At 53.7% G+C, this 134,286-nt stretch overlaps 12 protein-coding genes across 28 annotated transcripts in view; 5 read left to right on the forward strand and 7 right to left on the reverse strand.

The window, feature by feature from the left end:
• Positions 1 to 4,406, forward strand: part of ABCF1 (ATP binding cassette subfamily F member 1) — a 17,105-nt gene extending 12,699 nt beyond the window's left edge. For all 4 annotated transcript variants that reach the window (XM_062185668.1, XM_062185671.1, XM_062185673.1 and 1 more), the window contains exons 15-25: positions 1 to 8; positions 151 to 275; positions 430 to 542; positions 659 to 830; positions 948 to 1,022; positions 1,119 to 1,189; positions 2,994 to 3,026; positions 3,107 to 3,275; positions 3,371 to 3,435; positions 3,528 to 3,600; positions 3,700 to 4,406. The exon at positions 1 to 8 is cut by the window's left edge and continues 76 nt beyond it. In XM_062185668.1, coding sequence (XP_062041652.1) covers positions 1 to 8; positions 151 to 275; positions 430 to 542; positions 659 to 830; positions 948 to 1,022; positions 1,119 to 1,189; positions 2,994 to 3,026; positions 3,107 to 3,275; positions 3,371 to 3,435; positions 3,528 to 3,600; positions 3,700 to 3,866 — 1,071 coding nt within the window. In that variant the 3' untranslated portion in view covers positions 3,867 to 4,406. The remainder of the gene's footprint in view (positions 9 to 150; positions 276 to 429; positions 543 to 658; positions 831 to 947; positions 1,023 to 1,118; positions 1,190 to 2,993; positions 3,027 to 3,106; positions 3,276 to 3,370; positions 3,436 to 3,527; positions 3,601 to 3,699) is intronic.
• Positions 4,407 to 11,539: 7,133 nt separating this feature from the next.
• Positions 11,540 to 29,791, reverse strand: PPP1R10 (protein phosphatase 1 regulatory subunit 10). Its single transcript, XM_062185696.1, is given in 20 exon segments — positions 11,540 to 12,713; positions 12,945 to 13,646; positions 13,927 to 14,037; positions 14,267 to 14,342; positions 14,510 to 14,701; positions 14,809 to 14,875; positions 15,033 to 15,279; positions 15,377 to 15,535; positions 15,609 to 15,756; positions 15,938 to 16,038; positions 16,815 to 16,927; positions 17,022 to 17,127; positions 17,314 to 17,487; positions 17,589 to 17,666; positions 20,696 to 20,747; positions 21,127 to 21,262; positions 21,419 to 21,505; positions 22,463 to 22,580; positions 28,378 to 28,896; positions 29,704 to 29,791. Coding segments are annotated over 18 exon segments (2,766 nt in total). The 5' UTR covers positions 22,570 to 22,580; positions 28,378 to 28,896; positions 29,704 to 29,791; the 3' UTR covers positions 11,540 to 12,603.
• Positions 29,767 to 35,971, forward strand: MRPS18B (mitochondrial ribosomal protein S18B). The gene is made up of 7 exons (XM_062185688.1): positions 29,767 to 29,849; positions 30,907 to 31,015; positions 31,123 to 31,220; positions 31,322 to 31,390; positions 33,129 to 33,195; positions 34,217 to 34,276; positions 35,413 to 35,971. Exons 1-7 carry the CDS (start codon positions 29,772 to 29,774, stop codon positions 35,691 to 35,693), a joined length of 762 nt encoding a protein of 253 aa, XP_062041672.1. The 5' UTR covers positions 29,767 to 29,771; the 3' UTR covers positions 35,694 to 35,971.
• A 459-nt stretch (positions 35,972 to 36,430) lies between these two features.
• Positions 36,431 to 52,872, forward strand: ATAT1 (alpha tubulin acetyltransferase 1). Of its 7 annotated transcripts, XM_062185775.1 has the most exons (14): positions 36,431 to 36,561; positions 37,000 to 37,060; positions 37,171 to 37,262; positions 37,356 to 37,416; positions 37,538 to 37,651; positions 37,795 to 37,896; positions 47,589 to 47,634; positions 47,740 to 47,821; positions 48,818 to 48,900; positions 49,195 to 49,266; positions 49,395 to 49,638; positions 51,989 to 52,068; positions 52,161 to 52,203; positions 52,501 to 52,872. In XM_062185775.1, the coding sequence occupies exons 1-14, from the start codon at positions 36,455 to 36,457 to the stop codon at positions 52,673 to 52,675; spliced, it is 1,362 nt and encodes a 453-aa protein (XP_062041759.1). In that variant the 5' UTR covers positions 36,431 to 36,454; the 3' UTR covers positions 52,676 to 52,872. The 7 variants fall into 7 exon arrangements, with proteins under 7 accessions (XP_062041759.1, XP_062041760.1, XP_062041761.1 ...); XM_062185776.1 differs by lacking the exon at positions 48,818 to 48,900 and having other exon boundaries at positions 47,740 to 47,805; XM_062185777.1 differs by lacking the exons at positions 47,740 to 47,821; positions 48,818 to 48,900.
• Positions 52,873 to 53,046: 174 nt separating this feature from the next.
• Positions 53,047 to 56,633, forward strand: C3H6orf136 (chromosome 3 C6orf136 homolog). Its single transcript, XM_062185782.1, has 6 exons — positions 53,047 to 53,318; positions 54,490 to 54,888; positions 55,155 to 55,243; positions 55,383 to 55,583; positions 56,184 to 56,253; positions 56,335 to 56,633. The coding sequence occupies exons 1-6, from the start codon at positions 53,247 to 53,249 to the stop codon at positions 56,452 to 56,454; spliced, it is 951 nt and encodes a 316-aa protein (XP_062041766.1). The 5' UTR covers positions 53,047 to 53,246; the 3' UTR covers positions 56,455 to 56,633.
• A 20-nt stretch (positions 56,634 to 56,653) lies between these two features.
• On the reverse strand, positions 56,654 to 75,914 carry DHX16 (DEAH-box helicase 16). Its single transcript, XM_062185774.1, has 20 exons — positions 75,555 to 75,914; positions 73,294 to 73,541; positions 73,046 to 73,208; positions 72,747 to 72,803; positions 66,031 to 66,285; positions 65,646 to 65,849; positions 65,375 to 65,566; positions 64,616 to 64,726; positions 64,310 to 64,425; positions 61,686 to 61,896; positions 61,441 to 61,539; positions 61,180 to 61,332; positions 59,481 to 59,621; positions 59,144 to 59,306; positions 58,925 to 59,043; positions 58,758 to 58,825; positions 57,988 to 58,150; positions 57,734 to 57,895; positions 57,302 to 57,475; positions 56,654 to 56,880 (listed from the first exon to the last, which is right to left on the reverse strand). The coding sequence occupies exons 1-20, from the start codon at positions 75,759 to 75,761 to the stop codon at positions 56,752 to 56,754; spliced, it is 3,135 nt and encodes a 1,044-aa protein (XP_062041758.1). The 5' UTR covers positions 75,762 to 75,914; the 3' UTR covers positions 56,654 to 56,751.
• A 2,910-nt stretch (positions 75,915 to 78,824) lies between these two features.
• PPP1R18 (protein phosphatase 1 regulatory subunit 18) lies at positions 78,825 to 89,811 on the reverse strand. 2 transcript variants are annotated; one of them, XM_062185707.1, is made up of 4 exons: positions 89,685 to 89,811; positions 86,426 to 88,046; positions 80,494 to 80,689; positions 78,825 to 79,679 (listed from the first exon to the last, which is right to left on the reverse strand). In XM_062185707.1, exons 2-4 carry the CDS (start codon positions 88,016 to 88,018, stop codon positions 79,660 to 79,662), a joined length of 1,809 nt encoding a protein of 602 aa, XP_062041691.1. In that variant the 5' UTR covers positions 88,019 to 88,046; positions 89,685 to 89,811; the 3' UTR covers positions 78,825 to 79,659. The 2 variants fall into 2 exon arrangements, with proteins under 2 accessions (XP_062041691.1, XP_062041685.1); XM_062185701.1 differs by lacking the exon at positions 89,685 to 89,811 and adding an exon at positions 89,021 to 89,111.
• A 94-nt stretch (positions 89,812 to 89,905) lies between these two features.
• On the reverse strand, positions 89,906 to 92,455 carry NRM (nurim). Its single transcript, XM_062185709.1, has 4 exons — positions 92,268 to 92,455; positions 91,606 to 91,802; positions 90,872 to 91,048; positions 89,906 to 90,597 (listed from the first exon to the last, which is right to left on the reverse strand). Exons 1-4 carry the CDS (start codon positions 92,398 to 92,400, stop codon positions 90,316 to 90,318), a joined length of 789 nt encoding a protein of 262 aa, XP_062041693.1. The 5' UTR covers positions 92,401 to 92,455; the 3' UTR covers positions 89,906 to 90,315.
• Positions 92,456 to 96,689: 4,234 nt separating this feature from the next.
• On the reverse strand, positions 96,690 to 115,025 carry MDC1 (mediator of DNA damage checkpoint 1). 7 transcript variants are annotated; one of them, XM_062185716.1, is made up of 15 exons: positions 114,320 to 115,025; positions 111,739 to 111,877; positions 110,834 to 111,214; positions 110,684 to 110,753; positions 108,808 to 110,267; positions 108,595 to 108,660; positions 108,342 to 108,431; positions 106,944 to 107,696; positions 106,776 to 106,819; positions 103,843 to 106,302; positions 103,641 to 103,760; positions 103,347 to 103,529; positions 103,016 to 103,141; positions 102,794 to 102,904; positions 96,690 to 98,243 (listed from the first exon to the last, which is right to left on the reverse strand). In XM_062185716.1, exons 2-15 carry the CDS (start codon positions 111,872 to 111,874, stop codon positions 98,004 to 98,006), a joined length of 6,240 nt encoding a protein of 2,079 aa, XP_062041700.1. In that variant the 5' UTR covers positions 111,875 to 111,877; positions 114,320 to 115,025; the 3' UTR covers positions 96,690 to 98,003. The 7 variants fall into 7 exon arrangements, with proteins under 7 accessions (XP_062041700.1, XP_062041702.1, XP_062041713.1 ...); XM_062185718.1 differs by lacking the exon at positions 114,320 to 115,025 and adding an exon at positions 114,226 to 114,286; XM_062185729.1 differs by lacking the exon at positions 114,320 to 115,025 and adding an exon at positions 113,990 to 114,215 and having other exon boundaries at positions 107,490 to 107,696.
• A 1,519-nt stretch (positions 115,026 to 116,544) lies between these two features.
• On the forward strand, positions 116,545 to 120,437 carry TUBB (tubulin beta class I). The gene is made up of 4 exons (XM_062185754.1): positions 116,545 to 116,797; positions 117,861 to 117,969; positions 118,255 to 118,365; positions 118,626 to 120,437. The coding sequence occupies exons 1-4, from the start codon at positions 116,741 to 116,743 to the stop codon at positions 119,681 to 119,683; spliced, it is 1,335 nt and encodes a 444-aa protein (XP_062041738.1). The 5' UTR covers positions 116,545 to 116,740; the 3' UTR covers positions 119,684 to 120,437.
• A 900-nt stretch (positions 120,438 to 121,337) lies between these two features.
• FLOT1 (flotillin 1) lies at positions 121,338 to 133,654 on the reverse strand. Its single transcript, XM_062185762.1, has 13 exons — positions 133,548 to 133,654; positions 133,305 to 133,361; positions 132,975 to 133,050; positions 132,794 to 132,884; positions 132,446 to 132,589; positions 132,198 to 132,317; positions 132,014 to 132,109; positions 131,706 to 131,858; positions 123,380 to 123,561; positions 123,126 to 123,171; positions 122,855 to 122,992; positions 122,507 to 122,671; positions 121,338 to 121,618 (listed from the first exon to the last, which is right to left on the reverse strand). The coding sequence occupies exons 2-13, from the start codon at positions 133,345 to 133,347 to the stop codon at positions 121,589 to 121,591; spliced, it is 1,284 nt and encodes a 427-aa protein (XP_062041746.1). The 5' UTR covers positions 133,348 to 133,361; positions 133,548 to 133,654; the 3' UTR covers positions 121,338 to 121,588.
• A 394-nt stretch (positions 133,655 to 134,048) lies between these two features.
• IER3 (immediate early response 3) overlaps positions 134,049 to 134,286 on the reverse strand; it is a 1,155-nt gene continuing 917 nt past the window's right edge. The window contains exon 2 of the mRNA XM_062187396.1: positions 134,049 to 134,286. This exon is cut by the window's right edge and continues 569 nt beyond it. The gene's annotated coding sequence lies outside the window, so the exon portion shown is untranslated.

Raw genomic sequence — 134,286 nt, forward strand, 5'->3', positions numbered from 1 at the left:
CTCAATAAGTGCGTTGTCCCTGGTGATGGCCACTCGTGCACGCGCCCCTGTAGCTCTCCCACCTCTCAGCCCAGCCCTGTTTTTCTCCCTCCACTGCCTCCTGTCTGCTTCCCCTACTTGTCGCTCATGTCGTCCTTCTCCAAAACACAGCTACCTCCAGGGCTGGCGGAAGACGCTGCTGATTGTCTCCCACGACCAGGGCTTCCTGGATGACGTCTGCACAGACATCATCCATCTGGACGCGCAGCGGCTGCACTACTACAGGGGCAATTACAGTAAGTGGGGTCGTCGGTGAGGGGCGGAGCCCAGGCACGGGCTCGGACGTGGGCCCGGCGTGGAGACACGCTGCCCTGGCCCATGTCACCGGTCCCTGGTCATCATCTGCCAGGGGGAGTGTGGCCGTCATGCCTGTCCCCCTTTCCTGCCCAGTGACCTTCAAGAAGATGTACCAGCAGAAGCAGAAGGAGCTGCTGAAGCAGTATGAGAAGCAGGAGAAGAAGCTGAAGGAGCTGAAGGCGGGCGGCAAGTCCACCAAGCAGGCGGTGCGCACTGGGCTGCCTGGGCCACCCTCCCCTCACTGTGGAGAACGAGGGGCCGGGACTCACCGCAGGGACCGCCGTGCAGCATGCAGACTTGTCCCTTCCTTCCACCCCTCCAGGAAAAACAAACGAAAGAAGCCCTGACTCGAAAGCAGCAGAAATGCCGGCGGAAAAACCAAGACGAGGAGTCCCAGGAGGCCCCCGAGCTCCTGAAGCGCCCCAAGGAGTACACCGTGCGCTTCACTTTCCCGAACCCGCCGCCCCTCAGCCCGCCCGTGCTGGGTCTGCACGGTGAGTCTGACCATGACCCCGGCGTGGACGGGTGGAAGCGCGTGCACCGCAGCTCCTGCCCCGAGGCCGGCACCTCGAGGGGCCGGGCTGTGAGTTGCTGCTTTTCCTGGCTTTCAGGTGTGACATTTGGCTACGAGGGGCAGAAACCACTGTTTAAGAATCTGGATTTTGGCATCGACATGGACTCGAGGAGTGAGTTGATGATGTGGGCTGGCTCGGTGTGTGGGGCGGGAGCCAGCAGGGTTTCTGGGGTCCTCTTTGTCTGACCGCCTGTCTGTCTGCTTGCAGTCTGCATCGTGGGCCCTAACGGCGTGGGGAAGAGCACACTGCTCCTGCTGCTGACTGGCAAGCTGACGCCGGTGAGTCTCGCAGCCCGGGCAGGAGAGTGAGGGAAGTGGAAGACCAGCTTGTTCCCCAGACGCTAAGATCAGGGCGTCCGCCTGGCGGTGCAGGGTCAGATCCAGAACTCAGCGTAGCTCTCTGTGCGGGGCTGTAGACGAGAAGAGTGTAGATCTTCTAGGAACAGAGGTAGGACTGGGCTTGGACTCAGTGCCATACTCCGGGGCTGCTGCCACTTTTTTTTTTTTTAATTAAGTTTTAAATTTTATTTGATATGCAAAGAGATAAAGCTCTCTCATCCACTGGTTCACCCCCCAAATGCCACAGCAGCTGGGCAGAGCCAGGTGGGAGCCAGGAGCTGGAACTGTGTCCAGGTTTCCCATGTAGGTTGCCAGGGACCTGAGTACAAGAGTCATCACCTGTTGCCTCCCAGTGCACAGTGGCAGGAAGCTGAATGAGCAGCGGAAGAGCCAGGACTCAAACTAGGCACTCTGAGGTGGGAGGCAGATGTCTCGAGCAGACACCCCTGAGCAGTCCCCTACTCACCATGTTTTGGTTATACAAGAATGTGTATAGACATTACATAACCCAGGGTCAGTGCTGTGGTATAGCAGGTTAAGCCACCATCCGCAGTGCTGGCATCCTATATGGGCGCTGGTTCGAGTCCCAGCTACTTCACTTTCTCTCCTACTAATGTGCCTGGGAAAGCAGCAGAGGATGGCCCAAGTCCTTGGGCCCCTGCACCCATGTGGGACACCCGAAGAAGCTCCTGGCTCCTGGCTTCAAGTACTGGCTCCTGGCTCTTGTACTTACAGTGCATCCATTTGGGGAGTGAACCAGTGGATGGATGATCTTTCTGTGTCTCTCTCTCTCTGTAACTGCTTTTCAAATAAATACATATTTGAAGAAAATAGGCTAGAAATTGTATAACCCAAGAGAGAAAACTAGAGAAGCCAGTAAACGTTATATTGGATAATTCTCCTTTCCTTTGTAAACTTGGGGTACATTTTCTAAGAGAACAGGCTATCATGTGAATTGTTTTCTAGTCTGCCTTCTTCGGGTCATAGCTATTAAGCATATTTCCATGCTAATAGTCACATGCTTACTTGTACCTTATAAAGATCTAGAATGACTTTATAAAAAAAAAAAAAGATTTGTTTATTTACTTCTTTGAAAGGCATGGTGACAGAGGAAGAGACAGAGATCTTCCATCTGCTGGATCAGTCCCCAAATAGCCAGAACCGAAACCAGACCAGGACCTCCGTCCTGGTCTCTCATGAGTGGCAGGGACCCAAGCACTTGGGCCGTCATCCACTGTCTTCCCAGATGCAACAGCAGGGAGGTGGATTGGAAGTGGAGCAGCCAGGACTCAAACCAGTGCTCTGATAGGGGTGCTGGCATCACAAGCTGCTGTGCGCCACGTGCTGCGCCGTGACACGGGCTCCTACCATGCCTCGTGCGAGACGTTTGGAGTCGCTTGTAGGACCTGTGCCGTATTGCCTTGTCGGACCACAGAAAGGCTGCAGCCACTCCTCCCTCCAGGGTACCGAGGGGCCTCTTACTGAGGCCCACAGAGCGCGATCTTTAGGAGGATGTCAATTAGACACACACCCCCCCAGTGAAACTCTCTTAACGGCCCCCGAGGCGGAACCCTAAAATGTGCCACTCACGAGCCTAGCTGGCCCTCGCTCTGCAGGTTTCCCGCGTGTGCCTTTGTTAGGAGTAGCTCGGTATTCAGTTCTGCCATTTGTTTGCCCTTCTGAAAAGTTGGGATTCGGGGCTGTAGCCCTTTGCCTTGTCTCACCACTTTCTTTCTCCTTGCAGACCCGCGGGGAAATGAGAAAGAACCACCGGCTGGTAGGTGGGCTTTGGGAGGCAGGGGGTAAAAGTCTGACAGAGCAGCATCACTCATGACCACCTCCCTCTCTCTTGGGCAGAAAATTGGCTTCTTCAACCAGCAGTATGCAGAGCAGCTGCACATGGAGGAGACGCCCACTGAGTACCTGCAGCGCAGCTTCAACCTGCCCTACCAGGATGCCCGCAAGTGCCTGGGCCGCTTTGGCCTCGAGAGCCACGCCCACACCATCCAGATCTGCAAGCTCTCTGGTACCGTGCTGGGGGCCGGGGGAGGCCAGGGAGTCTCAGCCTGGTCATGCAGTGTCAGGCTGCAGGTGCAATGGGCCGCCTCCTCTCTGCCGCAGGGGGGCAGAAAGCCAGAGTGGTGTTTGCAGAGCTGGCCTGTCGGGAGCCTGACGTCCTCATCTTGGTGAGTGCGCTGGGCTGTGGGCGAGGGACAGGTGGCTTGTGGTGGGAGGTGGGAGTGCCTGTGCACTCTCATGGGCTTCTTCGTCTCTGTAGGATGAGCCTACCAATAACTTGGACATAGAGTCCATCGATGCTCTGGGCGAGGCCATCAACGAGTACCAGGGTGGTGAGTCAGCCTAACGCACCCCGGCCCGGCCTCTCCCTGGGGACCTTCAGCTGGGGCCGCCGCCTTCCTTGTGCTCACTCAGCTCTTCTTTCTCCAAAGCTGTGATCGTCGTCAGCCATGACGCTCGCCTCATCACGGAAACCAACTGCCAGCTATGGGTGGTGGAGGAGCAGAGCGTTAGCCAGATTGACGGTGACTTCGAGGACTACAAACGGGAGGTGTTGGAGGCCCTGGGTGAAGTCATGGTCAGCAGGCCGCGAGAGTGAGCTTCCGGCCCGCAGCGTCCCAAGAGACCAGCGGACATGGCCCGGAAGCCCTCGTCATCACCCACCTCTGGGCCGCAGCTCACCCAGCGACCAGTCGGGCACCTGCAGGTGGAGTGTGGCCTCGGGTCACCAGGATACCACTTGGATCGCGTCCGTTCTCCCTGAAAGACTTGCCTGGTGGACATCTCTGCAGGCAGCTGCGCTGGCCTCGTCCGTGAGTCCCTCCGCACAGAGCTGACTCCTGCAGTGGGGCTCCAGCAGCCTCGCTCGCCTGGCCTGGCGTCTCGAGACTCAGCGCTCAGAAACCTGCCTCTGGGCCGCCTTAAAGCTCCAGCGCAGCCGCGCCTGGGCTCGAGTGCTGCTGTCCTCCCCTTGGGGGTCCCGTGCTGACTCTGTGATGCTGGCAGCTCGTAGAGCTCACAGCTGGCTCCCAGAGGCCTGTGCTCTCGCGCAGCTCGGGACAGGGCGCCTGCAGCCGCTTGTCTCTCGGGACCCGGAGATCGCCCTCTGCAGGGCAGGAAATAAAAGGCATCGCTGCCACCCTGTCCCTGCGTGGAGATTGCTGCTAGTCGGCGCCCCCGGTCTTCATGGTTTCCAGGCCTCTTCCTCACTAACACAGTGGCTCTGCCTGTGTCCTGCGCCTCCCCCGCAGACAGGCAAGGGAGAGCGTTGTCCCTTGTCTGTGTCCAAGCGGAGTTCTCAGCGAGGAGGTGCTCCACTCTGTGGTCAGGGACCAGAGTACTGGGCCTCCTAAAGCTTAGTAAATCAGCCGGCCACTGAGCCCCTGCTGTGAGGGCAGGAAGGGAAGGGCGCCCCCTGCTGTGGTGAGCAGAGAACGTTGGAGAGCTACACTACGGCGCGTGCGCAGACGTGGTCGATTCCCGGATGCGGCGGGTGCCGTGTGTCTGAGGAGGGAAAGGATGGTGCATGGCTTTGTATTTGTCAGGGTCACTTGAGGATGGACCTTGAAAAATAGTAAGCACCGGAGCGGAGTAATGAGGAACAGGGAGCCGGTATTTCGAAACTGGAAAACATAGCTAAGGCCTGAAGAGAGTGCTGTTGGGAGCCAGTGAGGGAGCCTGACGTGGCCATCTCGGGATGGGGACGTGGGTGTGGAAAGTCAGGGGTCAGTGGGTGGTGGTGGGTCAGGTGCAGTGGAAGCAGGGCAGACCGCACAGCTGTGTTGGGAGCTGTGTCCAGTGGGCTGGCAGTACTGGCAGGCACCGGTAGGGGGAGCGTGGAGCGTAGATGGCTGTGTGGGTGCAGAGGGGCTGCAGGAGTCAGGAGGATCTGAAGGTGGACAGCTGACCGCCGGGAAGGCGTCCCGCAACAGCAGGAGCCAGGCTCCGGGCCCGCTCGCTGATGCTGGGGCCGTGGACAGGCTGCAGGTGCCTGGGTCCTCGTCTGCAGGGTGAGGAAGTGCCTCGTTGGACTTCCCGGGGATTAGATGTGCAGTGGTGGTGGTTTTTTTTGTTTTTTTTTTTGTTTGTTTGTTTGTTTTTTAAGATTGATTTATTTATTTGAAAGGCAGAGATAGGAGGAAAGAAAGAACTTCCACTGGTTCACTCCCTAAGTGGCAGCAATGGCCAGGGCTGGGTCAGACCGAAGCCAGGAGCTTCTTCCAAGTCTCCCACATGGATGCAGCAGCCCAATCACTTGGTCCAACTTCCACTGCTTTCCCAGGCTCATCAGCAGGGAGCTGGATTGGAAGTGGAGCAAACCGGTGCCCATACAGGATGCCAGCACCGCGGGCAGAGGCTTACCTGCTCCGCCACAGTGCCGGCCTCTAGGTGTACAGTATAAAGTGCTTTGCTTTCTTTTACTGTTGTTACACGCATCTCCTGTTGCACTTCAGATTTTCAGCTCACTAGTCTAGATGAGATGATAGTAATATATAATAGGAGTGTTACTTATAAAACGAATGTCAAAATTCTGCATTTCAGTTTTTTTCAAGCACTTGAATTTTTTTTTTTTTTTAGAGTTCTTATTTGAAAGGTTTAGTTGAGAGGGAGGTACAGGAGGAGCGAGATCTTCGGCTGGTTTGCTTCCCAGATGCCCTCAGTGGCCAGGGCTGGAACCCATTGACCCAAAACCAAGAGCCTGGAACTCCATCCAGCTCTCCCACATAGCGGGCAGGGACCCTGGTACCTGAGCCGTCATCTGCTGCTTCCCAGGCACATTAATAGGAATTTGGATCAGAAGTGGAGCAGCGGGACTTGAACAGGTGCTCATAGGGGATGCTAGTGTCTCACCAGCAGCTTAAGCAACCGTGCCACAACACCAGCCCCAGTGTTTCAAGTGTTTGACCACTAATGTCAGGTGCTTGAGGTGCTATGAAAGGACCTCCATCCTGGGCACACATGTCCTTCCTTTAATACACAGTCTGGGGCCGGTGTTGTGGTGCAGCAGGGCACCAGTTGGAGACCCGGCATCTCCACTTCCGATCCAGCTCTCTGCTGTGGCCTGGGAAAGCAGCAGAAGATGGCCCAAGTCCTTGGGCCCCTGCACCCACGTGGGAGACCCAGAAGAAACTCCTGGCACCTGGCTTCGGATCGGCACAGCTCTGGCCATTGTGGCCAACTAGGGAGTGAACCAGCGGGTGGAAGACCTGTCTCTCTCTCTTTGCCTCTCCTTTCTCTGTATAACTCTGACTTTCGAATAAATAAATCTTTTAAAAAAATACATATACTCTGTGGCGGGATTATCAATAAGTGTGGGCAAGCATATGCCCTGCCTCCAAAACCCAGCACAGAAATGGAGCAGGAAAGGTAGGACACACAGATATACGTGGTGGGGAAAGTGGAATTAAGTCTTTTACTCATAGATTGAACTTGTAGCTACAGTTCATGGAGAAATGTGGTACATGGTCATGATTGTCCACACCTTCCTGACGAGGAAACAAAACCCAGCCCTGCCTGCCCCGTGTCACCCAGCCCGGAGAGGCAGAGCTGGGATGGTGGTCCCTGGTGGCTCCGATGTCTGGGTTCTCATCTGAGGCTGTGGACAAGAAGAGCAAAGGACTCATCCCAGAGGCACGGTAACCACCATCAGGCTGTGGAAGGCGTTAGGAGGGTCACGACAACAGTGGGAGAGGTGAGATCCAAGAAAGGCCCATGGCCACAGGAAGCCACCAGGGGACCTGAGAAGTGAGAAGTCGCCCCGTGTAGCCAGAGCTGAGAGCCGCAACCGAGCCGCTGGAGTTGCCTGGCCTCGAACCTCGGGCCAGGAGCCTGGCAGCACCTGGCGGTTAGAAGTGCAGACAGCAGCAGCAGGTGCTGCGGGAAGAGCACTCTGCGTCACCTTTACGTGGGGTGAGCAGGGGTGGTGTCAGCAGAAACACTACAGGCAAGACCTGACTGTGGACAAGGAACCAACCCGACTAAGAGGAACAAGCTGTCGGGGAAGGGTCAGGAACGCAAAGGCACGGAGACTGCCCTAGAAGCGTGTCTTGAGGGACCAGCGCTGTGGTGGAGTGCCAGTCTGAGTCCTGACCCGCATCCTGGGTGCAGCAGATGATTCGGGTGCTTGGGTCCCACCGCACATTGGAGACCCAGATGGAATTCCAGGCCCGGGGCTCTGGCTTGGCCCAGCCCTAGTGGTTGTGAGCTTCAGAGGAGTGACCAGTACCTGGAGGACCAGTCTGCCTTACAAGGAGATGAAAGTAAGCTACAAGAGAAATATGGCTTGCCGTGAGAGAGTGAACAGCAGTCAGTATGCACAGGGCCACGTGCCCGGGTAGGGATTTGGGATGTGATTCTAGGGACAATGGGTGGGCATTGGTGCTGTTTCAGCAGGAGTGTGAATTGATCTTTGTTTTACAAAACTGCTCTGGCTGCTGGCTGGAGAACAGTGGTGGGGAGACAGATGTGTCCCATGTAGAGAGAAGATCCTCCTCTTCCTCTAAGAATGGAAAGCAGCAAACAGATGTGTGGCTCGGTGATGAAGATGCTGCTGGGGCTGCCTGGCATCCCGTACCAGAGCGCCTGGGTCCCAGCTTCCTGCTAAGGCAGCAGTGACGGCTCGGGTGCCTGGGTCCCTGCCACCCACAGGGGAAACCTGGATTGAGTGCTGGGTTCCCAGCTTTGGCCTGGCCCAGCCTCAGCCATTCTGGCCATTTGGAGAGAGAACTAGCAGATGGGAGACTGTCTTTCTCTCTTCTGCCTTTCAAATAAATTCTAAAAGAAAAAAGTAGTGGTGACTTGGGTGTTTCCCTATGATGAGAAAGGCAGTGGGGCCCAGAGGGGATGAGACTTCCCTTCTCAAAAGTTCTGGTTCGGCCTGCGCTGTGGCACAGCGGGTTAACGCCCTGGCCTGAAGCACCAGCATCCCATAGCCGGTTCAAGACCCAGCTGCTCCACTTCCCATCCAGCTCTCTGCTATGGCCTGGGAAAGCAGGAGAAGATGGCCCAAGACCTTGGGCCCCTGCACCTGCGTAGGAGACCCGGAAGAAGCTCCTGGCTTCGGATTGGTGCAGCTCCAACCGTTGTGGCCAATTGGGGAGTGAACCAGAGGATGAAAGACCTCTCTCTCTCTCTCTCTCTGCCTCTCCTCTCTTTGTGTAACTGACTTTCAAATAAATAAATCTTAAAAAAAAAAAAAAAAGTTCTGGTCCCAGAGAATCAAGAAGGGAAGTTTTCCAAGCAGCAGTAAATGTTGGCCCAATGCTGATGTTAACTTGTACTGCGTCAAGATGGTAGGGTTTCCTGCCCAGGAGCAGGAGGGAGAATTGCGAGTATTGCTGACTCAGAACTAGGGACAGCCTGGCTTGCCTGGGGTCAGGCAGGTAACATTGAAGGGATATTTTGGAAGGGGAGAATGGGAGCAAAAGGGAAAAGCAAACAGGAGTAAGAAAAGCCTCCAGGCTTGGAGGGAACGGTCCACTGGTGCAACGCCGCCCAGCCCGCTTCCCTGCACCGAGGCAAAGGCTTGTTTCCTTCAGCGAGGGGTCCTTTGGGTTTTGAGAATTTGGCAGAAAAAAAGGGTTAAACTCATTTTAAAGGTAAGGCTTAGAAAAAAACTAAACTCTTCTTAGGTTCCCATGGGCCCTTGTGAGGGGGAATAAGGTGAGGAGCAGCACTAGATGGAAGAGAAGCCCATCACCCTGCTGCCACGAGGTCGGGTGGTGGCTTTTTCTTTTTCTTTCTTTCTTTCCTTTTTTTTTTTTTTAAATTTATTTAATTTGAAAGAGTTACGGGGGAGGAGGGGATATCTTCCATCAGCTGGTTCCCTCCTCAAATGGCTGCAATGGCCAGGGCTGGGCCAGGCTGAAACCAGGAGCTTCAGCAGGGTCTCCCACATGGGTGCAGGCGCCACAGCACTGGCCTGGTCAGTTGATTTTCACTTGAACAATATTTATTTGATATTTTACTTTTTTTTTTTAAAAGTTCATTCATTCATTCATTTGAAAGGAAGAGACAGACTTTCCATCCACTGCTTTATTCCCTAAATGGTCGCAACAGCAGCAAGGCTGGGCCAGGCCTAAGCCAGGAGCTCCATCCAGATCTCCCACGTGGATGGCAAGGACTTGAGGACTTGAGCCATCACCTTCTGCCCTCCCAGGCTTCTTAGCAGGAAGTTGGGTTGGAAATGGAGTAGTCCGGCCTCCAACTGGCATTCAAATATGGAATGTGGCGTCTTACCCCTCCTGTACCACAATGCCTGCCCAGATATTTCACCTTTTAGCTTTGGGCCTTAAATTATGTTGTCTCATCATGGTCTCCCAGTGCACAGAGCAAGACTTCAACACCCTCACAAGACTGGGCAAAGGGAGTGTAAAAGTAGCACCATTGGCCAATAGGGAATGGGGCCTGTGAGATGTAGGAAGTTGTTGCCCTCTTGTGGCCAATGCTGGAAATAACAGCCAAGACATGTTAGCGTTTTGCACATCAGCAGCACCTGGGACTTGGTTAGAACTGTAGAATCGTCCCAGCCCTGCTGGATCAGGCTTCACCAGGCGGTTCAGATGATTCTGATGAATGCCACAATATTTGAAAGCCATAATTCTCAAATGACCACATCCCAATATCCCCATCTTCCCCCATCTCCCACTGGGTAATGCACTCCTCGTTTCAGGTTTTGAGAAAGAACTTCCTGTTTTGAAGTTCATCCTATCCCTCAGTGTTCTGCTCTCCAAAACCTCCTGCATCATGTTGCATCAGGCCTTCAATGTAATACCTACCTATCCTTAGCAACTAAAAATAACTTGGGGCCAGGCGTTGTGGTGCAGCAGGTGAAGCCACCACTGGTGATGTCATCCCATGAGTGCTGGTTTGAATCCCAGCCTCTCTGCTTCCAATCCCGCTCCCCAGTATGCACCTGGGAAGGCAGTGAAGATCATCCAGGTGGCTTGGACTCCTGCCACCTATGAGGGAGACCCAGGTGGGGTTCCAGTGTCAACGTGGCTCAGCCCTGGCCATGGTGGCCATTTGGGAAGTGAACTAACAGACTTTCAAATAAATAATTTTACCCTCTAACAGCAGGCCTATTTTCTTCCCTCTTTCTTAGGACAGTCTATATGGTTTCCCTTTTCTTGTCTTTCTCCATTGAAATTGCTCCTCTTAAAAATGATCAGCCTGGGGGCTGGCGCTGTGGCATAGTGGGTAAAGCCTGCAGTGCCCGCATCTCACAAGGGTGCCAGTTCAAGTCCCAGCTGCTCCATTTGTGATCCAGCTGTTATGGCCTGGAAAAGCAGAAGATGGCGCAAGTCCTTGGGTCCCTGCACCATGAGGGAGACCTGGAGGAGTCACCAGGCTTTGGATCAGCCCAGCTCCAGCTGTTTCAGCCATCTGGGGAGTGAACCAGCAATGAAAGACCTTTCCTTCCTCTCTGCCTCTCTGTAACTTTTTCAAATAAATTTGGAAGGCAGAGGAGAGACATCCTTATCTGCTGGTTCACTCCCTAAATGGCTGGGCCAGGCTAAAGCCAGGGGACAGGAACCCCCACATGGGTGGCAGCTCAGGCTGCCTCCCAGGGGCACGTTAGTAGGAAAGCTGCACTGGACGTGGAGCTGCTGGGGCTCAGCACCCCAAGGCGGGATGTAGGTGTCCCACGTGGGGCCTAACCCACCGCACCTGCACTCACCCTGTCAGTCAAGATGCACACACAAGGGCACCTGGGCTCAACACCCAGCTCAGGCTGCAGACTCCAGCTTCCTGCCAACACGGGTCCTAGGAGGCAGTGGTGCCAGGTCACGGAGCTGGATTCCTGGCTCATGCTCCTGGCTGCACTACCTGTCTGGCAACAGCCATGTGACCATTTGGAGAGTTAATCAGTGGACAGGAGTTCCCTATTTCTACTTTAAAAAAAAAAAAAAAAAAATTACGGCCGGCGCCTTGGCTCAACAGGCTAATCCTCCACCTTGCAGCGCCGGCACACCGGGTTCTAGTCCCGGTTGGGGCACCGGATTCTGTCCCGGTTACCTCTTCCAGGCCAGCTCTCTGCTGTGGCCAGGGAGTGCAGTGGAGGATGGCCCAAGTGCTTGGGCCCTGCACCCCATGGGAGACCAGGAGAAGCACCTGGCTCCTGCCTTCAAATCAGCGCGGTGCGCTGGCCGTGGTGGCCATTGGAGGGTGAACCAATGGCAAAGGAAGACCTTTCTCTCTCTCACTGTCCACTCTGTCAAAAAAAAAAAAAAAAAAAAATACTCCAAACACACCATGGATTAAATAAGCTGCTTCTCTTTCCACTGTTTATTATTAATGTACAAAATATACAAAACCAAAAGAAAAAGAAAATACTTATCCTCAAATCCATTGTGGCTCTAACCCAAGACCCTGCACAAAACCCAACCAATCCACTGTTTTCATAGAAAACAACTGATGCCAAGACAGGTGGAGGAGAGGACTGGGACAGGGCGAAACCATCTTGTTGATTCCATCCAGGAAGGCGCCCAGGAGGGGTCCGGAGGTGCCTCACACTGACAAGGTTCCAGGTGGGGGCAGGGAGCACACTCGGCTCCGAGAGGCAGTGCATGTAGTGTGACGGTCAGGCCCAGCGTGCTGGGCTCGGAATTGATGAGAAGCTGGTCGCACTGAAGTCGTTTCTGAAGTCTCCAGAATGGCTACGGGCAAAGGCAGGCCAACGCCGCTGGCCTCACCCATGCAGCTAGAACTGTCAATGGCTGCAGACATGAATTTGCCATCACGGAACCTAGCAAACCCAGGCTGCAGCCGTGGGGACAGACGACTGCGAAGTCTTAGCTGAGAGAGGGCTGTGTCAGCGAGGGTGGGGGCGAGAGATCCAGAACTCAGCTGCAGGCTGACTGAGCCCTCAGTGCAGAGGGACATACCATACCCTTTGAGCGTCTCCCCACCCCAGGGGGAGTAATGAACTTGGCTGGGATGGTTTCCTAAGTGCAGCTGATGCCGTGTGGAGGGCCCAGGACAGGAGAGCAGAGGTGTTCTCCAGGGTAACCAGCTTTAGGGTCTCAGGCATGAAAGGTAATACTGGAAAGGGGTTTAGGGTACAGGGTGAAATCTCCTCAAAAAGTGAAGCCAACTGGGTCTCCTCTTCAGTAGTCCAGGGTACAGAACGTGTCCAGTCTCTCTCCTCCCCAGACTGGAGGAAAATATGTACATCAATGCGCACCAGTGATCAGAAACCCCCCAGGAACCCAAGCAGGTGGGAACTGAAGGGGCCGGCTCATCAGCTGGGGAACGGGGAAACGGGCCTCACAGAAGCCATAACAAGGTGGAAGGAGCAAGGCTGCAATCCACGGGGGCGGGGGGGCAGGCGGTCCCTAGGGCAGGGGGGGCCCATTGACACCCGGGTGGTAGAAGGCACAGTTGTTCTCATAGCGGCAGTTGCCCTTCATCATGAAATGTCGGCACACAGGGCGGTTTGACATGTCTGTGGGAATGATGGCAGACGGTTAGGGGACGTGCCAGGAGGCCACACCACCCCCACCCTCACCACCCCGTCCATGCAGCCCTGGGGGAAGGGCAGGGGGTGGGGCTCACCATGCATGCAGGGACACCAAGAGACCGAAGTCTCAGTGTTCCCTGGCACACCCACGGCACTGCGTCTCCCCCGCTCCCCTGGGACACCACAAGCTGCAGGCAGAGCAGGGAGCATCCTCACCTCCTCCATGACTGTGGCCTCCATCGTGCCCTCGATGACCCCCTCCCCCATGGCCAGGGCCATCGTGGCCACGATGCTCGTGAGGAGGTGGCCCTCGGTGGTCGTGGCTTCGGTGACCAGGCACATCATGAGGCCGGTGGCCATGGGGCCCCCCGTGTCCAGGGCCTTCGTGGGGGCGATGGCCACTACTTCCACCCATGCTCCCGCCAGGGCCTTCGTGGGGGCGGTGTCCACCACCACCGCCCATGCCACCACCAGGGCCTTCGTGGGGACGGTGGCCGCTGCCCATGCCACCACCAGGGCCTTCGTGGGGACGGTGGCCACTGCCCATGCCACCGCCAGGGCCTTCGTGGGGACGATGTCCACTGCCACTCCCCATGCCCCCTCCAGGGCCTTCATGGGGACGATGGCCACCACCTCCAACCATGCCCCCGCCAGGGCCCCCGCGTCCGTTTGGGGGTCCTCCCCCAGAGCGACCGCCTCGGGCCCCTCGGAATGGAGGGGGTGGGGGAGGAGGTTCGTTCCCTGCTCGGCCACCTCGGCCTCTATGGTATGGCCCGGGGCCTGGTCCTGGACCCCCTCGCATCGGGCCTCCCCTCATGGGGTCACCTGGGCCATCCCAGAAGGGATCACCCCCCCGGGGAGGGGGTGGGGGACCCAGGAGACGTGGACCCACTGGCCCACCAGGGCCTCCGTGGGGACCTGTTGGGGAAAGCAAAGCAGAGAAAGACTGTCAGCAGCGCACTGCACGCAGACTGCCGGTGCCCACTCTGAACCACCTCCCACCTTTCTGATCAATCCCACACGCAGGACTTCACAAAGTATAAACATCGGAATTAAAAGATGTTTATTCTGCTACAAAAAAAATGAAATCCATGCATACTTTTCTCCTAATACACATCAGGGACTTTGGTGAAGACCCCTCATATGCCAGTGTGATGTTCAGCACCCAAGCCCCTTCCCACCCTCCACTCAACCCTACCTGGCATAGGCCCGCCAGGTCCAGGCGGGAAGTGCTGCATGCCCTTGGGGCCAGGGCCTCCTGGTGGGAAACCATTGGCTATTGGACCAGGGCCTAGGAGTCCATGTGGCACTGTTAATGGAAATGGAGTGAAATAGTCAAGCAAGAGAATTCTAGAAGAATGGCCTGACTTCCCATTTAGGTGTGCCCTACTGACCCTCACGGACCAACGTGGCTGAGCGGTGCCCTTTCTGTCTATCTCTCCCCCATTCCCTGCCTAGTAGCAACAGCCCAGCCCTGCTTCCCCAACTCTGCTGTAGGCTTCCTCCCCCAGGGCCCTGGGGCTGCCCATGAAGATTACCCAGCATCTGCTTGATCTTATCAGAATAGTCCGGTTGTTTCAGCAGTTCCTCTGAGGGGTGGCTGTTCGGGCTCCCCTGTGAAGATACAAGGATGTTCAACAGACAGCAGAGACAGGGATGGCCAATTAGAAGGTAAGCGGAAAGACGAGCACTGGCGTGGAGAGCTGGGAGATGGCTCAGACAGAACCCTAAGGGGGGGAGGGGGGTTCCAAGGGGAATGGAAAGGGGAAGGAGGCCCGTACCATGATGGAGGTAAGGATCTCCTGGACGTTGATGCCCCCTCCTGCAGGACCTTGGGGGCTTTTCCCAGCACCCATGCTTCCCATGAGATTGGCCAGAACCGGAGGTAACTTAGAGCCTCCTGCACCATCAGGTGAGCCCCCTGATCCCCCAGGCTCCAGGGTCTCAACATACGGGGTCTCATCCATGGAACACTCCTGAAAGAACACGAGGAAAATTACAACTCAAAGTGTAGAGAGATTCTCACGTGAAAAACCCACCGACATCAAGCACCATCACAAGCCCCGCCCCGCCCCGCGACTCACCTCATCCAGGGGATGAGTTTAGGAGGGATGGGCTCGTAGGGCTCAGGATCGGGCTCGTGAGGGCTGTCCAGAAAGCCGCAGGCAGTGGGGAAAGGAACAGACATTGATTCGTGCCCCACAGCTCTTTCCCAGCCCGCCCACCCTCCTCTTACTCCCCATCCCCCCCCCCGTCGGGGTCTCAGCCCACGGCACCGCGGCGCAAGGACATCGTTCTGCTCACCTCTCCTTGTTCAGGAAGAGCTCCTGAAGGATTCCCTTCTCCCGCTCAGCCTGGATGTAGCGCTCCTGACTGTTACTTCCAGGGGTGACGAGAGGTGAGGGCAGAGCCAGGGGCCGGGGACACACCCAGGGCACCTTCTCCTCCATGTTGTCATGGCTCAACCGCCGAGCTGTCTCAAACGCATGTCGGTCTGACAGTATCTCCCGCTTAGCTGCCTCGCCAAAGTCCTTGATCTTATTCACATTTACTATTGGCAAGGGGGAAAAAACCGAGAGGGGACGTAACCAACCAAGCCCTTTAGAAATGCCCCGTACAACCCTGTCATACAGGAAATCACTTCTCACCTCGCTCCGTTTCATCCAGTTCAAAATAGAAATATTCTCTCAACTTGCCCTCCTCGGGCCACGTCACAGACTTCCTCTTCCTGCCTTTCCGCGTCAGCTGGCTGGGGTCCCCGGGACTCTCCACGGGCTTTGCATCCAGAGCCCCTGGCTCCAGGGAGGCTGGAAGAGGCGAGGTTTCAGACCCAGGTCCTTCCTGGCAGGACACCCCAGACCTGACCCGTTTCCACCCTACCTGTATCCATGAGCTCTGGGACTTCCACGGGGGGGACGGGGGTGCCTGGACGGTCTGTGTCCATAGTCTCAGAGGGAGGTGCTGGTTCTGGGGAAGAAGGTTTGGCTGTGCTTGGTTCTGTGCTTGTTTTCCCTTCAAAGGGGCTTGGCTATTACGGAAGAAAAAGAAGTTAATGAGCTGACAGAAAAGCTAAGAAAAAGCAGGGTCCTAGGCAGGATGCCCCGGTGGTGCCATATTATAAAGGAAGACCGTCGCGACCCGGCCCCAGCCCTCCCAGCCTCCCTCACCTGTTACACCCTGCCACTGAAGCCTCCTTCTAGGGGCCATACCTTAGCAGCTGTAGGTGACAGCACCTTCTTCTTCTTTTTAATTTTGATGCCTGGGACAGGGGCTGAATTGAGAGCATCCAGAAAGCCCAGGCCTTCCATAGCTAGAAAAAGCACAAAATGAAATCACCAAACCTCCTTTATAATTCCACTCCTACGTGTAGTCTAGGAAGAAAATGGGCCAGGGGAGACCCCGCCTCAACTGAGGACACGGTCAGCCGATGGTGACCAAGGGGCAGCACAGGCAGGAGGATTCACACAGGGAGTCCTGTCATGATTCCACATCCTTTTGGCAATAAACTGTGGCTTTGGATTTGACTTAGAGCTCAGGCAACTGAAACAGCAGGGCCTGGGAACAGAGCAGATCCTTATGCCAGGAAGGAGTGCCCTGACTGGCTGTCACTGAATGGTACTACTCCCTCATTTCTGAAATTGCTCCAGAGCAACCCCACTAAAGGGGAGTTCCAGGGCTGGAAACATTTAAGGGTACCCTGAGAGAAAATAGCTCCTCCCCTGCCTCTGGACATCCGTTCTAATTAAAAGCTTGCTCTCAATTAAAAATACATTTGAGAGGCTGGTGCTGTGACACAGTAGGCATCCCATATGGGTGCCGCTTCTGAGTCCTGGCTGTTCCCCTTTCGATCCAGCTCCCTGTTAACGTGCACAGGAAAGCAACAAAGGATGGTCCAAGTGTTTGGGCCTTTGCACCCATGTGGGAGACCCCGAGGAAGTTCCTGGCTTCAGCTTCGCCCAGCCCTGGCCCTTGAGGCTATTTGGGGAGTGAACCAGCAGATGGAAGATCTCTCTGCCTCTGCCTCTCTGTAATTCTGTCTTTCAAATAAATAAATACAACTGTGAAAAGAGTCCCTGCTTTACTTACGCTGCGGCGGGATGATCTTCACTTTGATCTCTTTGGTGGCATTGGGTGTCGTATTGAGGGGCTTGTATTTCTTCTCTGCAGGGGGCACAGCATCTCCTGGAGCAGCTGCAGTGCTGTTAGGAGAGGAACCATCACCTTCTTTGACTCTTCTCTTCTCTCCCCTCACGTCCACAGACCCACCCTCAGCCATCCGCCACGCGCCCATACCTCTGCCGCTTGAGGGGGATGGGCTTAAGGTTGTACTTGTCAGAGACCACCACCGCGCTGGCATTCTTCTTCACAGGCACCAGAGACGGCGTCTCCAGCTCCAGTCCTGCGAAAGAGACGTGGTGTCGGCAGGGGAGCCCGGGGCCCCCACTCCTCTGCCAAACCCCCCCAGACCGGCATGACGACCCTGAGGCCTCTCCCGCTAGTCCGCCACCTTCCACGGGTGTAACAAATCAAGCTAGCCCACAAGCCCTGCAGCGCGCTTGCCCGTGAGGCCGGCCCGCAGCCTCACCAGTGGATCGGAACTTGGCGTGACTGGGTGCTGTGGTTCGAAGAGACTTGGGCTTCTCCTTCTTCTTCTCTGGGGCCTCCTCAGCCCGGGGCTCAGCCTTCACCTCAGTCAAAGGCCGCTCGGGAGGGGCGGCTCGACTCTTCCCCTCCTCTTTACGTTTCTTCTTATCTTTCTCTGTGTCAAAACCACAAAGCACAATAGGATTTATTTAAAGAGAAAGCCATCAGAGGTGAAGCAGGCTGGGACATGCAAAGCACACAGGACCGAGGCCTCACCAGCAGGCTGAGCGCTGCTCTGGGAACGGATGACAGCCATCCAGTCGCTGACAAGGACCGAGGCCAACTTCCGGAGCTCTGCAGGTGAGAGAAAGAGGAAACGCCTAAGTAGTTTTACACAATTTCATCATTCTTCCAGCAACAGAAAATGGGACACCTGTAAAACTGCTATAAACATCTATGCAATGGAAAAAGCAATCCAGAGTTGTAAAGCTGAGATACACTTAAAAACCAAAGTCTTAAAAACACTTCTACTCAATAATTTTAAATGCTCATTTATTTCATGTGACAAACAGTGACGGAGAGACAGAAAGATCTTCCATCCACTGGTTCACTCAAGTGTCTTTATTTTTATTTACTTATTTATTTTTTGACAGGCAGAGTGGATGAAGAGAGAGAGACAGAGAGAAAGGTCTTCCTTTTTGCCGTTGGTTCACCCTCCAATGGCCACTGCGGCCGGCACATCTCGCTGATCTGAAGCCAGGAGCCAGGTGCTTTTCCTAGTCTCCCATGCGGGTGCAGGGCCCAAGCACTTGGGCCATCCTCCACTGCCTTTCTGGGCCATAGCAGAGAGCTGGCCTGGAAGAGGGGCAACCGGGATAGAATCCGGCGCCCCAATTGGGACTAGAACCTGGTGTGCCAGCGCCGCAAGGCGGAGGATTAGCCTGTTAAGCCATGGCGCCGGCCAAGTGTCTTTATTTTTTTAAAGATTTATTTGAAAGTCAGAGTTACAAAGAGCTAGATCGGAAGTGGGGCAGCCTGGGCTTGAACTGGTGCCCATATGGGATCCCAATACTGCAGGCAGCGGCTTTACCCGCTATACCACAGTGCCTAAGCAACCTTTTATTTTTCCCCAGAATGATGTAGTGCCAATGACTTAAAAAAAAAAAAAATCAAGGTGGCTGTTTGGTGCAGTGTTGTACTTGAGGGACCGGCACTGGGGCGTAGTAGGTAAAGCCACCACCTGCAGTGCCAGCATCCCATATGGGTGCCAACTGAGTCCTGGCTGCTCCACTCCCAATCCAGCTCTCTGCTGTGGCCTGGGAAAGCAGTGGAAGATGGCCCAAGTCCTTGGGGCCCTGCATCCGCGTGGGAGACCCAGAAGAAGCTCCTGGCTTTAGATCAGCTCAGCTCCAGCCATTGTGGCCATCTAGGGAGTGAACCAGTGGATGGAAGACCTCCTTCTCTCTGACTCAGTCTCTCTGTAACTCTGCCTTTCTAGTAAAATATTCTTAAAAGAAATAAATAAATAAAACACCACCACTTGAGTTGCCCACATCCCCCATCAGAGTGCCTGAGTTACAGTCCTGCCTCCCTTTCCAATGCCAGCTTCTTGCTAACATGCACCATGGGAGGCAGCACTGATGTCTCAGGTACTGTCACCCACATGAAGACCTGGATTAGCCTGCCAGCTCCTGGCTTCGGCTTGATCTGGCCCTGGCTGTTGTATGCCTTTGGGGAGTCAATCAGTGGATGGAAGAATCTGTCTCTCTGCCTTTCAAATAAATAGAGAGCTTATAAGTAGGCCAATCTAGGGTTGGGAAATCAGAGAATCAAAATAATATAATTTGTTTCTAAACATATGCATCTCATCTACAGTACCTCTCTTGCAAATATTTCCATTTACAGGCTCATTTAATTAACTAGAGTATCAAAGAACATTAAAATCTAATTTTTCAAAACAGTCACAGAACTGCCAATGTCTGCACCTAGGGTAACAAAAGCCTCAATGCATCCCCAATGCAGGAATATCATAACACCTTTGGGGAGCCAGTGCAAGGCATATATAGATTTCACTGTCTAAAGGAATTAGAGTAATTAAATCCACATTCAAACGGGGCAGCTAGCTCAAAGAGGAAACAGAAAATGAAGATGGGCAGTGACTGAATGAGAACCCCTGCATTACAGTCACACTGCCTGTAGTTATTACTAAGAATACTCAGAGAGCTGCTCGGTGTCTAAAAGGACCCCAACACTGAGAATTAATACAAGGAAAAGAATGGAAAGCTTGGGAATGTTCTGCTACCTGAACAAAACTGTGAGTTCAAACAAACAGGGATGCCAGTGCTCTTTTCTACAGTAAAGAGCCCCAGGCAGGCATGCCTCTTACGGAAGGAACTAGGATATGATTCCCTAAAGCAGCAACCTTGTATTTTTATCAGAATAAAAAAAATACTGATTTCTGCTCTGGTAGAACACTGTCTACATGGTGGGAAACTAGCTTAGGCCTTATCTAGAGGTAAAAGGGAACTTAACCTTGAGTTAAGCTTAAACCAGGCTTTTACTTCAAGTCAAAACCAGGAGCTCCAAATCAACATGTTGCCATCAGAGCTGTGACACACTCCCATCCGTCAGGCTTTTGCCCATTACCTACAAGAATGCTTATCAGGGGCTGGTGCTGTGCCTTAGCAGGTAAAGCCACTGCCTGCAGTGCTGGCATCCTGTACGAACACTGGTTTGAGTGCCAGCTGCTCCACTTCTGATCCAGCTCTCTGCTACGGGTCTGGAAAGCAGTAGACAATGGCCCAAGTCCTTGGGTCCCTGAACATGCATGGGAGACACAGAAGAAGCTCCTGGCTCCTGACTTCAGATTAGCCCAGTTCAGGCCATTGCAGCCATCTGGGGAGTGAACCAGTGAATGGAAGACCTCTCTCTCTCTCTCTGCCTCTCTGTAATTCTGCCTTTCAAATAAATACATAAATCTTTTAAAGATAAATAAATAAAAAATGTTTATTGGCAGAGAGTGTATTTACTATCAGAAAAAGATGCTGAAGGGCCCACAACATGCTACATTTATTGAGAAAGATGGAAATAAATGATAATCAACTCTAGGACTTCTCCCAAAGTACTTGAAGTGTCTGCCTTACACCAAGCAATCTGAAGAATCAGCTTCCAGTTAGCAAGTTACCTTAGGTTATAGTCAACGTGACAGAAACAATTTCTATTTGGAACTGAGAACAGGAAAGGAAGGGATAGTTAGAGGGACTAACTTTTTAAAAGAAAGAAAAGTAAGGTGAGGTAGAAAGAAGAGGGAGTGAGCAGACAATCCACAGATGAGGCAAGAACCGAGGGCAGTGAGTGACGTCGGGGAAGGACTGGCACCCTACCTTCATCCTCACTGGACTTGCTCAGTTGCTTCACCAGTTTGGCTGTGTTATTCTGCAACAGATGGGAACAGCAGAAAGGTAAATGCCATGGGAAAGCAAGCCCAGAGCTAACACCCCCTCCTATCACCCAACAGTCCCTTAACAGCAACAGCCCCACTACACCACTTTACCTACCGTACCTTTACAGTAGGTACAGACATACTTATTTAATCCTTAAAACCCTGTAGGCAGGCTTACTTATTTCCATCTCATAGATTAACAAACTAAGGCTCAGAGATATGAACTACCCAAGCCACATTAAGTCTTTGGACAAATTCCATTCTAATTTTTTTCTACCATTCTCCCTCAAAAGTCCAAGCCTGCAGCTACATCTATTTCCTCTATGAAGCTCAACCAAAATGGAAGAGTCAGGTTGTAAAGACTGACAGTACCTGCTTAAGGTGGTCCACAGTGAGCGGCAGGTGCTGCAGGGTCAGTAGAATTTGCTGGAGGAGAGGAATGTTATTGGTTGTCTTCGAATACGTCAGCCAATTGTTAAGAAGCTTATAGCCACCAACATCGATAAACCTGCAGGCAGACAAAAGGAGAATCTAGAGTGCCTTTCCTTGGCTTTGGAACTCCATATCCTGCATTCCCGGCCTCCATCAGTAACCCAAGAACCCCATGCCTCACGTCCCCACCTGCCAACCATGCGTTCCCATTCCGCCACAGGTCCCTACTTACTTGACCAGTATTTCTGGAGAACGGGTCTGCAGGAGAATGTTCAAGTACGTGCATCGACTCACCATCTTTCGTGCTTCCTTCATCAGACTGTAGGAGAGGAGTTAGGGTTAGAAATGGGAAAGCCAGTCTTGTTTTCAGCAGAACAGTGTCCAATCTGTGGGACCCTGAAGAGATCCTTGATGACTTGAGACTTTGAGAGTGGAGGAGTCACACAGGCCTCCAGTGGGATGGGGACAGATCCAGAGTGACACGGAACCATGGAAAGATGGAAGACAAATGAGGACACCCCAAAATCTCTCAGCTGGGGTCGGGAGCATCGCTGCTTCCCTCACACACAGGAGACATTTGATTCTGCTTCCAGGTGAAGGGTCCCACCCTCAATAACCATCTCTTCAAGGCTTGTGTTTTGGCACAATGGGTAAAGCCACCCCTTGCGACGCCAGCATCCCATATTGGAGCATCAGTTAGAGTCCTGGCTGCTCCACTTCTAGTCCAGCTTCCTGTTTATGCGCTGGGTCAACAGCAGACGGTCCAAGCACTTGGGTCCTGCTACCCATGCAGGAGACCATGATGGAGTTCCAGGCTCCTGAGTTTGACCTAGCCCAGCCCCAGCCATTGTAACTCTATCTGGGGAGTGAACCAGTGGATGGAATCTCTCTCTGTTGCTCTTTCAAATAAATCTTCATAACCTGTTCAAGATAGCTTGATTATTTGCTTTCCCCTGGAAAATAGAGTCCCTGAAGGAAAATGACATTCTGAATAGGCAGAACATGATTAAAAACAAACAAGCATTCTGTCACCAGGCTCCCCTGCTCTCACTCCCAGGTGCCACCTCCTTGGGGCTATGGATAACCAGATCTCCAGCTCCATTATGGGCACCAACAAAGGACTCCTCCTGTCACTCACCCTGCAGTCACTGCATCGGAATCCTAACCCAACTCTCCCCTTCCTCTCCAGAAACACCCATTCCTGTCTGCCAGACCGCTAAGCACGTTAACACACAGCGACCTCCGTCCTCACAGTGAATGCAAACGGCAGACTCACCTGAAGATCTTGGAAATCCCATCCACACTCTTGACTTCCCCATCTCGGTTAAGGAAGCTATCCAGGCCCTTGAGAAGCTCTTTGGGGTCTATAGGACCTGAACCCATGCTTGTGGTTTCTAAGAGGAAACGACAAAACAAACCCAGAGTAAATGGGAGGCAAGGACAGTGCAGCACGCCCACCAGGGAATCCCACAGCTGCGCCTCACAGCAGTGTCTCACTGTTCCCTCTACAGCCAGCACCCGCTTTCTGGGTGTCAACTACTGAGGAGGTAGTCCTGGCAAGTTAGGTGGGCGACTGATACATCACTGAGTGGGAAGGCAATTAGACTGGAGCACTGGGGCTCTCTTACCAAGACAGCTAACCTTCACTAGACTATACTGAAGCTCACTCAAGTTCCCACAAGATGCTCAGTCCACTAAGCCCTGTGCCCAATATTAGCTCATCTCACTCAGCTGCTGCTAAATTCGGCTCTAAAAAAGCTTAGTTTGATACGAACTGGGCCAATCTTTGGTATTTGGGCCCATTTCTCTTTATCGTGGTCCTTAAGAGGCATAATCACCGCAAATGACAGGATATGTATCACCTGAAGTTGTAGACGAAAACAATTTGGGGGAAAAAAATAAGAGAAAGCCTCCCAAGGGATTTGGAGGTGAGGCAGGAGGGGGGCTCTGAAATGTCCTTCCAGGCCGTGAGTGGATACCACTCAATTACCAAACCATGCACAAGTTTCTACTGTCTCAAAGTTAAAGGGAATATTAGTTTTTGGTTTCAAAAGCAGGCACAAATCTGGCTATTCCCCTTAAAATCATGCCACCATCCAAAGTCCTCAAGAAATTCCTGAAACTAGAAGCCATGGAACCAGCAAGAATGAACAAATAAAGATAAAGGCTGAAAAACTGCCACTAAATTTTAAAGCAGCTACCTTGATCAGATTGGAAAGGGAGTTAAAAGCGAGACTCCTTTTATGGAAAGAACAGAGAAGTATGAAGCAATTTCTGGGCCAGAATAAAAATTCTCTAACACTGGCTTCTGAGAACCAAGACAGCAAGGCACCTTGGCAATTACTGCCTTTGGGAAATCAGGCTAACAGTGGGAAGGAAGAGGCAGACAGAAAAACCACTTCCTGTATCCCACACCACGACAGAGGTGACACAATCCCCACAAAAGCATGGGAAAACGAATCCGCACTTCAGGAGATGATTCTATTTTATATAGAAGACAGGTTTCTTGTAAGATAATGCCAATCAGTTCTCAGCAAAACCACAAAAGAAAAACATTAACAATCTAAGTTTTTTAGTCCTCCCAACAAGGTCAACTTCTAAATTTACAGATCCCAACAAACTAGGCAAGCAGTAGAGAAGGCAGCCCAGAAAGGCAGAGGTGGGAGAGTACAATCTTGGTTCTGGCGATCACAACCTGTAGGCTGAACCTAGGGAGAGAAGACGAGACGAGACAAGCGGTGAGCCAATCTAGGTCAGCTGTGCTGTTGCTGCTGGCCTGGGAGCTTCATGAGGACAAGGGGAACCTGAGGGTCAGAGGGAAAAACAGTGAAGTCCAATCCTGGAAAGGATTACAAGTTTGTGGGACAGATCCACTGAAGTGTGAGGATTCTGACATAGAAAGGAATTCTTCCCATGTATTAAGACACTATACAGAAATGACACTTAGGATACGATAAAGGGGTATGTAAAAACCAATTTCTCATCTGCTGGAGCCTGGAAAAGCAATGAACAGGTCCAAAGCAGTAATACATATCATTTGCAACCAAGAGAGTAAGAAATTTTCAAAATATTAATACACACACACATACATACACCTACCATCAGATCCTAAACCAAAACATATGCAATCTGATAAAAAAGCTTTGACTTAAGCATCACTTTCAGCCAGTCCCCTATGAACACAGCTAACTCCATGGGTTTCAACCCAGAGCAGAATATACATAACCTTGAAGAACTTCCTTTTGCATATCCAACTCTTAAGCCAATAGGGCTACTTCCTCCAGAACTAAAAATCTATAGTCATCTGAACGTAAATGCTCCTTCACTGAAGAGGGTGCGAGACAAGAGAGAATATTCATCCTTAGCCAGAAAAATGGACCAATGAGTACAAAGATAAATTCTGCCTGGTGCCCTCTGCTGGGGATAGCAGCCAAATACTTTTAAATTCCTTTTTATAAACAGCAAGAATAAAAGACCTACCAGTCAAGGGAGGCTACAGAAATGTTAAATATTCATCTGTATCTTGGAAATGCAAGTTTTGTCTCATGAGCACCAGCCATGTGATAAATTCCAAGTGGGTTTTTCTCATGATGGCTTTAACCCAGATTTTTACTTTTTAAAAAAATTCAGGACACCAAGTGTTTGAAATCCTAGCTCCCTTACTTTGAAACAAAGAAGCTCTAAGTCACTCAAGTAGACAGGAATAAAGAGCTTAACAGAGCCAGCCCAGGCCTATAGTGGAGAATGCAAGGGAGTTGAAAAGGGAAAGCAAGCAAGGGCAATGATCGAGTGTAGTAACATTACCTACTTAGGATCTGGAGCCTGGAGTGAAAGCTTTCTGGAACCATAAATATTCCAGGACCATGATTGTTTTCTTCTAATGAGCTGCTACTTTTCTTGAAGGCAGAACATATTAGAAAGCTGGAGGCAGCACCTGGCCTACCGCCACCACGTCAAGTTATGGTTTCTTTATGGATGCTGCACACAGGGCCAGGCGCTGCTTTGGTGCAAAGCACTGGGAATTTTTATCATTCTTACCAGACACTGTGACACGATTCCTGCCTCCAAAATGAATTTTACTTGAAAGTTATTCAATTTAAAAGGGGAAAAAAAAATACGTAACTTGGCTAGTTATTCCAAACCCATTACCAGGACTGAATTGGTTCAGGACAAAAATTCTATAAAGAGCCACTAAAAAGGAACATGACTATCTTCTAACAAAAGGACAAGTCCCAAGTTTACCTTAATTTAGAAGCCTTGGCACTTCAGGATATGCCTTTATTGCCCTTTTCCTTGTTTTAGGCATTTCTTAGTAGGACTCAGCAGTGAACAGAAGCTCTCAGGTGACTGGCAAGAGCCCATCTTTATTTTGAGTACTAAGTCCCTATCCCTCAAAACCATTTTGAGAACCTGGTACATGACCTTTCCAGATGCTTAATTGCTTTTCAATAGGATGCAAAAACCATACATATCATCCCCACCCTTAAAAAGGATCTCAAAATACTACTAGCCACAAACTACAAGGATCAGGATCTCCAGACAGATTGTCTCCCTGGTAGGCCCCGTTCTCCAGCTCTTATGTAAAGAAACATCTTCTTAATTAATCCCCTGTTCACTAGAGATCAGGAACCCCAATGGGCAGACTGCAGCTCCCAAGGAATGTATACTGCAGAGGCACATGGCAAACTGCTTAAAAGATAAAAAAAAATAATAAGAGAAATTGTGGCCAACAGACACATCGAAGAGTCCCTCCCATCCAATCCAGATCCTTTTAATAATTTAAGAATCCATCCCGAGAGGATTAGTCCTAAATCACTACAGGACAGTTCTATAGAATGGTTTCCGATCCTGGGTTCTGTCTAGAACCTCTCCGTTGCAATGCAGGATTTTTTTTTTTTTAAATGAAAGTAGATGGAGAGCTTGATAAAGATTGACTTTGAAAAAGTTGAAGGAAGCAAGAAAGAAATTCTACAAAGGTGGCTCCTTGGAAAAAAAATGGAGGTTGTGAAATGTAATACCAGAAATGATTTTGCTTACCAGAAACCGTAGCTTCATTCCCCCTGCCTTGAGTTTACAACTGCCGCCTCCTTTCCTAAAGATTCAATTCTCATCCTAGTACCAATGTGCAGGAAAACTACGTAACTGCAGAACGTGATACAGCACTGAATACAAAGAGCTTATCCCCAAACAGAGAGGTGGGCATAGGGCAATTTAGAAAGTTCTAAAAGTACCCCACCTCCCCCATATTCTCAGCGAACACAAAGCGACCAAATGCACAAGGCTCAAGGACTGGCTCCCAGGTAGAAATGGCACATTTGTTCATTAGGCCGTTTGTCTAAAGTTACTCTCTGATCACAAGCCCGTGTGTCTTTCCCCAGCCTCCCCCAACACATATTGCACGCACACACGCTCCCTCTCTCACACACACATACACACGCTGACCCCTGAAAGCTTCCCAGGCTTAAAGTACAGTTGAGGTTTTACTGGTTCTTCACTCTTGGCAACTGAAGTGGGGAAAACTTCGAAGCAATTGTGATGAGTGAAGGAAGGTGAAAATCAAAGCAAGGGGCTGATCATTAAATATAAAAACTACATCTACCTTTAGCCTTGATAGCTAAATCCTAAAAGCATCTGTCTTTTAAGACTTTTAAAAAACGATTTTATCTAAAATAAAATCCAGAAATTGTCTTTCCCTAGCAGCACTGAGCACAGGGAGCCCAGAAGGAATCTGCCCAGGGGTGGAGTCTCAGGGTGGAGAGGAGGAAGCAAGCGCATTACATCACCTTTCATTGCTGCTCCTCCCCCTCACCAAGTGTCTAGGGCGGCCCTAGGCGCCGGATGGCAGAAGGGGGAGAAAAAACAACAAAGAAGGAGGGCGGCCATCTTGTCATGGAGAAGAGGACTCAGAATGTACAAAGCCGCCCCGGCCCTGCCGGTAGCTCGTTACATTATAAAACACCCCTTTTCAGTAGAGTAACAAAAGCCGGCAGCCCATCCTCAGTAACTCTCGATCTATTTTGAATCATTTAAGACCGTAATGAAAAGCAGTAAAATATTAAAAACAATTTTCTGCGGGAAAGAATTCAATTTGCCACGGAAGTTCAATCTGCTACCACTGACCACCCCCATTCTCCCTAAAACGGGAAAGGGGGAGGACTTGAGCCCCCCTCAACAATAGGGTTGAGGTGGGAGGACAGGAGAAAAATGGGTCAAGACACAACCTGCACCGCCGCTGGGAAGACAAAAGGACAAGGAAAAGTCGCCATTTTGAAGCAGGGAAGAAAAAAAAAATTCCTTTTAACGACACAAATCTTTTAGAAAGCTAGCATTCAATGCACTAAATAATGGCTTTTAAAATTATACTCCTGTATTCCACATTCCCCAACCCTCTATTTCAACTGTATCCCCCCACCAAAAAGATACCAAGTTAAAATGTAATTAATCAGTTTGCTTTTAAATAACCTATGCAATCTGCAACAATTACAAAACATTCTTTACCGCCCCAACTGTTATCTTGTATGTACTGGCACTAATATTATTTTGCCCTAAATTAAGTGTCTTGCAATCTTTATTCCTAGATTGCCACGTATTTAACCACACAAATATACCCCAAGCAAATTACATTAAAATTGAGAGGATTTAACAATCATTTAAAAAGTCATAGCCAGCTGTTTCTCTGCCCATCTCCTTACCCTGCAATCTTTATGTACAGATTGCTTATTAATCTGGCAAATTGAAAGGCACCCTGCGTGTCTCACACACAAAGAAGTGGGACTCTGGGCCTCAAGATCCACCATCTTTTGTATGTGAGCTCATTAACCCTTTTGAAGACTGCTGCTAACCGGAGGAAGGCAACCCGTTCCTCCTTATAAAAAGTAACCACTATGGCTTTGGCAGTCTGGAAATTGGCTGGATTACCAAGGGTTAACCATCAAAATCCTCACTTGCTGGCCCTCCCTCCACCCTCTCCAGGCCTGCCGCAGAGCAGGGAAGAGGTAGGTGGTAGGGGAGAGAGAACAAGACTGTTCAGACCCCAAGGCCGGTTTTTAATGGAGACCAAGTGACCGCATCGGTCCTTCTCCAGTTCTATTTGTTCTACGGTCTCATTTCTTCCTCTCATTAGTTTTGGTTTCACAACGGGAAACGTTGATTTCTTGTTGCAAGGCTGGTTTTTGAAAATTCGACACTTACTATCCAATTTTTTTGCGACGTCAGCACCTCGGGCTCAGGGGGGAGGGGGGGTAAAATTTTGGAGGAAAAAAAAAAACAACCAACCAGGACCCAAAACTCAAATGACTTGGGGGGGCCTCATTGGATCAAAAAGTCTCTTTAAAAAAAATAAAGGCCGACTCAGTATTCATTTCCCCCCCCACCCAACTCCATTTAGGGAGGGGGGTCGCAGAAAAAAAATTCTGAGTGGATTCAAAAAAGTAAGCGCTGGATGAGTGGACTTGGGTGGGTTTGGGCAGGGAGGGTGGCTGATTATTGTTTGCAGTTATGTGGTGACGGTCCTTCGGCCGCAGATTTCAAGTCCCAAGCAGCGTGGGCTGGTGGGGTGGGCAAGAGGGAGGGGGCAGAAGACACAGTGGTTGGGCTGGTGGCGGCTGTTTCCCTTTCCCCCCTCAGGATCCTTTCAAGGGCTTAGATGTTGCTGCGGCTTGTTTCTGCTTTCCTCGTGGCCGGCCTGTCTTTCTCCGAGAAAATTCAGACCTGGGTGAGAGGAACACAAGGGAGAAAGAGGTCATCAGAACGGGCAGCCTTTCCAACACCCTGGAGAGCCATCTTTGTTGTCCCCAAGCACAGCTCCACGTCCCGCTTCCAACACAGCCCATTTCGTACAGCAGCCATGGGTCGCAACCGAAACCACCCCTACCCCACGCCCCAGACCAACGGGCTCCGCGGAAACAGTCTCAGCCTCCCAACAACATATACCCAAACTTACCTCTAAACGAACCCCAGAATGGCGGCTGCCCGATCGGGCAGAGTTTTTTATACCCGGACGCCGCCCAACGCGCCCAAACGTGCTAGTGAAACGCCCTTGTCGCGAGACATTGTGCGCGAGGCGTGAACTCATTGGTCCACCCGAAAGACAACTCGCCATCTGATTGGCTCCCCTTCCTTTCCCCTTCGCTCAGCCCCTTCCCCCGAGCATCCTCTTCCGCCTCCTTCGTGCCCCGCCCGCGGCGTGCGCGTGATTGGGAGCTTAGCTCCTCCCTTTCCTCCGCTCCCACCACTTCCGCCCTCGAGAACGTGTCTCACCCTGGGTTGGTAGAAAGGAAACGGCGCGTGCGCACTTAGAGGGCGCCGGACAAAATTGCCTTCAAAAAAGCTCACGACGAAAACTCCAAGTATGGAATGTAGGAATGGTAGTGACTGGTCCCCCAAAAAAGAAATTTCGAGGCCTAATTTGATTGTGACGCAGTTGAAATTAGTTTCTCCCCCCGCCCCCTTCTGCACTTCCGTCCTGACGCAAACGCGCCGCGGCCTTCCGCACTGCGGGCCGGCCCTTGGCCCTACCTTAGCCAGGTCCCTGGAGCATGCGCAGTCGCCTCTCCGGACGTGCCTGCCGGGGGGCCTCCGGCAAGATGGCGGCCTCCGTATTGAACACGCTGCTGCGGCGGGTTCCTAGCCTTTCGCTTTTCAGAAGTGCCTGCGGAGTTCAGGTAACTCCTCGGAGGACCTTTTGCACAACCGTATCTTGGGTGTACCCTCTCTAGGTTGTCGCCGCACTGCCAGGAACCCACGATCGGAGACCTTCCCACGTGCTGTGTCTCGGCTGTCTAGACTACGCCTTACTTCCTGCATCCACCCCTTACCCCGGCCAGTGCTGTGCGCTTTGCCTGACCTGAGCCGATCGAGGGCTAAGAACCAGGCTTAGGTATCATCCTTGTCCCAGAATCCCGTCTCGGCAAAAGAACTAGGTAATGACATTGGCCCCTTGGTTCCGCATAGCTGGATGCAGGTGGTTAACTCTGATGTCCCGGAGTGCCCTTTGATTGAAAAGACACCCTTCCTGTTCCCTCCCAGGAAAGCCAGCAGACATTGTCGCCCCCTGGGACCGGTTTCAGTGTCTTGTCTTATCGTACATGAGAACTTCGTCCTGTGAATGGAGGTTTCCCTTCAGCCTCACGTACTCACCACTCTGCAAGTTCTTGGTGGGGCAGGGGAGACAGGACGGCTTGCCAGCTGCCACTCCCTGAAGTGGGGCTGAAGACCGGTGACGGAGGTCACCTCGGAGTTAATAATAGGCCCCGGAGCTTTACGGCCGGCGTTAAGACTCTAGCTTGTTTTGTCCCATGGAATGTTGACCTTCAACTTTGTATTAAACCGGGAACTCAGGTGACCGAACTGGGTTGGATTGGCGATTCCCCCGCCTCCCCACAGGACATCTTAGTTTTCAGAGGCTTCTTCCTCCAAACTCTGTTTCCCATAAGTACAAATACCTTTTATGTGCCAGGTTCTTAAATCTGCCCTCTCAGATAAGAGCACTTCCCAATCACCTATCCAAGTTACCCCCTAACATTGGGTTCTCTTTCAGGATCCAGGTGGAGAGAAGTATGGTTTTAGACTTTTCAGTTTAACTCCAACAGAAATCATAGCTCTTCTTGCTGTATTCTGCTAACACAAGGGCTCTGCGTTCCCCTTCTTCCCGAAGTGTGACAAGCAAAACAGTTGAAATCTTTCCTTCAACTCGTTCTCTGTTTTCCCCCTCCTTTATAGGTGCCCTTCCAGACTCTTTGCACCAAAGCCCCCCCTGAGAAAGATTCTTTGCCCACTGTTCCCATTTCCCCTTATAAGGATGAACCCTGGAAATACCTGGACTCAGAAGGTATCTGTGCCTGGTGGGACCTGGGGTAGACAAACGGGGTCTGAGATAAGTGGACAGAAAGAACCTCTGTCCTGCCGGGGAGTGACTTGTGTGGGCTTTCATTTCAGAATACCAGAACCGTTATGGTTCTCGCCCAGTCTGGGCTGACTACCGCCGCAACCACAAAGGTGGGGTACCCCCACAGCGGACTCGAAAGACGTGTATTGTGAGTTTCTGAGGGCTGGGAGGTCGGGGGTGGAGGCCCTAGTGACCATGGCAGCAGCACTTTTTCGAACACCTTTGACTGCGAGCGCCTTCTCTCTGCAGCGTAAGGATAAAATCGCCGGGAATCCCTGCCCCATCTGTCGGGATCACAAGTTGCACGTGGACTTCAGGGTAAGGAGGATCCTTTCTCCTCCAGAATGAGGATTTGGGGGCTTTCTGTGACACTACAGGGATTGTTGCAGGTGCCCCACATTTCTTTGTGCCTTTGTATGTATTTCGCAGTGATTTTCCGGCAACATAAAAACACTCCTGGGGCAGGCATTTGGCATAGTGGTTAAGGCACTGCTTGGGACTCCAGCATCCCTTATTGGAGGAAGCGGCCCTATTCCCAGTTCCGCCTTCCTGTTAATATGTATCCTGGGAAGCAGCAGGTGATTGCTCAAGTGGATGGGTCCCTGCCACCCGCACAGGAACCTGGACTCCCGGCTTTGGTCTGTAGCAGCCCTGGCTGTTGAAGGCGTTTGGGAAGTGAACCAGCAGATGGGAGTTCTTTCTCTGTCTCTGTCTTCCCCCTCCAAAACAAATCTCTGGCCTGTTGCTTTATGTTGTGGATTACAATGAAAAGCCTTATGCTGGGCCCGTGGAGTTTATGGTCTACACTGGCAGGTAGAGGAAGTGCCCTTTTCTAATCGGATAGCAATGTCAAAGGCTCATTTATAGTCATTACAATTACTGACAGGTGTATTGGCCTTTTTTCCTGTGGGTTTATTCTTTCATCATGTTCAGTAGTGTGCTGGGACACCTCGGCTGGGGCTGAAACACAGTAGTAGAGCATTTTTTCAGAAAGCCTTCGTCATGAGGACAAGATTTGTTCCTTAAAGAAAATGACAGCGTAGAGATGCCGCCTTTAGGAAAGTGCTGTCCTGAGCCTGTAGTGAAGGTGTTAGAGGGGAAGCTGAGCAGCTGTCCATCGGGAAGCTGGAAGGTGTTGGCGTGCCAGTCAGCAGGTGGGGTATCCCAGAGCTGGAAGGCACGAGCTGCAAACCCCTCGGATAATTGCCTGCTTCCAACTGTGTGCGACTGGTCTTTCAAAAAAATATATTTATTTATTTGAAAGGCAGAGTTAGAGAAGCAGAAAGAGAGAGAGAGGTCTTCCATCCATTGATTCACTCCCCAGATGGCCGCAGCAGAGAGAGAGGGAGAGAGGTCTTTCATCCATTGGTTCACTCCCCAGATGGCCGCAACAGCTGGAGCTGTGCCAATCTGAAGCCAGGAGCTGTGAGCTTCTTCCAGGTCTCCCATGCGGGTGCATGGACTTGGGCCATCTTCTACTACTTTCCCAGGCCACAGCAGAGAGCTGGATGGGAAGTAGAGCAGCTGAGTCTCAAACCAGTATCCATATGGGACGCGGGCACTGCAGATGGCGGCTTTACCTGCCACGCCACAGCACTGGCCCTGACGATTGGTTTTGAAAGCAGTAGACCAATTGCATAGCCAAGGGAGTCAGGAAGATTACAGACTGAGTAGCACAGATGCTTCTCACTCCATTCTGTAAACCTACCTGCTGTTTCTTCAAGAGTCTCATTTCCTCTGATTACTTTGCTAGCTGAGAATCGTTCTATGTAATTAAAGATGCAAAATTGTTCTGAGTATGTATTATATTCAGTGTGCTGTTATGTACATTAACACTTACTCGTGCAGATGACAGCATTCTTGGGGGTGATTTCTGGACTTTCCAGTAACCATCCGACTGCTTGCCCAAAGGCTGGCTTTAAAATCTAAGTACTGCAGAGGGGCTTTCTCCATGAGGTTAGTGACAGAGCTGAGCTGAGAATGTGCATGTGGGGTGACTGGTCCCCAAAGACCTTTCTGCTCTTCCCTCATGGCCCTCTACCATTCTCCTCTGCAGAACGTGAAGCTCTTGGAACAGTTTGTCTGCGCCCACACGGGTATCATCTTCCATGCTCCATACACAGGTTTGCCCGTCATCCCTTGACTGTGCAGTTAAACAGGTGGCTCCTGTTTACAGCGTACACAGTGTGTTTGATGCCCGTGGCTTAGTGGGGATACTCACGTGCTGAAATAGTTATCTGTTAGCAGGAGATACAGGCAGGTGCCTTTGTAAGCAAACTGAGTGTAGTTCTTAACAAAATAAATGTTGGTGGTTGTTTCTCTTCTGTTAGTATAAAGTCTCCTCTTTTACAAAAGGTTTGCCTCATAGTTAGTGGTCAGATAAGTTCTTATGCTGTTCATTTAAAGTTCAGTTAAATTTTCCAGAATTGGCATTGTGAGTTTAGCAGTTCAGAATTATATGTAGTCTCTAACCATGGCCTCAGGCCAGATCTAGCCCTTTGCTCTCCATTTGTTTTCGTATTGTCCACAGCTGCTTCCAGGCTACAGTGGCATAGTAGCTGAGACAGAGACCACAGAACCTTTGAGACCACAATATTAACTCTGTGGCTCTAAACAGAAAACTTGCCAGTCTCTGCTCTGAAGCAAGGTGAATTTGCACCATTCTGAATCCACCATTATTGGAGGTGGCAGATGATCAGTGTTGTTTGTCGGAGCTTTTTATCTTTACGCTGTAGAAGGCAGAAGGGACAGTTGTTGCTACTCTGAGATCACCCTCCCCAGATCTGGAATCACTTCTCCCCATAGCGGGTCTTTCTCTGCGGATTGTCCCCTTCCGTCCTTCAGTCACCCACACTTGCCCTTTGGATTACGTTCTGCTTCCAGTCTTGCAGCCTTTGTCGTAACATGGCTTCTGTGTGGTGGCTGGGCCCTCCCCCTGAAGCTTCATCCCAGCTCTTAGTAGGTGGGGAGGATTGTACCCATGGAGCAGACGGGAAAGTGGAGGTCCACGAGGGAGTCAGGCGGACAGGGTGTTTGGGTAAAGCTGTCTTCCAACTCCAGCCCTCTGTCCTCGTCCAGAGCACCTGTGTTCTGTTACTGTGCCATATAGGATGAGCACCATATTAGCCATTCTTCTCCCCACAGGAGTCTGTATGAAGCAGCACAAGAAGTTGACCCAGGCCATCCAGAAAGCCAGAGATCATGGTGAGCGTGAAACGGGGCACCAGGCAATTTTGTTAGGCTCCTTTTGTGAGGTGACTCCGATCTGGAGCATTGCTGCAGATGGCCTGCCTGTCTGAGAAGGAAACACCCCGACTCCTTGTCTTTTTTTTTTTTTTTTTTTTTTTTGACAGGCAGAGTGGATAGTGAGAGAGAGAGACAGAGAGAAAGGTCTTCCTTTTTGCCGTTGGTTCACCCTCCAATGGTCGCTGTGGCCGGCGCATCGCGCTGATCTGAAGCCAGGAGCCAGGTGCCTCTCCTGGTCTCCCATGCGGGTGCAGGGCCCAAGGACTTGGGCCATCCTCCACTGCCTTCCCGGGCCATAGCAGAGAGCTGGCCTGGAAGAGGGGCAACCGGGATAGAATCCGGTGCCCCAACCGGGACTAGAACCCGGTGTGCCAGCGCCGCAAGGCGGAGGATTAGCCTGTTAAGCCACGGCCCCGGCCCAAAGTCCTTGTCTTACTGCACTCCCTGTCCCCTCTCCTGTCCTTGCCATCGCCCCTCCCTTTATTGTTGATCTCTCCTTCCCCTCCCTCTTTTTTTTTTTTTGACAGGCAGAGTGGACAGTGAGAGAGAGGGACAGAGAGAAAGGTCTTCCTTTTTTGCCGTTGGTTCACCCTCCAATGGCCGCCGCGGCTGGCGCGCTGCGGCCGGCGCACCGCGCTGATCCGATGGCAGGAGCCAGGTGCCTATCCTGGTCTCCCATGGGGTGCAGGGCCCATCCTCCACTGCACTCCCGGGCCATAGCAGAGAGCTGGCCTGGAAGAGGGGCAGCCGGGACAGAACCGGCGCCCTGACCGGGATCCCCTCCCTCTTACTCTGTGACTTAGGGTTCCACTGCCATAGCAGGCTGTGGACAGTTCTGGCCCTGGCCACACAGCACCTTTGTACAGATAGTGAGAAGTCTCCCCCTGCTGGGTTTGTGCTGTTTCATAGCCGTGGTGCACGGCTGTACAGTTTTGCAGACAAGAGCCTGGGCAGTATGAGCTCATACCAGTTGCCTTTGTGTAATTTACACCGTGCATAAGTGCACCCTTTATGGGGGCATCTTTTCTTATTGTCTTAGTCCCCTGTTAGCTCCCTCTGTGGCCCCTCCCTCATTTTGTCCTTTTAATCTCCAGGTCTCCTCAGGTACCACATTCCCCAGGTTGAGCCCCGGGACCTTGACTTCAGTACCTCTCACGGAGCTGTGAGTGCCACTCCACCGGCCCCCACCCTGGTTTCCGGTGATCCCTGGTACCCGTGGTACAGCTGGACACAGCCACCAGAGAGAGAACTGTCCCGCCTTCGGCGGCTCTATCAGGGCCATCTCCGAGAAGAGAGTGGCCCTCCACCTGCAGCACCAGCGGAAGCCCCCTCCAGTGAGGGGGCGGGCTCCCAGAATGCTCTGCAGGGGCTGTAGCCTGGGAAGGCATCTGCGGGTTAGGAGACAGTGCCTAGGGTTACGTGCCTGGATGTACCCTGTCAAATTGTATCTACTGTGGGGCCAGCAGCAGGTCCAGGGAGAACATGGTTGCTGATGAAGGGGTGTACATACATCGGGCTGAGGGGGCCAGCACAGGTGTATGTGGAAACTGTCCCCTATATATTGTAAATAAATGGGCTGAACATCCAGCTGCTGCTTCAAATTTCTGCCACCATTTAGCTTACTTTTAAAGTAAATAAAGTAAATAAAGCTTTATCTCCTGTCTCTGGCTTGCTTTGGGCTTGGATGACTGCTACTGGGGGCTGGGGTGACCAGCTAGTGTCCGGTCTTGGCTTTTAAGTGAAGAAGCCGCGTGCTGCTGTGGACAGGAGAGGGCCAGCTCTAAGCCGGCCCTGACCCTGCCCAGAAGTGGGTGGGGATGGGCAGCTGTGCCCCTCACCCCCATACGTAGTGGTCGCAGCATGTCCAGCAGTTCACCGAGGCGCAAGGAGGGTTGAGACCTACATGCTAGGCCAAGGATAAATGCGTTGCCATGGCACTGGCTGCGCGGTGAGGGGTGGCGTTGCCAAGGGGACAGCTGCCAGGGCTTGGGGGAGGGAACAAAGGACTTCCTGGGGGTGGGCCTTGGACGCCGCTGGGCGTGGTTCCTGAAATAGACAGTGGGGGGGGGGCTGGGCAGAGAGGGAAGGGGCGGAAGTGACGTCGTGTGGGGCGGGTCCGGCCGCGCACAATGGGCCATGGAGTTCCCGTTCGATGTGGACGCGCTGTTCCCGGAGCGGATCACGGTGCTGGACCAGCACCTGCGGCCCCCGGCCCGCCGACCCGGAACCACAACTCCGGCCCGGTGACCTCTCATACCCACCCGGTGTCCCTTCTCTCCCAGTTACTCAGCAAGCCGGGACCAGGCGCCACGCCCCCTTCTCATCCACTAGCGGCCGTTCCTTTTGATGTCCCGGCCTGCCCTTTTGATGACCTTTAACCCTAAACTTAGTGGGCTTATCAGAGCTTGGACCTGTGACCTTTCACCCTTTAGCCCAATGTGGTCCCAAATTTGGCCTGCCCTCCCTACTTCCCCACCGCAACCTTAAGGGAGGAGGGAGAGGTGTGTTGAAAGTTTGGGATCCAGCGGGGCGGGTGGAGACTCCCAAGCAAAGGTGGAAAGGAGGAGCCTTCAGTGATGAGCCGGGGTTGGAGTTGTGGCCCAGGTGCTCAGGAGTGACTGCCCAGGACCACCAAATTCAGTGAGTGAGTATCTGACTCTTTGTTTCCTCTCTTCCTGTAGTATTGATCTGCAGCAGCAAATTATGACCATTGTAGATGAACTGGGCAAGGCTTCTGCCAAGGTACTGGGGAGTCTCGGGGTAAAGGGGGCCCTCTGTAGGGATGGCAAATAAGGGAGGCCCAAGTCCTGTGGAAGGGACGTGCAGGAAGTCTCGCTTCCGCCTCCTGACAGGCCCAGCACCTTCCTGCTCCCATCACCAGCGCGTCAAGAATGCAGAGCAACCGCCATGTCATTTATGTGCTCAAAGACACTGCAGCCCGACCGTGAGTGCCACTCGCCCTTCCAGTCCTTCGTCCTCCGCTCACTGTCTAACAGATAGCTACCACTAGCCTATTCACTATTTTCCCATTCTGCAGGGCTGGGAAAGGAGCCATTATTGGTTTCATCAAAGTTGGATACAAGAAGCTCTTTGTATTGGTGAGTGTTGTTGGAACCTGGACGTTCTTATGCCTTGGTTCCAGAGAACAAACATGCTGGTGGTTGGAAGGCAGCAGATACCTGCATCCTGAAAAAGCCCGTAATATTCTTTGCCACACAGGATGATCGTGAGGCTCACAATGAGGTAGAACCACTCTGCATCTTGGACTTTTACATACACGAGTCGCTGCAACGCCATGGCCATGGGCGAGAACTCTTCCAGTACATGCTGCAGGTATGTTGTCTTTTTTTTTTTTTTTTTTTTAACACAGCCCTCCTCCTCGTACTCCCACTGCCATGTTCCCTTGTCCTAATCCCTTCCAGGCTCCTTTGGCCTGCCCTCTCCATACCTCCCCTACTCCATCCTGTTCCCTGCAGAAGGAGCGTGTCGAACCACACCAGCTGGCCATTGACCGACCTTCACAGAAGCTGCTGAAGTTCCTGAATAAGCACTACAACCTGGAGACCACCGTCCCACAGGTTAGAAGCTGCAGAGGATGAATTCCCACTGAGCATTCCCATTGAACTTATTTATTATTTTGGTCAAAGAAACGGTGCCTTCCAAGAGCTCCTTATTTCTCATTGAACAGAGTTAACTGAATACAGTTAAGCTTGCTTTTTTTTTTTTTTAAGACTTATTTATTTATTTGAAAGAGTTACACAGAGAGAGAAGGAGAGGCAGAGAGAGAGAAGAGGTCTTCCATCCGCTGCTTCACTCCTCAATTGGCTGCAATGGCTGGAGCTGTGCTGATCAAAGCCAGGAACCAGGAGCTTCTTCTGGGTCTCCCATGCGGGTGCAGGGGCCCAAGGACTCAGGCCATCTTCTGCTGCCTTCCCAGGCCATAGCAGGGAGCTGGATTGTAAGTGGAGCAGCTGGGGCTAGAACCAGTGCCCATATGGGATGCTGGCACTGCAGGTGGCGGCTTTACCTGCTACGCCACAGTGCCGGCCCCAAGCTTGGTTTTCTTCTCATTGTACCATCTCTCAACTTGAAGTCTTTCATGTTCATCTATTTTTCAAGTCTCTTTAAAAATTTTTAATTTGTTGACTTGAGGTACAGATAGAGAGGGAGAGCTCCCTTCTACCTGTTCACTGCTTAGATGTCTACAATTGCTCAGGCCTGGCAAGGCAGAAGCTGGGTGCTAGGATCTCAATCCAGGTCTCCCATGAGGATGACAGGAGCCTAACTCTTGAGCTCCCTGCCAAAGTCTGCACTAGCAAGAAGCTGGAATGAGGACACAGAGTAGACAGTCCAACTCAGGTACTCTGATGTATGAGAACAGTGTCAACTGCTGGGCTAAATGTGCCCACATTCATCTGTTATTTATCCTGAGTTGTTTCCTACACATCATTTTCACCTCGTTCTCACACTAGCCACTGCTCATTTACATTTATTAGAGATTCAGAAAAATGTATTTTCTCTGGCCTTAGGCGGCTTTGTCCTAAGATGGGGAAAGTGGCTTGTTTAAAATTAAGCGCAGTAAGATGTTACGAATCCTGCCCATCCATTCAAAAAAATATGTACTGAGCACTCAGTGCTGTTCTGGGTGCTGGGAACACTTTACTCAGTAGAAGAGACAGAAGTCCCGGCTCTGGTGGAACTTACATTCTAGCTGGGGAGACAGACAAACAACAAACCAAGTGTATACCATGGTCAATGATTAGCACTGCAGGCAGATGAGAGCAAGTAAGAGGGCTTGAGTATGCCATGGTGGGTGTGGGGTTTTGGGATTGCAAGTTCAAGTGACAACCAGAGAAGGCCTCACTGACAAAGTGCCACTGGAGCAGTAACTCAAAGGAAGTGAATCCTGAAGGGACAGCCCGTTGAAAGGTCGTGAGGCAGGAATGGGCCTGGAAGGAGGAATAGTGCTGAGTGAGTGGGGGGTGCAGTAGATGCAATCAAAAAGGTAGTGAAGTATTTTGAAGGTAAATAGATAAGATTTCCTAATAGCTTGTATATGGGAAAAAAGAGGGTTTATTTAAAGGTTGATTTATTTACTTATTTATTTGAAAGAGTTACAGAGAGCGAGAAAGATCTTCCATCTGCTGGTTCACTCCCCAAATGGCCACAACAGCCATGGCTGGGTCAGGCCAAAGCCAGGAGCCAGGAGCTTCCTGTGGGTCTTCCACATGGGTGCAGGAGCCCAAGCACTTGGGCCATCTTCTGGTGCTTTCCCAAGCCATTAGCAGGGAGCTGGATTGGAAGTGGAGCAGCTGAGACTTGAACTCGTGCCCATATGGGATGCTGGTGTTCAGGCAGTGGCTTTACCCTACACCACAGTGCCAGCCCATGAGAGAGGGTTTAAAAATGACCTCCAGGGGCTGGCGCTATGGCATAAAACTGCCACCTACAGTGCCGGCATCCCATATGGGTGCCAGTTCAAATCCCGGCTGCTCCACTTCCGATCTCTCTGCTATGGCCTGAGAAAGCAGTAGAAGATGGCCTAAGACCTTGGGCCCCTGCACCCATGCGGGAGACCCAGAAGAAGATCCTGGCTCCTGGCTTCGGATCAGCTCAGCTCCAGCCATTCCAGCCAACTAGGGAGTGAACCAGCGGATGGAAGACTCTCTCTCTGCCTCTCCTTCACTCTCTGTGTAACTCTGACTTTCAAATAAATAAATCTTAAAAAAAAAAAAAAAATGGCCCTTACAGTTCTTGAGGTAAACATTTGCATTTGGGAGGATGAATTTGCATAAAATAAGATGGTAGATAGGTCAGCTTTGGGAGGAAATTTTTTTTCTTTTTGTTATTTGTTTGAGAGGCAAAGAGACTCCAATCCACTGGTTCACTCTTCAGATGCCCATAATAGCTAGGGATGGGTGAGAGCTGAAGCTGGGAACCAGGAATACAGTCCAGTTTGCCCATGTGAACGGCAGGAATCCAGTTACTTGAAATATCACAGGGTGTCCTTTAGCAGGAAGCTGAAGTCAAGAGCTGCAACTAGGGCCGGTGCTGTGGCATAAAGTCACCACCTGCAGCACCAGAATCCCATATCGGCACCAATTCCAGTCCTGGCCGCTCCACTTCCAATCCAGCTTCCTGCTAATGTGCCTGGGAAAGCAGTGAAAGATGACCCAAGTCCTTGGGCACCTGCACTCATGTGAGAGACCCAGAAGAAGCTCCTGGCTCCTGGCTTCAGCCTGGCCAGGTCCTGACCATTGTGATCATTTGGGGAGTGAACCAGCGTGGATGGAGGGTCTCTCTCTCTCTGGCTGTGCTTTTGCCTCTCCTTCTCTGTAACTCTTAACTTTAAAATAAATAAATATTAAAAAATAAAATAAAATAAAAGGGGGCTGCAGCTATGGATGGATTCCAGGTACTCTGGGAGTCGGGTGTAGTAAACTGTTAGGATAAAGGCCCATTCAGAAATCCACTTCTAATATATTAATTGAAGATGTCTATGATGTGTTCAGGTTGAGTACAGTTTGGTACTTCCTGGGAGATCGAGGGGGAGGGTTGGTGTGGAGTTTTAAGCATATACACAGTATTTATTTATTTAAAAGATTTATTTATTTGTAGGGGAGGATGACATACGTGTGTACACACACCCAGCCACACACACAGGAGAGACAGCAACAGAGAGGGATCATCCATCTGCTGGTTCACTCCCCAGATGACTGCAATGGCAGCTGAGGCTGGTCCAGGCCTGTAGTCTGGGTCTCTCACATGGGTGCAAGGGCCCAAGCACTTGGGCCATCCTCTGCTGCTTTCCCAGGCTCGTTAGAAGGGAGCTAGTTCGCAAGCAGAGCGGTCAGGACTCAAACATGTGCTCCAATATGGGATGCTGATGTTACAGTCAGTAGCCTAATTCAGTGTGCCACGCTGCTAGCCTTGCATACACGTGGTATTTAAAGCACTGAGATGGGATGAGATCACCAGAGAGACAGTATAGAGAAGTGGTCCAAAGACTTAAGTCTGTGAGCATTCTTTTAGAAAAGTAGAGAGAGGGCTAACGTTATGGTGTCAGTAGATTAAGCTATCACTGTGGCATCCGATATCACAGTGCCAGTTTCAAGGGTTCAATTCAAGTCCCGGCTGCTCCACTTCCAATCCAGCTCTCTGCTATGGCCTGGGAAAGCAGAAGATGGCCCAAGACTTAGGGCCCCTGCACCCGTGTGGGAGGCCCGGAAGCTCCTGGCTCCTGGTTTTGGATTGGCCCAGCTCCAGCTGTTGTGGCCATTTGGGGAGTGAACAGCGGATGTAAGACCTCTCTCTCTATCTCTCCCTCTCTCTAACTCTGCCTCTCAAAAAAATAAATCTTAAAAAAAAAAAGTGCCAGTTTCAGACCCAGATATGGTTTCTGGCTCCTGGCTTCAGCTTTGCCCAGACATTGGCTGTTTTGGTCATTTGGGGAGTGAACCAGTGGATAAAAAAAAATCTCTGTTTCTCTCTGTTACTCTGCCTTTCATATAAATAAATAAGTAAATAAATAAATATTAGAAAAGTAAAAGGTAGAAGAACAGCCAGCAAATGCAACCAAGGGCCAGTAAAGTTAAAAGTGAGGTGACCTAGAAGGCTGGTGAAGACTGTGTTTCCAGGAGAAAAGAACGGTTTCCTGGGCACATGCTGCTGATCAGTGAAATAAGTCTGAGGAGTGGCTGTTGGATTTAGCTAGCGCAGCCCTGGGGATCCTGAGCACCTGTTTTGGTGCCATGGTGGGTGGAAGCCAGGAATGAGTGGGTTTGGTATACTGAGAAGTCAGGACCGGAGACAGCAAGGATAGGCCACTCCTAAATGCTGCTTTAAGGGGAACAGAGAAAACAGAGCAAGAACTAGAGGCGGAAATGATCAGAGAAGACGGATTCTTTTCAGAACTGACAGCGTAGGAATGATTCAGCAGAGAGAAGATCTGATGATGGCAGAGCAAGTGGGGGAAATGCTGAAGTGATACTGTTGGGTTGGCAGGACAGGTTGGGATTTGGTTGTCAGGTTAGCCTTGGATCTGAGTGTGGACAGTTAATCCACTGTAACATCACTTGACATGGTCACAGGGAAGGCATAAAGACATCACGAGTGCTTCCTTGGGTTGGGAATTGGATAGAGAAAGGCTTGATGTATGTTTAATCTTTTTCTTAAAAATATTTATTTATTTATTTGAAAGAGTTATAGAGGCAGAGAAGGAGAAGCAGAGGTCTACCATCCGACGGTCACTCCCCAATTGGCCGAAACAGCTAGAGTTGCACCAATCCAAAGCCAGGAGCCAAGAGCTTCCTCCAGGTCTCCCACATGGGTGCAGGGGCCCAAAGTCTTGGGCCATTTTCTACTGCTTTCCCAGGCCATAGCAGAGAGCTGGATCGGAAGTGGAGCCGCCAGATCTTGAACCAGCGCCCATATGGGATGCCGGCACTGCAGGTGGCAGCTTTACCCACAACGCTGGCCCCTGTATGTTTAATCTTAAAAGGCAAATGTTCTTCACTTGGACAAACTGGGGTGGACTAAGTGTATGGACCAGCATGAGCAAAGGCAGAAAGCAATCAAACCAGGGCCGGCGCCGTGGCTCAACAGGCTAATCCTCCACCTTACGGCGCCGGCACACCGGGTTCTAGTCCCAGTTGGGGCGCCGGATTCTATCCCGGTTGCCCCTCTTCCAGGCCAGCTCTCTGCTATGGCCCGGGAAAGCAGTGGAGGATGGCCCAAGTGCTTGGGCCCTGCACCCCATGGGAGACCAGGAGAAGCACCTGGCTCCAGGCTTCAGATCAGCGCGATGCGCTGGCCACAGTGGCCATTGGAGGGCGAACCAACGGCAAGAAGGAAGACCTTTCTCTCTGTCTCTCTCTCACTATCCACTCTGCCTGTCAAAAAAAAAGAAAAAAGAAAGCAATCAAACCACCATTCTGGGCGCTGCCATCAGCAGCGTGCTGTAATGGAGTGCTGGCATGTGCCGAGTAGGGGAAGATGAGGATGGGCTGGTAGCATGACAGCAAGGTCAAGGCAAGCAGTAAGCAGGGTCTGCTTAAAAAGTCCGTCTCCAGGAGATTTCTCCATGAGGAGGCAGCGGAGAGCAGAAGAGCAATGCCTGACATCTAACACTTTACTCAGTGAACACAAAGGATTAGAGTGATGCAGTGTACAGAATGTGTCATGGTCTGTCTAGATGTGTCATCTCAGATCCGTGCCCGTCTCTTTTGAGCTATATGCACTCATACAAATCAGTGACTTAACCAGAGTCGCACAGCTAGTAAGTGCTATGTCCAGATTTGGACTGAGTCCTGTTCGTGACACTGCACTCTGGCCAGGACACCACCACTAGAATCAGGAGTTGCAAGCCTAAGGCCCAGTGCTGCCGCTTGTACTTCTTGACTTTGGGCAAACGGTGTCTCCGTTTTGTTGGTTGTTTTTTTTTTTTTTGCGTAGTGACTCCAGTGTTTTTAATATTTAATTACTTATTTGAAAGGCAGATTTACAGAGAGGGAGGAAGGGAGGAAGGGAGAGAGAGAGAGGACAGAGATCTTCTCTCCACTGGTTCACGCTCCAGGTAGCTGTAATGGCCAAGGCTGGGCCAGGCCAAAGTGAGGGGCCTGGAACTCCATCTGGGTCTGCCACATGGGTGGCAGGAGGTCCAAACATTTGGGCCATCATCTGCTGCCTTCCCAAGCACCTTTGCAGGGAGTTGGAACATAAGTGGAGCAGCTGGGACTTGAACCAGCACTTATGTGGGATGCTGGCATTGCAGGCAGTGGCTTAACGGCTGTACCATGCTGCCAGCCCCTCTAACAATTATTTGAATGTTATAATACAACTGTGCTTCAAAAAGCTCATGGAAATGGAATTAAGAGGTAGATTTTTTTTTTTTTCAAAGATTCATTTATTTGTAAAGCAGAGTAACAGCGAGCTTCCATCTACTGCTTCACTCCCCAAATGGCCAGGGCTGGGTCATGCCAAAGCCAGAAGCCTGTAGCTTCAACTGGGTCTCCCACATGGGTGGCAGGGGCCCAAGCACTTAGGCCATCTTCTGCTGCGTTCCCAGGTGCATTAGGAGGGAGCTGGATTGAAAATAGAGCAGCGAGGACTCAAACCTGGTGCTCATATAGGATGCTGGTATCCCAAGTGGTAGCTTAATCCATGATACCACAACACCAGCCCCTAATGTTTATTTTTATTTGAAAAGTATAATAACAGAGAGAGAGAGAGAATCTTCTATCTACTGCTTTACCCCCCAACTTCAAAAAACAGCCAGGGCTGGGCCAGGCCAAAGCCAAGGAGAGACCATCCAGGTCTCTCATGAGGACCACAGGAACTCAGATACTTGAGCTATCACTAATTTACCAGGATACATATTAGCAGGAAGTTGGACTGGAAACAGAGTAGCTGGATTAAGCAGGCACTCTGTTATAGGATATGGGTGTCCCAAGCAGCAGCCTCACCTACTGCACCATGACCCCTACCCCAAGAAGGTTTTATGGACATACAGTAACTATAGATGTTTATGGAGTAGAGTGTGGGAATTCAGTACATGTGTAAAATGTGTAATGATCAAATCAGAACAACTAGCATTTCCATATCATTCATCATTACAGACAAAGGTATCTTCTGTCCACTGGTTCACTTCCCCAAATGGCTGCAATGGCCAGAGCTGGGCTGATCTGAAGTCAGGAGTCAGCAGCTTCTTCTGGGTCTCTCACATGGGTGCAGGGACCCAAGCACTTGGGCCATCTTCCAATGCTTTCCCAGGCTATTAGCAGGGAGCTGGATCAGAAGTGGAGCAGCCAAGACTCGAACTGGCGCCCATATGGGAGGCTGGCGCCACAGGCAGAGGCTTAACCTACTAGGCCACAGCGCCAGCCCCCTTCTGGCTCTTTATACAATGTAAAATGAATTGTCAGCTGTGGTGGCTACTGACTTATACTTGTATCCTTGGTTCTGTCAGTGTGTAGCTAAGAGTGGGACTGTGGAGTCACTCAGTAATTCTTTTTAACTTTCTGAGGAACTGACAAGCTGTTTCTCCGCAAAGGCTGTACCATTTTACTTCTGCACTAGCAGTGTAAGAGGGTTCCAGTTTCTCCATGTTCTTGCCAGCAGGTTAATTTCCATTTTCCTTAAAAAAGGCATTCTAATCGATACAAAGTGGTTTTGGTGGTTTTGATTTGCATTTCCCTATTGTCTAATGATGTTGAGCATCTTCTTATGTGCTTATTGGAAATTGTGTTCTCTAGAGAAATGTTCAGTTAAATATTTTGCTCATTCATTTTTTTTAAATTTATTTATCTGAAAGGCAGAGTTAAAGAGAGGGAGAGACAGAGATCTTCCATCTACCGGCTCACTCCCCAAATAGCCACAATGACCAGGCCAGGCTGAAGCCAGGAGCCTAGAACTCCATCCAGGTCTCCCACTTGGGTGGCAGGGAGCCAAGCACTCAGGCCATTTTGTGTTGCTTTTCCAGAACATTAGCAGGGAGTTGGATTGGAAGTGGAGCAGCTGGGACTTGAACCAGTGCTCCTAAGGTATGCCAGCATCACAGATGGTCCTTAATTTGCTATGCCACAACAATGGCTCCTCTTTTTTTTTTTTTTTTTTTTGGTAGTGTGTTTGAAACGCAAATTTTTTAAGAACTGATTCATTTATTTGAAAGTCAAAGTCAGAGCTAGAGAGAATCTTCCATCCATTGGCTCACTCCCCAGATGGCTACAACAGCCAGGGCTGGACCACGCTGAAGCCAGGAGCTTCATTTGTTTCTCTCATGTAGATGCAGGGGCCCAAGGACTTGGATCATCTTCTGCTGCTTTTCTCAGGCCATTAGTAGGGGGCTGGATTAGAATTGGAACATCTGGGGCCAGCACTGTGGCATAAAAGGTTAAGCCTCTGCCTGTGGTGCCGGTATCCCATATGGGTGCTGGTTCGAGTCCTGGATGCTCTATTTCCAATCCAGCTCTCTGCTAATTCACCTGGGGAAGCAGTGGAAGAAAGCCCAAGTGCTTGGGACCCTGTACCCAGGTGGGAGACCCAGAAGAAGCTCCTGGCTCCTGATCAGCTCTGGCCATTGTGGCCATTTGGGGAGTGAACCAGTGGATGAAAGATCTCTCTCACTACTCTGTGTCTCTCCCTCTCTCTCTGTAACTCTGCCTCTCAAATAAATTTAAAAATCTGAAAAAGAAAAAAAAAAAAAGTAGAACATCTGGGACACTAGCGCTCATACGGGATGCCAGCATTGCAGGCAGCAGCTTTATTCACTATGCCACAACACCAGCCCTAAATCACAAAATTTTTAATTTTGATGAAGTCTAATTTACTTTTTGTTGATTATGCCTTTTGTATCATACTTAAGAAACTGTTGGGGCTGGCTCTGTGGTACAGCAGGTAAAGCCACTGCCCGTAGTGCCAGCATCCCATATAGGCACAGGTTGGAGTCCTGGCTGCTCAGTTTCCTATCTAGTTCCCTGGTAATATGTATGGGAAAGCAGCGCATCATGGTCCAAGTTCTTTGTCCTATGTACCACCTGGGAGACTGGGAAGAAACTCCTGGCTCTGGGCTGGCCCAGCTCTGGCTTTTGTGGCCATTTGGGGAGTGAATCAGTAGAGAGAAGATCTCTCTCTCTGCCTCTGCTTATGCCTCTCTGTAACTCTTTCAAATAAAATAAAATAAAACTTAAGAAAAAAGAACGGTTGCCTAATCCATAGCCGTGATTTTCCAGTTTCCTTCTAAGAGTTTCATAGTTTTAGCTGTTACATTTAGGCCTTTGATCCACTGTGAGTTATTTTTTGTCATTGGTACACATCAAATTCCCAATCTTGCATGTGGATATTTGGTTATCTAAGTACCATTTATGAGAGACTGTTCTTTGTCCCACTGAATGGTATTGGCACCCTTTTCCTAACTGACTATGGACACATACATTTATTTCTAGACTCTCAATCCTATTCCACTGATTATGTATTTGGCCTTATGCCACCACCACGCTGTTTTGACTACTGTAGGTCTGTGAGAGTTTTAAAATTAGAAAGTCCTCTGTGTTTGTCCTTCTTTTTCAAGACCGTTCTGGCTATTCAAGGTCTTTTGCAATTCCATATGAACTTTAGGTTCAGCTTGGTGGAGGCTAGGTTTTCTGAGTGGGTCTGTTTTCCCAGGACGAACTGTCTGGCTTCTGTTCCCCATATGGTTTTCCTAGTGCAGGGTTCTATACCCCAGGGTGTGCCTAGTGGCCAACTCAGCTGTTTTGTTTGCTTCATCTTCTAGGTGAACAACTTTGTGATCTTTGAAGGCTTCTTCGCCCATCAACATCGTAAGTTTCCTTAGCTCCTTTGTAGTTGGGATGAGGGGAAGGAAGAGGCGGGCTCTTGGCCCTGCAGGCCCCCACTGAGGGGCACCACGGCTTCCTTCCTCACAGGGCCCCCCGTTCCCTCTCTGAGGGCGATGCGACAGGCTCGTGCTGCTGTTGATGCCACGCCCGCTGGTAAAGCCCGCCTGGAGTGCGTGGACCGTAGCGCAGGGAGGGCTAGTTACTCTGGAGACCGCCCCAACGCAGTGCTGTCTGCAGCTGCCCACTGGCCTCTGCCCTCGCTGGAGCTCAGTGCATTTTTGCCTCGCCTGTATTTTTAACCAAGCAAGCTCCCCGGGGGCCTGTTGATGCCAGGGGCGCCTCCTGCTAGTTCAGGTCCATCCAAATAGGCCTGAGTTGGGTCCCTTTGTAACGCGTTAGGGTTTTGTCAGGAGCGAAGGACAGGCAGGTGCAGGCAGCCCTTCTGTTTCCAGAGAGAACAGTGCCAGGGATGGTCCAAAGTTTACATGTTAGTGTTAGGAGGTAATGCTCAGAATTTATAGCATTTCCAACTAAAGTGCTCCCCAGGTCTCATCCTCATCCACACACACAGCCTGGCACCCGCAGGGGCCCCTCGCCCCTCTCGCTCCTGCCTGGAGGACGAGCAGCACAGGGCACACAAGGGCTCCCTTTCGGAGCCGGCTTTCTGGCTGGTTCTCACTGTCCTCCATGGCTGGCAAAGAAAGGGGGAGGGTCCTCCACCTGATGGTACCAGGGTCAGGCACCGAGGGGCACGTGATACTCACAGCTGACTTTGGTTTCCAAGCTCCTGCCGGCACACAGATGGTAAGAGGGGGTGCGAGCCAACAGGGATGTGAGGATTCAGGCCCACGGGGCTGAGCTGAGGATGGAGCTGACATGTGCTGGCTGAGGAGCCTGTCCGTGGCCACACATGGCGGAGCAGCTCTTCAAGGGGAGAAGGGGGAGCAGGGAGAGGAGTGAGGAGAGGGGCTGTGGACAACATGTCTCATAGCTCCCTTTCAGATGTCCAAATTCTGTTGTGTTTTTTTTTGTTTTTTTTTAACTTAGGAAAACTTCAGTCTCTTCCCTCTTTGCATAGGGAAGAAAGGTTCTGCCCCACACCAATCCCCCGTGAGCTCCCCAGAGCAACTCCTGATTAACCAAGGGCTTTGTCCATCTCATCTAGACAAACCCACGGTCCTTGCTGGCCCAGCTGGGACCATTGCACTGCCCCAGAATCCCAGGGGGGCCTGACAGCACCCACCAACAGTAAGAGCTCTCCTCCCCTCGGCCACCCTTCTCCTGCATCTCCCAGGATCCTGGAATCTCCCTCAGATCTTTCTCCCCTAACTCTTGTGTTTGGCCTACTCCTCTGGCTCTCCTCCAAAGTGCTCCAGCATCCTCCTGAATTCCCTCGCGCGCGTCGGCACCGCCACAGCACACCTTCTGCGATGGAGTTCCCAGGAGGAAGTGTGGTGTCCGGGAGCAGAGGCCTGGGGCTGTGGGGGTAGCGGCTGGGAGGAGGGGTGCTAATGCTCACCTTGTCTGTGTCTCCACCACCAGCCCCAGCACGGAAGCTGCCACCCAAGAGAGCAGAGGGAGACATTAAGCCATACTCCTCTAGTGACCGAGAATGTAAGAGGGGCTGGGGTTCCCGGGAAGGGCGGCAGTGTCCAAAGACTGGTTTCTCTTCTTTCCACCCTAATCTTTCCTTCCTTCCCTCTTTTTGTCCTCTTATTCTTTTTTTCCCTCCGCCTCCCCAGTTCTGAAGGTAGCTGTGGAGCCTCCTTGGCCCCTCAACAGGGCCCCTCGCCGTGCCACACCTCCAGCCCACCCGCCCCCACGCTCCAGCAGCCTGGGAAATTCGCCAGATCGGGGTCCCCTCCGCCCCTTCGTGCCAGAGCAGGAGCTGCTGCGTTCCCTGCGCCTCTGCCCCCCGCACCCTACTGCCCGCCTTCTGCTGGCCACCGACCCTGGAGGCAGCCCAGCCCAGCGGCGCCGCACCAGGTAACAGGAGTTGGTGGGTTAGGGAGCCTGCAGGCTGTGCAGGAAGAGGTCGGGAATGGAACTGAAGGGCAGGCGGACTGGGGAGTCCAGAAAGCTTTCCAGAAAAGTCAGTGGACTGACTGTATTTGTGGAAACGATCGGGAAGCAAATTATATTATTATGGGGAGCCCAGTTTTAACACTGGAGTTGCATGGAAAGGTGGAAGAGCACAGAGGGCCACTGGGCGGGGCATCTGGGCCTTCTGAGACCAGGAAGGGCAGTGTCCCTGACACCGACCGGGGAGCCACTGGCCCCAAGTCCTAGCGGGCAGGGCACGGGCGTCTCCTTTGTTTCTCTCCCTGGCTTTCTCTTCACCTCTGACTTCTCTGTTTTTCTCTCTCCCCCATTTTCCTCCTCCCTTCCTCCCACCCCTGACATCCCTCCACAGCTCCCTTCCCCGCTCTGATGACAGTCGATACTGACTGACAGCCACCCCCCTCCCTCCCTGGGAGACGCGGGGTAGGCAGAGACCCTCCCCCTAGGAACCTCAGACCCACTCTTCCACTGCATCCTCCAGGACCCAGTGGAACCCATAGGATTCCCTCTTCCCCTTTCTTGGAGAACTGGGTTGTCAGGGTCCCAAATGGCCTAATCCTTGGTAGGTTTTCTTACCACAAGAAGGCACCTCGCGCCCCTGACTTGTGTTCTAACTCGCTCCCCACAGACACTAATTATCTAGAGAAGCACACTCTCTGGCCTGCTGTCAGACTCTAGAACACCCTGGAAGGCCCGAGGGCCTCCGCCAGCAGGGAACCCTGGAGCCTCACCCACGGAGTAACTCCCATACTCCCTCTGCAGTGCCAGCGGCTCCAATACTGCTTTGTGCTGCCTGCCCTTGCCAGCCAGTGAACAATCCAGGGACCGATCAGCTCCCCAGTGGGGTCCATTCAACATTGCCAAACTCTCAATTTCCATATGTTTTGTGTACGTGTTAGGGGACCCCCAAACCCATGTTGCTTTGGGGACTCCAAAGGAGACTTGCTGACACCACCACATGCCTAGATCCAGATTCTCTGAGGGAGCATGTTTCTTGGCAGGGGAATCCCAAAAAGCCCCCTGGGATCACTCAGCCATGTTTCTCAAGTTAGGTTTGGGTCTCAAGGGTCTATCAGATCCTGGAATCTCCTCACATGCATCCTGCCCTGTAGCTTTGCGGATATATTGTCTTGTGAGACTGTCTTGAGATGAGATGGGGTACCACTCTTCCTCTGGCCTTCCCCCTCTTCTTTCCTCCATAGTAAGAACCTCCCTCCCTGCTCCACGCCCAGGGTATAGACAGCTCCTCCCCCTCCACACCCCTTTATGTGTGTAGATCAGGTACCCCTTGCCACTGTGTTCCCTGAAACCCTTGGGAGCAGGATCTCCCTCTCTCCCTACTCCTCCCTTTTCTTTTCCCTCTCAGTGTTGTCTGAATAAAGTATGAATTCTTTTGTGTTTTCTAAATTGACATTTTCACTGGAAAAAAAAAAAAGAAACACTAAAAAAAGTCTTCAGGTGTCAGCCTCGTTTGTGTATCACCCCTATCTTCCTGGGATCTCAGGACCACTGTCTCTCTCACCCTCCTCCCCTCTGGGATCTGCAGAACACCTGCCAGGGAGCCTCTGCGCTGGGTCTCCGCAGAGCCCACCCCTCTCGTGTAGTGGCTGAATCCCTCTGCGTAGCCCTCTGCGTCCTCCCCCTCCCTCCCTCAGCGATCTCCGCCCTTGACCCTGGCCGGCCCCTGCGGAGATGCCAAGGTTTACCAGCATCTTGGGATCCACTAATTGCCTCCCAACTGATCCCTGGATTCCTCTTCCCACTTTGATTTCCTGATGTCTGCCCCACTGAACCCTTGGATCTCTCTCTCTCTCAAGACAAGCCCTTACCACCATCCATAGTCCAGCACAACTGGTCTATTCCAAAGGCTCCTTTCCTTTTCCTCCTAAATTTGCCTTTGGCCTATGGTATCTTAGAGTGACCACGTTTTCCAAACCATGTATCAGGGCACCAGGTCCAACAAATTCTTTTGTGCCTGTACAAGCGTCTGTTTCTCTAAGATGACTTGGATCACATTTAGCCATACATTTAATACATTACCTCAACTGGAAGGAAAAAAAGCAACAACTTAGGACTGCTTCAGAAAATCTTGGGGCACAAAAGGAGCTCCCTCCCCTTCTCTGGGCACAGCTTAGATTAGAACCCCTTAGGAATGGTAAGTACCCCCTTCTCCTTGGTCCACTGCTGTTCCTTCTATGCCTTCCCTCTGATCCCTCCATACCACCCATATTCCATCCTGTAGCCTCTCCCCCATCATCTCCCATTTCTTCTGCAGGGGGACACCCCCAGGGCTGGTAGCCCAAAGCTGCTGCTACAGCCGCCATGGGGGGTTGAGTGCCTCATCCCCTAATACGGGTAAGTATTCTTTCCTCCTCACCCTCCCGTCTGGCAGGCCATACTCCCTGTCTTCTCCAGCCTTCCCATGCACATGGCTGGTATTTCCACAGGCAACCAGGAAACGAAGCAGGGGGAACAGGAAACAGAGACTAGGTGAGGTCTCAACTCCTCCCCTAACCGTCTCCCACCACCTCCCGGCATCCTCTGCTAACGTCACACTCAGCTACTGCCTCCTAAACCTTGGCCCTCACACACGTCTTCCCACCTAATACTCCATCAGCCTCTTTCCCCACAGGTTCAGCCTTCGGCATTCTCTGAGGGGGTTTTAATTTGGATCTAACACTCACAGCTCCAGCCTCACACCCATAAACGTGGCTCCTAAGCCCTGGAAGAGTCTAACGCCCATTCCCACCGGGTACCTAACACCCTCTCCATCTCCCCACCTACCAGGTCTGCCCCTGAGGAGCAGGTTGTGGCACAGGACGGGTCTGGGGAGGAAGCCACCCACACAGCTCCTCCACAGGCTCCGGCCCCAGCAGCCCAGCCCTGGGCAGTGGGTGGGGACATGTTCAACGCCAGGTTCATCCGAAACCTGCAGGAACGTCGCAGCACCAGGCCTTGGTGACCGCAGCTCACCCTCACGCCCTCAAAGTCAGTATTATTTCTCCCTCACTACAGGGGACAGCCAAGAGCCAAGCCCTTATCATGGATGTATTCATTCATACATTCATTCAACAGGCTTCCTTATCAATTCCAAATCATTTGCATCTTATTTTTAACCAGAGCAATAAAAAACATTTTTAGCACGGGCGATCCTTAAAAGTCTCGTGTTATTATTTCAGTCCAGCCGATCCTCACTGTCACTGCACCCGGTTCAGCCTCACATCCGTTCAGCTTTTGGGACAAACGCCACAGACGAGTACAAAGCGCTGGGCCGCAAACTTACTGCGCAAGCGCTCTGAGGCAGCCGCCAGCACCGCGAGCGCAGGCGCACGGACGGCCGACCGGGCGCCCCTAGCAGCCGCCCTAGGAGCCCGCAGTGCGCAAGCGCGCAACATCTCCGTTTCCCTCCCTCAGCCCCTAACCTCCCCCCCCACCTCCTGTCCCCTTCACGGAGCCGGCTCCCGGGCGCGCTCACCCTCGTGAGGAGGCCGGAGGCCGGACTCGGCGGGCGCGCTCTCCACTCCCGGGAGATCATGTACCAGCGCAGCCGGGGGGCGGCCCAGCGTCTCGGCCCCTGCCTCCGCGCCTACCAGGCTCGACCCCAGGTGAGAGGAAAGGAGCGCGAGGGGAGCAGGGGGGCGGGGAGAGACCCTCCCCAGAGCCGCAGCGTGGGGCGGGGCGCGCGCCGGCTTCCGCGCAAGCGCAGTGACAACCACCGCCCCTGCCCACCTCTGCCGGGCGGCGAATGGAGGGGTAAGGGGTCGTGTGGCCTGGAAAGCGGCGCTCGCCAGCCTCGCGCAGAGTGGGACATCGGCTCTCCACTGAGGGTCGGCCGGCGGGGTCGAGGCCGGGCCCGCGGGGCGCGTCCGCGCTGCGCCCGGAGCTGCACGGTTACCTGTGCCTGGAGGTGATTTGAAGGGCAGGGACGAAAAGGTTCGAGGTCCACCGCGGCGCCGCCCGTGAGTCCCCGGGTCCGGACCCACCCCGCGGGCCACGCAGTGCAGCCCGCGCATCCAGCATCCGAAAACGGCCCCAGCAGGAAGTCCGGCCAGCGTGGACCCGGTTCGGGCCCCTGTGCCGGGGAGGGCAAGATGGACACGCCCTCAGCAGAGGCTGTGCCTCTGATACCCGCGTGGCTTCCCCGCGGTGAGACCACCTGGCAGGTGCGGTCCCGGACCGAGGTACCCACAGTGAGACCACCTGGCAGGTGCGGGGGTCCGGTGACCGCCCCTCCTCGCAGTTTCAACGCGGGCAAACCGGGGAGAAGGAAGTCCAGCCTCTAACAGCCGCCTGGGGGTGTGTCAGGGCCCGAAATGATAACAACTTCCACATTCATTATCTCATACAGTAACGACCTAATGAGCCTCACCGCCCTCCTCTATGGAGTACTTACAGGAAACAGGCATAGGGAATGAAAGCCCCTAGGTTACACAGTAACTCCAAATCCCGGCTTGAACTGGATGCCTCCCCATGTAATCCTGGAGGTGTTATATATGTGCCACCTCCTTTCACCACAGTACAGTAAACCTGTTACCAGCTACGTGTTACAGTCTTGCCGTAAATCAAAGTGAAGGTGCCTGCTCCTTTGGGCCAGACCTGCCCACTGTGTCGCATGCACCTATTTCCTTGTGTTTTCAGCAGACGGGGATGAACCCACCCCCTTTTTCCGTCTCTCCTGTCAGGAGGAACAGGCGGGATTGGAAGCAGCAGAGCGTGGGTGCAGGGGCGTTAGGCAGCTGGATTCTCACCCTTCCTGCCTTTCTCTTGCCTCCTTAGGAGCAGCTTTCTCCACGGACTCCACCATTCCCAGTCCTTTGGCCCCACTGCACGCCAGCCACGTCCCCATCTCCACTCGTCTGGCCTTTCCCACCCCCACACCTTCCTACTCTCCCTCTTCCTCCAGCTCGCCCACTGCCTCTCCCTCAGGTCCAGGCCCTCAGCTCCCCATGGGTGGTGCTCCCTCCAGGAAATGGGGAGGAGGGCCCAGGACCCGAGTTGCACAGTGGCTGCTTGGATGGGCTTAGGAGCCTTTTTGAGGGGGCTCCCTGCCCCTATCCTGGAGCTCTGATACCTTTCCAAGCCCCCGGAACTGCCCACCCATCCCCTGGCAGCCCCTCGGGAGATCCTAGCATGGAAGAACACCTGGCTGTCATGTATGAGAGACTGAGACAAGAGGTGAGTCAGAACAACAGTGGCTTCCATCTATAGAAGGCAGCAGCGGGTTGGCCAATTAGATTCCTGCTTAGAATCAGGAGGGCAAGGGACTGTGTTTAGACATTTTACTGAGGAAATAGATGCTCCTCGGTTTGGGAGACGGGGGAGTTAGATGTGCACTGAGATGACCTTTTGCTTAGAGGGGAGTAAACCAGCCCTAAAAATAGAAAGCTGAGAAATTAGATCTTTTCTTTGCGTCTGGGTTGATGCCATCTTTTCCCACCTAGCTTCCTAACCTCTTCCTTCACTCCCACGACTACACGCTCTATTCACCGGACGTGGAATTCATCAATGAGATCCTGAACCTGCGTACCAAGTAAGGGGCAGGGGTGGGGCCTTGGGAGGACCCGATTAGACACCTGGCCTTCTCCGATTACTTCCCGCAGCTTTCCGGCTGCTCAGACAGAAGCCGGTTGCTTTTCTGACTGCCATTCCTTCCCATTCCATCTTCACAGGGGAAGGGCCTGGTACATCCTGTCACTCACCCTCTGTCGCTTCCTGGCATGGAACTATTTTGCACAACTTCGGTTGGAGGTCCTACAGCTGACCCGCCACCCGGAGAACTGGACCCTGCAAGCCCGCTGGCGGCTTGTGGGGCTGCCCATCCACATGCTCTTTCTGCGTTTCTACAAGCGTGACAAAGAGGAGCTTTACCGGTGAGAAGTGAGGAGGATTCAAACTGCGCAGGCTCAGTCCCCTCATCTGGCCCTCTTAGGAATCTGATGAGCTAGTTCCCATTGGGGACCTGCCCGGACTCGACCCGGTGGCTGGAGGACGGGGGTCTGGTGTCAGTCTGCTTTACGGAAAACAACAGGGACGCTGAGTACATGAGGAAACCTCTGCACTCTAGTTTGCTCGTGCACATTACCTGACACATAATGCGCACTCACAGGCTTATGGAACAAAGGAAAGTTCTTAGTAGTTGAACCTCATAACCCTAGTGAAGTACTGGTAAATTTTCGGCTGGAAGTAGAATTCCAAAAAAATTGTTAGGCTCAGCCTCTAACATCACCATCAGCTATTCAGAGCAGCAGTTCCCAAACATGGCTGCACCGTGGAGTCGCCTGGGATCTTTCTAAAACACTGGTGCCAGGCACTGATGTAACTGTGATAGGGTAAGCAGCCTACCCATCTGGGACTTCTAAAAGTTCCTCTGGTGATCTAATGTGTAACAAGGTGGTTTTACAAATGCTTGAGCTAATTAAGCTTTGGAACCAGTCACCGTCTGCCTCAGTAAGCCTTGTTCTCTTCCCCAGGACCTACGATGCCTATTCTACCTTCTACCTGAATTCCAATGGCCTCATTTGTCGCCATCACCTGGACAAGGTGAGTCCTAGGGCTGTGTGAGGTGGAGGGCAGAAAAGCTGCCTGCTCTCCTGTGACTGGCATTCCCCTTTCTCCTTACAGCTGATGCCTTCACACTCACCTCCTGCGCCCGTGAAGAAGCTGCTAATGGGAGCCCTGGTGACCCTGGGGCTATCAGAGCCAGAGCACGAGCCCGGCTTAAACCTGTGTTCCAAGGCCTGATCCAGGAACAGGGGTGAAGAAGCATTGAGGACTGCTACGCACAAGAGAGAGGTGGAGGCAGCCAACAATCTCAAGAGCCAGCTTCCTCCCCTCTCTCCCTCCTTTTTTTCCATCTCGTGCTGTGTAAAGCTGCTGTGTAATTTAACTTGTAAATAATAAAGTGACTATATGAGATGGAATATCTCTGGATTCCAAAAGTTCCCACAAGCTTTATTCCAAAAATAATTTTATTTAATAGATATTAAATAATGTACAGAAGAAAGAGGAGCTGGTATCAGGTTGTTTATGTCCCCGTCTCTATCCTAGCTCTTCTCGTGTCTTGCCTATTGTTTTGGGCATTTTCTTAGAATGGGGATCTTCTAGCTCCTTGGCCTTATAATAATGAGGAGCCACTTCCAGAAGCCAACTGCTCTCAATCTCCAATACCTAGAAGGACAGAGAAAAGATCAGTGGGTTCCCTTCTTTCCAACCTGCATTCGTATGTGTGACTGCAGGGCTGAGGCAGAAGGTGGCTGGCTCTGTGACGACACACCCAGGACAGACACCTCTGTGTGGTATTCAAGACAACAAGCAAGCTAGACCTGAGAAAAGCCCGGAGGGTAACCATGTAAAGGGAGACTCTAGGCCCCACACCTTAAACACTGACATGTCACAGCCAGTTACAGTTCTCAGATCCCAGAAGATGTTGAGACAGCTGTCATAAAGAACGCTGCTACCTGATCCTACCTTCAACCAAGCCAACACACTTCCCTGTTTCTGTGCAACCTGAACCTGGGTTCTCAGCTTGCCAGCATACTCTCCCCCCACGTGAAGTCTGTGCCTACCTGGGCAGGGCTGGGCACCTCACCTGCCTCATGAACTCCTTGGTGGTCAAGACGAGCTCGTGATAGAGCAGCCAGCGTGGCTGCTGCTCAAAGAGGGAGGAGTTGGGGTGGATGAACACTGTCTGCTGCTGTTTCACTGTGCGGTAGCCACTGCGAGTCAGCCGCGCTGTGTGGTAGAAGTACCCGGCAGTGATGGCCTAGGGAGCGGGCAGGAAAGAGTCAAGCAGAGGGCAGTCATCCGGGGGCCCTTACCCTCATCCCCTGTCTTCTCAGTCCAGGTTTCCAGAGAACCTGAAAGGTAAGGAATGCGGGAAGAACCCAGGGAGGACAAACCTTCGGCAGTCTGGGGGAGGAAGCCCAGGAGACCACCTTTTCCACAGGAGGGAGAGGGTGTGCCTTGGGCTAGGACTGCTGCTGCCCCCGGGGGGGCATGAGCAGACTGAAGAAATGCTGACCTTGCGGACACGGACATAGTCCCCCTGGCAGGAGCTGAGACCGACTTCCACACGCTCCAAGAGCCCCTCCAGCTGCTCCCGCACGTCCCGGGCTCGGCGCATTGATCTGAACTGGACGAAGTTCTCGTAGCACCACTGGGACGAGTACCCACTCTCAGCCCACTGTGGAGAGGGCAGAGGAGGAGTGCTTTAGTACACGGCAGGCCCGCAGTCCCCCCCAGCTCCTCCACTCCCACTCACCCAAGCCCAGTGACCTGTGTGTAGACGTTCAGCAGGGCCAAGTGGTCCCCACCAGGGAGGTAGAAGTTGACCCGGGCGTTGTCGGCATGGACAACCTTGTCTTTGGGTCGGTAGAAGATGGAGTTGTTGACAGAGAGCATGGCAGCCACTGTCAGGATCTCCTCTGAACAGCCGTATCTGAGGCAGGCAGGGAAAAGCATGAGGCTTCAAAGCACGACTTGAGCAGACAGAGCGGCTGCTGTGTGAAGGCCTCCTCACAGGGGAGGGCCAGCTGCGACAGCCGCTGCAGTCAGCCAGCAGACAGTCGGTGGCGGCACGTGCAGCGTGGGGGTCACGGTGTGGGGACCTTCCGGGGGGTTATCCACTGGGGACCTCTGGGGCTACATGCACTGGGAAGACCTGTGGCCTGCACCACAGCGGGAGAATGGCATTTCAAGGTGGTCCCTCCACAGCCACATCTGAATGTTCTAGTGGGAAGCCTTAGTGGAGGCGGCTCCAGAATGAGCCCTCACTCGGCACCCCTCTCAGAGAAAAGAGCCTCCACTTCTGTTCTCACTCTTGTTCTCGGATTTCCTGTTGATCTGGCCCATTTAATATCATGATCAACGACAAGACAGTGTTTTACTGATCCCTATGGGCCTCAAAAAGGGCAGTGAGGGTTCTCCAATTACGTTACTGTTAAAGGACAATATGATGGAGAAATAGAGAGAGATGGCCATGGAAATAGGGGAGGCACGGCCAGTGTGTGTGCTGCAGCCCCAGGGCGGGGTGGGGGAGGACTTACTTCTCTGAGGCCAAGATCATTTTAGACAGCATGGGGTCCACTGGCAGCTCTGCCATCTTTCGACCAGACTAAAGAGAGAATCGGAGCCAATCCTCCCTCAGGTTTCCCTGCACCGCTGCAGCGGTCCCCAGGGCCACCCCTGCCCTCCTCCTGCCCTCCCATCTCACCGTGGTGAGCTCCCCGAGGTGGTTGAGGGCTCCTAGAGCATACAGCTGCTCCAGAGCCAGCAGCAGGGTCTCATATGGTGGAGGGTCCAGGAAATCAAAGTGCATCAGGTCATGGATCCCTGGGGAAGGGCGTGGGAATAGAACAGGACCTTCTCACCAGGACCAGGCACTCCAGCCCCCACCTCCCTCCACTCAGGAGGACTGGGGTAGCCCAATCACCTAAGCTTTTGAGCAGCAGCACGACGTTGCCCAGGCTGGTCCTCTGGATCTCAGGCACCGTGGTCTCCTCGAGCTCATGCTGATAGGCCCAGGCGGTATACAGACGGAAGCACTTCCCCGCGGCCACCCGGCCCGCGCGGCCAGCCCGCTGATTGGCTGAGGCCTGCAGAGAAAGGAGAGGCCGGCTGACAATCTGACAGTTCACGGGCGGTATGTACACAAGAAACCTGGAAGTTTGTAGACTGCTTGTCCCCATCCCTCTAACAAGCTGCTTCTGGGCTGACCCTCCCTGCAGGATAATTCCACCTCTCTCCAGCCCACAGAGACCCAGGCTGACCTTGCTACAAGGTGTGACAGTGAGGGATTCCATGCCTGTGCGGGGGTTGTAGCTCTTTTGCTTACAGAAGCCTGGATCCAGCACATAAATGATGCCCTCAATGGTCAGTGACGTCTCGGCAATGTTTGTTGCCACAACCACCTGAAAGAGCAAACGTAACCCTGGGAAGCTAGGAGTGGAGAAGCAGGGGCAGGCGGGGCAGGAGATGAGGAACAGGGGCCGAGGTCAGGGGAGGGGCCAGCCCATAGGAGGTGGGAGGGCCGTGGCAGGGTCGGTCAGCAAAGGCCTGAAGAGGGGAGGATGTGAAGAGGACTTGGAGTTCCTTCAGGGAGGCGAGGTGGAAGTTTCCAAGCACCCGCCCCCGTCTCCCCTGCACCACCTCATTGATTTTCTTCACATTACCACTTCCTGCGATGGCCTCCTAACAAGTCTCCCTCTTCTCACTGCTAGCCCCTGTCACGTGGCATCCAGAGTGATCCATTTAAAATGCAAACCTGGAGCAGGCGTTTAGCCTAGAGGTTCAGAAGCCTACATCCTTTGTCGGAGTACCTGGGTTCAACTGCCAGCTCCAGCTTCCTGCCAATGCAGACCCCGGGAGGCAGTGATGACGGCTCATGTAACTGGGCTCCTCCCTCCCACAGGGGAGACCTGGGCTGCATTCCCAGCTCACAGCTTCAGCCCCAGCCCGGTCCCTGCCACCGCAGCATCTGAGGAGTGAACCAGCAGATGGCAGCTCTGTTTCCCAAATACACGAATAAATCAAACCTGTCACACCACTCTCCCAGACCGCTTGGTTTCCTATCCTGCTCTAGAAATAAAGCTAAGTTCCCTAAAGCCCTGAACCTGGGCCCTGGCTGCCTTTCTGACCTCAGCTCCTAGTACTCCAGCCCCCTCTCACTGCCCCAGGCCTGGACCCACCTGAGCGCACCCCTCTGGCAGATCCTGTGCGTCAGCTGCTCCCTTCCTCACCTGGTAGAGGCCTCTGCTCCACTTCCTCCCCTATACTGTAAGGGAAATGCCCTCCTGCTATTCCCCACTCCCCGACCCCAGGGCTGGTCTCCAGCTCTCTGTGCTGTCTTGCGTCTCCTCGCAGCACTTGCTGGAAGTAAGCACCATGTTTTCACGTGTCCGCTGTCTCTGCCCATCGCACTGTGGGTTCTGTGAGGCTAAGGACTTTGCTTTTCTGCCATGTACCCTCAGTCCCTGGAACGGTGGTTGGCACACTGGAGGGACGCACTAAATGTCTGTGGAGTGAAAGTTACAGCTCCACTCAAAGTCTAAAGCCCAGCCTCTCCTGCCTGCCATCAAGGGCCTCCCTAATCTCCGTCCACAGTTGCTTTCAGCCTTGTCTCCCACTGCTTCACCAGGTGAGGCTCCCACCCTCAACACAGTCCCACCTTGGGCCTTCCTGTGACATTTTCCCAGGAGTTTTTCTGAAAGGTCCACACCAGATCCTTTTTGCTGGCACACCCAGGGCTTCCCTCTCTCCAGTACTTCCTTTCTGACCATGCGCTCGGCTCTCTCAGTTGCTGCTGTATTCATCCTCTCTCTCCAGCCTGGAGGTGAGGGACTGGCTGCTCCTCAGCCTGCGTCTGCAGCTGGGCCCGGGACACGCCTTGTATGGGTCAGGCACCCACCCTTCCTTTCACTACCATTTGTGCAAAGCAAGGGGTGCGCAGTGTGGCTTTCTCCAACTGACCTTTCGTGCCCCAGGGGGCGTGGGCTGGAAGATTCGGGCCTGCATGTCGGAGGGCAGGTTGGCATAAATGGGAAGGACCAGGAGCTCCCGGATTTTGGAGCCCAGGCGGCGGCAGCGATCCTGGAGCATCTCACAGGCAGCCTCGATCTCCTCCTGCATTGGGGGTGGGGAGAGCAGCAGGGGTTCCAGTCACCGAAGGCCCACGTGCCAGCACTGTCTTGCCCGGGGACAGCCCCTCCCCGGGCCCCACATGTCACACACCTGTCCTGTCAGGAACACCAGGATGTCCCCGGGGGGCTGTGTCACGTGGATCTGCAGCACAGACACAACACAGGCTTCCAGGTAGTCAGCCTCTGGAGCCTGGGGAGGAGAGATGTGGTTGTAGGAGGCCGCCTGCTCAGGCAGACCCCTCTTCCCTTCCCAGCTCGACATATGCTCTGTCCTACCTCCCCCATTCCCTCCCTGGGACAACCCGGACTCAAGCCCATCCTCCCTGGGCAGGGCACCTTGGTATAGAAGATGTCAACCGGAAACCTGCGTCCAGGGATTCGGAAGACGGGGGCATCATCAAAGAAGGTGGAAAAACGGGCAGTGTCTAGCGTGGCTGAAGCCACGAGGACCTTGAGCTCAGGGCGGAAGCGAGCAACATCCTTGATCAGCCCAAAGAGAATGTCTGTGTGTAGGGTCCGTTCATGCGCCTCATCCACCATCACCACGCTAGGGGAGGAAGACAGGGAACGGTGAAGGGGGAGGAGCTGGGCAACGCGGGATTGGACACCAGGGTCCCCTGGATGAGAGGGCTCAGGAATGGATGTGAGGGGAAGGGGCTCCAAGGAGAAAAGCCAAGTATCCCAGTCACCTAAAAGCAACAGAAGGTCAGAGAAGGCCAGGGCCCGTGTCTGCAGCCTGACCCAGCCCAGGAGACAAAAGGAGCCACGACACGGAGGCTGGCAGCTGACAGCACAAGCCAGCCCCTCTGAATGCGCTTAGAGTCGGCAGCTGCTCTTGTTAGAGCAAGCAGAGGCAAGGATATGCTTTAAAGAAAATAAATAACAAGGGAACGGCTCTTTTGACTGAGGCTGGCTGGGGATGGAGGGCAAGCCTGAGCTGCTATGGCGAACAGCCCAGGGGGGCCTCAGGGCCCTGTGGGGCCGGTGCTGCTGTGCACCCTGGTGGGCCCTGCCCCTTCTGAGAGAAGGAGCGCCTTTCCATCCCAGCCCTCAGAGGGCTCTGCAGACCCCTGAGTCTCCTCCAACTCATTTATGTGCCACCATCTTTCTCCTTGCTCTGTTCCTTGGTTTGGGAGCTCACCCCCTGCTCCTACCTCGACTCTGTGCCCAATCCTGACAGTAACCAAGTCCCTGCCATTTCACAAAGCAGCACTCTGGCCTCGGCTGGCCCTCCACGGGCCCAGAGGCTGCCCCACCGCTCGGCTGTGCTCCTCCAGATCTAGAGACTTCAGCTCAGAAGAGTTGAGAGAGCACACAGTGCCTGGCTGGCCCGACCCACGCTGAGCTCCTCAACATTCCTTCTTCCAAGTTCTGCTTTCCCATCCCCAGCAGCCGGCCCAAGACTTGAGGCAAGGACTGAGTGTCAGAGGCTGAGCACTGACGGCCCCACAACCTCCACCACGCTCTCAGCGCTGAGCTGAATCCATCGCTCTGTAAATTCTCTCATGGTTCCAGCTGTGCCTGCAAATAAAACAAGTCCTGTCTCTCTCCATGTAACAGCCCTGCACATATTTCATGGCAACCAGGACATTTCCCCTGAGCTTCTCCGCTCTACGCTGAACACCCCAAGTGTCCTCAGACGCCTCCCCATGGCATCTGTGGTCCCCACAGTACTACACTGGCCCTGGGAATGAATGCAGAGGGCAGGAGACGCTTTCTCTATAATCTTTTCTATCTCTGGCCCCACCTCCAATTCTAGCACCATACAAACCAGAAAGCTTTAAGAACTGGCCAAATCAGCTCAGTGGGAAGAAAAGAAAGAAAGCCTAGACTGGCCAGCGCCACGGCTCAATAGGCTAATCCTCCGCCTTGCGGCGCCGGCACACCGGGTTCTAGTCCCGGTCAGGGCACCGATCCTGTCCCGGTTGCCCCTCTTCCAGGCCAGCTCTCTGCGTGGCCAGGGAGTGCAGTGGAGGATGGCCCAAGTGCTTGGGCCCTGCACCCCATGGGAGACCAGGAGAAGCACCTGGCTCCTGCCTTCGGATCAGCGTGGTGTGCTGGCCGCAGCATGCTGGCCATGGCAGCCATTGGAGGGTGAACCAACAGCAAAGGAAGACCTTTCTCTCTGTCTCTCTCTCTCACGGTCCACTCTACCTGTCAAAAAAATAAAGAAAAAGAAAGAAAAAGAAAGCCTAGAGGTTAAAGGAAATGGAGAGGGGCCGGCGCTGTGGCGTAGCAGGTAAAACTGGCCCCTGCAGTGCCAGCATCCCATATGGGCGCCAGTTTCAGACTTGGCTGCTCCTCTTCCGATCCAGCTCTCTGCTATGGCCTGGGAAAGCAGTGGAAGATGGCCCAAATCCTTGGGCCCCTGTACCCATGTGGGAAACCCGGAAGAAGCTCCTGGCTCCTGGCCTCAGATTGGTTCAGCTCCAGCCGTTGTGGACATTTTGGGAGTGAACTAGCAAATGAAGATCTCTGCCTCTGCCTCTCTGTAACTCTGCCTTTCAAATAAAATAAATCTAAAAAAAAAAAAAAAAAAAAAAAAAAGGGAGCTAGAGAGGGCCCAGTGCTGTGGCACAGCAGGTAAAGTGCCATCTATGACACCAGCATCTACATGGACACTTTTTGAGACTTGGCTGCTCCGTTTCCAATCTAACTCCCTGCTAACGCATCTAGGGAGGCAGCAGAGGATGGCCCGGGTGCTTTGGCCCCTGCCACCCACATAGGAGACCTGGAGGTCACTCCTGGCTCCAGCTTTGGCCTGTCCCAGCCCCGGCCAGTGTGTCCACTTGGAGAGAGGACAAGTGGATGGAAAATCTCTGTCTCTCCCTTTCTAACTCTTTCAAATAAATAAATAAACCTTTAACGAATAATGAATGAAGGAGCTAGGGAAAGACACCGGAAGAGATGGGGATAAACAGAGCACAGGAAGAGATGGCAGGTAGGGGCCCAGTGCGCACCTGTAACTCGCCAGGTCAGGTTCGGAGAGGAACTCCCGGAGCAGCATCCCGTCTGTCATGTAGCGGAGGACTGTACGCTCGGATGTGCAGTCTTCAAAGCGGATGCTATAGCCAACCTGGGCAAGGAGGCCACTAGTGACCCACAGTAGGATGGGGCTCCCTGGAGGAAACCTGGGATACAGGACGCGGGGCCAGCACCTGCATCTGTGGTGTGGGGCCCTGAAGGCCAAGCAGGTGAGCTCCAGACCCTATGGGCTCACGGCATCCTTTAGCTACTGCCCCCCACCCTGCACCCCCAGCTCTTACCTCATTCCCGAGCTTCACACCCATCTCCCGGGCCACTCGCGCAGCCACACTCATGGCCGCCACTCTCCGTGGCTGGGTGCAGGCAATCTTCATGCCCTTCTGCGTGTAGCCCTGAGTGACAGGAATGAGAGAGTTCCCAATTGCTTCATGTGCCCCGAGACCCAGCCACAATACAAAGAAAGAAGTCATAGAAGCCAGGCAGGGTGGGGGAAAGGGAGAGACAGACAGAAGCAGCGGACCAGAAACGATGGGCAAACAGATAGGAAGACAGACCTCGGGCCCCAAGGGGTCCTCCTCCCGCCCTGGCACTCCCAGCTCTTTGGGTCATCAAATTCAGGGCGCTATTAGTCTTGAGCTAGAAGAGGACAGATCGGCAAAGGCAGATCCAGAAGCAGTGAGGGACACAAGACGAGAGCAGGAGAATAAGCCCGTTAACTCCGCATCCTCCGGCCCCTGCAGAGGGGCAGAGGGGCAGAGGCCTGGCTGGGCTGGATGAGGGGAGGATTTTATTTCCACACACACTGCACTCCACCTATCCAGCACGTGTCCTTCCAACCTGGAGGTACTGAGCACCTCCTAGGCAGGGCACTGTGGCAGGCAGCAAGAACAGAAATGTGAAAGGCTCTGTGTTCTCAGAACCCTCAAGATTTAGTGGGGACACAGACAAACAACTTCCTTGACGATCAGGCAACAGGAGCCCTGCAGGACTGTGCTTGTCACCCCCCGCTGCCCCGAACCTCGAGGGTGTGGTGACGGTACCTCCTCATAGAGATACTGCGGAATCTGTGTGGTCTTCCCCGAGCCGGTCTCGCCCTCAATGATGAGGATCTGATGATCGGCAATGGCAGCCAGGAGCTCCTCGCGGAACGGGAACACTGGGAGGCTGCGGCGCACGGCCTGGATGGACTCCCTCTGCTGTGCCTGGCTGGAAGGTGGCGGGGCCGCGGGTTCCTGGGAAGGAGAGGGTGGCTGTGAGCCTGCCAGCAGGCCTCAGCGTCTCCTCAAGGCGTCCCAGAGCGTCCCCGCTCACTTTGTCGCCCTGGAGCTGAGTGGCCCGCACAAACTCGATGGTCTCCTCTTCCTCCAGCACCAGCTGATACTTGGGCTCCTGGGAGGCAGCGTCTCGGGCCCCAAACTTCAGGGACGCAGCCCCCAGCCGGGCTTCCTCCCAGCGCCGCTGCTCCTCCCCAGGGGCGCCCGACTCCTCCTCTACCAGATCCACAGCTCGAGCTGGCTGCAAAGACGGGGCACGTGAAGACCTGAAGACTGGGGACACCTTCCCTACCCAGTTCCCACCCGCCCCCATGCCTGCCCTCTGAGAAGAACAAGACAAGGGAGGGGTCCGCCAAGGCACTGCCCCACCCCCTGAAGCCCTCCCTCCCTCCCTCCCTGCAGCAGATGCCGCCTCGCCTCACCTGCCCTCGGGTCTCCTTGGGCATGTGGTAGCGATTGGTGGCCTCCAACCGCTCCTGCTCACCAGCAGCCCGGTACTCCCTGGCCAGATCCCGCACTTGCCGCTTGTATTTGAGCTCGCGCCGCTCATGGCGGCTCAGCTCCACATCCCCGAAAAGGAACTCTTCGTCAGCCAGCTCTGCTTCGAGGTCCTCCAGCTTCTCCCGCTCCCGCTTCGCCAGGTACTCTCGGCGCGATTTCTTCCGCAGCTCAGGGACCTAGGTCAGGAAAGGACAGTCACATCCCCTTTCCCTGCCTACTCCTAGGAGCGAACAGCTCCCTGACAAGCAGGTGTGAGACCCTCAAGACACACCCTCCATCTGCCCTCTGCCATGCACAATGCCCAGCGCTGGGCCTCCTGGAATGCCACAGCCTGACCCCGCGGCCGGCCTTCCCACAGTAGAATCCAGCGGGAAAGGCGTGCTGGGCCCTGGCTACGTCAATGCAGGTTCATCAGGGCACTTATGTCAATAATTGGTATTTTACTCTTATTATTACACTCAAATTAGTAGAAAGAGAACAATGAAAAGACTGACTTAGTATTTAGAAGCACAGATCTCAAACTGAAAATGATTGATACAAGGATGGAAACCACTGAGGGTGCCAACCGGAGGCAATGTGCAGCCCCAGTTACCTGTTCCTGATCTCAAATTAAATGAGCACAGCTTGGGGAAGGAATGGGGAAAGCTACTCGTACATAAAAAAATTGGATGCATCACAGAGCATTCCTGCAAGGCCAGACATAATCGGGGATGCTTAGTTTTCTGGAGCTCACCTTGTCCCCCCTCCTCCCCAAATGCATCACTTGGCTTCTACACATTGACCTTTGCTATGGCCTGGCTAGCGCACATGATGGACAAAGCAGAAAAGTAGTTGTCCCTTAAGGGCCTTCCTGCCTCTAGCCACGATCCCTCCTGCTGTGACCCTGACCACCTTCTCCCCTGCAGGGACAGAACCCCCAGCTCTCCATCCTTGGGGCTCTGGTTCTAGTTAGTTGCATGGCTTTTCTTGCTTGATCTGTGAAGACTTAAAGTGGAGCTTCCGATCATGGCCCAATCTTAGTACTTTAACCCAATACTTCTTCCACAGGATGGGTGAGGCAGATGGATTTTTCCCTTTAAATCTGGGCTAAAAATCAGGGCAAACAGAGCATCAAAACAATGATATGGGCTGAGGGCTTGACTTAACCTGTGTCCCCTTGACACTGAGCTCCAGCTCTGACCCCAACTTCCTGCTAATGCAAACCCTGAGAGGCAGCATTGATGGCTCAACTCATGGGGTTCTTGCCTCCCACAGTGGACATCTGGAAAGCATTCCTGGCTCCCACCTATTGTTCTGGCCCAGCTCTGGCTGTTGCAGGCATTGGGAAAATGAACCAGGGGATGGAAGCTCCATCTAACTAAAAATGACAGAGCAGGCTTCTGATGCAGTGGCTAAGCTGCTGCCTGGGACATCCACATCCCTATCAGAGTGCCTGGGTTTGAGTCTCAGCTCTACTGCTGATTCTAGCTTCCTGTTAATGCACATCCAGGGAGGCGGTAGGTGGCAGCTCAAGTGCTTGGATCCCTGCCATGCACATGGGAGACCCAGATGGAGTTCCAGGCTCCTGGGCTCAGCCTGGCCCAGCCTTGGCTGTTGTAGGCATCTGGAGAGTGAACGAGCAGAGGATGATCTGTCTGCCCATCTCTCTCTCTCAAATACTTAAAAAATAAATACATACAATTTTTAAATAAACTAAAAATAAGAAGCATAATGAGTGGCAGAGGCCTCACAAAGAATCCAGAGGCACCATGTGACACAGGCGAGTTGCAATACACGCAGGGGGGAGGGCCCAGCGTGCAGGCTGCAGGCACTGTAACTCATGCCAATAAGACTGCACAGCATATCCCACTCCTTCCCCTGCGTAGCTGCAGCTCGGGCCTTCGGTCTAATGCACCCTGCCCACGGCTTCATCTGTGAAAGAGCTATAGAATTGAACAGATTTTGATATACTTTATTGAAAAAATACACAGTTTTAAATTGGTTTCAATGGGGTTCAAGCAGAAGGGACGGTGCCTACCACCTGTAGTCCCGTTTCTGATGAAGGGCGATTATCATGTGGCAAACTCACATTTGCATGACTGGCAAAGTAAAAAGGTAACTTTTTTATCAACATATTGTTAAGAGTTTCTATCACGCACAGTTTAAAATCATGAGATGCTGATGGTTGGACTCTATTTCATGTCCCCTATGTCGCACCATATTTTGGTTCACAGTTTATCCATGATTTAGCATGCCAAAAATACGAAATGTTCATACAGAAAAACAAAAACAAAAACAAAACCTCAGATTGAGACAGAAATCAAGAACAAGACACAAGAGAAGAGAAATCAGAGAAGAAGGGCCGGTGCTGTGGCATAGTGGGTAAAACCACTGTCTGCACCAGCATCCCATGTAGATGCTGGTTTGTATCCTGGCTGCTCCACTTTCGATCCAGCTCCCTGCAAACAGCCTAGGAAAGCAGCAGAGGATGGCACAAGTGCTTGGGCCCCTGTCACCCATGTGGGAGACCTCGATGAAGCTCTGACTCCTGGCCTCGGCAGGGCCCAGCACCGGCCATCATAGCCATCTGGGAAGTGAACCAGCAGATGGAAGATCTCTCTCTTTCCCCACCTCTCTCTGTAGCTCTTTCAAAATAAGTAAATAAATTTCGGAAAGAAGGAAAGCAAGAAGGAAGGAAGGAAGGAAGGAAGGCAGGCAGGCAGGCACAGAAGAAAGCAGACATTCCTAACAATAAGAAGCCAACTGCTGTGCCTGCTCCCATTACAGCAGTGAAAATCAGTAACTACACAGGATCGGTCCGATACGCTTGGGAAACTTCTGTCACTTCAAGCGGAGCTCATCAAGCGCCCACTAAGAATGTGCACGTGCATTTCTCAGACAGGCCGTTTGACCTTTTGGTGAAAAACCCAAGTGGGAAAAGTTATTTCATGACTGAACAATCTCGTAAAGCCCCTCCCTGCGGAAAACAGTTCAAAAAGGCCAAGAGGCAGATGTTTGGCACCAGGGCTAAGATGCTACTTGGGATACTGCACCCCACAGTCTGTGCCTGGACTGGAATCCTGCTCAGCTCCCGATTCCAGCTTCCTGCTGCTGCACACTCTGGAAGCCGGCAAGTACTTGGGTCCTTGCCACCCACGTGGGAGAGCTGGGTCGAATCCCCAGCTTCACAGCTTCAGCATGGCCCAGGCCTGGCTACTGCTAACATCTGGGGAGGGAACCAGCAGATGGCAGCTCTCTGGCTCTCTACCTTTCAAATAAAATGAAGTCAAGACCAACATACTTCTTATATCATGTAGGAAACAAAAAACAAAAAGCAGAAAACACACAGTGGGACTATCTAACTCAGGCTGAAAAAGAAGAAAAGAGCCCTCCCACGGCACTGCAACAGATCCTAGACTGATGACGCTCTAAAGAACATTTATGAAGATGGAAAGGGTATCTGAAGCAAACTGTGAACAAAGCCTGGGCAGAATCAAGAGAGAATCAAGTCAAAGCAGACGCAGAGCTTTAAGACTTTAAGTTCTGTTGGGAACCGTGATGTGGAGACACTGATGTTTCCAGTGAGGGAATGCTGGTGAGCTACACATATAAACCTCACAGGCCACAGCTTTCTGAGTACAGACAACGAACCCCCCGTTTCCTACTGGAGGATTTATTTAAAATAAAATATGCTTTAGTTTTTAATGCTTTATGTTTTTATTTTTAAATATATTTGAAAAACATATTTCCTATGTGAAAAAAAAGAATGGGATTTCAAAATATTGAAAGATAAAAATTATTGAGTTCATCGCCGGCGCCGCGGCTCACTAGGCTAATCCTCCGCCTTGCGGCGCCGGCACACCGGGTTCTAGTCCCGGTCGGGGCACCGATCCTGTCCCGGTTGCCCCTCTTCCAGGCCAGCTCTCTGCGTGGCCAGGGAGTGCAGTGGAGGATGGTCCAAGTGCTTGGGCCCTGCACCCCATGGGAGACCAGGATAAGCACCTGGCTCCTGCCATCGGATCAGCGCGATGCGCCGGTCACAGCATGCCTACCACGGCGGCCATTGGAGGGTGAACCAACGGCAAAAGGAAGACCTTTCTCTCTGTCTCTCTCTCTCACTGTCCACTCTGCCTGTCAAAAAAAAAAAAAAAAAGAAAAAGAAACTCTAGCTCATTCCTAATTGTTGAGGAAAAGCTCTTCTTTGTATTAAAGTTCTAGCCAATAAATGTAAATGGAGTGACAGCGTCCAAAAATCACTATTTCTCAATGCCCAGTGATAGACTCAGGAGAGGACTAACAGTGGTAAGGAAAACATCAGAGGAAAGGCCGCATCTGTCCTCACACACACACCTGGAGAACAAGGCCGCTGAGCTGATACACGGTGGAGTGCATATCACCCACCAAGAGGTAAGCGTCTGTCACAACCATGTAACCGGAGTCCAGGCAAGCACGGCACACAATTCCCACTCTAAAGGAAGCACTGGGGATAGAAGAATTTAACACCACTGGATAAGGATCTAAGAAATCCAAAATATAGGACAGTGAACAAGATGAGACAAAACACACATAGAAAGGAGAGAAACTAAAGACATTGAAGAACCAAGTGCAATAAAGGAACCATGACTACATTTTGATTTGGAAAAAGGAACTGTTAGAGGCAGGAGTAAAGAGGAAAATTTGGTAGACAGCTTGTTAGCTGACACGCAAGAGTTATGGTTCATCTAGCTGGGTCTTACAATGGCTCTGAGGTTCTGGAGGACAATGTCTGCATTCCTAGGACGCTACATGTTTATCTATTTAGGCTTAAACTGCATGACATCTAAAACTTTTAAATGGGCCAAAAAAGGAAAACAAAACTCTGCATTTACATAGACAATGCCAATATTGCACAGGGTATTAGCCATCTCTGAATCTGAATTGCATATCTGAGCATTGCACTATTCTTTCTTATTATTATTTTTTTAATTTATTTGACAGGTAGAGTTATAGACAGTGAGAGAGACAGAGAGAAAGGTCTTCCACCTAATGGTTCACTCCCCAAATGGCCGCCACGGCCAGCGCTGCGCTGATCTGAAGCCAGGAGCCAGGAGCTTCTTCCAGGTCTCCCATGCGGGTGCAGGGACCCAAGCACTTGGGCCATCCTCCAGGGCCCTCCCGGGCCACAGCAGAGAGCTGGCCTGGAAAAGGAGCAACCAGGACTAGAACCCGGCGCCCATATGGGATGCCGGCACCACAGGCAGAGGATTACCCAAGTGAGCCATGGCGCCAGCCCCTGCACTATTCTTTCAACTTCTGTTTGAAATGCTTCAAAATTGAAAAAAGAAAAATAAGCGCAAGCAAATGAAACGCTGCAGCTGCACCGAGAAACATCTCCGCCCACAGTCATTTTGTGGGTGGGATGTAAGATGGGTCGGTCAGAAGAGACCCGAGGGTCATCCTTTTGGAAAGTCTAAGTGTGACTTTACTTGACAAGATCAGGCCTTTAGGCCGGCGCCGTGGCTCAGTAGGCTAATCCTCCGCCTTGCGGCGCCGGCACACCGGGTTCTAGTCCCGGTCGGGGCACCGATCCTGTCCCGGTTGTCCCTCTTCCAGGCCAGCTCTCTGCTGTGGCCAGGGAGTGCAGTGGAGGATGGCCCAGGTCCTTGGGCCCTGCACCCCATGGGAGACCAGGAGAAGCACCTGGCTCCTGCCATCGGATCGGCGCGGTGCGCCGGCCGCAGCGCGCCTACCGCGGCGGCCATTGGAGGGTGAACCAACGGCAAAAGGAAGATCTTTCTCTCTGTCTCTCTCTCATTGTCCACTCTGCCTGTCAAAAAAAAAAAAAAAAAAAAACTTCAAAAAAAAAAAAAAAAGATCAGGCCTTTGCCTACCTACCTGGACTCATAGCACAGAAAGTCTAGTTTGGGGCTGGCATTGTGGCACAGCAGGTTAAGCTGCCGCCTGCGACACCTGCATCCTGTATGAACACTGGTTCATGTCCTGACTGCTCCACTTCCAATGCAGCTCCCTGCCAACATGCCTGGGAAAGCAGTGGAAGAAGGCCCAAGTGTTTGGGCACCTGCTACCCATATGGGAGACCCAGATGGAGCTTCAGGCTCCTGGCTTTGGCCTGACCAACCCCTGGTCATAACGGCATTTGGGGAGTGAACCAGCCAATGCAGGATCTCTCTCTCTCTTTCTGCCATTCCCTTTCTCTAACTCTGCCTTTCAAATAAATAAATCAATGATTTTTAAAAAGATCCAGTTGATGAACTAAAAGAGCTCTGTCCATGTCCACTGAAAAGCCCAGCTCAGGCAACCATGGGGAGATCACCAAGCCACAGGGGATGCAGGGATTAGGGGGAGACAGTGTGCCTAAGCTGACTGGCCAGCCAGCTTAGGTGGCAGGACTGCAGCCCTGCCGTTCCCCCAGCCATCCCGACAGCGTTCCAGCGGCCTTACGCCCCATGCCGCCTCCTAAGACAGGAAGAGCGCACACTTCCCTCACTAACACCCACCATGGTGTGCAGAGTCAAGCAGGCCGTGGGGAGTTTACGGCCACAAACCGAGGCCTGCTCCAGAGCCCTGAGCACCCCTCCCCCGCCCTGCACCCAACCGCTCCATCAGAAAGCCTCTCCTTGAGCTTCCTGCTCTCGGCATCCCAGGTCCCGGGGCTCACCATGGCCTTCCGATCTTCCTCAGCCATCTTGAGGCGCTTCTGAGCTTCTTCATAAGCCTAGAAGAGGAGACCGGAAGTGGAGGGTGTGAGTCCAGAAGGCCTCCGCCCACGACCATCTCCTCTAGAACCTCAAGCATCTCTTAGAGACGCCGCAGCACAAGGAGACATCCTCTGTGGCTGTGAGGACAGCAGTGGCCAGAGAACCACGGGGTGGGGTGGGGGCCTCCCGCCCCAGGGATGAACTCAACCTCCGTCCTCCCAGAGAGGCCGGCCTCGGATTTCGGCTGCGCTGCCCCTACCTTCTTGTCCGAGCGCTCCAGGACGTTGCGAGTGCGATCCTTGTCCCGCTGCCGGACCCGCTCGGCAAAGGCGTCTCGCTCCTCCAGGTCCTGAAGGCGCTCACGCTCCGTGCGCTCCCACTCATCCTCTGACTCTGGCTTGGCCGGCTGCTGCCCGCTGCCCCTGCAGCCCCAGCCCCGCTCAGGGTTAAACCACGGGTCCACCCCTCACCCGCCGGCCCACCCTCCCTCGCCCTGCTTTGACCTACCCTGCCTTCTTGTCTTTCTCGGGAGCCTCTTCCTCCTCATCTTCCTCCTCCTCCTCCTGGCGTTTCTTCCGCAGGTGTTTCCGTTTTTTGCGCCTCTTCTGGATGCTGCTCCCAGCCCTGCCCACGGCCTCCTCACTGCTCTCTTCACTATCGTCCAGCAGCTGATAAGACCGGTTCTTCTCCAGCAGGGCTCGGGCCTCTCGCTCCGCCGCCCGAGCCGGCTTTTCTACCACCGCCTTCCGTGGTACCTGTCAGGGATAAGCAGCGTGAACAACTCCTGACCGCTGCTCACCTCCTTGGCTCTGTCCCTGACTTAAGGACTTGATCTTAGGTCAGCCAGCATTCTCTCTTCTCCTCTTCTCCCCGTGACTTCATCCTGCTCTCACATCTCAACAGAGTCCCTCAGTTTCTTTTCCTTTTTTTCTTTTGACAGGCAGAGTGGACAGTGAAAGAGAGAGACGGAGAGAAAGGACTTCCTTTGCCACTGGTTCACTCTCCAATGGCCGCCGCGGCTGGCGTGCTGAGGCCGGCGCACCGCGCTGATCCGAAGGCAGGAGCCAGGTGCTTCTCCTGATCTCCCATGGGGTGCAGGGCCCAAGCACTTGGGCCATCCTCCACTGCACTCCCTGGCCACAGCAGAGAGCTGGCCTGGAAGAGGGGCAACCGGGACAGAATCCAGTGCCCTGACCAGGACTAGAACCCGGTGTGCCGGCGCCGCAAGGTGGAGGATTAGCCTATTGAGCCATGGCGCCGGCCGAGTCCCTCAGTTTCTGAACTTCCTTTCCGTCATTCACTTTTTAAAAGATTGATTGATTTGAAAGACAGAGCTACAGAGAGGTAGAGAGAGAAAGGTCTTCCACCTGCTGGTTCACACCCCAAATGGCCACAATCCTATCTAAAGCCAGGAGCTAGGAGCTTTCTCCGGGACGCCTAAGTGGGTGCAGGGGCACAAGACTTGGCCATCCTCTACTGCTTTCCTAGGTGTATTAGCAGAGAGCTGGATCGGAAGTGGAGCAGTTGGGACCCGAACCAGTACCCATATGGGATGCTGGCGCTGTAGGCGGCAGCTTCACCCACTGTACCACAGCCCCCTTGTTTAACACATGTTTAATGAGGTCTATCCCACCTGTCGGGTACGTGTTAGGTACTAGGGATCCAGAATGAATAAAAATCCCTGCCCTCCCAGAGCTTACAACCCCAAACCCAGTTCTCAATCGCTTGGCCACTTTCTCATAGTTCTGCTTTTCCCAAGGATTTAAGTCATTCCTACGCAAGGACTGACAGGCTGCAAGGGTTAACTCTGCAATGTGGGGCCTGCGCTGTGGCGTAGCAGGTTAAAGCCCTGGCCTTTAGCGCCGGCATCCCATATGGGCGCTGATTTTAGTTCTGGCTGCTCCTCTTCCGATCCAGCTCTCTGCTATGGCCTGGGAAAGCAGTAGAAGATGGCCCAAGTGCTTGGGTCCCTGTATCCGCGTGGGAGACCTGGAAGAAGCTCCTGGCTCCTGGTTTTGGATCGGCACAGCTTCAGCCATTGCAGCCACGTGGGAGTGAATCAGCGGATGGAAGACTTCTCTGTCTCTACCTCTCTCTGTAACTCTTTCAAATAAATAAAATAAATCTTTAAAAACAAAAAAACCAAAAAAACTTCGCAATGTGACACCCGGCTGTCACACCGTCACCTGTAGATGGCGGGATACACGGGCTGCAGGTCCGCAGGCGGCAGCCGCACCAGGCTCGCTGCAGTTCTGGGACACTCCCACTCTGTGCACACTTATGGGGCCTTGCTCTGTCCGACAGACAACGGCTGGGCAGGAGGACTACCCGGACGGACGCCCACAATCCTCCAGGAGTTCACCGCTCACACCTTCGCTCCTTCCCCCTTCTCCACTGGACAAACCCCCGGGGATCCTTGGGCCTGCGTTTGCTGAACACGATCCCCGCCGCCTCTTCTGCCCTCCCGCAGCGTTTCCCAAGCACCTCTTCTAGAGCCTGGCCACTTACAGCCCGGCCCGCGGACCACGGGCATTCGAACAAGGACCACGGCTGGAGGAACACTGCTCCACAGCACTCGACCCAGCCCCATGTAAGGCCTGCCGGATGCTCTCCACCGAGCCGGACGCCCGGCACCGGGCGCAGTACCCAGTCTACAGTCGGCAAAGGATGACTGTGCCTTTAGCTTATTTATCTCCCCGACGGACGACCGGGCCAGCCTCCCCGGGACGCGTAACTCGGGGCCCTCCCCTGGCCCGCCCCTCGGACACCTTGTTCCAGAGCCTCAGCGCGAAGTCCCGCGCCGGCCCGCCCAGGTCCAGCGTGTCGGTGTCTCGTAGGCGCTGCACGAACTCCTCAGCCGAGGCGCAGCGCTGCGCGGTTCCAATGAGGAACTGGGCGACGTGCCGCTCGCTCAGTCCCAGCACCGAGTGCAGCTCCTCCTGGACCCAGCGCTCCAGCCCCGCCGGCGTCGCCATGGCCACCCACCTGCCCGGTGCTTAGCGCTGAGGCGTCCGGAGCAGCCGCACCGGCGGCCGGACCTGTGGCAGGCCCGGGGCACTGAGCCGGAGCCTTAGCCCCGCGAGGGAGCTGCCTTAGAACCTCAGGTTCGGTTTCCAACAGTCCAAACCCGCCTTCCGCGGAGCCCGGAAGCGGATGCTCGTTTCCGACCTACGCACTACGGTGGCTGCGCGAGTTCAAATCTCGCAGAAACAAATCTCGCTCTGGGTAGCACATTTTCCTTCTCTGCCCGATCTCTCTATCGCCCCCTGATGGTCAGAGGAGGCTTCGCTAATTCATTCATTCAAAGGAGATTAATTCAATGAGCGCCTAAAAAAAGGCGTTTTAAGCATGATGTAAAATGTTGGGGATACTGCAGACGGCAAATCAGACAAAACATCGAATTTACATTCAGAGTTCAAGGGAGATAAGGCACATAATAAGTAAAAGTACATATATTCTACCGGGTCTAAAATAGTTCAAGGTAAGGGGACACAGGTTGCTGGCTTTATTTCAAATGAGATCATGTCCATGCTATGAAATATTAGCAGGTGCTGAGTAGGAGTGACCTTTGCTAGAAATGGTATCTGCAACAAAAGTGAATACAGGTTAGCTATAAGGGGAGTTCCAAGCAGGAAGAAAGTTGGAACTGGGGAAACTGTTGCAAGAAAAAATTTGGGCCAGCTGGCACTGTGGCACATCAGGTTAAAGCACCAGTATCCCATATGGGTGGCGGGTCGAGTCCCAGCTGTTCCATTTCTGATCCAGCTCCCAATGCAGGAAAGCAGCAGAGAATAGCCCAAGTCCTTGCGCCCCTGCACCCACAAAGGAGACCTGGAAAAAGCTCCTGGCTCCTGGCTTCAGATCGGCTTAGCTCCGGCCCTTGCAGCTATTTGGGCAGTGAACCAGCAGATGAAATCTCTCTCTCTCTCTCCCTCTCTTTGTAACTGTCTTTCAAATAAAGAAAAAATTTTCCTCGGCCGGCGCCGTGGCTTAACAGGCTAATCCTCCGCCCTGCGGCGCCGGCACACCGAGTTCTAGTTTCGGTCGGGGCGCCGGATTCTATCCCGGTTGCCCCTCTTCCAGGCCAGCTCTCTGCTATGGCCCGGGAAGGCAGTGGAGGATGGCCCAAGTGCTTGGGCCCTGCACCCACATGGGAGACCAGGAGAAGCACAGGTGCTCCTGGCTTCGGATCAGCGCGATGCGCCGGCCGCAGCGACCATTGGTGGGTGAACCAACGGCAAAAAGGAAGACCTTTCTCTCTGTCTCTCTCTCTCTCACTATCCACTCTGCCTGTCAAAAAAAAATTTTTTTTTTCTTTCCTTAAAAAAAAAAAAAAGACAAAATTATCTGAAGTGGGCAAACTGTGTTCAGTATTTGTGCTGTCAGTCTGATTAATTCCCTGGTGGCTGCTTATTGAAAGATAAGCTGGGGCCAGTGCTGTGGCGAAGCGGGTTGTTAACGCCCTAGCCTGAAGCGCCGACATCCCATATGGGTGCAGGTTCTAGTCCCGGCTGCTCCACTTCCCATCCAGCTCTCTACTATGGCCTGGGAAAGCAGTAGATGGCCCAGGTTCTTGGGCCCCTGCACCTGCGTGGGAGACCTGGAAGAAGCTCCTGGCTTCTGGCTCCGGATCAGCGCAGTTCCGGCCATGGCAGCCATCTGGGGAGTGAATCAGCGGATGGAAGACCTCTCTCACTCTCACTCTACCTCTCTGTAACTCTGCCTTTAAAATAAATAAATAAATAAATCTTAAGAAAAAGAAAGATAAGCTGAAAGGGCTGGCGTTTTACAGTGGGTTAAGCCACTGCCTACATCCTGTATGGGCGCTGTTTTGTGTCCCAGCTGGTCCACTTCTGACCCAGCTCTCTGCTAACATGCCCAGGAAAGCAACAGAGGATGGCCCAACCAGAGTGAGAGATCCAGAAGAAGCTCCTGGCTTTGGCCCGACCCAACCCTCATCACTACGGTCATTTTGGGAGTGAACCAGTGGATGGAAGACCATTCTCTTTCTGTCTCTTCCTCTCAAATAAAATAAAAATTTTAAAGTACAAAAAAAAAAAATAATAATAATGTGTAAAATACAAACGTTCCACATTTGGAGAAGATTCTTTGAAATGGGAAAACCTAGTAACAACCGCGGCTGGGCAGCCACCACAAATCATCGAAGCTTTTCAACGTAGAATATAAAACCCTCTGTCAGAAGAGAACCTTCTCCACTGCATCGCTGTACAATCTTGATTTTGCAGCAACTTCAAACTGACTGTCGCTCTTGGTCCCAAGTTGTGGAGTTTAAGCGTCCCCGGAGGAGCCACGCGCAGTACTCCTGTGGCACTTCCTGACTGCCTGCATTGCAGCAGCCTTCGAAATCCTGGAATTCTCATCTCAGGGCCCCGGCTTCCAGTGCCCTCGCTCTTGTGCTCTGCCCAGTCATTGTTCAGCCATGCACTCTGGAAGCAATTTTTAAAACTTTAATATTTATTTATTTATTTATTTGAAAGGCAGTTACAGAAAGGCAGAGGCAGAGAGAGGTCTTCCATCAGCTGGTTCACTCCCCAGATGGCCGCGATGGCCAGAGCTGAGCTGATCTGAAGCCAGGAGCCAGGAGCTTCTTCCAGGTCTCCCACAAGGGTGCATGGGCCCAAGGACTTGGGCCATCTTCTATTGCTTTCCCAGGCCATAGCAGAGAGCAGGATTGGAAGTGAAGCAGCCGGAACTGGAATCGGCGCCCATATGGGATGAAGGCACTGCAGGCGGTGGCTTTACCTGCTATGCCACAGCACCGGTCCCTGGAAGTAACTGAAGTCGACCAGGTACCCGGATGTAGGGATACTGCAGTGAATCCATCTGACAGTGCCCTCGAGGCACCTGCATTCCAGGACACTCCACCTGCCCTCCTCTGGCTCCTGCTTGTCCTTTGGGAAACCCATGCGTGGCTTCCCAGAGCTATCTGCTCATGCCAGAGCTGAGGTTCACCATTCCCCCCACCCTCCCACAGCCTCCTCTCATGTGGACTTTATACTATGGAAGCAGCAGGCAAGTTGGAGAGCACTCCAGTTTATTACAGAAAGTTAAAAAAAAACAACCAACCAACCAGGATGAGGAGGCGCAGTGGGAGCGGAGAGGTGAGGTGTCCCCCTGGTCACCTCACACCACCGCAACTCAGCTCAGCTGGGACCCACTAGAAGGGACAGAATTAAATAACTCTCTCGGGGTACAGAGTTACAGAGAGTCCCAGCCTCCCCTCCGGGGAAAACGGAGACACAGTAATACTGAGCGAAGAGTGCAGGAAGCCACATCCCCAGGCCACTCCCAAGGAAATGACTGAGGGGATGGGCCAGAGGATGCCACATAGACAGGGAAGTAGGCGTGGCTTGTAAACTCAGGACTTTGGCAGGTGGGGCTGGGAGCTGGTGGGCTTTGTAAACCAGGCTGTGGCCAGGGGAGGAGGCAGGAGCTGTAAACAAAGGGGCAGCAACCTGGGGGGACAGGAGAGGGATGTGCCTGGCCATGGAAGGGGTGGAGGCCTCCCGGGCGGGGTGGGGGTGGGGGATGAGTGCTTAAATCCTGAGTCTCCAGGGAGAGGTAGGGAGTTGGGGAAGGCTGTGGGGAGAGTGTACCCTGCCATGGAGACGGGGAAGGGGGTGCTCCAGCTCCACCTTGCAGTGAGCTGGCGCCCGCCACCCAGGATGCACCTGCACGGTTTGTCCCACCCACACCAGGGATCTTGGATTAGGGTGGAAATGGAGCAAGTGGTTCTACTCCCAGAAACCAGATGGGAAAGGCTCATTTTCAGAAGGGTCTGCTCTGAGTCTTCTGGCTCCAGGATCTTCAGTTCTGGGAAGGAGGGAGGTAGGTCCCTGTGTCAGAAGAGGGTCACCGCCGGCACGACTCATCTGTGGCACAGAGGGTACAATAAGGAGAGAGAATGAGTGAATGTGGATTCGGGACGTTGAGTGTCCCAACCAGCAGCTTAACTCGCCGTGTCACAATGCCAGGCACTCTTATAACATCTATTCTCACCATCACCCTGTGAGAGGTTTGCCATTCAAGCTGTGGTTCCAGGTGTTCACAAAAATTACTTAACCCCTTCGACAACTCCAGCAGGAGGCGACCACTAACTCCATTCCATAAGTGGCAAGCGGAGGCCAGAGGTCGGCTGGTTTCTCTGAGGTCACAAAAGTAACACAAGCTGGGATTCAAGCTCAGACCTCACTGACCCAACCCTTATGCTTTATTTTTATTCTTAAAGGCAGAGTGACAGAGAGAGAGAGAGAGAGAGAGAGAGAGTCTTACATCCAGTGGACTGGGCTGAAGCCAGGGCCAGGATCTCCATCCCAGTCTCCCACAGCCCACATACTTGGGCCATCACGCGCTGCCTCCCAGATGCACTAGTAGGAAGCTGGACAGGAAACGGAGTAGCTGGGACTGGAACAAGGACTCCCAGCAGCTTAGCCGGCTGTACCGCAGGCCCACCCCAAGCCCTGTGTTTTAAACCAGACTGAGTGCTCAGAAGCAGCCCTGGCTGTGGCAGCGGGAGACTCAATGCGCACATCACTTCCCAGCACCTGGGTTCCTGCATCCGTGTAACCCGCAGGTTGGCCCAGAGCCCCCTCCAGGCATCCACGTGAGACTCCCAGTTTCCTCCTGGCCCGCAGCGCCCGCTCCAACACCAGGGGGCGCGCTCGGGCCGGAGGTGCCTCGGCTTACCCACTATCAGGGCCTTGGTGCGCAGCCCGGGCTGCAACAGCAGCTCCTCCTCCTCCTCTTCATCGTCTGCTGGTGCTGCCGCGGGGTTGGGGGCACTGGGGGCCTCAGGCTCCGGGCCCAGCTCCTCCAGTACCGAACTCTCCGAGGGGTATTGGTACGTGGTCTCCAGGGCTGTCTCGCTGAAGGAGATCTTGAGCTGTGGGTGGGAGGGGAGGGGATGGGAGGGTCAGCACAGAAAGCAGGCTGGGGACAGGTGGAGGAGGGAGCACAGACTGGACTTCCCCTGACTTCCCCACTGGCTCCCGCCCTCCCTCACATCCCTGTCCTTTCCACACCGAGTCTCAATCCTGGATTCTCCCCATTCCATCATCAGACTTTGGTCCAGGCTTTGGCAGGGGCCTGGGAGACAGAAGGGAATAATATAGGACCAAGGCCTCTGCTCTTGGACGTGGAGTTGGAGGGGTAAAATGAAATTAAAACACATGGATGTAAATCCTATGATCAGAACTGAGTCTTTGGGCTTCTCGGGGAACAATCCAGGGAGGTAAGATCTGAGTTGGCCAGGCAGAAAATAGCCAGCTGGGGAGAGTCCCAAGCAAAAGGGACAAAGACATTGGTTTCCACACCCTCAGCCTCTTGCTGTCCCCCAGGACACCCAGGACCCAGCACCTATGCCTTATCTCACTCCTGTCACTCATCTCCGGTAGCTGCAATAGACCCACAGCAGGGGGTCAGGGCCTGGGGAGGGACAAGGCCAAGAGGAAGGCCCGGAGGAACCAAGAGAAACTTCCCCAGCACACAGGAGAGTCCCTGAAAGGTGCAGCTGGGGCAGAGAGCAAAGTCCACACAAACAGCGTGGGGGTGGAGAGTGTGCCAGCGCGACAGACCCGAGGGGCAGAAAACCTGTCATAGATACACTGTCCCAAGAACAGGCTGCCCCAGCTGGCCTCCCGGCTTTCCACCCTCCCCTTTGCCCTCTAGAGCAGCTCAGGGGGAGGGGGAGGGCGGATTAACGCCAGGAGCCAGAGGGATTAGGGGGACAAACAGGAGGATTCCATGTGAACTGCTTGGAAAGGTCCAGACGATGCACTTGGGCCTTCCTGCTGTGTACCTGGGACCACTTGGGCCTTCCTGCTGTGCACCTGGGACGCTCTGGGCTGGGGCCCTGCATTTCTGAGTCCCTGCAAGAAGCCAGGATGGTCGCGGAACAGGCGGCTGCTGAGGATGACACCTGTGTCCCCATGAAAAGCTGGAACTCAGGGACTGGATGTGGAACTCACTGCTTGGCTTCAGATCCTGCAGTGACTCCCTATGTCATTCGGGACACAGCCAGAGCTGGAACAATTTGCCATTCGTCCTAACTGGCCAGATTTCCTCCAAGCCCATCAGGTGGTTCACTCCAGCTGCTGCCCCTGCCTGGAACACTTCTCTCCCAGCTAACCCCAGGGATCCCTACCTCCTACCTCCTGGTCGACCTATTCTGAAGCTGTCAGGTTTACTTCCCTACTTCCTGACCCTCTAAATGGCACTTGCCTCTGCTTTTTTTGAGCTGGGCCGATCCGAGGTCAAGAGCCTGGAGCTTGCTCCAGGTCTCCCACATGGGTGCAGGGGCCCAAGCACTTGGGCCATTTTCTACTGCTTTCCCAAGCCACAGCAGAGAGCTGAATCAGAAGTGAGATATGCTGGGACTCGAACCGGCGCCCATATGGGATGCTGGCGCCACAGGTAGAGGCTTAGCCTGCTATGCCATAGTGCCTTCTCTTTGCTTGTTCTATATTTTCTTCTCATAATAACCATTCTCCAGCCTACTAGAGGACATACAATTATCCCTGGGGACCCATGGGGGATTGGTTCCAGGACCATCCCCCTTGGACACCAAAATCCGCAGATGCTTAAGTCTCTTAAACATGATACAGCATAAAGTGACACCGAAAGAGGGCCAGCACTGTGGCGTAATAGGCTAAACCTCCATGTGTGGCGCCAGCATCCCAGATGCTGCGCCGGTTCAAGTCCCAGCTGCTCCTCTTTGAATCCAGTCTCTGCTTGTAGCCTGGGAAAACAGTAGAAGATGGACCAAGTGCTTGGGCCCCTGCACCCACATGGGAGACCTGGAGGAAGCTCCTGGCTCCTGGCTTCGGAATGGCCCAGCTCTGGCCATTGTGGCCATTTGGGGAGTGAACCAGCAGATGGAAGATCTCTGTCTCTGTCTCTCCCTCTAACTCTACTTCTCAAATAAATTAAATCTTTAAAAAGGAAATGGCACGGGGCCTGCACTGTGGTGCAGCAGGTTAACACCCTGACCTGAAGCACCGGCATCCCATATGGTCACCGGTTCGAGATCCAGCTGCTCCACTTCCGATCCCACTCTCTGCTATGGCCTGGGAAAGCAGTAGAAGATGGCCCAAGTCCTTGGGCCCCTGCACCCACGTGGGAGACCTGGAAGAAGCTCCTGGCTCCTGGCTTCAGATTGACGTGGCTCCGGCTGTTGCAGCCAATTGGGGAGCGAATCTCAGATGGAAGATCTCTCTCTCTCTCACTCTGCCTCTCCTCTCTCTGTGTAACTCTGACTTTCAAATAAATAAAATAATTTTTTTTTGTCAGGCAGACTGGACAGTAAGAGAGAGACAGAGAGAAAGGACTTCCTTTGACATTGGTTCACCCCACAATGGCCACTGCGGCCGGCGCGCTGGGGCTGGCGCACCACGCTGATCCGAAGCCAGGAGCCAGGTGCTTCTCCTGGTCTCCCATGCGGGCACAGGGCCCAAGGACTTGGGCCATCCTCCACTGCACTCCTGGGCCATAGCAGAGAGCTGGACTGGAAGAGGAGCAACCGGGACAGAATCCAGTGAGTGCCCCGACCTGGACTAGAATCTGGTGTGCCGGCGCCGCAGGCAGAGGATTAGCCTATTGAGCTGCAGCACTGGCAAATTTTTTTTTTTTTTTTTTTTTTGACAGAGTGAGAGAAAGAGAGAGACAGAGAGAAAGTTCTTCCTTTTTCTGTTGGTTCACCCCCCAAGTGGCCGCTACGGCCAGTGTGTTGCAGCTGGCGCACTGCGCCGATCCAAAGCCAGGAGCCAGGTGCTTCTCCTGGTCTCCCATGCGGGTGCAGGGCCCAAGGACTTGGGCCATCCTCCTCTGCACTCCCGGGCCACAGCAGAGAGCTGGACCGGAAGAGGAGCAACCGGGATAGAATCCGGTGCCCCGACCGGGACTAGAACCCGGTGTGCCGGCGCCGCAGGCGGAGGATTAGCCTATTGAGCCGCAGTGCCGGCAAATAAAATAAATCTTAAAAAAAGAAAGATAGGAAGAAAATGGCATAGAGAACTGACACACATCCTTTCATGTACTTTAAATCATATCTAGGTGCCTTCCAACACTGAATACCGTGTAAATGCTATGACAGTGAGTGTTCCAGTGTTGTTTAGGGGGTAACAACAAGATAAAGAGGATGCACGTGGTTAGCACACATGGGACTTTTTGTTTTTTTCCAAATACTTCCTGTCCTCTGTGTGTGGACGCCACGCACAGTGAGGGCCAACTGCACTTACTATGTGGGTATCTGCTGTTGACGGAAGTCTGGGAATGCGGAGGTTCAGGTATCTCCGACCTCAGTTAAGGTCTCAACACAGGACCACGGCTGGGGGGCCAGGTGGGGATATACAGGTGGCCCTGATGCCATGGAGAATCAAGTGACAGCAACTACATTGCTTACAAGCCATTTTCTGGTCTGCGGCTCCTGGATTCTGTTGCTAGCGGGTTTACCCGAATTTCTAGGAACCCATTTGTTTTCTCTTCAGAGCCTCTTTTGGGAAGACCACCTCTGTAGTTTTATTCTGCATTCTATTTGCTCTGAGTCTCCCCCCACTCTGCCTCTCTCCACTACCCCCTCCACTTCTGACTGGGCGTCTCAGGAATGCACAGTCTGCATGAGAGTGGGGGAGGAGTGGGGGGTGACTCACTGGCTTCTCTCTCATCTGCTATATAAGGTCACCCAGGGGGCCGGAGAAGGGCGGGGCCTCCGGGGAAGGCACCAGCCACAGCCCATATCCTGGGCTCCAGTGAGTGGCAGGGCTGGCATCTCTGCTGGTGGCAGGGATCAATTTGATGGAATTAGCCTGCAAAGGGGAGTTATTCCAGGAAGGCAGGGTGGGGTAGGGTGGCAGGGTCGTCCTTTCGCTAAGCCAGGGTGGGTGGGGCTGAGCCGGGCCAGGGCACACCCGCCCCTGCTGAGCAGGCGCTGAGGGAGAGAAGGCCTGAGGCTGGGCAGAGGGTGAGCTGCCTCTTCCCCGCCCCCACTGCACCCCAGCGGGCTGCTTCCTTATTCTCTCACCACATCCTGAGCACAGTTCTGGCAGGCCCAGGGCCCACTCAGCCCCACCAGCCTTCCGGCCCCCACCCCAGGCTTCCTGTTTGGGCGATCTGCTTCCGGCTCCCCTACTCCCTGACCTGGGTATGGTCACCAGCACCGGCCCTGCCCGGCTGTTAGTTCCCGGCTCCCCTTGGATGCTCCCTGGGCTTCAAGCCCCAAAGCTTCATGCCTCCCTCCCCTGGTTTCCCAAAGGCACGAACAAACCTCAGGGGGAAGTGAGTTTTCAGAACACCACACCCTGGCAGAATTTCCAGACCTCCTTCCTTTGCCTCTGCCCAGCTCCAAGGGGAAGGGGCTGGAAGCAGACAGAGGGTTCAAGGTAAACTCGCAAAGGCAGCTGAAGATGCAAAGTGACCAAATGACCTCCAAGCTTAAGCCAGGTCTTTGGTCCCTGCGGCTTCCCACCAACAATGGGGACCCAAGACAACACATCTGAGGCCATGACACGCCGGAGAAGCCAGGGACGGGGTTTCCCAGGCTGGGAGTGGAAAGACTTCTGCATGCAAGGTCAAGTGTTGGACTGCTCCCTAGGGATTTTCAAACTGGAAACTGATTGATGTGCCCAGGGCAGGCGTAGGGCCGCGGCCAGGGGGAGAAGTCAGCCTGGCTGCTGCCACTTCCCCTGTGTGTCCCAGCCTCAGTCCAACCTCAGACCTGCTGCCAGTCTCAGCCCCCACCTGCTGCTGTACCCTGGGGCCCAAATGCACTTCTCTTTCTACCGCAGTCGGGGCGGCGGTGAGGGGGAGGCCAGGGTGGCAGGAAGAGAGGGGGAAAAAGCTACCGCTGAGCCAGTTCTGGAGAGGGAGGGGCAGCTCAGGGAGGAAGGACAGGAGATGGGGGGGCGGGGGTATTTTAGAAGAGGAAAAGGCTGTTCTTGTCCCAAGAGAGAAGGCAGTACTGTCTGAGGCAGTGGCCCAGCTGCGGGGTGTGCAACCCCAAGGTCACCCACTTCAAATGGCCTCTGTGTGCTTCTCTCCCACGGGGCACACTTGGGGTTCCAAAGCTTTCTTCTCTCTGCTCCGCGGCAGGCCCTGCCCCATCCCCTCGCCCGCCAGGCTCTGGCTTCCTGGCCCTCAAAGCCATAAGAGCTTCCTCTCCACTCCTCCCCGCCGCTTCTTCCAGAACCCAAACCGGACTCCCTGCCGAAATTTGCTGCCCCCCTCTCTCTTTGAGAGCTCTAAGTGCTGTCAGCCCGATCACCTCGATCTCCCAAGCTGGGGCCCACATCTCCCACAAGATGGGCCGGGGCGGGTCCCAGCTCGGAGCAAAGGAAGGAAAGCAAAGGGGGGTGGGGTGGGAGTGAGACTCAGCCAGAGGCGAGGGAGAATGAGCAGCCTGGGCACACCCTGGGAGACACACCCAGAGACAGCAGCACTGCTGGGCTGGTCCCTGGGACTCCGAAATGAATGGAAAAGCGGGGCTACCAGAACGAAGGGTGGTGGCAGGGATGACGGGAGAGGGAACAGAGCAACACGGCGGGTATAAAAAGCAAGCCCAGATTCCAGAAAACCCAGAGAACTGACAGGTGGGCAGCCCAGAAGTCTGGCCGGGCTGCTCCCCTACCTGTTTGTGTTGTCTTTCAGGGGACCCCTTGGCAAGGCAGCTGCGGCTGAGACGGAGGTAGCCCCCCAGAACCAAGATCTCCTCAGCTGTCGGGTACCGCTTCTTCCCAGCCCCGGGGACCGCAGCATCAGCCGGGGCTGGGGCAGCCGGAGCGGCGGGGGTGGCCGGGGGCAAAGACCGCCGGGGGTTGACGGTGAAGGTGTGTCCACTGCGGCGGGGGGCCCCCACCCCTGGCCCGGCCTTCACCCCATAGAACAGTCGGCTCATGAGGGGGTCCCCAGAGGGCTGGGGAGCAGCAGGGGCTGGGGGTGGGGGAGACCGAGGGGCTGCTGGTGGGGGCTGGAGTCCCACTGCTTCCTCTTCCTGCAGTCTCGGGCTGGCAGTCCCAGCGTCCTCTGGTGGGAGGGGGGAGGGCGCACAGCGAAGGTTCTGCGGGGCTCTCAGAGGCCTGCCCTGAGCCCCCGCCTCCTCCTCGGCTGCCTCAGCTTCTCCAGCCCCTGTACTAGGAGGCCCCAGACGCCTCTCGACAGACTCTGGAGGTTCTGGTTTGTGAGGCTGAGTCTCTGCGTCCCTGGGTGTCCACTCTCGAGCCTTTCCGGAGTTCAGGGTCCATTTGCACCCGTCTGTCGGCCTGGAGCTCCTCAGGCCATCTTCCACTGGGCTGGGCCTCTGTTCTGCTGCCTCTGAGCCCCTGGGGCTGTGGTCCTGTGCACCACGGGTCAGGATGTCCGACAGCCCTGCCATCTCTGCTGGGGCCGTCCCCTCTTCCTCTCTCCCACGCTCCTCGGCGCAGACGTTGCCTTCTCCTCCCGGGCTCAGCCTGTACTCGAGTGTCTCCAGCTGTACCAAGCTCTGCTCCTGGGGCTCTCCCGTGTCAGGCCTCCACTTACGGGCCTCCGTCAACCCCGACTTGGGGACGCCAGACTCCCCTGGGCTCAACCTGCTTGCCACCACCTCTTTCCTCCTGGGGCTTTGCTCCTGAGGCTCTGCTTGTCGCGGGCTCCACTCTGGGGCTTCTCCTGGACTCAGCCTGCATCTCTGAGCCTCAGAGGGCCGGGAGCTCCTGTCTCCCACCTCTCCTGGGCTTGGCCTGCAGTCCCGAGACTCCAAAGTCCTGGGGCTGGACTCTTGGGCTCCCCCTGGCCCCAGCCTCCTCTCCCTGGGGCTTAGTCTCTCTTCTCGGCACTCTCTGCCCTTGGGGCTGAGATCCCGCATCTCCCCAGGGCTGGGTCTCCGCTCCCGAGGCTCCAGCAGCCCAGGCTTTCTCTCCAAAAGCAGCTCTTCACTCCGCTGCTGCTGCTGCTGCTGCCGCTCCTGCCGGATAAATCGGTTCTGGTGCACTGGCCCGATGGCTTCCAAAAGGACAGCCGACTCATCTGGGTCTGGAGGTCCAGCCTCTGCAGTCCCAGGCACTGGGCTTGGCTCCCCCGGGGATAGGCCAAGCTTGGCCCGACGGCGCTCCAGGAGCCCCCGCTTCCAGGCTGGCATCTGGGACAGGCGATCCCGCTCTGCCTTCTCCCGGCCGCGAACTGCTGCCTCCTCTTGCCGGCGCCGGGCTAGCAGCTGCAGCTTCCAGTCTGGGATGGTGGCCATGGTCCTCCTGAAGTGAGGGTAAGGAGCGCTGGGGGCAGAGAACAGGAAGGAGAGGCTCCAGGGAGGCCCAGGGGGTGAGACTCCAGGTGGGGAGGAGAGGAAGTGGAGGGCAGAGGAGCTGAGGATGCGGACGCAGGAAAGGGGAGAGGAGAGAATGGAGGAACCCCAGAAGGCCAAGTTCGGGCTAGCAGTGATGTGGGAGTAGGAGTCTGGATTCAGGGCCGAGGCAGGAGCCAGATTTGGCAGCTCGGGGTCAACGGGTGTTTGCGAGGAGGACAGAGAAGGCCGAAGAGAGAAGCTAGCGTGAGGGAAGTGAGAGAAACGTGGGCTTGGGGTGAGCGGGGGCCGGGCTCAGGCGAGGATGCCCGTGGGGACAGCCCGGCGGGAGGTGAGAAGGGGAACGGAAGGGCAGGGATTCCCGCCAGAGAAGGGGGCGCGGGACCCAGGGGATGCTGAAGAGGTGAGGAGGGGCGCAGGGCACAGAGGCCGAGGGGAGAGGAGGAGATGGGGGGCAGCAGGGGACGGTGAGCGGCGGCGGCAGCCGGGCGCGACTCGGCGCGGGCCGCACAAGTCCGGGCTCCGCTTCCAGCCGCGCGCGGGCCACGCCTCTGGGCCCCCCGCCCCCACCCCCGACCCGCACCCCGCCTCCGAGGCGGGTCAGGGGAAATACCCTCCCCGGGGACTTTTGGAACCCGGCTGTCGTGCTGCCAGTCCGTTCCCAGAACCCCAGCGTCCACCCCTCCCGGTCCCGTCACCACCCCGGCGGCTGCGCCCCGGGCCCCCTGGCGCGCCGAGGGCCGGCTCCACGCTTCTTCCCCGAGGGCCGGCGAGCCCGCTGCCGCGGGCCCCTGACAGAACCGGCCCTTGCCACCCGCTCAGACTGCACAGACACAGTCTCGGCACAAAGACCAGGGACGGCCCCAGGTCCCAGCCCCGGGCGACAGCGGGGTCGGAAGCGCGGGGACACCCCCTCCCCGAGCCGGAGCCCCCCGGTCAACTCACGCGCCGCGGGGCCCTCGGGGGCGGGGTGCGGAGGAGCCAGGCGTCCGGAGAGAGGAAGAGGAGGAGAGAGGGATCCAGGGAGATCCGGAGGCTGGGGGGGTGGGGGGGGTGGGAAGAGGAGGAGGGAGAGAGGGAGCAGGGGAGGAGGGACGGAGACAGACGAGGGGGCCGGCCGGGGGGCGGCGACCGCTTTGTCTAAAGACAATGGGGAGAGGGAAGGGGGCGCAGGGCGGAGTCCGGGAGGGGGCGGGGCCTCGCCCCCCACCGCCGCGCGGACTGAGCTCCGGGACTCCCCTCTTTTCCCGGCACCCCCAGTCCTGTGCTCCATGACCCCAGGGACCCTCACCCGCTCCCTGCCCGTCCGCCCTGAAGAACCCGGGTTTCCAGACCCCCGCCCCCAGCTCGCGGACCAGGGCGGCGGCCAGTGACTCAGGCCCCTCGAGGGACTAGGGGAGGAAGCTGCAGCTGCTCCGACCGAGCCCGCCCTTCCCATCTCTCGCCGCTCCGCCCCACGCTTTTGCCTTCCCGGGCCAGCCTTTGTTACTGCGGGGTCGAGGGCGGTCTCCAGGCTGTGGGGACGGGAAGACGGGCGCCCAGAGGCCAATGGCCTTGGAGGCTTCGCTGCCCTTAGTGCTGCCCCCCCCCCACCCCTTTTTAGCTTCACCTTGTCTCCCCCGGGGGTCCCCGGGTGTGGCGCGGGGAATCTGGAGGATTCGGAGGAAGCCGGACTGGCCCGCTTCAGGAAAGTGGGGGCGGGCCCGCGAGGAGTGGCCGCAGCCGGGCGGTCACCAGAGGGCGCGGTGACTGCCCACACTTGAATTTGATGCTCCCGCTTCCCACGACTCAGCCCTGCAGCTGAGACGCTGTTCGCTGACAGACTGCGTATGAACAAAACACAGGCTGAATTTTATTTTCCACGGAGTGCACATCGAGCTCTTGGAGTGGAAGTGAGAGGTGGAGAAGCAAATAACAGTTTCAGGGGAGTGGTCAGGGCAGACCCTTCCCATGTGAGGAGGCTGCTGGGGAGGAGGAGAGGTGCGCAGCTCATGCTGTAACCTGTGAGCGGACAGATGAGTTCTATGCCCCCTCTTGCTAGCTGGTGACAATCGGACTTTGGAGTCCTGTGGCTGAAACTCAGAATTTAGGGCCCAGGGAATAAGTCCCAACCAGTGGAAGGGACATCCCCCTTCGTGCATGGCCTCGGGTCTCTGGACTGAATTCAGCAGCCAAGGCCTGGAGGCTAAGGAGTCTGGAACTCGAGAGGAAGTACAGGGCTTGGAACCGGAGTTAGCTCCTCACTCTGCTGCCTCCTCCTGGGGCCGGGAGAGCAGGTGGAGTTTCCGCTGTAGCTGAGCCCGCAGGTAGCGGAGGTCTTGCTGGTCAAGCCCGTGAGCCAGCCCCAGGTAAAGGGTAAGGAGGAGAGCGAGGAGGAGACGGTCAGTGCCCAGAGTGGGCACCGCCCACAGCACGGTCAGCAGCTCCACACACACTGGGTGGCGCAGGTGAGCGAAGAGGCGGAGAGCCCTGGGGGACTTCAGGGCCAGAGGCTCGCCCAGCCCCAGCACGTGGTAGTACACCTGGGAGAGGGAGGACATCTTAGAACCATGGTGAAGCCCGGTTTCCAACCTGGACTCCACCTCCAGGAATCCCACATTCTGGGACTTGGGCCCTTGACCCTCATCTCGGGTCCCAGGAGACCCGTGGCTCTCACCAAGGGTAAAGGAGGACTAAAGGGAGGAGGGGGCAGTAGAAAGCCTAGAAGAGTGTGGGAGGGGGAGGGGAATCCTTGGAAGGAAAGGGGGTAGTCCTAGAGAGGGTCAGGGGTCTCGGCGAGGGGTCGCAGAGCCTTACCTGTTTGAGGCCCATGAGCTCTGCGTAGTCAAAGACGAGAAGGATGCTGAAGATGAGGAGCCAGGAGATGACATGCAGCACAAAGCAGAGGAGGGGCACCCAGGTGGCCCAGGGCTCCGCGCGAGCCTCCCATAACACAGGGCCTCTGGGTACCGGCTCCCAGTACCGCATTACCACCTGAGTAAGGATGACAGGCTGGGGATCTGACAGCCCACCTGGCCCACTCTTGAGAGACCCGGGCCCAGAGGTTGTCCCCACCCTAAGGCCTGCAACTCCCCCTGCCTCCCTCATGAGCATCACCAACAAACATTCACCACGGGGAGGGTGCTGGGTTGGTGTCCCAGGACCGCAGATGACTCATCTCTGCCTGCGGCCCCACAGAAGGGCTGGGGTGAACTGAGAGGTAGGTACGCGGTGCAGCCCATGCCGGCCCTCACTGCCGGCCCTCAGTGAGGAGTTGGAGAGCAACTGAGGCCCAGGGAAGTGGTGCTGTTGAATGCAGTGGGACTGAGCAAAGTTGCAAAGCTGAGAATGTACCTACTGTACTAGGGAGCAACCGGTACACCCGTCTTGATACAAAGTAGAATATGTGCTGGGGAGGAACACACTGTGAGACTCAACTCCTGAACACCCTTGCTTCTCAGTCTGCAGAACCCACGTGTTGCCCCTCCAGTCCACGGAGCCTCCTGCACACATTCTGTCTCCCCTGGGGACTCAGCTGCCAGGGCTCATACCTGCAAAGCCAGGGCAGTGCATGCCACGTACAGGGACCTCTGCAGCACCCCAAAGTACCGGGTGGTCCACGCCTTCACTGTCTCAGTGGCCATGAGGCTGTGCTGTGCAACAAATAGGAGCAGAAGCCCCAGGTCCCAGGCCAGGGAGGCAAGGACATTGCGGTCCTGCAGAGCTGCCAGCCATCCCTGGCGGACATCTGGAGGGAGGTGAGAGGGAAAGGGACAAAAGGTCAAGAAGATGGAAGGCACATTCCATCTCCCTTTTCCAGTCCTCGCTTCTCCTCGCACGCCTAAGGTGCGGGAGAGCATTCACGGAACATGCACGCTGGGCAGCTGCACCAGCAGGGCAGGGGAGGCCACTGCTCCATTGCCTCTCACTTCTGCAAGTGCTTCTTTTTGACACTCTCCATCGTCCTCTCCACAAAACACGTTCCTTAGGATACTCTGTCGACGGCCCTTTCCTTCCCCACGTCCTCACCCTCTGGCCTCTCCAAATCGCTAGTCCTCACGTTGCCAACTCAGCCCTGGGTCCCTCAGTCGGGCAGTCTCGGTCGGGGTTCCCTCTCAGGGACTTCCCTGGTTATTTGTCTGCAAGCCCCGCCCCCGCGCCCTCCCCTCCGGCCCCACCCCCCCCCCCCGGCCCCTCGACCCCTCCCGCTCACCCGGACCACCAGGCTCGGGGACGCCTCCGAGAAGTGGCCGAAGAGAGGTAAAGCGCACGAACTCCACTCCGGTGCCAAAGGCCAGGATGAAAGAGGCGAGGGCTGCAGGGATCAGCAGCAGCGCAGGGGCCATGGCGAGGGACGGAGGGGCAGGGAAAGAGGTGGGTTTGGGATTCCCGCGGCCGCACGCCCCGCCTCCCCAGGGTCCCGCCCGGCGAGGCGGGGCTCCCGCGCGCCACCGCCCCGGCTCCGCGCGCCGCGCTCTTTCCCCACCCGAACGGTGGCTGGAATTCCTGTGTCGAGCGTCACAAAAGGGAAGCTTAGAACCGTCAAGAGGTGTCAGGGCAGCGGCTGTGCAGCCGCGGGCGTGGACTGCTCCCTTGCGAAGTGAAGACAGTGTCTCCTCTTGCAGGTTCTCGTGGAAGCGGAAGACTATGAGCCGCTCCCGCTTGTAACTGAAGCGAGGCTAGGGAACCACAGCCGGAGGTAACGAGGCTGAGTTAACTCTCGGTGAATGAGCAGGCCGGTGACCCAGGCCGAGCGCCCGCAGCTCTGACCACCTGTGTCTGACGGACGCCGTGTTAGATCTTTAAAAAGTGGCCGCAGAGTGGTGCCTATTCTGTAACTTCGTGGGGGGTTGAGTTCCTGCGTCTCTACTTGCTAAGAACGACAGCGAACTCTAATACTGAAACGTTTGTATTAATGGTTGAAGGTGATCTATTTGTAAATATAGAGAAACGAGAAAAAAAAATTGGATGTTCAAGTATTTGTGCTTGAAAGCTTCGGCTTTCTAAATCAGTCTTTATCAGAGAGCTCCTTTGGGCTGGCTCACCCTCCATGTGCTCACACCAAGGTCTCAAGCCAGCAGCTGGGAACCCAATCCAGCCAAGATTCTTGCCAAGTGGGTGGTAAGAATCCAATCCCTTGAACTATAGCCGCCTCCCAGGGACTTTGTTAACAGGAAGGTAGAAGCCAGAGGACAGATCAAACCCGGAACCTCCTATGCAGGCATTTTTTTTTTTTTTTAACATTTATTTATTTGAAAGACAATTAGAGAAATCTTCCATACTGGTTCACTGGTTCACTCCCCAAATGGCTGCAGCAGCCAGGGCTGCGCCAAGCTGAAGCCAGGAGCCTGGGACTGTGTACAGGTCTCCTATGAGTGGCAGGGGCCCACGTACTTGGGCCATCTTTCATTGCTTTCCCAGGCGCATAAGCAGGGAGCTAGACCAGAAGTGGAGCAGCCAGGACTCGAGTTGGTATTGTGATGTAGGATGTAGGTGTTGTGAGTGGTGACTTAAACAGCTGTGCCATGACACAGACCTGGGATTCAGGCATTTTTTTTTAAGATTTATTTATTTTAAAGGCAGAGATACAGAGAGAGGAGAGACACACAAAGAGGATCTTCCATCTGTTGGTTCACTCCCAAAATGCCTGCAACAGCCAGAGCTGGGCCAGCCAGAAGGCAGGAGCCAGGAGCTTCTTCTGAGTCTTCTACATGGGTGCAGGGGCCCAAGAACTTGGGCCATCTTCTGCTGCTTTCTCAGGACACAGCAGAGAGCAAGATTGGAAGTGGAGCAGCCAGGACTTGAACCGGTGCCCATATGGGATGCCAGCACTGCAGGAGGTGGCTTTACCCACTACACCACAGCACTGGCCTCAAGCTTTGGTTTCAATCTTGACTGCTCCAGTTCGAATCCAGCTTCCTGCTAATGTGCCTGGGAAAGAAACAAAAGATAGGCCAAGTGCTTGGGCCCCTGCCACCATGTGGGATAGAGTTCCAGGTTCCTGTTTTCCATCTGTCCCAGCTCCAGTGGTTGCAGCCATTTGGGGAGTAGATGATAGGCCTCTCCCTAGGGGCTCTGTAACTATGCCTTTTTTTTTTTTTTTGGACAGGCAGAGTTAGACAGTGAGAAAGGTTTTCCTTCCATTGGTTCACCCCCCAAATGGCCATTATGGCTGGCACTGTGCCAATCCGAAGCCAGGAGCCAGGCGCTTCCTCCTGGTCTCCCATGCGGGTGCAGGGCCCAAGCACTTAGGCCATCCTCCAGCACCGTCCGGGGCCACAGCAGAGAGCTAGACTGGAAGAGGAGCAACCAGGACAGAATCCGGCGCCCCAACTGGAACTAGAACCCGGGGTGCCGGCACCGCAGGCAGAGGATTAGCCCAGTGAGCCGCAGAGCTGGCCCTCTGTAACTATGCCTTTCAAATAAACAAAAATCTTTTTTTTTTTTAAAGATTTATTTATTTGAAAGGCAGAGTTACACAGAGAGAGGAGAGGCAGAAAGAGGTCTTCCATCCGATGGTTCACTCCCCAGATTGCCGCAACGGCTGGAGCTGCGCCGATCCCAAGCCAGGAGCCAGGAGCTTCCTTCAGGTCTCTCACGTGGGTGCAGGGGCCCAAGCACTTGGGCCTTCTTCTGCTGCTTTCCCAGGCCATAGCAGAGAGCTGGATGGGAAGAGGAGCAGCCGGGACTAGAACCGGCGCCCTTATGGGATGCCGGTGCTTCTGGCCAGGGCGTTAACCTGCTGCGCCACAGCATTGGCCCCCAAAAATCTTTTCTGAAAAGGCTAAAGATCATGTAGCTAAGGACCTACGCACAGTAGCTATGCACTTGGAAGGGGCCTTGACTATCAAGCTACGTCCCTCAACGTGGGAATGGAAAAAAAAACACAGGCCCAGAGAGAGACAAAGGAAAATGGCCTAAGATGAGAATTGAAGGAAGCTGCTCATCTTGTAGTCTGCAGCAATTCCACAGCTCTGCATCGTCCCCCACCCTCTGAATCAACGCTGTTGTGTACTGTAGTACCAGACATCTTGCTCTCCCTTTAGAGCCACTCTCCACCTTGCTTTCCTGCTGAGCTCTCCTGAGTACATCTGTGGTCAGTTTTTATCGAGGAAGCTCCCTCTACCTAACAGGTAGCTCATCTTGAGTTCAGAGGTAGACACAGTGGAGCTGTGGGTACTGCTATTCAATTCTTTCTCCTTTCATGCTTATTTCTTTGTAATTTTAAAAATTTTTTTATTTGAAAGGTAGTTACAGGGGCTGGCGTTCTGGTGTGATAGGTTAAGCCTGTGTCTATGGTGCCAGCTTCCCATATGGATGCCAGTTTGAGTCCTGGCTGCTCCACTTCCATTCCAGCTTTCTGCTGATGGTCTGGGAGAGCAGTGGAAGGTGGCCCAAGTCCTTGGGCCCCTGCACCCATGTAGGAGACCCGAAAGAAGCTCCTGGCTTTGGATCAGCCCAGCTCAGCCACTGCAGCCATTAGGGAGTGAACCAGCAGATGGAAGACCTCTCTGTCTCTTCTTCTGTCTGTAAACTCTACCTCTCAGATAAATAAATGAATCTTAAAAAAAAAAAAAAAAAAAGAGGAAAAAAGAAAAGAAAGGTAGAGTTAGAGAGAAATGGAGACACGTTTTCCATGTGCTGGTTCACTTCCCAAATGGCCACAACAGTTGGGGTTGGGTCAAGCCAAAGCCAGGAGCCTGGAACTCCATCCAGGTCTCCCAGAGTGCAGAGGCCCAAGCACTTGGGACATCTGCTTTTCCCAGGTACCATTAGCCGGTGACTAGATGGGAAGAGCAGCCAGGAACTGAACAGGAACCCATATAGGATGTTGGCATTGCAGGTGGTAGCTCAACCCACTGCACCACAATGTCAGCCCCCTACTTCTCTGTATTTAGCACTTTAAAAAAAACTCCAAGTTATCATAATTTGACTATGTCCTCCATTTCCTGCTAGTACTGTGACAGAGATACAAAGCAATGTGCTACAAGCTGTGTAACAGCTTTGGAAGTATAAGAAAAGATTTTATTCTCTAGAAGTTTAACTTGGGGCACTTAAATAGTACCAATCATGAAAACAGAGTGCCTGAGTGCTACAAGGTCCTGGAGCAACAGCAGGGGTGTGAGGAATCCCGTGGCCCCAGGGATATGGGCACATTCAGTAAGTATGAAGGCTTTGAGTTGTACAAAGGGTCTAATACTATTTGGGTCCTACCATGTGACACACCCACAGAGCCATGCTTAATGTGTATTATGAGAGGTGTCTGAAAGCCAGCACAGGGGCTGGCATTGTGGTAGCGGGTCAAGCCACTGTCTGAAGCCACCATCCCATATGGGTGCCAGTTCGAGTCTCACTGCTCTACTTCTGATCCAGCTCTCTGTTAATGTGCCTTGGAAGGCACTGGAAGATGGCCCAAGTGCTTGGGTCTCTGCCTCCTAAGTGGGAGACCTGGATAGAGTTCCTGGCTTCTAGTTTTAGCCTGGCCTAGCCCTGGCTATTGTGGCCATTTGAGGAGTAAACCAGCAGATAGAGGATCTCTTTAAAAAAAAAAAAAAAAAAGCCAGCATAGTGGCTCGTGATTTTTCTACTACATCATTTTCCAAACTTAATTGTAATTCACATTTACAGAAAAGTGTACAAAACTAATTAACACTTTTTTTTATTGAAGTCAGATATATACAACATAAAATTAATCACTTTAAAGACTGGCATTTAGTACATTTGCAATGTATATAACCATCACTTGTATCTAGTCCCAAAACTTTTTCATCAACTCAAAATAAAACCCTATACCCATTACAGTTAATCCACATTTTTCTCTCTTCCCAGCCTCTGGGAACCACCCATTTTTTCTTAGTCTATGGTTTTACCTATTCTGGATATTCCATAAAGTGGAATCTTACAATGTTTCCTTATGTGTCTGGCTTCTTTCACTTAGCAAAATATTCAAAATACTATAGCAATTTCAAAACTTCATCTCTTTTTAAAAATGGCTGAATAATATTCTATTGTATGGATATATTAAACTGTTTACCCAATAATCTTTTGATGAGCATCTGTGTTGTCCATCTCTTAGCTATTGTGAAAAGTGATAATATGAACATTCACATATAAGTATTTGTTTCAAGTCTGTTTTTGATTGTTCTGGATATATACCTAGGAGCAGAATTGCTGGGTCATATGGTAATTTTATGTCTGACTTGAGAAACCATCAAACGGTTTACTGTGGAGACTGAACCATTTTACACTCCCACCAGCAACATATAGGAGTTCTAATTTCTCCACATTTTTGAAATCAACCAACTTAAAAACTTAAAGTAGTATATAATATGCCCTAAGTAGATGTTAAAACAAATTTGTAACTATTTATTTAAAAGACCCAGACATTTAAAAAAATTGCACTACACCATAAGGCACAGAGTGAATATTTATTTGTGACAGAGATCAAACCTAAGCTGTCATTTTATAAATACTGAAAAACCAGGGCAGAAAAGTGCAGAGACTTGCTCAAAGTCAAAGTTAAAGGTTCCTTCTAACCATGTGAGGCCAGAAGTGAGGAAAATATTTTAGCAGCGTTCTGTAACTGCACCCTCCAATCTACTCACTCCAAATATCCCTTCAGGTCCCTGACACCAAAATTGTCCCTCTGTCTTTAGAGGATGGATAGAATCCCAGTAGGATGAGATGGCTTGCCAGTGGGAGATGGGACACCTGTGTGCCATGGAACATTAATATCAGTATGGCTAGAGATGAATAGTGAGTGAGTTAGGATAGCTGAGCATGACATTAATAGATTAATAGCCATTTTTGAAAATCTGTGGTCCCCAAAGAATCTCCCTATCTTGCTGTTTATCCATAAATCTTTCTAGTCCTACTGTAGTTCCAGGACAAGTCCTACCAGCACACCCCAAACCTTTCTAAAGCCCTGAGTCTTTTATTCCACAATACTTTACTGGTTTGGGACTGAAAAGAATGCTGGGATTTTCAGGTAGATGGCAATTCCAAAGTGGAGAAGACAAAGGCCTCTGGTGTGGCTTCCTGCTTCAGCACTCCTGTCAGCAGGAACTCGGATGAGAGGAGAGGCACACCAAGGCGAAGTGGACCGGAGCAGCGAGGGAAGTCCTGGGGACACGTGATCACAACTCTCTGAGGCTGGGGAAAACAGGAAGTCACAGGTGATAAAAGGATCCTAGAAATAGGATCAGGATCCACTCATCAGTCTTTTTTTTTTTTTTTTCTTTTCTTTCTTTTTTTAAAAGCAGAATTATAGAAAGGAGAAGAAGAGAGAGAGAAAGCAAGCAAGCTTTCAATGGCTAGGGCTGGGCCAGGTTGAAGTCAGGAGCCAGGAGCTTCATCCTGGTTTCCCACATGGGTAGCAGAGGCCCAAACAACTGGGCCATCTTCTGATGCCTTTCTCAGGCCATTATCAGGGGAACTGCATTGGAAGTAGAGCAGCCCCAACTCCAACCACTGTCCATATGGGATGCTGGCGTCGCAGGCAGCAGCTTAACCCACCATGCTGCAAGGCTGGCCCCCACTAATCCGTCTTAGCATCACCAAAATAGTGCTTCCTGATAGGAAGCCATGCAAAACATGCTTGCAGAAAATGTTTCATCTGAATTTATTCAAGCTTTTAGAAGGAACTACAATTTACAGAAAATATAGAAGGTAAAGAAACAAGGGAAATGATACAAGGGAAAAAATGAAAAACTCAGACTGGGGAACATTCTAAAGGACAAGTAACTGGGTTTCTGCATGAAGTCACAGCATAAAAAGGCTGAATGGGTAGAGGTATGCTCATCAGTAAAATAATCAACAGATGAACAGGGCAGCAACACATCAGCCACATTTCAAACCTTGAATTGAACATCTGTATAAAGGCATTTTTTTTAGACAGCTGATGAAATTTGATTAATGCCATGTGAAAAAATGAGCAAGAAACTATCAATTTTGTTGAGGATTGATATTAGTATCATAAAGGCCAGCGTTGTGACACAGCAAGTTAATTTGCTGCTTGCAATGCCAGACATTCCATACTGGAGTGCTGGTTTGAGTCCTTGCTGCTCTACTTCTGAGCCAGCTTCCCACTAATGGGAAGGCATCGGATAATGGTCCAAGTACTTGGGCTCTGCTATTGATGTGGGAGACTTGGATGGAGTCCTAGTGACTGGCTTAGCCAGTCTAGCTCTAGATGCTTCAGACATTTGAGAATAAACCAGTGGATAGAAGCTCTCTCTCTTGCTCTTTCCCTTTTCTCTGTCACTCTGCCTTTCAAATTAATAAGTAAATGAATCTCTTAAAAAAATAATAATGGGGCCGGCGCCGCGGCTCACTAGGCTAATCCTCCGCCTTGCGGCGCCAGCACACTGGGTTCTAGTCCCGGTTGCCCCTCTTTCAGGCCAGCTCTCTGCTGTGGCCAGGGAGTGCAGTGGAGGATGGCCCAAGTGCTTGGGCCCTGCACCCCATGGGAGACCAGGAAAAGCACCTGGCTCCTGCCATCGGATCAGTGCGGTGCGCTGGCCGCAGCGCGCCTACTGCGGCGGCCATTGGAGGGTGAACCAACGGCAAAGGAAGACCTTTCTCTCTGTCTCTCTCTCTCTCTCACTGTTCACTCTGCCTGTCAAAAACTAAAATAAATAAATAAATAAATAAATAAATAATAATAATGGTATTGTGGCATAGCCAGTAAAGCAGCTGCATCCCATATGGTTCAAGTCCTGGCTACACCGCCCCCCCCCCACTCCAGCTCCCTGCTAATGTACCTGGGAAAGTAGTGGAAGATGGCCCAAATACTTGGGCCCCTGCACCCACATGGGAGACCTGGAAGAAACTCCTAGCTTCTGTCTTGCCAGCCCTGGCCATGTGGCCATCTGGGGTATGAACCACAGGATGGAAGATCCTTCTCTGTATCTCTCCCTAACTCTGCCTTTCAAATAAATAAATAAACGGTATTGTTATGTAAGAATATATTTCTTAGAATGTATACATTAAATATTTATGAGAAAATACAATGTTTGCAGTTTGCTTTAAAATACTTCAAGATGGGGTCGGCATTGTAGCTCAGTGGGTTAAGCCACAGCTTGTGACATGGGCATCCCATATTACTGCCAGTTCAACACTCAACCCTTCTGCTTCCAATCCAGCTTCCTGCTTATGCACCTGGGAAAGCAGACTAAGATGGCCCAAGTGCTGATCTGAAGGGAGTTCCAGGCTTGGTTTGGGCCTGGCTTAGTAACCCTGTTGTTGCAGCCATTTGGAAAGAGAAACAGTAGATGGAAGACCTTTTTTCTCTCTGTCCTACTCTCTCTAACCCTGTCTTTCAAATAAATAAATAAATAAATTTTTGAACAGTAAGTTAAAATAAAATAATTCACAAAGAAAATGAAAGAAAAAAAAGTGGTGGAGCTGGCGCCGTGGCTCAACAGGCTAATCCTCTGCCTTGCAGCGCCAGCACACCAGGTTCTAGTCCCGGTCGGGGCGCCGGATTCTATCCTGGTTGCCCCTCTTCCAGGCCAGCTCTCTGCTGTGGCCAGGGAAGGCAGGGGAGGATGGCCCAGATGCTTGGGCCCTGCATCTCATGGGAGACCAGAAGCACCTGGCTCCTGCCTTCGGATCAGCGCGGTGCGCCAGCTGCAACGCGCTGGCCATTGGAGGGTGAACCAACAGCAAAGGAAGACCTTTCTCTCTGTCTCTCTCTCTCTCTGTCCACTCTGCCTCTCAAAAAATAAAAAAATAATAAAAAAAAAAAGTGGTGGAATAATCGTATCATAATCTAAAAACTGTTGAATGTGGTGCCTGATATAGAAGGGTTCACTGTATTGCATTATTTACCCTCTCCTTTTGTTGTATATCGTAAAATATTAAAATACAGGGTTTGGCATTGTGGCATAACAGTTTAAGCCACCGCCTGCAATGCCAGCCTTCCAAGTGAATACCAGTCCAAGTTCTAGATATTCCACTGCCAATCTAGTTCCCTGCTAATGCACCTGGGGAAGCAGTGGAAGATGGCCCAAGTCTCTGGGGCCCTGTACCCACATGGGAGACCCGGATGAAGCTCCTGGCTCCTGGTTTTGACCTGGACCACCCCTGACCATTGCAGCCATTTGGGGAGTGAACCTGTAGATGGAAGATCTGTTTCTTTGTCTCCTTCTCTGTAACTCTTTCAAATAAATAAGTCTTTAAAAAAATAAAAATATTGGCTGGTGCCATGGCTCAATAGGCTAATCCTCTGCCTGCTGCACCAGCACACCGGGTTCTAGTCCCGGTTGGGGTGCCGGATTCTGTCCCGGTTGCCCCTCTTCCAGTCCAGCTCTCTGCTGTGGCCAGGGAGTGCAGTGGAGGATGGCCCAAGTCCTTGAGCCCTGCACCCACATGGGAGACCAGGATAAGCACCTGGCTCCTGGCTTTGGATCAGCGCGGTGCGCCGGCCACAGCGCCCATTGGGGGGTGAACCAATGGCAAAGGAAGGCCTTTCTCTCTGTCTCTCTCTCTCTCACTGTCCACTCTGCCTGTCAAAAATAAATAAATTAATTAATTAAAATACAAAGTAAAACTAAGTCCATGTGGTATCAGCAGATCTCTCATTCCTATCAGCCCCCCCCCCCCTTTTTTAAATTGTTTATTTATTTGAAAGGCAGAGTTACAGAGAGGCAGAGGCAGAAGCAGAGGCATAGAGAGAGAGAGAGAGAGAGAGAGAGAGAGAGACTTCCATCCACAGGTTCAGTCCCCAGTTGGCTGCAATGGCCAAAGCTGGGCTTATCCAAAGCCAGGAGCCAGGAGCTTATTCCAGGTCTCCCATGCAGGTGCAGGGGCCCAGGACATGGGCCATCTTCTACTGCTTTCCCAGGCTATAGCAACGAGCTGGATCGGAAATGGAGCAGCCAGGACTAGAACTGGCACCCATGTTGATGCCTGCACTGCAGGCAGCGGCTTTACTTGCTATGCCACAGCACCAGCCCCACCTATCCTTTTTAAAAAAGTATTTATTGGGGCTGGTGCTGTGGTGTAGCAAGTAAAACCACTGCCTGCAGTGCCAGCATCCCATATGAGCGTTGGCTCAAGTCCTGGCTGCTACACTTCTAATCCAGCTCCCTGCTAATGCGCCTGGGAAATCAGCAGAGGATGGCCCAAGTACCTGGACCCTTGCACCTGTGTGTGAGACCCAGAAGAAGCTCCTAACTCCTGGCTTCGGATTGGCTCAGCTCCGGCCATTGCAGCCATTTGGGGAGTGAACCAGTGGCTGGAAGACCTCTCTTTCTTTGCTTCTCTATAACTCTGCCTTTTGAATAAATAAATCAATCTTTAAAAAATGAAAAAAGCATTTATTTATTTATCAGAGATGAAAGACAAAATTGCTTCCTGTCCTTTCCCTCACCTCTCCCTTCAAGTCTATCCATGGATCCATGTATTTGAGAGACAGAAATCTCCCATCTGCCAGTTCTTTCCCCAAATGCTAGCAGCAACCAGGGCAGTCCAGGCCCCAAAGCAAAGCCAGGAATTCCATCCCCAGGGTGGGCATCACAGGAAGCTGGAAGAGAAAGGGCTGGGACTTGAACCCAGGCATTCTGATGTGGGGGCTGGGCAGCCCATGCACCACTGGCACCAAATACTTGCCCCCTGATCCCTTTCTATTCCATACATTCCATAACCCCCCACTACAGTATAATCCCACCTCTATTTCTTCCTCCGGTCTTTTCCCACTCCAGCCACATCACTAGACTCAGAACTCATCAATCATACCTTGTAGGACCGGGGCATGCTAGGTAAGATGGTGCCTCCACAGCAGCTGATGATCTCTCTCATCTGAGGTGGTGGCGGCTGGACTCCAGGGGTCACATGAATCTCGTAGCCCTAAGAGAAAGAAATGGTGAAGGCAGTGGCTGTCTCTGCGCTCAGAGCTCATGGACTGTTGTGTAATTTTGGAGGGAGGCCTGAAGCCCAGGGTAGGAGGTAGCCTCTCACCTCCAGCAGCTTTCGCTCCCGGGCCCGGCTCAGGGCGTCTCGAAGGCGGAAGCCAAAATTCTTCTCTTGCTCAGGATCAGTCACCACATATTCATCCGGGGGCAGGAAGCAACCAGCCTTTCGAGACTAGAGGAGGTGGCATTCAGCATGCGTGCTCAGCCCAGCCCCCACCCTGCTCCCCTGCCCAGCACTTGCAGAGTTCAAGTAATGTTTTTCCAGATTAATCTAGCCTTCCCCTTACCCACCTCCCCTGTCTGTATCCCCTTTTTCTTCCCACCACTTTCTTTTCCTGTCACTCTATCCACTGGTCTGTCACCTCTGGGTTCCTCACCTGATACAGCCAGTCCAGGGAAAGGATGGGGATGCCCCGCCCCAGGGCACATAGAAATTTGACCGTGCGGCAGATTCGATCAGTGACCAGGTGGGAAGCCTCTGCCACCGAGCTGGCTAGACTCCCCCCCAGTGCCAGCACCGCCTGCTCCCCGCGAACATCCAGGACTCCTGTGAAAAGCACCTGTGGGAGGGGTTAATCTGGGCTAGCAACCCATGACAGCAGCACCGGGCTGTCACATCCTCTAGCTCTCCTCCCATCCTCCCACAAAGCCCCAGACACTTTTCCCCCTACTTTGGGGGCTGCTGATTGTTGGTGAGGTTTGGTTCGGCGACGACTGCAGCTTGGAATTCCCTTGGGCTTTTCCTCTGCCTGGTCTCTCTTTCTCTTGCCTGGCACTGGAACCACCATATCCTGGGTTTGAGAGAGACCTTAGTGGGAATTTCTGAGCCAGCTGCCCATCTTCCTAGCTCTGTGGCCCCAGCCCTCTCCTCACCTCTTCCTCTTCCTTGGGGAATACCGTCTTCTGGGACACTTCTCCTCTTCGGGGCCGTTTTTGAAGTGGGGGTGAATCCATGGGTGCTGAAGACCTCTTGTGGCTTGGAGAGGTCTTCGGAGTCTCTTGGATGACCCCGGATATGCCTGCTGCTTCTACCTTTTGGATCTGGGGAGCATGGGTGGGTACCCCAAGAAGCTGGGGAAAGGCAGGCTCAGGAATAGTCCCAAGGGATTCAGCTGCTCTCACTGCTCCTTGTCTTTGGTTGCTTGATAATTGGGATTTAGGTTCAGGGAGTGCGGAGCAAGGTTTGTAGATAATGGGAGCTATGGGGGAGCTGTGCTTCCTTCTAGCCCTCTGTCCCCTGCTGTTACTGGCTTGAGGAATGGGCGCCAGGGTAGGCTGCTCTGTGCTGACAGTGGACTGGAATTCAGAGGGGGCAGGAACTGGCACAGCATTTAATGTAGAAGACCTTAGTGTCCCACTCTGATCACTCTGAGCTATGGCCTTAGGGGTGACAGGCTGCTCTACAGTAGTGGGAGGCTCAAGATTAGCGGCCGTGGGCTCAACTGGTTCAGGAGTCTTGATAGAGGACCTAAGGGTCCTGCCTCGAGTGGCCCGAGATGTGGGCCTGGGAGTGACAGGCTGCTCTGTGGGGGTAAGAGGCTCAAGATCAGGGACTGTGGGTTCAACTTGCTCAGGAGTCTTGACAGAGGACTGATGTTTCCTACCCCGAGTGACCCGGGATGTGGGCTTGGGGGTGACAGGCTGATCTGCGGAGAGAGGAGGCTCAAGATCAGGGGCAGTGGGTCCAACTGGTTCGGGGGACGTGGCAGAGGACCTACGTGTCCTGCCCCAAGTGACCTGAGGTGTGGGCCTGGGGGTGACAGGATGCTCTGTGGGGGTGGACAGCTGGAGGATTTCAGGTACTATGGGTTCAACTGGTTCAGAGGACCTACGTGTCTTGCCCAGAGTGGCCCCCGTGGAAGGCTTGGGGGTGACAGGCTGCTCTGTGGGGACAGGAGGCCCAATTGGTTCAGGGGTCTTGGCAGAGGCCCTACATGTCCTGCCCCGAGTGGCCCTGAAGGCAGGCTTGGGGGTAACAGGCTGCTCTGTGGGGACAGGAGGCTCAACTGGTTCAGGGGTCTTGGCAGAGGCTCTACATGTCCTGCCCCGAGTGGCCCTGAAGGCAGGCTTGGGGATGACAGGCTGCTCTGTGGGGACAGGAGGCTCAACTGGTTCAGGGGTCTTGGCAGAGGCCCTACATGTCCTGCCCCGAGTGGCCCTGGTTGAAGGCTTGGGAGTGACAGGCTGCTCTGTGGAGACAGGAGGCTCAACTGGTTCAGGGGTCCTGGCAGAGGACTGATGTTCCCTACCCCGAGTGACCCGGCATGTGGGCTTGGGGGTGACAGGCTGATCTGCGGAGAGAGGAGGCTCAAGATCAGGGGCAGTGGGTCCAACTGGTTCGGGGGACGTGGCAGAGGACCTACGTGTCCTGCCCCAAGTGACCTGAGGTGTGGGCCTGGGGGTGACAGGATGCTCTGTGGGGGTGGACAGCTGGAGGATTTCAGGTACTATGGGTTCAACTGGTTCAGAGGACCTACGTGTCTTGCCCAGAGTGGCCCCCGTGGAAGGCTTGGGGGTGACAGGCTGCTCTGTGGGGACAGGAGGCCCAATTGGTTCAGGGGTCTTGGCAGAGGCCCTACATGTCCTGCCCCGAGTGGCCCTGAAGGCAGGCTTGGGGGTGACAGGCTGCTCTGTGGGGACAGGAGGCCCAACTGGTTCAGGGGTCTTGGCAGAGGCCCTACATGTCCTGCCCCGAGTGGCCCTGAAGGCAGGCTTGGGGGTGACAGGCTGCTCTGTGGGGACAGGAGGCTCAACTGGTTCAGGGGTCTTGGCAGAGGCCCTACATGTCCTGCCCCGAGTGGCCCTGGTTGAAGGCTTGGGGGTGACAGACTGATCTGTGGAGACAGGAGGCTCAACTGGTTCAGGGGTCTTGGCAGAGGCCCTACGTGTTCGTCCCCGAGTGGCCTGAGATGTGGGCTTGGTGGTGACAGGCCTCTCTGTGGAGGTGGATGGCTGCAGGTCAGGGGCAGTGGATTCCACTGGTTTGGGGGTCTTATCATAGGACCTATGTGTCCTGCCCCGAGTGGCCCGAGATGGGAGCTTGGGGGTGACAGACTGCTCTGTGGGGGTGGGAGGATGAGGCTCAAGGATAGCAGAGGAAACTGGAGAGGACTTCTGGGGCCTAACTTCAGACTCCAGCTCTGAGGACAAGGGAATTTCTGGAGCTTCCTGACTTCCATTTTGCCCGGTCCTAAGAATGGGTGGCTCAACAGAAGGTGGGGAGGGAGGAAGAAGGGGCTGAGGTGCAGGATGTTTTTGGCTCTGAGAGATAAGGGGGGTTGGGGGTGGGGTTGAGGCTTCAGGCAGACAAGCGTCTGGGGATTCCGGATCACCCTGGGGAGAAAAGAAAGCCAGTGAGGGAGGAAGAGGTAGTGAGGAGAGAGAATCTGGATGCTGTTGTTGACACTGTTTCTGGTGAGAATACACTCCTGGCATTTCTATTCCTGACTGTGACCTCTCTTCCTAATGGGACTTCCTGGGAAGGAAGCAGTCCTCTTTCCCACAGACCTCTCCCCCTGTGGTATTTTCCACACATGGATGGTGGTAGTGAAGGGAATGTGTGAGGCAGAGAGAAGGAACACAAAGAAAGGGACTTCCTTTCTGAGTCAGGTGGAAGGAGCAACAAGTTGGGAGATGGATAGGGAAAACCATGGGAGCCATGGGCAAAGGGACAGGAGCCAACCAAGGAGTAGAGAAAATAGAATATGAGAAAAGGCAAAATTAAAGCAAGTCTAGAGGAAGGACACTGCTGGAGGAGATGTAGAGATGACCTGTGGGCTAGGGGAAGGTACAGTGGCAGCTCTCACCCTGGAAGTCTTCTCATCAGGTGACATCTTGCAATTCAAGTGGCCTAGACAGAAAGCAAACACAGTGGTGGCTGAGTCTTGGGCAGCTGGTTGCTCAGGGGTTGATGATCATGAATTAATGATCATGAAGGCTGCATACCACTCTGGAGTCCCTCTGCCTTCACTTACCTCTCAGCTGCCTCCTGGGGCTCTCTGAGGCTCCCCTTCCTCCACCTGACTGGCTCTCAAAAGCTACAGGGACTGAATCAATTCCCTGAAGATCCCCTGCCCCAAGTCCAGGCTGTGGTCTTGGCCTGGAGGCCTGCTCTCTCTGGTCCTGGCTCCCTCCTTCCGTCTCTTCTCTCTGGGGGCCTCTTATCAGGGTCACTTCTAACCGAGCTGGCTCACACTCTTTCTCTGGCTTAGGCCTCTCTGCCTCTCTCTCAGATACTTCTCCCGCAGGGGTCTGCTTCTCTATTTCTTTCTCTGGTACTTCTGTACTCGTCTCCATTGCTACCTCCAAACTCTCCTGTTCCCTTTCAGGACTTGCACTTTCCTCCCTCTTGTCAGACTCTTGGTTCCCAGTGTCTCCTGCTAGTGCCTGTTCTCCGTCCCTGGTGAACTGTCCTCTTCCCACTGTAGCTGCCTTCTCTCCTTCTGGTGGCAGCTTGTTGGTTTCCCTCTCAAATGGCCTTCTCTCAAGAGTCACTCTATCTGCTGTTTCTTTTGGTGTACCCATGTCTTTCTCCATAGTTTGCATCGCTCTGCCTTGACACAGTGGCTCTGTGTGTAGTAGGCTCTCTGCACGCTGGTCTTGTGGTATTGCTCTAGATGGAGATGGGCAGAATCCGTTGGCCTCAATGGGCTGGGTCTCAGAGGTGTCAGACGCTGTGGAACAGAATGGCTGTGTAGCCATGAGCTCCCAGGACACATCCATGGTACCTGGAAGTAGACAAGAAGGTAAGAGGAGTGTAGGTTGGGAAGGTAATAGATTGAGGAAGGATTATAATAAATTCATGAGAGTAAACCTAAATGGATTAGTAGTAGTCAGGAATAGGTTGGTAATTACAACATTTAGTGCTTGTTTCAAAAAGCCCTTCGCCTTTTAGGAAAGCTTTTTCAGTAGTCTCTCTTTATTTTAAAGATTATTTATTTATTTGAAAGGCAGAGTTACAGAGAGAGAGGTCTTCCATCCACTGGTTCATGCCTCAAAGGCTGGAGCTGGGCCAATTTAAAGCCAGGAGTCAGGAGCTTCCTCCAGGTCTCCCATTTGGGTGTAGGGGCGCTTGGGTCATCTTCCACTGCTTTCCCAGGCCGTAAGCTGGATAGAAGAGGAGCAGCTGGACATGAACCAGCACCCATAAAAGTACCGGTGTTGCAGGCAGAGGCTTAATCTACTATACCACAGCACCAGCCCCCTCAGTAGTCTCTTAAAACATGATCTAAACTAGTTGGTTGACGAGTAGGACTTAATTTGACATTTTTCTTCTGATGAGACAAAACATCAGCAAAATATAGTATGAAAAGAAACAAGTAGATGGAGAAAGGAAAGGATGCCAAGTTAGTAACACAGAGAGTTTCCTGTACCTGAGCTCTGAAAGCTGCAAGAGGAAGATGCGGGCTCTGGAGGTGGATTCAACAGGAAGGCCTGGGTGGGTTCATCCTCCAAATTCTGGTCTGTGGCACAGGAGAAGATGGCCTAGGTACTGCTCCCCCAGGAACCCCAGGTCCTATTCCCAGTCTCCTGCCCTACCATGCCAGCCTTCATTCCCTTCAAGGACCACCAGTCCAATTTCCCTGCTCCCACTGGTACTGGGACCCAAACCATAGATGTCCTCACCTTCCACGCTCTGATTGTCCCTGTCCACAAAGCACTGGGTAGCTTGAAGCGCCACATCTTCAAAATCTAGTGGGAAAGAACATAGGATAGATAATTAGAAACCTTCTCCAACCTTTAACTCCTCACTTTATCTCTACTATTCTCTCCCCAACCCCAACCCTTATAACCATTGGTTTTATCAGGGGTCAGGGGAGGACAAAAGCCAGCACTTACCATCGGAGTCTTCTTCCAAGTCCTCGGTCCCGCCCATGTATAGCTCTCTCTGCTTTCCTGTAGGGGACTGGGCTCCCTCTCTTTGTGACTGGGTGGTTCGCCCTGGAGTACCTGTGTCCACCACTAGGTCTGTGACATTGCTGCTGGAGACAGGGAGAAGGTCCTGCTCTACCTGTGCCATAGGTGACCTACCCTGTGCCTCCAACTGCAGAGCTCTCTCCTGCTCAGCTGTAGTGTGGTCTATTCCTGCATCCCCATCTGCTGGAAGCTGGCCCTCTCTTACATCTGCCACTACTGAGGCTGCTAAGGATGTGCCCTCTTCTGTGCCTGTCTCACAGTCTCCAGCTAGAGAAGGCTGGACTCCCTCTGGAGGCAACACAGGCAGTTCTGCTGGGCCACCCTCTGCTTCCACCTCGGTTTGATCTGTCCCCAACACAGGCACCTGATGCTTCTGTAGATGTACAGCAGCCAGCCCTGGGGACACTTCCTCCTCCAGTTCTGTGTTGATGGCCACTGGGGCAGATGCTTGGCTTCTCTTCAGGTGGATCCCAGGTGAGCTCGTGCCTGCTTCCACATCTGTATCACCGTCGTTAGGAGTAGGTGGGCCCATCTTTGACTGTGCCGTAACTATGGCTCCATCCTTGTCTGCATGACCATTGGGAACAGTTCGGTCTGCTGGCAGCCCCTCTTCCTCCACGTCTGTGTCACTGTCTCTCCCAGAGGTGGTTTGGTTTTGCTGCAGAGGGACCTCAGGCGGGGCCCTGCCTGCTTCCACATCTCCATCTCTGTTCCATATAACAGCTGGGCTCTCTTTCAGACGCGCCAGAGTAAGCGCTGCCGAGATTTCTTCCTCATCATCTGTGTCGCTGTTGATTACCATGGGGGCATGGCTTCTCACCAGAGGGACAGCGAGTGGGGCCTTGTCCTCCTCCACATCGGTGTCACCTCTAGCCTGGCTTTCTTGCACATGTTGCAGGCCGAGTGCTCCAGAGCCCTGTGGACCAACTCCACGGAAGATTTGCCTCTTTTTCACAGGAACTACAGCTGGGGTTGCAGGGATTTGCTCTTCCTCCACATCAGTATCACTGTCCATGAAGCCAGAAGGTTGGACCCTTTCCAAGTGGCCCGCAGTGGGCCTTCCAGGAAGCCTGCTGTCATTATCTGCATCTGTGTCCTCAGGAGCTTGGTTCCTCTCCAAAATCTCCCCATCTGGAGCCAGCCTGTTGCTTGCCTTCCCCTGGACTTCTGTGCCGTTGTGTGTCTCTTTCATGGCAGGTGTGAAAGCTGTGATGCCATTGGCTTCAGGCAGCTTGGCTCCTGTGGTCGTGTCTCTTCTGGCAGCTGAGGAAGCCTCCTCTGCTACTGGGTGCTGCCCTTCTTCCTCATCTGTGTCACTGTCCAATCTGAAGCCAAAAGATGGCGCAGGCCCACCCAGGGCAGGAGAAAGCCCTTCTTCATCACTATGAAGGGAAGAAAAGAGCAAGGATCCATAGAATCTACTTGCCAGGGAGGCACACCCCACTGGACCATGAGCTCCCTGACAGCAGGCAGGCACAGCGTAGTATTTGTTTTTCTACCTCCAGCAATCAGTTCAGTGCTGGACACATCAGGGGTGTGCTATAAAACTGAGCAGAATGAATGAATATAAGGGAACTTCAAATCGGATTGAAAGATCAGTTTAATTGTGGTCCAGAAAATGTTGAAATGCAATCACAGGTTCCTCGTAATACACATTATCCATGAACTTTCTGAAGACCCCATGTACCACAGTGCCCCCAGCCCCAATTTTCATGATCTTTATCTCTTGGAGGTTGAGCCTCCAGCCCCTGGCCCAGCCTCCTTTTGAAGACTCAAGTGTCTGACCCTAGGCACTCACCTCTCTGGTACTACTGTTGCCAAAGAGGGGGATGCGATCCTTGAGTCTTGCATCATACACCTCTTTGAATCTGTCAAGAACAGAACGGAGTGACAACTTTATACTCCTCATCCCTGCCTCCTCATCCACCCTCCCAACACATACACTTACCTAATTCTTCCTCTGAATCCTCAGCCAATTGAAGCCTCTGAGGTTGAGCTTCTCCCTGTACCCTGGGGGTCTCCTCTATAGTTAGAGGGCCCTGGGGAGCACAGGGTAGGGGGATATCCAGGCGATGGTACTGACAGAGCAAGTCAGCAAAGAGAATCAACTGCCGGTCCTTGAGACAATGACTCACCCCAGGTTTCAGGACCTTAGGCGGCCTTAGGATCTGAGTACCATTGAGGCTCCCACAGTCGTGGAGGAGAGGTGCCTTGCCCTGAGCCAAGATTTCAATCACTGCATGTTGTTTGGAGATGGATGGAGACTGCAGGGCCACAGAGCAGTCAGGCATTCGGCCCACTACATTCTTCCCGAGGTACAGTGGGAAATCTAAGAATCAAGAGAAGTCGACAGGTTCCAAGGCCAGAGTCTTGGCCTGTCATTAGGAAAATGTTCCTATCACATAACCCACTACTCAGTAACACCCCATGCGCATCAGAAAAACAAAAGGTCCTAGCACACCTAAGAATTAAAGAACATGTACAATGCACTATTCATATGTAAAACCTCACCTATCCATATTGGCCATTCTAAAACTGTGATAAATACACACAGCATAGGGTTCTGGGCATTACGTACATTCACTGTGTTGGCCAACCACCAACACCATTCATCTCCAGACACACTGGGTTTTTTATTTGAATCTCTTTATCTTCCACTAAAATAAAATCACTACCAACTAGGCCCAGGGCACTAGCCTGGAAAAATGAACTCAGTCTGCCCCTCCTTCTCCAATTCCAGTAAAAAATATTTCTTTAGATCTCTTTGAAACATATATAAGCTTCCCACAATCCTTTGCCCACCTCCCCACAAAAATAAAAAGACCAATATTTTAGCACCCAATACCCTCTGACCTTTCTCTGGTCCGTGAGTACTGCTGAAGACGCGCAGTCGCCCTACGGGCTCCAATCCACCTCCTGCAATGTGGTTGGATTGCTCTGTGTCCTCCTCGTCTTCGGTCTCCAAGATAATAGCCTGTGTGTCTTCCATGATCTGGGAAAGAGAAATTATCATCTCCATCACTGGCTCACAGACAGAGCATCAGAGAGAAGACTGATAATGGGGTAAATCTGGATAGTTATGGAAGTTGATACTTCTCTTTCCTTCAGTCATTCTGTTATCCTTTTGAAGCATTTAAAAAGATTTTTGATCAGGGCTGGCACTGTGGCATAGTAAGGTTAAGCCTCTGCCTGCAGCATCAGCATCCCATATGGACAGGTTTGAGTGCTGGCTGCTCCACTTCCAACCCAGGTCACTACTAATGTGCCTAGGAAGAGTGGAAAATGGCCCAAGTGCGTGGGCCCCTGCACCCACGTGGGAGACCTGGAAGATGCTCCTGGCTCCTGGCTCCTGCCTGGCCCAGCTCTGGCTATTGCAGACATTTGGGGAGTGAACCAACAGATGGAAGACCTCTCTGTAACTCTGCCTCTCAAATAAACAAATCTTTAAAAAGTATATATTTTTGACCATGACACAAAGAAAGATAAATATTACAAGGTCCTCATTACACAAATATATACAAACATGTTTATTTATATAATTTTTTGAGAAACAATGCTATGATAATACACTAAAATTCTTCATTCTGTTTTTCCTATTCTCTATATTTTTAAATTTATTGTATTTGAAAGACAGAACAACAAAGAAGGAGGAAGCAACAGAGATGGTCACAATGGTGGGGGCTGGACCCAGCTAAAGCCAGAAGCCAGAAACTCCATGCGGGTGGCAGGGGCCCAAGCATTGGGCCATCTTCTGCTTTCCCAGGCACACTAGCAGGGAGCTGGATAGGAAGCAGAGCAGCCACAGTAATATGGTATGTCAGCATTGTAGGCTGCGGCTAACCCAGTGTACCACAACGTCAGTACCTCTCCTTATACTTTTTAAATGAACATTTACAACCCATTAAATGAACTTCACTAGCCACAACTGGGCTGCAGCCCACTGCTCACACACCACAGTGTTCACACACGTCAAGTCTGTGCTGGGCATTATGCGTCACGCACAGAAGACAACAGAGGTAGACATTTAGGAAACTAACGCTGAAAATATGAGATAATTTGCTCCGGATAACACAGCAGGTTAAGTAGACAGGCAAGAAGAAATGTTCTTTTGGTTGTACTGCTCGTACTTTTTACACTTTGCCAGAGCACCTCGGCGTGATCAGACTAAATTACAAAAACTCCTAGTAGTCAACATAGAGAGGATTCTGGTTTCTTACACTGACTGCCTCACTTAGTCTTCACAAGAACCCTGTAAAGAGGCATTATTATCTTTTTCTTTTAGCTAAAACTACAACATATATGGGTGAAGGAACCTGATCAGAGTCACTCAGATGTCTCTCTTTTTAATATTTTCTGATGGTTTTCCCAGGGTAAAATAAAACCTAAACTCCTCAGCAAACCTCCTCCACCCCACTTAAGCCTTTTGTTGGGCACTGCAGGCCCCCACCCTCACTCCGCTGACCCGCATTCGGTCCAACCAAGCCTCTATAAACACACTGCCCTCGGCCCTACAGCTGATGCCTTAGCCTAGCCCAAGGCCCTTCCCTCCTGGTTTCCTGATCGACTCCTGCCCACCCTGGAAGCTTTAGTTCAGGCGCAGCGTTGAAGACGCCGGCATCTCACATCCGAGCGCCCGGTCGGTGTCGCAACTCCGTTTCCAATGTCAGCTTCCTGCTAGTTGTACCCTGAGAGGCAGCGGGCAACGGCCGCCCACGTGGGAGGCTTGGGATTGAGTTCCAGGCTCCTGGTGTGGGCCCGGCACAGCCCTGACTTTCAAATCGATAAAAACAGTAATCGCCGTCCTGTTCAAATGTCCTCCCCTCATCAAAGTCCTTTCCCAGTTTCCGGTGACCCTGGTGGCCGACGGCCTTGCGCCTACCCTGTAACCACCACTCTCTCACTCCGCCGCCCCCCCGGAACTCCCCCCCCCCCCCGGTGCCCATCACTGTCGGTCTACGGCGGTGACGGCGCGCCTAGGGCTGATCAGAGAACGGGGGCCACATCCGTGAGGTAAACCCTAGCTGCTCCCTGCCCTCGCAGGGCTGCCTCACTGAGCCTGCTAGGGGCAGAATGAAAGGAAGCAATAAGGATGGAGTTCACTTACAAAGAGGGAAACGGGCAGCTAGGGAAAGGAGGACGCCCCCGAGGCGAAAAGGTTCACTTCGGCCTTAAGACGGGCCAGCCCAGCGGGCGCCCGCGTTCCTCGCCTTCGAATCAAAGGACCACCATCTTTGATCCCCGCCCAGTGGGGCTCCGTCGGGATCCAACGCCTCCCGGGGCGAGGAGAGGCGTCAGGTGAGGGTGGGCATTTACAATCCCACAAACAAACTTTCGAATTACCTCCGCCCAGTCGCACCCAGGGCACGCCCCTCCCGCCCTCCGTCGGAATCAAGATGGTACCCGCAAAGATGTGGGCGAGGCCCTCAGAACTCACCTACTTGGAGTACGCGCGCGCGCGCCACCAGTAACGGTCGCGACCGGGGCGGTGCGAATGCGTGCGCCGGAAGGGACCCGGCTCTCTGATTGGCTCTTGCCGCTGTCTTTCACGACCGTTCTGCACGTTGATTTGATGACGCCCACAGAGCGGCGGCACATTCGAATCCCCTCCCCCAACCGTCCCCTTGCAGTTCAAAAGGAAAGCATCTCCCGGGAGACAGTGCTCAGTTGAGGAAGAGTAATCGGAGGCCGCGCGAAATAGCGCATTCTGATTGGCCAGCTCCAAGGGACCGCCCACTGCCGTTTCACGGCCCACCGCCCACTTCCCGCGCAGACTTCCAAACCGCGACCAGAGAGTCTGGCGCCAGTTTCTGGCGGTGGATAGAGCGTCTCTGTACTACAGTCGCCGGCCGCGTCTGGTCCGGCCAGAGCGCCCTTTTCCGGTCCTCCCAGACATGGTGTCCGCTGACTCAGGAGAAACAAATGGGTTGCGGATTGCAGTCGTGGCTCCAGGCTGCAGTTTGGAGGACAGCCCGTAGGCGTGGCACTTGAGGGCTCCTCACTGCAGTGGAATTTCATTACCTTTTGATTTTGCTCGTTCAGTAGAAGTCGTGTCATTTCCTCCTGAGAATACATCCCCGACGGACATTTTGAGGACATTTTCCTAAACGGAAGCTCCTAAAATAAAAATCCAAAGCCTAAAAGAAGAAACTGTTTTGCTAACTGTTTTAAAAGGTTGGCCTCACTTTTCAAGGGGCAAGGCAAGGATGGAAAGTAATTTATTTCATTATAACAAGACATGAAGAGACCAGGAAACATTTGATAGGGATCTACTTCAGGTAGCTCTTTCCCGTTTGTTATCTCAACTCGTGCCACGAGAACCAAACAGAAGTAGATTTTATCTCTGCAGCTCTGCGAAGTTAAATGGCTCGCTGGGTTCCTAATGCAGAGACAAATGGAAACAAGTCCTCCAGTTCTAAATCTGAGCTCTTTACTGCAGAAAAGCTGCTTTCGTTGTGAGCGTGCCCGAAAACATAAGATATTTTAATGGAGTACAAGGGTCCTACACTCAACGCTCCTTCATTTGGAAGGTGACTTAGAAATGTGCGCTGATGCTGATGGAATGTGGATTAACAATGACCTTGACTGCGACCACACCTCTCTAGATTAGTGCTTACCGCATTTCTCATCGAACTGCAAGGTCCTGGAGGCCAGGGAACGGATTCTGAATCATTTTTTTATCTCTTGCTCCTGGGTTGGTGGATAGGTAGTACCTACCAAATGAGTGAGTCCTTGGGAAGCAGGTGGACCCCGTGGAAGCCCATTCCATTTTCCGCTCTTTCAGTCACCCCTCCCCCTCTGCAATGGCCACCGCCCGCCTGGTCAGTGAAACTGGAAACGCACCCATTTCATCAATCTGGACAGGCCGTCTGGAAACACCGAAATCCTATGAAGCTTCACACCCCCTAGTTCCCCGTTTTCACAAGAGAATCAAGGTGTTTTCCAAGGCCCACATCCCCTATAACGGAGGCTGCAAATCTCAGCAGTTTCTCTAAACGCTGCAACTTACTCCTTAAACAATAGCTACATCCCAAAAGACCCTCGCTACAGTTTTGTTTCTCTGTCGCAACTTTCTCAGTCCCAGACTCCCAGGGAGATATCAGGAAGGCAATCCGAGGGGGCAGCGGCTTATGCGGGTTCAGGCTTTGGGTCACCCAAGGGCCAGAATGCTGCACCGCTCCCCGGTTTTCGCTGAGCTTAGCAGTCCGTCTTCAGACAGCTGCCACTACAGGGAGCTTTCTGGGCGTGCCCTCCTCATCTCCCAACTCCCGGCACCCAGGACTCCCCAACCCCTGCATCCCTGAGAACAGCCCCCCTTCTGCACAAAAGAACTCAGGCACAGAGGGAAAGAACCTTAGACACAGTCCTGTTCTATTGCAAACACACGCAGACGCGGCCGGTACCCACCCCTTGTAGCTGGATTTTTTCTTTTCTTTTCTTTTTTTTTTTTTGCAGCGTGCACAACAATAGGGAACTACAACTCCCAGGGAGCACTGCGCTGCCCCGCCAGGGTGGAGACCAATGGGCGGCCGGCGCCTGTCGGCCGCGGCCAATCAGCGGCGGGCTCGGGGCGGCTTTGTCTGCAGAGCAGGGCGCGGGCTCGCTCTCCCGCCTCCCGGGCCGCGCACGCGCGCCCCGCCCTGTCGCCCGCCCTCCCCCGCCCGCCCCTCTCTTTTCTCCCTCTCCGAACCTTGGCGCTGCCGCGTTCGGACCTCGCTGCTGCAGCCTCCGGGGCACGCTCCATCCTCCCAGCCTGCGACCCGCAGAGAGACGGGAAAAAAAATAACCAAAACCCAGACTACCCGAGTCACATAATTCCTTGCCCCGCAGGCGAGCCAGAGAAAATTAGATTCCAACCATGAGGGAAATTGTGCACATCCAAGCCGGTCAGTGTGGCAACCAGATCGGTGCCAAGGTAAGCGTTTCCAGCCTCTTCTTGGAGCCGTCTTTCGTGCTAGAAAGCATGCTGTAGAGACGTTAGCGGGGCGGCCGCGGGCTCCACGCTCCCGCGAGCTTTGTTCTCGCCCGAGTTGCTGCCTGTGCCTGTGGCGAGCCCCCCGGCTCTCGGGAAGACGCAGGGCTCGTTTTCTCGGCCAGGCGCAATTTTTTTTTTGGGGGGGGGAGACGCTCTGCCAAGGGTTTTTTGTGCGCGAGGGGCGGGAAGGCAGGACTTGGAGCGATTTCGCCTCGGAGGGTTTGCTAACGGTCCGCGCACAAAGCGGGGCGCGGTCTGGCCCACGTGCACCCCGCCGCGCTCGGGCTGGCGCAGGGGCGAGGCTGGGCCCCGGCGCGCGGGGAGGAGGCGAGGACCGTGCGGCGTTCATTTTACCTCTGTTGCCCCTAGGAGAGCCCTTAGGGCGTGCGCGGACTCGGAGAGGAAGGGGGAGGGGGCTGGACTTTCCTGCGGGGCCGAGTGGCGGGGGGGACAGGATTTCTATTTAAAACTAGGGGAAGAAGCGAAGGAGGAGAGATTTCGGGGCTGACGGGGATTTTTTTTTTTTTTTTTTTTTGCGCGGGCTGTTACAGAGTAGCGGGGGCAGGGCAGGGAGGAAGTGCGGCGGCGACGTTGTAGCCGACGGGCGGGCCCGCGGGGGCGGGGCCAGGCGCGCGCCCGCGCGGAGACCCCGCCCCGGCGGCGGCGCGTACGCGGAAGCCGCGCCCCGGCCCCGCCCCCGCGCGCAACGCCCTTCTTTGTCGGCGTCCCGGCGTGCGCGTGCGCCGCGGTCACGTGGGCGGGCGGACTGCGGCAGCGGCGGGGGGTGCGCGGCGCCGGTCTATTGTGTGCCGCGTGGACGGGCGGTGCCCGGCATGGGGGGCTGGGAGGGGCGCCTTGCGGCGTCGGGTGGACCCCCGCGGCGCTCGGAATGCCGGGGCCGCCCGGTCGCGCCGCGTTCCCGCCCCAGGCTCTGGGAGGCTGTGGCTGAGTGCAGGGAAGGGCGCGTGACTGACAGGGGCTCTTCCCTCCGCCACGCCCGCAGTTCTGGGAGGTGATCAGTGATGAGCACGGCATCGACCCCACCGGCACCTACCATGGGGACAGCGACCTGCAGCTGGACCGCATCTCCGTGTACTACAACGAAGCCACAGGTGAGGCTGGGGCCTGGAGCCTCACCCGCTGCACCGCCTTCCTTATTTTAATACAGATTTCACAGAACTTCAGAAGCGTGCTTCTCTCGCTTCCGCAATCTCCCCTCCAGGGCCCCTTGTTCGCCTTTCCCTTTGCGGAATCAGCACCAGGGCCAAAGCCTCGTAATGCTGCCACCTGGTGGCAGGACCTGGAACGACAGCTCCTGATTCCCTCCCTGCTGTCTCAACCTCAAGGCACCTATGTTCCCCTCCCTAGTTCTCACTTCTCTGCTTTATTTCCTGCAGGTGGCAAATACGTCCCTCGTGCTATCCTGGTAGATCTAGAACCGGGAACCATGGACTCTGTGCGCTCAGGACCTTTCGGCCAGATCTTCAGACCAGACAACTTTGTTTTTGGTGAGTTTCGTAGATGGCTTTAGTACGTACTCTCACATTCAGCGTATTTGGACACGGGGAGACAGTGAGGTGACAGAGTGTTTGTGGTCTTGGAGAGCTTATGTAGGCTGTGCCCTGAAAGCTAATGGAGAAGCAGTGACTGCCCTAGCGAGTAAGTTGAAGGAGAAAAGGGCACATCCAGAATTCCCCTAGAAGTAGAAAGGTGGAGACATCCCCCTACCGGCCCTTGTTAATAAAGCTTGCTTTCCTGCCTTTTCCAGGTCAGTCCGGGGCAGGCAACAACTGGGCCAAGGGCCACTACACAGAGGGGGCGGAGCTGGTCGACTCAGTGCTCGATGTCGTGCGGAAGGAGGCCGAGAGCTGTGACTGCCTGCAGGGCTTCCAGCTGACCCACTCGCTGGGTGGCGGCACGGGCTCTGGCATGGGCACCCTGCTCATCAGCAAGATCCGGGAAGAGTACCCTGACCGCATCATGAACACCTTCAGCGTGGTGCCCTCGCCCAAGGTGTCAGACACCGTGGTGGAGCCCTACAACGCCACCCTGTCCGTGCACCAGCTGGTGGAGAACACGGATGAAACCTACTGCATTGACAACGAGGCCCTGTACGACATCTGCTTCCGTACGCTCAAGCTCACCACGCCCACCTACGGTGACCTCAACCACCTCGTCTCGGCCACCATGAGTGGCGTCACCACCTGCCTCCGCTTCCCCGGCCAGCTCAACGCCGACCTCCGCAAGCTGGCCGTGAACATGGTGCCCTTCCCCCGCCTGCACTTCTTCATGCCTGGCTTCGCACCTCTCACCAGCCGAGGAAGCCAGCAGTACCGGGCCCTCACTGTGCCCGAGCTCACCCAGCAGGTCTTCGATGCCAAGAATATGATGGCTGCCTGTGACCCCCGGCATGGCCGGTACCTCACCGTGGCCGCTGTCTTCCGTGGACGGATGTCCATGAAGGAGGTGGACGAGCAGATGCTGAACGTGCAGAACAAGAACAGCAGCTACTTCGTGGAGTGGATCCCCAACAATGTGAAGACGGCCGTGTGCGACATCCCGCCCCGGGGCCTCAAGATGGCTGTCACCTTCATCGGCAACAGCACGGCCATCCAGGAGCTGTTCAAGCGCATCTCGGAGCAGTTCACGGCCATGTTCCGGCGCAAGGCCTTCCTGCACTGGTACACGGGCGAAGGCATGGACGAGATGGAGTTCACCGAGGCCGAGAGCAACATGAACGACCTGGTATCCGAGTACCAGCAGTACCAGGATGCCACCGCAGAAGAGGAGGAGGATTTCGGGGAGGAGGCTGAAGAGGAAGCCTAAGTCAGAGCCCTCCTGTCGCCTCGGGCGCCTGGCCCCCTCAGCTGCCCTGTCCTCTCCCTCAGAATTTGTGTTGCTGCCTCCTCTCTCTCTCTTTTTCCTTTGTGGGAGGGGGATCTAGAACAGTGCCTGGCACATAGTAGGAGCTCAATAAATCTTTGTTTGTTGAATGTCTCCTCTCTCTCTCTGCTCTGGGAAACTCAAATCCTGCCATGTGTTTCTTTCTGGTGCTTACTGCTCCCATCTGTCCAGTTAATATTTCCCTTCTGTTTCCAAAAATAATTCTCCATAAGCCCAAGTACCAGACAAGAAAGAGAGGTCGGAGCCCCTGCCAGGGAAGAAATCTTCGCTTCAGGTATCTCATGCTCCATCTCAGCTTTGGGGTGTTAACAGTATTATCTCCGTTCCCAGTCTCCCTCCAGGCTCCGTCCTGAGCTCTCTGTCTCACATGCTCCATTCCTGCCTTTCCCCTGATGAAAGGAAGGGGACTCAAGGAGAAGGCCAGCCTTGGTCCCTGAGCCTCCAGAAACACCATCTTGTCCCCCCCTCCATCCCTGCCGTGCATGGGAGGTTTGCTCTGCCCCCTGCAGGAGTGAGTGCTCCCCAGAGCAGAGGGGACAAGACAGCCTCCTGTCGGCGACATCTCAGCTCTTCCTTGGCTGTTCTTCCCCTGTTCCTTTAGTTTTGTCCCACACTTCAGATTTCTATTTTGTGTTGAACTTGCTTTTTTTTTTTTTTTTTTTTTTCATATTGAAAAGATGACATTGCCCCAAGAGCCAAAAATAAACAGGAATTGAAAAACAAGTTGCCAGATGTGTGCTCATTTAGGGAAGATTGCTGCTGGAGCTGTGGGGCCCAAGTTCAGTTACACTCTGACCTCCCTGAACTGCCAAGGCCCTCACGGTGCCTTACCCTCCTCTCAGTCCCTGGCACCCCAAGCCACCCCCACTCCTACACCAGCCCCATGAGCGTTCATAACGGCGGCAGGCTCAGATGTGGGATCCAGGGGTGAGAAATGGGAGCAGAGTTCGGTGTCCTGGGGTGCAGCAGCAGGGCAGAGGTGCCAGCTTGCGGTCCCACCCAGTGCACTGTGCAGCAATGGGCTGGATCCCAGTAGCCCCCAGAGATCGACACAAATGCAGTTAATTTCCTTTGTAACAAGATAGTGCACACAGGATTCCTTTGGACTACTGGTGCCTGTGGCTGTTTCCTGTGGTCCTGTGCATTTTCTTTGTCAAACTAAGGGCAAGGATGACTGGTCCCACTCAGCAGTGTGTGTTCCATGGTAAGACTTGGTTCTAGTTGGCCCGTATCTTGTCTGCTGGTTCAGTCCCTGAATAGCCATAACAGCTAAGTTTGGGCCAGGCCCATGTCCAGAGCCTAGAGTTCCACTTGGGCCCCCCTTGTAAGTGGCAGGGGTTCAAGGACTTGAACTTCACCTGCTGCTTGCCAGGAAGCCGAGTTAGAAGTAAAAAGTGAGACTGGAACCCAAACACTCCAATGTGGGGTGCAGGAATGGCAAGCAGTGTTTTAACCCCTGCACCAGACGCCTGTCCCGGAGCACTCATTTTAAATTGGTTCTGTTCTAAGTATATGCTTAACTAACAGTAGTACCTTGAGGGCAAAGTTGAAAACCAGACCACTGCTTAGTCAAGAATTCCAGATGACAGCCTGTCACACTCATTTAATTAGGAAGTTAAATAAGGTGGGATGGGAGGGAGTAGGACCATTGGGAGCCCCCCTGGAGCACTGGCAGTGTGCGGTTGGGACTGGAGCATCCTCTCCAAAGCAAGGCACAGGCTATTTGGCAAGGAGAGACGAGGGGCAGGACCCCACTGTCGGAGTGCATGCAACGGGGGTCACCCAGGCAATGTGTTCCGTGAGGCTGGGCACCGGGACAGCTGAGGCTCAGGCTGTTCGCAAAGGCTTGTGGTTCACCTGGCAGAAAAACAGAGTTGATAACACTTGAGGCCTTGGTATACTCTCTCAGGCCCCCCACGTGGACAAAGGAGCTGTGGAGAGGACATGCGTGTCCAGGAATCTTCCTTCTGATGCTCTGCTTCGGCCTCTCTCCCAGGCACCATGCGGGGTGTCGGGGCCACAGCCTTGCTGGCTCCCAGTCTTCCAGCGACAGACCCAAAGAGGCTCTACGGAGCCCAGCTTGAAGTCACTGGCATGATCCAGTGCTTTTATTTGTTATTGTTTGCAAAAGTTCAAGGAAAATGGAATTTAAAGATTATTTTTGAAGTCCATGCAGTTTTCTTCATAATACGCATTTCCATAAGTTTTTGAGACTCCTCGCACACATATTTTTACTACACACATTATGCTATGTGCAGGATGCTGTTCCAAACACTACATTTACTGAATCCCCTTAACAAGTAGTTTCTAGCAACTGAATCACAGGAATGAAACATACCTAGGAGGCAGTGGTCCTGAGCCTGTTCTCTGACCTTCCCCATGACCCACAGGTGGATAAACCCAGGCACTGAGAAACAGTGATTTGCCTTGGAACTAACTGTTAGCAGGCCACAGTGAGTCCCCCAGGCACAGGCTCCGGAGCCAGCCAGCCTGGGTATCTGGCGCCCAGCTTCCCTGGCTAAATATGTGACTAGCTTATTAACACGTCGGAAGTTCAGTGTCTACTTTGTAAAACACCCTGAGGGCAGTTTGGTTCAAAACAAACCAACCAAGCCTCATCTATATGTAGAAACCCAGCCCTGTGTCTGGCACATAGAAAGTAGCAGATAAATACCAGCGACTGACTACCAGGCTGCCGGCCAAGCGCTGGGTGCAGGGACGCAACCCCACCCCAGAGACCCTCACCTGGGATATGCTGACACCTGTGAGTCGCTCCACGCTCTCTGGCAGACGGTTTAGGATGTCCAGTACTTCCCCGGTCACTTTGGCTGCCCCCACGGTCCCACTTCCGCTGGACACCAGCGTGATCTTATTGGCTGAGGTCAGGGGACCGCTGATCTCCTGGGCCACCTGGCAGGGGAGAGACACGTGCTGAGCACCTCTCTACAAGAACCCTGAGTTCTCAGATCTTGCCCTTCTGATCATCCTCACTGGCAATTTCCACCCCCTCATTTATGGTCCCCTGGCCTGGCTCAACCCATCTCATCCTAGGGGCTGGTTCCTCCTCTCCCGGTGCCCACAGGGTGCCCAGACCTGCGGCAGCTTCTCCAGCAGCATGTCCAGCTGAGCAGCCTCCTGGTACAACTGGAAGGCTTCGGCCTTCTTGGCCATCTGCTCAGCCTCGGCGCGGGCTCGGGCCCCAATGGCAAAGGCTTCGGCTTCCCCACGCATCTGAGGAGGATACAGGTGGTACCTGTCCGGTCGATGGCTGGGAAGAATTCAGGAGAAAGGGCTGGGCCAGCCCAGGCCAGGCAGGGGCCCCCAACTCCTTCCAGGAGCCACTGGGGGCCAGCCGCTCACTCACCCGCACGGATTCCGCCTCCGCTTCTGCCTGCATAATCAGCTGCGACCTGGGGACGAGGGAGGGGCGAGCAGAAGCTGAGAGGGGGCCTCTGCTCCTTGAGAGCACCAGCCCCAGTGCTGGGGGGACGGGGGCTCCTGCAAACTGAGTTCCACAGAAGTGCCGAAGGGCTCAGCGCTCCATCCTGGGGCACTCAGGAGGCCAAGGGGCGGGGGCGAGGGCGGGGGCGTGGTCGGGGTCCAGGGAAAAACATTTACTTCTCGGCCTCGGCGAGGCGCTCCAGGCGGTAGCGCTCGGCTTCGGCGGGCTTCCGCACACGGGCCTCCAGCTCCTTCTCCCGGCGGGCGATCTCCTGCTCCTGCACTGCCACCTGCTGGGCCCGCTCCACCACTTGCACCTGCACGCGCTGCTCCTCGATCTGCTGCTTCGTCTTGGCCACCTGGGTAAGGAGGGGCGCTGGGAGTCAGCGCCGAAGGCAGAGCCAGTGCCCAGGGATAAGAGAAAGGGAGAAGCCCGGGCTCCAGTAAAGGATATAAAGGAGGCCCACGAAGACGGGCTCCCCAGCGGCGCAGCCAAGCCAGTGGAATCCATTTCCCACACGGAGCAGGGCGTGGCCTGGGTGTGCCCTGATGGTCCTCTTCCTCTGAGCCCGGATCTGCATCAGAGCTCGGCAGGGCTGGGACCCGGCTCCTGTTCTCCTTTAGGTGACTCTCTGACGAGCTCCCATATTCTAGTTCTCACTCCAGAGTGTGAACAGCTGGAGGGGACTGAGCCCACCTTCCACCTCCATGGTCTCTCTCAAGCACATCTATGCTGCCACACCCCTAATGCAGCCACCATCAGTTCTGGGTCTGGCTATTGCAACAGCTACTAGCTACTGGTGAGGAAGGGAAAGGAGGGGGGGGTCTTTCAAAATTTTTACCCTTTGGGGCCGGTGCTGTGGCGTAGTGGGTTAATCCACCACCTGTGATGCCGGCATCCTATAAGGGCACCGGTTCATGACCTGGCAGCTCCACTTCTGATCCCTGCTAATGCACCTGGGAAAGCAGTGGAAGATGACCCAAGTGCTTGGGCTCTTGCACCCGCATGGGATCCCAGCTTCAGATCAGCTCAGCTGCAGCCTTTGTGGCCATTTGAGAACCAGTGGATGGGAGATTGCTCTCTCTCTCTCTCTCTCTCTCTCTCCATAACCCTGGCTTGCAAATAAATAAATCTTTAAAAAAATTTTTTTTACCCTTTGCATATGGTATTCATTGTAAAGGCAACAGTAGGAAGTAACACTCCCTCCTCCCCCAATCTCTTTCCCCAGACCTGCCAGTTCCCTTTCCCAGAAACCACAGCTGTGCCAGCGACCCTGTAGCCTTTCAGGGAGACTGTGCACAGAGTGCCTCTTATACACGCTGGTTTCATTTGCTTTTAATTTTTTTTTTTTTTTTGACAGGCAGAGTGGATAGTGAGAGAGAGAGAGAGAGAGACAGAGAGAAAGGTCTTCCTTTTTGCCGTTGGTTCACCCTCCAATGGCCGCTGCGGCTGGCGCATCTCGCTGATCCAAAGCCAGGAGCCAGGTGCTTCTCCTGGTCTCCCATGCGGGTGCAGGGCCCAAGGACTTGGGCCATCCTCCACTGCCTTCCCGGGCCATAGCAGAGAGCTGGCCTGGAAGAGGGGAACCGGGATAGAATCCGGCACCCCAACCGGGACTAGAACCCGGTGTGCCGGCGCCGCAAGGCGGAGGATTAGCCTGTTAAGCCACGGCACCGGCTTGCTTTTTAATTTCTTAAAATATTTTTTTATTTGAAAGGCAGAGAGAGAGAGAGAGATCTTCCATCTGCAGGTTCACTCCCCAAATGGTCGTAATAGCCAGGAGCCAGCAGTCTCCCCATGGGCCATCTTCTGCTACTTTCCCAGGTGCATTAGCAAGGAGCTGGATGGGAAGTGGAGCAGCCAGGACTTGAACCAGTGCCCATATGGGATGTTGGCACTGCAGGTGGAGGTTTAGCCTTCTACACCATAGCGCTGGCCCCTGGTTTCATTTTCCTATTCTCTGCAGCGTACAGGGTTCAGAAGGCTCTTGCATAAGGTGCTGAGGAGGAATAGCACCAGGCAAGGAACACATCTCTTTCTTGCCCATTCCCCATGCTCAGCCATGCACATCACCCACAGGTCTTATCACACAAGCTGTGTCACTCACCTTCTTAACTTCTACATCCTCTTTTTTTATTCTTTGTCCCTGTTTCCTGAATGAAAACTCTTCTCTCACTGAGGCCATTTAAAAACATTTTTTAAAGACTTTATTATTATTTTTGACAGGCAGAGTGGACAGTGAGAGAGACAGAGAGAAAGGTCTTTCTTTGCCATTGATTCACCCTCCAATGGCCGCCATGGCCAGCACGCTGCAGCTGGCGCAGCTGATCCAAAGCCAAGAGCCAGGTGCTTCCTCCTGGTCTCCCATGGGGTGCAGGGCCCAAGCACTTGGGCCATTCTCCACTGTCTTCCCGGGCCACAGCAGAGAGCTGTCCTGGAAGGGACAGAATCCGGCGCCCCGACCGGGACTAGGACCCAGGGTGCCGGCGCCGCAGGCGAAGGATTAGCCTATTGAGCCGCGATGCCGGTCTATTATTATTTTTAAATGCTGATTTGGGGGCCAGCACTGTGGTGTAGCAGGTAAAGCCACCGCCTGCAGTGCCAGCATCCCATATGGGCGCTGGTTTGAGACCCAGCTGCTCCATTTCCAATCCAGCTCTCTGTTATGGCCTGGGAAAGCAGTAGAGGATGGCCCAAGTGCTTGGGCCCCTGCACCCGCATGGGAAGATCCAGAGGAAGCTCCTGGCTGTTGAGGCCAACTGGGGAGTGAACCAGCAGATGGAAGACCTCTCTCTCTACCTCCCCTCTCTCTGTGTAACTCTTACTTTCAAATAAATCTTTAAAAAATAAAAATGCTGATTTTTTTTATCTACTTGAGAGAATGTGAGTGAATGAACATCTTTATCCCTAGATACTCGCAAACAGGCGTCAACATTGTGGCACAAGGGGTTAAGTGGCTGCCTGCGATGTTGGCATTCCCGTATGGGAGTGCCAGTTCCAGTCCCGGTTGCTCTGCTTCTGATCCAGCTCCCTGTTACTGCACCTGAGAAAGCAGCTAAAGTTGACCCACGAACCTGAGCCCCTCCCATCCATGTGGGAGACCCAAATTGAGCTCCAGCCTCTTGACTTCAGCCTCGCCCAGACCCAGCTGTTACATCCATCTGGGGAGTGAACCACCAGATGGACAATCTGTCTCTCCCTCCATATAACTCTGCCTCTTAAATAAATAAAATATATCATTTTTAATTAAAGTTTATTTATTTGAAAGGTAGAATTACCAAAACAGAGGGAAAGACAGAGAGAGAAAGATCTTCCATCTGCTGGTTCACTCCCCAGATGGCCACAACAGCCAGGAGCTGGGGCTGGACCAGATGGAAGCCAGGAGCCTGGAACTCTGTTTGGGTCTCCCACATGGGTGGCACAGGCCCAAGCACTTAAGCCATCATCTACTGCCTCCAGGACGCATTGGCAGAAGCTGGATCAGAAGCAGGGTATCCAGGACTCAGGGGGTGTGCATTCCTGGCAGCAGCTTAATATGCTGTGCCACACACCAAGAAAGCTTTATTCTGAAGTGAGCATTTGGCCTAAGAGTTACAATGCTGGTTGGGGCTGGGCTTTCGGCACAGCAGTTTCAAAGCACCTAGGTTTGCGTCCTGGCTCTGCTCCGATTCTAGCTTCCTGCTAATGTATACCCTGAGAGGCAACACATGACAGCTCGAGTACTTGGGTTGCTACCACTCATATAGGAAACTTGGATTGAGTTCTGGGTCCCTGGCTTTGGTTTGGCCCTGACATAGCTGTTGTGGGCATTTAGTGAGTGAACCAGTGGAAGGAAGATCTGCATTTCAAATAAGTAAAAAATTAGAAAAGACAGACACTTTTTGGAACACCTGCATCCCATATCAGAGTCTCTGGGTTCAAATCCTGGCTCTATTGCCAATTCCAGCATTCCTGCTAATGCACACCTGGGGAGGCAGCTTGCAATGTCTCTATTCTTGGGTCCTTGCCACCCATGTGGGAGACCTGGATTGAGTTCCAGGCTTCCGGTTTCAACCTGGCACAGGAATTTGGGGGAGGGAGCCAGTAGATGGGTGCTCTCTTTGTATGTGTACGTGTCTGTGTATTACATATATAACAAAAATAATATCTGTATATCCATCTGTCCTGTCTCGCCCTTCTGTTTCTCTGCCTTTCAATAAATCAGTTGTTTCATTTTAAAGCTTGCTTCTCCCTGCATAGTAGTTCTCCTTCACGTTGCTTTGTTCTGTTGCGGGTTTTGTCTCTGCCTCCCGTGCTGAGGATCCCTCATTTTTCAGGAATCCTTGCTGACCTGCTCCCGGGGAGGAAGGTAACACACTGAAGGAAGCGCTGCTGATGGCAGAGAGGCTGCTTAACCTTGAGCTTCACTCCTGGGTGACCTGGGGCAGGCCACGTACCCGGGAACGTCTGACTGATGATCCTGCTGGTCACATTCCCTAGAACAGACTCGTTGTTTGTGCGAAGACAGACGTCCCGGGAGCTGGACGGGGTGTGGGGGGGCGGCTGTCAGGATTCAGCCCTCAGTACCCATTGTGACCACCCTGTGATTTCACCGGTAAACGACCCCAACTCTTACCGCTTACAGTCAGCTCCTGGCCACATCCTCTGGTTCGCTCTCCAGGCAGGAGAGGAGCCATCATTCAGAGGCAGGAACCCACACAGGGTCTCTGGCTGAGAAGCCCCTTTCCAGCCGTTCTTCCTCTCAGCAGGCTGCACCACGGCTGCAGAGCACCCGGGGCTGCCAGCTCCTGAGCCTGGTCATCATTTTGCTGTTTCCCCTTGCAGGATTCAAGCTCGGCTGTCTCAGGGCTGCTTTGTCAATGCTCATTCCCAGCTTCCAAAGCGATGCTGTGGTTTTGGTTCCTATTTTCTCCAGTTTTATTTTTTTTAATCACCCTATGGTTTTATCAGAGAGTACTATAATGAGCTGCATTTATTCAATCCATCATCTTTGGAAAAGATCTCCTGCTTCCTTTCCTCTTCCTTTTAAAGGTTTATTTATATATTTATTGGAAAGGCATAGCAACATAGAGAAAGAGGTGTGTGTGTGTGAGAGAGAGAGAGATCTTCCATCTGTTGGTTCACTCCCCAAATGGCTGCAACAGATGGGAATTCCATCCTCATCCCCCATGTGAGTGGCAGGGGCCCAGGCACTTGGGCCATCTTCTGCTGCCTTCCCAGGAACATTAGCAGGAAGCTGGATGGGAAGTGGTGCAGCTGGGACTTGAACTAGCATTCTGATATGGGATACGACATTATAAGCGGCAGTTCACCCTGCTCCACCACAGTGCTGGCCCCTTCCTTCTCATCTCATAGTCCATTCTCTACAAGGCAATCAGACTGCCCCTTACTATACCTTGCCAGCTCCCTGCTTAAAGTTCTCGAATAGTTTTGAACTCTCTTCTAGGTCTCCATCATGGCCACCAACACCCTACATGATGTGGCCCTGCCTGCCTCTCCTTACTCACAGCACATCAACCACCCCAGATCAGAAATCCCCTTCCTCGGGCTGGCGCTGTGGTGTAGCAGTTAAAGCTACCACCTGTGATGCCAGCATCCCATACAGGCACTAGTTCAAGTCCCAGCTGTGGAGGATTAACCTAATGTGCCACAGCGCCAGCCCCAAGAAGTAGAGTTAACAGACACAGAGAGGAAGAGATAGAGAAGTCCTCCATCCACTGGTTCACTCCCCAAATGGCCGCAATGACCAGAGCTTAGCCGATCTGAAGCCAGGAGCATCTTCCAGGTCTCTCGTAAAGGTGCAGGGCCCCAGGACTTGGGCCATCTCCCACTGCTCTCCCAGACCACAGCAGAGAGCTGGATCCGAACAAGAGCAGCTGGGATGGGAACCAGCACCCACATGGGATGCCAGCACTGCAGGTGGAGGTTTAGTCTATTACGCCACAGCGCTGGCCCTCAAATAAATAAATCTTTTTTTTTTTTTTTTTTTTTTTTTTGACAGGCAGAGTTAGAAAGAGAGGCAGAGAGAAAGTTCTTCCTTTCCGTTGGTTCACCCCCCAAATGGCTGCTATGGCCAGCGCACTGCACCGATCCAAAGCCAGGAGCCAGGTGCTTCCTCCTGGTCTCCCATGCGGGTGCAGGGCCCAAGCACTTGGGCCATCCTCCACTGTCTTCCTGGGCCACAACAGAGAGCTGGACTGGAAGAGGAGCAACCAGGACAGAACCGGCACCCCAACCGGGACTAGAACCCGGGATGCCAGCGCCGCAGGTGGAGGATTAGCCTATTGAGCCGAAGCACTGGCCATAAATAAATCTTAAAAGAGAAATCTCTCTTCTGTTCCTGGGACACACCCAATTCTTTCTGTCAGGGCCTTTGTGTTTGCTGTTCCCACTACCTAGCCACCAGCCACACATGGCTATTTAAATGGCACAAACCTAAGATGATGTTGTCACCGCTCCTCATCTTTAGATTAACTTCAACCCAACCTTATGGAAGCATCCTCTGACTCCCACCAAGCTCAATACAGCGCCCCTCCACTTATTTTTTCATATTAACCTGTATTATTTTTCTTCTCACAGCACCTAAATAAAATATGGCCTGGGAAGTCCATTTACTTATTATCGATTTCCTGTAAAATAATGTGAGCTCTATGAAATCTTCCTGTCTCCTCCACACTTACATCCTCGCCTCCAAAACAATGTCTAGCACACAGAAGGCACTTAATAAATATCTGCTGAATGAATCTTCGTTTCCAAGGCAACTAGCTGTGCCTGACACATAACAAGAAACTGTTAAAAGCTGAACAGCACCCAGCCAGCCCAGCCTTCTAGAAGGCTAGGAAGCTTATCCACAGCCTCCCTGTGAGCTACTGGAGGCTTCACTATGGCAATGCTTCTCAAAACCCCAATATGCACCCAAGTGTTCTAGGGACTCACCTGTTAGAACATAGGTTCTAACTCAGTCGGCCAGACTGGACCCTGAGGTTTTGTATTTCCAACAAGCTTCCCAGTGGTGCTGACATGGCCGCCAGGCGGACCACGCTCGGAGCAGCAAAGCTCTACACCACCCTTGGCCGCCTATCAAGCTCAGGGATTCAGCATCACAACCAAAGGTGCTTTTACCCCATTATGCTTTCAGCCTGGACCAACTCTCAATAAAACTGAGATTCCTAACAGAGCTATCTTTTGGGTGAAGGGCATAAAGCCCAGTTGATCCTCATTGTCCATGGCAGTTCTGTTCTAGAAAGTAGCCGTGAACACTGAATTAGCTAATGCTTATTTTGTTCCCAGGGGAATATAGGGCTGGGTTCCGGTAAGCCTCTGGTCACAATGTTAGCATCAACCCATCAACACACACCCCCGCTTTAGGCTTCTGCTCGAAGACACCTTAGGTAGCACACTGTAGCTCACACCTAAATGAAGCTTTTCTTGACACATGGCTTCTCGTGCTAAGCGACAACAGACAGCACTCCACACAGTGCTTAGGGGCCACGGGAACCAGTGAACTCATGAACAAAAAGCAGCAGAGTGTGGGGGACAGTGGCAGGTAATATACCACCAAATGATGCTGCAGGAGGCAACTCCTCAGTGTGCGTGACCATGAATGTGCTGTGAGTACTGACTCTGGGGTTACCAGCACCTTCCAGTGAACATGCCGGGGTTCTCCCCCAAGGAAGCCCTGAATAACGAGGATGGGCTGTACCTCCTTGCGACATCAAGGGCTGCACAGATCACGCTTTGTAGGATTCCACGCCTGGCTCTCCTTTCTCCAATCCTTCTTTGATAGCTGCTGTTTAGCCTATGGGGTGCTCCTATGCAACTTACAAGGCACTTCTTCCTCTGGGCAGATGCAAACCCACTCCAGGTCAGCACGCGGCTCACTAGGCTAATCCTCTGCCAGCGGCGCCAGCACCCTGGGTTCTAGTCCTGGTTGGGCGCTGGTTCTGTCCCGGTTGCTCCTCTTCCAGTCCAGCTCTCTGCTGTGGCCTGGGAGGGCAGTGGAGGATGGCTCAGATGCTTGGGCGCTGCACCTGCATGGGAGACCAGGGGGAGGCACCTGGCTCCTGGCTTCGGATTGGTGCAGCGCGCTGGCCGTGGCAGCCATTTGGGGGGTGAATCAACGGAGGGAGGACCTTTCTCTCTGTCTCTCTCTCTCTCACTGTCTAACTCTGCCTGTCAAAAACTAAACAAAACAAACCCACTCCAGGATGTATGGACTGGTGAGTGGAGCATGGCTGGATCCTACCTGTAGTTCATCCCTCCACCACGTGCACAGGGCACCACCTGCCCCGAACATACGGCCCAAACCCTACTGATCATCTCCCTTCTTGGCCTTCTCTTTGCTCTTCAGCTGACATGTTAGTCTTTTAAACGTTTCCTTATGTGGGGAGAAATAGAGAACTAGAAGATCAGAGTTGGAATAGGAGAAAGAGAGTGGTGGCCTGGGCAGGAGGGGAAGGGGCAGCGAGCAGCCTGGGCCCCTCCCCAGTGCGTGGCTCTCACCTGAAGCTGGTAGGCCAGGTCAGCCTGAGCTCGGCGGGTGTTGACCTCGATGTCGTAGGCGGCCTTCTTCAGCTCATAGTCCCTCTGCGCCTTGGCCATCTCGATCTCGCTCAGGTACTGAGCGGACACCTTTTCCTGCCTGGCTTTAGCTTCCTGTCCAAGCAGAGATCAGGCAGAAGTCAGGGCAGAAAGAAAGAAGGTCATCAAGCGAGAGCTTCCCTCCCAGCCCCCTCAGCTGTGCCCCCCAGCCCCTCCCCCACCGTGTGCCCCAAAAGCTCATGGGGACTGAGTGCCCCCATCACTCTCACCCGGATCCCAGCATCTCTCTTGGCCTCTGCTTCCCCGATGCGAGCATCCTTTTGGACTTGAGCGGTCCGCGCCTTCCCCAAAGAGTGTAAGTAGTCCTGTGGGGGCGGGGCAGAAACCAGGAGTCCTCAGAAGGGCAGGGGACGCTGGCGAGGGGGCCAGGAAGGACCACCAGCCTGGCTTTACCTGGTCGTCGTGAATGTCCTTCAGCGTGTAGCTCACCACGCTGATGCCCATGTTGACCAAGTCTGATGAGGCCACTTTGAAAACTTGCTCTGAGAACTTTTGCCTGTCCTTATAGATCTCCTAGGATAACAGAAAGAGCGGGGAGCAGAAGAACCTTCAGCTCCCAGGCCCAACACCTCTGGCAGACTAGCTGGGTCCTTGGGGTCCATTTATTCTGCACCACACCCCCACTGCCCCCCGGGGCCCACCTCCACGGTCATGTGAGCCATGATGGCCCGCTGGTGGCCCTCCAGGGTCTCCAGCGCGATGTGGGCAATCTCAGCTTCCGTCTTCCCCAGGAACATCTGGCAGGCAGCTGCCAACATCTCCTTGTTCTGCCCCTGGATTTTCACCTGCAGCCAGGGGAGGGGGAGGGGGAGGCCTCAGGAAGCCAGGGAGAGAAAGGGGAGCCCTCTAAGAGAAGCTTCTAAGGGGCCTGGGGTGCCTGGAACATGCCAGACTAGCAGCCGAGTTTCTTTGCAAGCAGAGGTTGAGAAGTTCATGGCCAGAAGACCTCTGGGAGCAGCAGACTCTGGGGAAGGCTCTGATAGCCTCACCTGGGCGATGCCAGTGACTGAGATGGGGACCCCATGGCGAGTGTAGACTTTTTCACTCTTGACATTGAGGGTCAGTGTGTTGAGAGAGATCCTGGGGGCAGGGGCAGGAGAAGACACAGTAAGAAAGGCAGGAGAGAGACAGAAAGCCGGGGCGCTCCATCCCTGTGCTCCTCCTACCCACCTCTGGATCTGCTGGATGCAGGGCAGGACAAAGACGCGGCCTCCAGCCACCATGACTGGGGGGCTCCGGCAGAAACCTGCGAGGGGCGGGGCGGTGAGTGGCCGCGGAGGAGCTGGAGGAGCCCCAGTCCCCAAGAGACAGCTTAGGACCTGCAGGGCAGGCAGCCTGGACTTGGGCAGGGGGCGGCTGGCCATGACAGGTGACCATCAGGGGGCAGAAGCTGGGCGCTGGGGAGCTGGCAGGGAAGGGGGAGACGCGGCAGCGAGCAGACTCACAGCGGTTTGGGGGTGGGAGGGTTAACTGGCTGGCTGGGACGAGAACAGTACTCACCCGAGACCACCATGGCCTCATTTGGGCCACAGGTGAAAAACATGATTCAAGAGGAAGCTGGAGGAGACGGAGAGAACGCCTTTGCGCATGGGCACGCCCGTCCCTTCCGCACCCCTGGGTCCGCTACGGCTTACCCCAGCGCAACCCTGAAAATCCCCTGCGCAAACCCTTCCCCGTGTTTCCGGTCACTCCTTTCCCCCTGCCCTCCGCAGCTCCGGGCTGCTTCTCCCCGCCCCCACTCACCTTCCCGGACGCCAAGCGAGCCGAGCAGGGGCAGCTAGCGCACCGGTCTCCCCGCAAGCCCGGCCCGGCGCTCCAGCCGGCCGCACCCTGCCGCTGCGGCAGACGCGAGCCCGCCCAGCCCACCGCTCGGCCTCGCGCGCTCGGCCCGCCCCTTTCCCGGCAGGCCGCGCTGGGTCCGCGGCCCCGGCCCCTCGGGGCGGCCCGCTCTCCGCCGCCTGCGGGAGCCGCAGTCCCGCCCCGGCCGCTGCGCGCTCCGCCCCGTGCGCGGGACGTGAGTTCCGCGGCTCCGGCGCCCCCGGAGGAAGGGAGGCTGCCACACTTGGGCTGTGCCGCGGTTGACTGGGGAAGCCGCAGAGCCGGCAGCCAACGACGGCCCTCCGACTCCGGGAAGAGGGGCTCCGGGACCCGGGGCGGGACGGGGCGGGGCGCGGCCACCGCTCCTCCCGCGGGCGGGGAGGAGGGTCTCGCCGCTTGCAGAAAGAAGCACACTGGGAGAGTCACAGACCGTAAATCAGGTTTATTTGTGTTCACAGAACATACCGGGCGACCCCGACAGCCGCCCCTTAGGGGCAACCTGGAGGAGGTTGACGGCCCCGGACCTCATTCCCAGCAGTTCCCCGAAGCCTCGCACCGCAGACCGGCGGGGTTGAGACGCTGGAGAGCGCAGGGTGTCACCCACTAAAGCCACGACCCACCACCACCCCCCTTCCCACTCTGCCTCCACCAACCCCACGAAGTC

Source organism: Lepus europaeus, chromosome 3 (genome assembly GCF_033115175.1).
Source record: "Lepus europaeus isolate LE1 chromosome 3, mLepTim1.pri, whole genome shotgun sequence".
Lineage (NCBI taxonomy): Eukaryota > Metazoa > Chordata > Mammalia > Lagomorpha > Leporidae > Lepus > Lepus europaeus.

Coding starts and splice junctions, on each gene's coding strand:
- PPP1R18 (XM_062185707.1), bottom strand. CDS start 88,018: ATGGCCACCATCCCAGACTGGAAGCTGCAGCTGCTAGCCCGGCGCCGG. Junction 80,690..86,425: donor CTGAAAGACAACACAAACAG/GTAGGGGAGCAG, acceptor TCCCACCCACAG/CTCAAGATCTCCTTCAGCGA. Junction 79,680..80,493: donor CACCAAGGCCCTGATAGTGG/GTAAGCCGAGGC, acceptor TCTGTGCCACAG/ATGAGTCGTGCCGGCGGTGA.
- DHX16 (XM_062185774.1), bottom strand. CDS start 75,761: ATGGCGACGCCGGCGGGGCTGGAGCGCTGGGTCCAGGAGGAGCTGCAC. Junction 64,426..64,615: donor GTGTGAAGCTCGGGAATGAG/GTAAGAGCTGGG, acceptor CTCCTTGCCCAG/GTTGGCTATAGCATCCGCTT. Junction 61,333..61,440: donor TGGTGTTCCTGACAGGACAG/GTGTGTGACATG, acceptor CCCCCAATGCAG/GAGGAGATCGAGGCTGCCTG.
- TUBB (XM_062185754.1), top strand. CDS start 116,741: ATGAGGGAAATTGTGCACATCCAAGCCGGTCAGTGTGGCAACCAGATC. Junction 116,798..117,860: donor GCAACCAGATCGGTGCCAAG/GTAAGCGTTTCC, acceptor CCACGCCCGCAG/TTCTGGGAGGTGATCAGTGA. Junction 117,970..118,254: donor GTACTACAACGAAGCCACAG/GTGAGGCTGGGG, acceptor TATTTCCTGCAG/GTGGCAAATACGTCCCTCGT.
- FLOT1 (XM_062185762.1), bottom strand. CDS start 133,347: ATGTTTTTCACCTGTGGCCCAAATGAGGCCATGGTGGTCTCGG. Junction 132,885..132,974: donor TGCATCCAGCAGATCCAGAG/GTGGGTAGGAGG, acceptor CCCTGCCCCCAG/GATCTCTCTCAACACACTGA. Junction 123,562..131,705: donor ACCTGGCCTACCAGCTTCAG/GTGAGAGCCACG, acceptor CTCCTTACCCAG/GTGGCCAAGACGAAGCAGCA.
- MDC1 (XM_062185716.1), bottom strand. CDS start 111,874: ATGGAAGACACACAGGCTATTATCTTGGAGACCGAAGACGAGGAGGAC. Junction 108,661..108,807: donor CTTGGAAGAAGACTCCGATG/GTAAGTGCTGGC, acceptor CTTTCCCACTAG/ATTTTGAAGATGTGGCGCTT. Junction 106,820..106,943: donor CCCCAGGAGGCAGCTGAGAG/GTAAGTGAAGGC, acceptor CTTTCTGTCTAG/GCCACTTGAATTGCAAGATG.
- ATAT1 (XM_062185775.1), top strand. CDS start 36,455: ATGGAGTTCCCGTTCGATGTGGACGCGCTGTTCCCGGAGCGGATCACG. Junction 37,652..37,794: donor TCTTCCAGTACATGCTGCAG/GTATGTTGTCTT, acceptor TGTTCCCTGCAG/AAGGAGCGTGTCGAACCACA. Junction 49,267..49,394: donor CTCCTCTAGTGACCGAGAAT/GTAAGAGGGGCT, acceptor CCGCCTCCCCAG/TTCTGAAGGTAGCTGTGGAG.
- NRM (XM_062185709.1), bottom strand. CDS start 92,400: ATGGCCCCTGCGCTGCTGCTGATCCCTGCAGCCCTCGCCTCTTTCATC. Junction 91,803..92,267: donor CCCCGAGCCTGGTGGTCCGG/GTGAGCGGGAGG, acceptor ACCTCCCTCCAG/ATGTCCGCCAGGGATGGCTG. Junction 90,598..90,871: donor AGCTCATGGGCCTCAAACAG/GTAAGGCTCTGC, acceptor TCCCTCTCCCAG/GTGTACTACCACGTGCTGGG.
- MRPS18B (XM_062185688.1), top strand. CDS start 29,772: ATGGCGGCCTCCGTATTGAACACGCTGCTGCGGCGGGTTCCTAGCCTT. Junction 29,850..30,906: donor GAAGTGCCTGCGGAGTTCAG/GTAACTCCTCGG, acceptor CCTCCTTTATAG/GTGCCCTTCCAGACTCTTTG. Junction 31,391..33,128: donor AGTTGCACGTGGACTTCAGG/GTAAGGAGGATC, acceptor TCTCCTCTGCAG/AACGTGAAGCTCTTGGAACA.
- C3H6orf136 (XM_062185782.1), top strand. CDS start 53,247: ATGTACCAGCGCAGCCGGGGGGCGGCCCAGCGTCTCGGCCCCTGCCTC. Junction 54,889..55,154: donor ATGAGAGACTGAGACAAGAG/GTGAGTCAGAAC, acceptor TTTCCCACCTAG/CTTCCTAACCTCTTCCTTCA. Junction 56,254..56,334: donor GTCGCCATCACCTGGACAAG/GTGAGTCCTAGG, acceptor TTCTCCTTACAG/CTGATGCCTTCACACTCACC.